Source organism: Pseudochaenichthys georgianus, unplaced genomic scaffold (genome assembly GCF_902827115.2).
Source record: "Pseudochaenichthys georgianus unplaced genomic scaffold, fPseGeo1.2 scaffold_652_arrow_ctg1, whole genome shotgun sequence".
Taxonomy (NCBI): Eukaryota; Metazoa; Chordata; class Actinopteri; order Perciformes; family Channichthyidae; genus Pseudochaenichthys; species Pseudochaenichthys georgianus.
Genome location: NW_027263207.1, coordinates 1 through 114,468, shown reverse-complemented (window position 1 = coordinate 114,468; position 114,468 = coordinate 1). Strand labels below are relative to the sequence as shown.

The 114,468-nt window shown below is 40.8% G+C and overlaps 4 protein-coding genes and 1 pseudogene across 4 annotated transcripts; 1 reads left to right on the top strand and 4 right to left on the bottom strand.

Annotated features, from left to right (window-relative positions):
- Nucleotides 1–3,233: 3,233 nt before the first annotated feature.
- LOC117443659 (14-3-3 protein epsilon-like) lies at nucleotides 3,234–13,738 on the bottom strand (the record flags this gene model as incomplete). The annotated part of the gene is made up of 3 exons (XM_034079566.2): nucleotides 13,543–13,738; nucleotides 3,566–3,765; nucleotides 3,234–3,340 (listed from the first exon to the last, which is right to left on the bottom strand). Coding segments are annotated over exons 1-3 (371 nt in total), but the record flags the coding sequence as incomplete, so codon positions are not given.
- A 1,508-nt stretch (nucleotides 13,739–15,246) lies between these two features.
- Nucleotides 15,247–28,160, bottom strand: LOC117443656 (adapter molecule crk-like). Its single transcript, XM_034079564.1, has 4 exons — nucleotides 27,573–28,160; nucleotides 24,207–24,508; nucleotides 23,076–23,351; nucleotides 15,247–20,196 (listed from the first exon to the last, which is right to left on the bottom strand). The coding sequence occupies exons 1-4, from the start codon at nucleotides 27,790–27,792 to the stop codon at nucleotides 20,062–20,064; spliced, it is 933 nt and encodes a 310-aa protein (XP_033935455.1). The 5' UTR covers nucleotides 27,793–28,160; the 3' UTR covers nucleotides 15,247–20,061.
- Nucleotides 28,161–30,148: 1,988 nt separating this feature from the next.
- LOC117443655 (smoothelin-like protein 2) lies at nucleotides 30,149–57,225 on the bottom strand. Its single transcript, XM_071202634.1, has 13 exons — nucleotides 56,098–57,225; nucleotides 46,042–46,096; nucleotides 45,835–45,966; nucleotides 44,741–44,854; nucleotides 42,759–42,893; nucleotides 38,329–38,456; nucleotides 38,171–38,195; nucleotides 37,641–37,703; nucleotides 36,488–36,545; nucleotides 36,252–36,377; nucleotides 33,513–33,627; nucleotides 32,445–32,596; nucleotides 30,149–31,765 (listed from the first exon to the last, which is right to left on the bottom strand). The coding sequence occupies exons 1-13, from the start codon at nucleotides 56,542–56,544 to the stop codon at nucleotides 31,639–31,641; spliced, it is 1,677 nt and encodes a 558-aa protein (XP_071058735.1). The 5' UTR covers nucleotides 56,545–57,225; the 3' UTR covers nucleotides 30,149–31,638.
- Nucleotides 57,226–60,485: 3,260 nt separating this feature from the next.
- On the bottom strand, nucleotides 60,486–111,297 carry tlcd3a (TLC domain containing 3A). The gene is made up of 5 exons (XM_034079565.2): nucleotides 110,922–111,297; nucleotides 97,218–97,304; nucleotides 89,832–90,051; nucleotides 75,573–75,668; nucleotides 60,486–68,549 (listed from the first exon to the last, which is right to left on the bottom strand). The coding sequence occupies exons 1-5, from the start codon at nucleotides 111,041–111,043 to the stop codon at nucleotides 68,241–68,243; spliced, it is 834 nt and encodes a 277-aa protein (XP_033935456.1). The 5' UTR covers nucleotides 111,044–111,297; the 3' UTR covers nucleotides 60,486–68,240.
- LOC139433571 (octapeptide-repeat protein T2-like) lies at nucleotides 68,555–69,326 on the top strand (annotated as a pseudogene).
- Nucleotides 111,298–114,468: the final 3,171 nt, after the last annotated feature.

Genomic DNA, 114,468 nt, shown 5'->3' with positions numbered 1-114,468 from the left:
GAAGTAGAAAGTACAGGTATTTGAGTTCAACATGTAAGAAGTAGAAAGTACAGGTATTTGAGTTCAACATGTAAGAAGTAGAAAGTACAGGTATTTGAGTTCAACATGTGAGAAGTAGAAAGTACAGGTATTTGAGTTCAACATGTGAGAAGTAGAAAGTACAGGTATTTGAGTTCAACATGTGAGAAGTAGAAAGTACAGGTATTTGAGTTCAACATGTGAGAAGTAGAAAGTACAGGTATTTGAGTTCAACGTGTGAGAAGTAGAAAGTACAGGTATTTGTGTTCAACGTGTAAGAAGTAGAAAGTACAGGTATTTGTGTTCAACATGTAAGATGTAGAAAGTACAGGTATTTGAGTTCAACGTGTAAGAAGTAGAAAGTACAGGTATTTGTGTTCAACGTGTAAGAAGTAGAAAGTACAGGTATTTGAGTTCAACATGTGAGAAGTAGAAAGTACAGGTATTTGAGTTCAACATGTGAGAAGTAGAAAGTACAGGTATTTGAGTTCAACATGTAAGAAGTAGAAAGTACAGGTATTTGAGTTCAACATGTGAGAAGTAGAAAGTACAGGTATTTGAGTTCAACATGTAAGAAGTAGAAAGTACAGGTATTTGAGTTCAACATGTGAGAAGTAGAAAGTACAGGTATTTGAGTTCAACATGTAAGAAGTAGAAAGTACAGGTATTTGAGTTCAACATGTGAGAAGTAGAAAGTACAGGTATTTGAGTTCAACATGTAAGAAGTAGAAAGTACAGGTATTTGAGTTCAACATGTGAGAAGTAGAAAGTACAGGTATTTGAGTTCAACATGTAAGAAGTAGAAAGTACAGGTATTTGAGTTCAACGTGTAAGAAGTAGAAAGTACAGGTATTTGTGTTCAACGTGTAAGATGTAGAAAGTACAGGTATTTGAGTTCAACATGTAAGAAGTAGAAAGTACAGGTATTTGTGTTCAACGTGTAAGAAGTAGAAAGTACAGGTATTTGTGTTCAACGTGTAAGATGTAGAAAGTACAGGTATTTGAGTTCAACATGTAAGAAGTAGAAAGTACAGGTATTTGAGTTCAACATGTGAGAAGTAGAAAGTACAGGTATTTGTGTTCAACATGTGAGAAGTAGAAAGTACAGGTATTTGAGTTCAACAGGTAAGAAGTAGAAAGTACAGGTATTTGTGTTCAACATGTGAGAAGTAGAAAGTACAGGTATTTGAGTTCAACATGTAAGAAGTAGAAAGTACAGGTATTTGAGTTCAACATGTGAGAAGTAGAAAGTACAGGTATTTGAGTTCAACATGTGAGAAGTAGAAAGTACAGGTATTTGAGTTCAACATGTGAGAAGTAGAAAGTACAGGTATTTGAGTTCAACATGTGAGAAGTAGAAAGTACAGGTATTTGTGTTCAACATGTGAGAAGTAGAAAGTACAGGTATTTGAGTTCAACATGTAAGAAGTAGAAAGTACAGGTATTTGAGTTCAACATGTGAGAAGTAGAAAGTACAGGTATTTGTGTTCAACATGTGAGAAGTAGAAAGTACAGGTATTTGAGTTCAACAGGTAAGAAGTAGAAAGTACAGGTATTTGTGTTCAACATGTGAGAAGTAGAAAGTACAGGTATTTGAGTTCAACATGTGAGAAGTAGAAAGTACAGGTATTTGAGTTCAACATGTGAGAAGTAGAAAGTACAGGTATTTGAGTTCAACATGTGAGAAGTAGAAAGTACAGGTATTTGAGTTCAACATGTGAGAAGTAGAAAGTACAGGTATTTGTGTTCAACATGTGAGAAGCAGTGTTGGGACTAACGCGTTACAAGTAACGCGTTACTGTAACGCCGTTATTGTTGGAAGTAACTAGTACTCTAACGCATTACTTTTTAAATTCAGTAACTCAGTTACCGTTACTACATGGTGCGTTACTCCGTTAGTTTTTTTTATATAGTCAACAGCCAGGTGAACAGAGATGAGAACTGTACTTAAGTACTTGAGTAAATGTACTTAGATACTTCCTGTGTCACATGCGGAGACGGGCTGTGGGCGTGTTTGTGTTGTTTACTAACAAGACTATCATGGCGGCGGCGGTGCTCAAGTCTAGTTTCTCCACCTGGAGATATTCTCACTATTTCACTTTTGTCGAGCACAAAGAAAAGAACGTTTTAGTTAAATGTAAGTTGTGTCCTGGCGGGTCAAAGAGCCTATCTACTGCCCAAACCAGTCATTCACATCTCTCATCTGCAAAAACAACATGCTGGGACGAAGCTAGTAGCTAAGACCACAGAGACTCAGCCGACGCCACTCCACTCCACCTGCACCTGAGCAACAGCGGCTGGATTTTAACCAAGGGACTGCTAGCCAGGGGAAAGTCGATAAAGCCATTGCACGGTATGTTGTAGAACACATGCAGGCTATTGCTACAGTGGAGTCACCCGCTTTCAGGGAGCTAGTTAGCATGATAGCATGTCCGGGCGGCACACGGCATATGAAACTACCTGGAGAAAGAATATACAAAAATGTAAAGCCAGCTAATATCGATGCTATCCAGATTGCATATAATGCATGTCAAGTTGATCAACAGATTGTATTATTCTCCAATGCAATAACAGTACTGAAATGAAGGCTATAAGGGCATTAATATAATGGGAGCCCTTTTTTAAAGTAACTAAAACGTTACTTTTCACAGTAACGCATTACTTTTTGGTGTAAGTAATCAGTAAAGTAACTGAGTTACTTTTGAAATGAAGTAACTAGTAATGGTAACTAGTTACTGGTTTTCAGTAACTAGCACAACACTGGTAAGAAGTAGAAAGTACAGGTATTTGAGTTCAACATGAGAGAAGTAGAAAGTACAGGTATTTGTGTTCAACATGTAAGAAGTCGTAAAAAATAAGTAGTGGAGTAAAGTACTGATACCAGAAACATGTACTTCAGTATAATGAAGTTTATGTACCCCTTCCCACCTGTCAACAAACCTGCAGTACTGAAATAAAAGTCCACTAGTATACAGTTTTAGATAAGAGCATGAAGTGTTGCACCCCTACAATTAACACACACTAAATCGGGCTCACAGGCATTTGCAGGTTTTACGGCAGCACATAAAAAGCTCAGTGAAACAAGAGATAATTCATTCTAACGATGGTGTGAGATTTTTAGAAGCGGCGCTCATAATTCAGCAGCAGTTAGTTAATACAAGGCGTGGAAGTAGCTGGAAACACACTCTTCTGTATATATTAAATTAAATACGTACATTTTGTAGTAGAAAACCTTAGATTCTCCCGAAACTGCGGCTTGGATGAGATGTTTGTCCAGTACGTCCAGGATGTCGTTGCAGATTGACTTCAGCTCCTTCTCCACCTGCACAACAACATAGGTTACCTTTCTGCATGGAGGAGGAGTTTAAACTGTAGGGAAATGTTAGCTATCGTTTGTTTATTGATCTTGTGTTTTATATACATGTTGACTAACCCCATGTACTGTTGTTGTGACAGTTGATCAATGGGGACTGTCCACGACACCATAAACTAAAAAAACTCCAGGTGCTAGAACCCAGTTTTGTGTTAATATCGAAGAGTTTCTGACCGTTTTCCTGTATTCCTTGATCATCTTTAGTTTGTCCTCTCCTCCTTTGTTCTCCTCCTTCTGCTCCAGGCTGCTGATTATCCTCCACGAAGCTCTTCTGGCTCCGATCACATTCTTATAGGCGACCGAAAGCAGATTCCTCTCCTCCACCGTCAGCTCCACGTCCATGCTGGCCACGTTCTTCATCGACTCCACCATTTCTACAAACACAGGGGGAACAGATTCAGATTCAATAAGAAGAACTTAAAGGTCACCTATCGTGCTTTTTGTAGGCAATCGCACAGGTCTCAGATATATAAAAATTAATGCTGTCAAAATTATCGCGTTTACGGCGGTAATTAATTTTTTGAATTAATTGCGTTAAAATATTTAACGCATGTGCAGAATGGCCCGCCCCATACGTGCCACCAGCGGCAGCGCCAGGGTATGGCTGGGGTAGGCTACACCCATACCAAGAAATGGCTTAGCCCCACCATGAGACATGATGTTAAAGTAAGCAAAATAAAGTCTGCCAACTCGCGGAGTAAATTGCACAGACAGCAGTTAGTCAGACTGATTTCAGTAGCCACGGTTCTGTAAACTTTTGTCACGTAGTGATCGACTTCTCAATTGAACATCTTTGATAACGGCGTGGTGTTGTTGCAGGAAGTCCCGACGGAGAATACTTTTGCTGTAGTACAGGGGTGCACATAACTGGCAGGTTATGTGCGTGATCTGAAATGCGTACCGTCACTTGTGTCACAAAGCGCATTTGCGTACCGACGTACTTGTGAAGCTTTTCCAGAAGGCGGTTAGATCACCGGACGACAGAGTCGGTCTCCGTGTGCACAGACAGGGCTGCTGTTAACGTCGGTCTGTACAACGGAACTGTGCCAAAACTACGCCAACCGGCTGCGGAGGGAGACTCCCCCCTTCACTGGAGAACTGCGCTGAAACAGCTGATCACAACGTTCACACTCTGTGGTCACAAAGTACTCCACTAGCCGCCCCCCCTCTGTGACTTTCCTGAAGTACTCCCCCGTTGAAAGAGATCAACGTGTCATGAATTAAGACCCCACGGTTTGATGACTGATAGGTGTGTGGGTTGTCTTTCATTTTGACACACAGAACAATGTTATAATAAACATAGATACTGTATGTTAAATGGATATATCCGCCTTCTTTCATTTATCTTTCCATTCCCAACAATATACATAAAGAAATGGCATATTTTGGACATAGTTCGAATGGTGATTAATCTGATTAATTAATTTTTAAATGGTGATTAATCTGATTAATTAATTTTTAAATTGTGATTAATCTGATTTAAAAATGTAATTGTTTGACAGCCCTAATAAAAATATATAAAAAACATGTCTGAAGTGTTTTGCTCCAAACACCAAACAGATCATCATAGCCACGCCTCATATCCCTCTGTTCCACTTCCTGTTTCTAAAGTTCTGATTTGGGGATAAAGCTTTAAAGAGGAGGGGTCTGAGCTCATGCGGGACCCGGCAGCTACCGTCTAAACTAAATGCTGCCGTGATGAAACGCCATATCATGGATTATCAAGGATCTGAAACAGTCTGGAGCTCAAAGGCTTTCTCTCTTGCCGGTTACACCACGAGGTGAGTTCCTTTCTACTTCCTGCTTCTTCACACACATGCTCTCCAGTACAGGTTAGCTCTGAGTGTTAGCATGCTAATGTAAACACCGACCATATTACGTCCAAAACAGTCGGGCTTTGTTTCTGATAGCAACTTTTCTGATTGGGCCGTGGGTCCACATTTCAGATGTTACGTCATATCGGACGCAAATCTGGATCAGCGCCGTTGTTCCCCGTTTTTAGAGATTTGGGTACGGAGGAAAAGAGAGAGGGTTTATTTCCTGACGCTGCGTGAGTTCCCCGACACACCGGGGACACATGTTGATGAAGACATCAGAAAGTGCATTTTGCATGATAGGTCCCCTTTAAATGTATATAGCGCCTTTCAGAGAACCCAAGGTTGCTTTACAGAAAAACAGGAGTAGAGTTAATTCGTACATTAGCTACAGTGTAGATATTGGGGGGGCGCCTAAGTTGATTACATATTATCAAATGGATTAATTAAATGTATACGACGGAGAAATAAAAATATCAAAGATAAGTTGGTTTGGTTTCTATATCTATTTGATTATTATTAAAAAAGGTTTTTAGGATACGGAAATTCGGTTAACAGTTTTTTTGGGGGTTGAATATTCAAATATAAAATGTGCTTTCATCCCTAGTAGATATGTCAATTAAAAACTGAAGTCACAGTCTCCTCCAAAAGAGCGACATGAATATATAAATAGGACATAAAACAAATAAACTAGATAAAACAGTGCAAGAAGAGTCTATATATAGACTTTCTTAGCGAGTTACTCAAATGAGTACCAGGAGACAATGTCTGCTACTCAGGGCGGCCCGTGCAAAGTTCTGTGTTCAGCCCCACAGGTTTGGGGGACGGGTGGTGCTGTGGTATTGAACGTCGACGGGAGGGGTGGAGGTGGGCGCTAATGGAGCATGCGTGTGGAACTCGTGGCACAGATCCGTTGTTAACAGCAGCCCCGTCTGTGCGCACGGTGACCGGCTCTGTCTTCACAAGTCCGGTACGCAAATGCGTTATTTAATTAACTAGTTATTCATTCCACATGGTGCAGCCCTATTGCAGTTCGTATTCATCCAAAGTTTTCCTCCGGCAACAACTGTTAAATGTTTTGACCTCGATCATTTATCATCGAGTGGGGGGGGGGGGGTCTCAGAATTTGCACTCGTAAACCCTCTAATCCCGCTGACAGGTGACGCCATTCTCCACCGCTGACATAATCTAGCTTCTGACCCCCGACACTAAACATAGAGCAGATGCTTGGCAGGGCTCATAGCTGGGATGCATTGTTCCTATTTTTAAGAAGGTACAGTAAAGTGCCTGACCCCTGAAGCATTGTGGGGCATTTTGTACGGATGGGTCACAGTTTAAAGTATACGGCATTATTGTTTTAAATCTTTATAGACTAATCAGATTTACAGTATTGTGTGAATGTTGATGCTATCTCAAACCCAAACCATGTGAGTGTCTCAGAGCACCACAGCATGCTAGTTAGCAAACAAATCGAAGTGGGCAGAGCTTACATCGATTAGACTTATGTTATGATTAGACATCTTCATAGGTGGCGCTAGTGAGCACGTTAAATGAAATCTGACCCATTCACTGCACTCACACGAAATGACCGCCAGTCCTGACGTCCGTGCTAAATGTTTATGATATATATATTTATATATATAAACATATACACCATCATTAGGTTCACGGATGCAACGCACCCAATTTGTTGCGCATATATATATGCGCAACAAATTGGGTGCGTTGCATCCGTGAACCTAATGATAACCATAAAGGTAGGCCGGCACTGTAGTCAGTAAAAGCAAAGGAATCCATACACAAAGAATTAAACTCTATTTCCAGAAGTGCAAAGTAACCAAGTACAAGGTCTGAGTACTTCTACTTTTACTCCACAAGATCTGAGTACTTCTACTTTTACTCCACAAGATCTGAGTACTTCTACTTCTACTCAAGTACTAGATCTGAGTACTTCTACTTTTACTCAAGTACTAGATCTGAGTACTTCTACTTTTACTCAAGTACTAGATCTGAGTACTTCTATTCAACAAGATCCGAGTACTTCTACCACTTCTGTCTATTTAATATTTTAGGGGTGTAACGGTTCACGTACCGAAATTATTCGGTACGGGCCCTTCGGTTCACATGTGTACCGAAGTGTGTTATTGCGTTCAAATGTAGTCAGTGATTTGAGGAACTGTCGAAATGGCGAACGCAGATAAAGTTGAGCTGGAAAATCCTCCAGCATCATTGAAGTCTCCGGTTTGGGAACATTTTGGTTTCGCAGTTACGTACAAGGATGACGGACAAAGACAGGTGGACCGAACCAAAGCTGTTTGTCGGCATTGTTCAACTAACATTGGTTACGCGGCTGGCAATACATCAAACCTGCACACTCATTTGAAAAGGCATCACCCGAACGTGAATATCACCGGTACCAAAAGACTGAAGTGCAAACCCAACTCCCGCTAGCATTTAAGCCTCCACCACTCGCAGAGAGTTCAGACCGAGCCAAAGCTATTACAAACGACAAGTATCCTTATGTTGCCATGGTAGCAAAGCGCTACCTGGCTGTATCTGCTACCTCTGTCCCTTGCGAGAGGGTGTTCTCCACAGCAGGAGACGTTGTTAGTGCCAGCAGATCTGCCCTTTCAGCAGCCATGTGGACAAGTTCATCTTTCTTTAAACAACATGAAAATACAATGACAAGCAAGTCCTGATGTCAAGCTGGCTGCTTAGGTACAGTACAGTACTAACACAGATTATTTCAGTTCATCAAAATGCTGCACCTTAATGTTTATTTTATTATATTTTGTATTTATTTGAGTGAATACATTATTCACAGTTTAATAATAATTAAAAACTGTGATATTTTTTTCTGCTGTACTGAAAACGTACCGAACCGAGACCTAAAAACCGAGGTACGTACCGAACCGAACTGTTTGAGAACCGTTACACCCCTAGTATCTACCAATAGCTGTCATTTAATTAAATGTTGTTTTCTATCAGAGCTGAACGGACGGCTCCTCCCTTGTTATTAATGGCCCTTTGTGAGAAACGGGTACATTTTCCTTATTGAAAAACAGCACTTCCTGCTTCTGTTCATGAAGGGGTTAAAGCTCTGAGAGGTTTCTGTCATCAGGGTTTTATTAAAGCAGAGCCCACGCTTTAACTCTCGTAATGCAGACATGAATCACCTGTGGACACTTATTGGATACAGGGAGCCGGGCCGGGACAATGCGACGCGTCCGCTGCTGAGACGTCTCAAGGTGATTGAGAAAACGGCAATTATGCCCTAAAGGAGCTGCTAATTACAGAACGACCCGTTTCCCTGGGGATGAACAGAAACACCAGGGGGGATATTGAACCAAATTACAAGGAGCTGTTTGAGGAGATGTAGAAGGAGAATTAACATTAGCGTGCAGACACAGAAATAAAAGATATTAAAGATAGGTGTTGGTTCATGTTCTGTGTAGGGCTGAAATAATCTACGGTAATTGATATTGCGATTTGTTTTTAAGCGACCCAGCGGAAGTTCATTGTAAAATGCGGCCATATCTCCGGCTAGGAAGGTCGCATCAACGTGCTCCCGTCTCTAGCACCCGAGCTACGAGTGAAAGAACTAAACCGACATGAAACTTCCGTTGGGTTGCTTTCAAGTCAAGCTTCAGTTTAAGATTCGCACCGTCATAGAAACACGTGATGGAGCGTTGCTAACAGCGTTTCCGCCAGGGGGCGTCTTGCCGTCATTTGACGCCCTTAATCAGCTCGGGACGCCCTGAACGCGAGCCGAGGGCGTCCAACAATATTAATAATTCGAGAAGATCGAGTTTTTATTGCTTGAAATGACGAAAAGGAAAAAGGGCGTCCCTCTGTTGGGCGTCCCCTCAGTCTGGTGGGATTCTTTTCGGACTATTGAAGATCGTTTCCCCGACATCGAAGGTGCCTGCTACAGGACAACACGGAACCTGCACGATTTGGACGCGATGAGCGGGGGGTGCTAGTGGAGCACGAGCTGCGAGTGCCGGGGCCTCGTAGCGGCGAACTGAGGCTCCGTGGTAAACTGTGGTAACATGAAGAAACGTTTAGGAGCCGAAACAGCCGGCGCTTTAAGAGAGCCGAGCCAAAGGATCCGGCTCACTAACGTAAAAAGACAGTGTCTGTAAGGGACGGCTCGAGTCAAAATTCAAACCCCCCTCGGGGTGGACGCCCTCTCAGCCAGGGTCTGGCGGAAACACTAACCTGACTCAGACGGTTCACCAAAGCATCTAAAGCTCCATTGGAAGCCATCTGGAAACTTGGCACTTTCAAAAATACTTGGCAGGTGATTGGATCAATCTGTCACCTTCTATCATGGGCCACTTCTGATTGGTTAACAATGGCTGGTACATGTGGAGCACAGCACTTCTGATTAGTTAACAATGGCTGGTACATGTGGAGCACAGCACTTCTGATTGGTGTGGATGACTGACACACAAGAACAAAAAATACAAATAAAAAGATCGCAGGCTTTGCGATTTGATAATTGTATCATTTAAAATCGCGATTTCGATTTAAAATCGATTAATCGTTCAGCCCTACTGTGTATGCCAATATGTATTCCTTCCTCCATAAAAATGCAATCACACACACCCTCATGGATATTTCCTTTTATATTAAATAAGCAGCATTATGCGTGGAAAGCTAAAGACATGCAATAATGATTTTAAATAAACCAATCTCTCAGTTTCATGCTGCATCGAGTCTCTCCTGCTGCTCATGAATCTGAGAGCAGTTCAGCTTCCAGACGGGGAGTCATCTGTTGAAGCCAATAGCAGCGCAGAGAAACCTGATGCTTCAGCTTTAGAGCCAGGAGGAGCTCTGCTTTGATCACTTTACCCTCCACAGCCTGCACTCAAACACACTCGCTGACCTCCATGGCTTTTTAAAAATCACTTCTCAGCATTGCATCTCCACTGATGGCACAAATCACTCGAGCACTTCCTGAAACACGCCGCGCTTCAATATCTTATTTTTGGGGGTGAAAAAAATATTGAAACTGATCTGTTATTGGACATTTCACTCCTAGCCACTTGTGTTTATATCAATATCTAAAATTGAACCATTTGATATTATGTTTTAACGTTTGTATTCATATTCTCTTTTTTAAATTAATCTTTTATTTTTAACTTCTTATGTTTGTACAAATATTTAAATGTTATCGTTACATTTTTACATGTATTTCTGTCATATTAAAATGGAGTACACAACCCATTTTGTCTTCTAAATAAAGTATTCTAATTATTATAAAGCAATTAAACTAACGAAGCCACTGTTTTAGTGATTACAATTACGTTTTTAATAATGTTTTTATTAAATTCTCAAACGATCACAAAACCTAATTTCCCCCGGGTTGAATTAACTATCCTGCTTCTCTCACACATATTTAAGTAAAGTCAAAAGCTAAGATTAGTAATCAAGTTATTTTAATTCTGACTGGTCCTCACTTGAAGACGTGGAAGCTGCAGTCATTGCTGATCGAACAGTATCTATTAGCCTTTATCAGACCGACTGTCACAAGTCAAGCTCGGCCGAGATTAGACATTTTTGCTAAACTTGCATCAAGGTTTTTTGGTGCAAATTGAAAATGTACATGCCTACAGATAATTGAGTTATTTCCCCAGCTATTTTAGTGGTTCAAATGTGCACTGGAAGCATTAAAAGATCAATAAATGGTGCTAAAATAAACTAGTGAGTATGTTTTAAGTATTTTTAGATATCTGCTGGGTGTGCCTGCTACTGATCAGCATCTCTCTTCACTTCAGATGAGACGACTCCTATAAGAAACCTCAGACAGTCGATGGTTTCCTGCCATCATAACAAGTGCAGTATGTTTTCAAGATGAACGATATGGTAGGCTAGGTGTGCACACTTTGATGTGGCTTAAACTGATGCAACACAATGTGTGGAGGGGGTCATGTCCATAAAGGATGTGCTGCAGTGCATTCACGCCCTAAAAATGCAACTTAGCTATTTTGACAAAAGATCCTACAGCATGCATACATTCCCCACATCAGCTATTACCATGCATTGATTCTTTAAATGGTGCAGGCTCTATATGAGGCAGGGTAAATATCTGGACCTTTCGGGGAGCTGCAGACAATGAGAGTGCAAGACATTGGTTGAAGGAAATGCGTGTGCACTTTGCTGCATTCGCATCGACAGTCACTGCCGTTAGTTTAGCGGTGGTGAGGTGAAGTCATGTGATCGTGCTGTAGTTCCTTTATAGCCCAACGTTAGCTTTTTACTTCATATCGATCACAAAGTGGTGTTAATATGTGTAGATTAAACTGCTGAACAAAACTTGTAAGTATCATAAATGTTAGTTTCCCACAGAGATTATTTTCTGCAATAATCTAAAATCCATTGAGAAGGTCCCATTGCTTTTTGCTAACTTCGTGGTCGGCCTACAAAAATACGCCATCACTGCACCACATACCCCGGGAACAAAGACAAACTAGACGATAACATATCAAAATCTTATAGTAGCTGGCTTTGTGGAATGGACAAAGATGGAAATTGTCTGAGAAAAACAACATAATCTTGGAAGTCCTGAGTAACACCCTCTGGTGTGAACTTTAGTCACTCAATATGGTTTTCCATTCGTTTGTCCATTTCTATACTTTGCAGGGTTTTTCTAGAAACATATAGTAAGAGGGCGCCAACGTCACTTACGGACAAAATTACAGCCCCGCCCACTTTCCAGCTAAAATAATGCATCAGAGAGAAGCAGAAAATAATAGTGTCTTCATGTCTTAAAGCTGCGGAGTCATATATTGGGTTACCTCAAACCACAAATAAATCTACGGTTTCTTTACTTCCTCTACAGAAAAAAGGAGAGTAAAAGAAACTCAGAAATCTCAGTTTCAGTGTCAGCCTGCTGCCTCCATCCATCCCATATTTATTCTACGTAAAAACCAAGCTGTCTCTGCCGTCTAACGCTCCATCTGACACAGTAATTATACTGTTTTTGGCCTAACAGAAATATTGTTTTCTGGCATCACTTTGACATTTAACGGAGAAAATCTGCATCTTTGGACCAAACCCTGCTTTTTCTGTAACAACGTAAATTCTCTCACTGTTGGACGATTACATGAATTCTGGTTCTGACTTCCAGCTGCAACACAGATTCAAACCTTAAAACAAGATGTTGAAAAGGGATGTCACTAATTGGGAATGCACCAAAAACAATATGGAGATCTCCCTCAAGCTAGAGTCCCTATAGCTTGTTTGTCAGGTTAATTGAATACAAAAGGCCCCACCAAGCAATTTAAGTGCTTGGTGGGGCGGCTGGTTAGCATTAGCTCGATTTCAGAATTCATTTTTCGAATTCTGTTGCACGTTGCACAAAATATCAGCGGTGGAAGAAGTACTCATATACTGTAACTTAAGTAAAAGTAAAATACTACTGACAAAAAAGTACTAAAAGTAACATTCGTGCATTCAAAATCTTACTCAATCAGAAAAAAAAGTAATATTGGCACCAAAATATACTTATAGTACCAAAAGTAGACATTATGCAGAATGGCACATTTAAATACCATATATACTTAAATGATTACATTATAATAAATCATGCAATAATCTCTCCAATGTTGCAATTGGTAAAAGAGGGGTTTATTTAAATTACTTTATAAAATACTGGATGGCTTAAATTACTATATACTCTTATAGGTTATTAGTTCATTTAAAATTGTGTATTTATAATCTAAATGGGCAAAGTAGCTAGTGACTACACCTGTAAAATTAATGCAGTAGAGTAAGGTATAAAGGAGGATACCTTTACTCTACATGTATATATATTTCTGCATGTATATAATGTGTGATGTACAAAAACAATCATATAAAGTACAAACAAATAATGAAAAAATAAAGAAGCATTGAAAAAAAGACATGAAAGAAAAAACACTATAAAACTTGTATTATTATAATAATAATAATAATAAAACAATGAAATGAAATAAAGAAACACTTGAAAAAATAATTACATTTATTAATGCAGTTGAATGGTGTGACGCGTGTCGGTAAAGAAAGGCTAGCTAGCCAGTTAGCACCTGAGCTAGTTAGCAACCGAGCTAACATTAGCCAACTGTCTCTGGAAATGAACGACTGGCTTTAGCTCACCAGCTACTACCAGCTAACCCCGGGCCATGCGACAAAAGCACGCCGACCAACACGGCACTTCTCTTTGTGAGACGACACCAATCAATTATAACCTTTTTATGATTAATTCTGCTAGAGAAACCTCCGCCATTTTGTGCCTGTGAAGTGTTTTAGCTTCGTCTCCAACTGATTATTCTTTATTATTCTCGGACTCACCGTCATATCTCTCCGCTTGCTCGGCCAGTTTCGCCTGGTACACATGGTTCTCTCTGTCCGCCATGGTGGTGCTGGGGGACGGGGGGAAGTCCTGCAGGAAAGGGTTATTCTGGGCAGAAAGAGAGACACTGGAGGCGGTTCAGCAGCTCCTGAACTGAAGACCCACCGGTGGATCTGCCGTAAAGATGGCGACGCTCCTTCATCCGGGTACCCACGCAACGGTCTTTCTTTTTTTATCTGTTTATCATATTAATAATGTATGTATCATATGTTGAACAAACACGTCCACATTAGTGGCAGATATATAAAGTAATACAAAATAACATACAATAAATAAATAAAAACACAGTTCATATATCATATTTTCACGCCTTCACGCCACGTCTTTAAAAAAAAATTGTATTCGAGAACATGATATGAACACCATATTTTTTGCAGTGGTGTAAATTATGATTATCATTATTATAACTATTTATTTTATTTTTGCAGCGGTGTAAAATAACTAATTCGAATTTTGACGGAGATTTCCGGTTGGGCGTCTTGCCTTCAAAATAAAAGCACGATAAGAAATCACACCCAAAAAAGTGTGACTCACTTTTGTATAGGTGTTGTAAAGTAAAGTACATTTACTCAAGTAATGTACTTCAGTTCAATGTTGAGGTACTTTACTTGAGTATTTCCATTCAGAAGTGTACTGTAACTAACCCTGTAGCAACCTGGAAATGCCCCGGCCGTTGAAGCAGATTTGTATGAATGTCTTTAGTGGCCAAACGGTGGTACTACAACTCCCATGACGTCATTTTGGCCCCAAAAGACGTTTCCCCGTTGACTTTCATTGGGGAAAGAGACGTCTGTAAATCAGTGGATAGTTTGTTTTGGGATGAATAAACTACCCAGCACGAACACATTAATAGCCCTTGTTTAATTATTTAGGGTGTAATAGGTGTAAAATGCGCTAAAAACTGAATCCAGAGGTATTTTCTCTCTCCATTCATCTGACTCAGCGCCATATAGACGGATCTGACTGACAGAGAGCGGGAGGGGGGTCTGTGGTGGGACCGCGTACGGGTACGTTCTGAATCCACAGTAGTTTCATTTTGTGCTTCATGCACCACAGAGCAGCTCTCATAGGAATGAGCGGAGCTGTTCTCTTTGTACATCCACAATACACACCTTCCTGCCAGGTCCAGAAATAAACCTCTCTCCAAAATGACCCCCAACAATCTCCATTGAAATCAGGGGTACATTTAATTAATAAAAACAAATATAAGCAAATGAAATTAATGTAAAATCTCAATTTCTATATTTTTTCACAACTTTTCCTCCCATTTTAGAAAAGGACACAGCAACAATGCCTTATTAGATGCCCAAATTGTACAGAACATCCCATAAATTGCACTCTACTAGTGCGGTTAATGGCAAATGTCTATGTAACTTTAAATACAAATGCATTTCATAGATTTAACCATTAATTTAACCATCACTACAAACTGAGGAAGTAATTTAATCACATTAAATACAGGATTATTATAGTGTATTTAACCTTTCAAAATAAAGTGATTTTAAGGGTTTCTTATTTCAAATGGCTTGAAAGATATTGCATATGATATATAGTTACAGTAAATTGGAAAAATGTACTTAAATGTACAGAATACACATGTTCATACAATAATTTAACACACCAGTGATGAAAAGCCCACAATGACAATTTGGTATATTTTTATTGACTAGGTATATTTACACATTACATGCTACAGAAAATAAAAAAAAGTACATTTTAACTTCAAACAATATATTTTCATAACACTTTTGACACATTGTACAATCTCTCTTATTTTGAAAATCCTATTCTGCTTGTTCCGGTCCTCTTCAAAGTGAGGGTGACATGGCACAAAAATATATATTCAATGCAAAAACAAAAACATTATTTGGCTTGACGAGACTCTTGAGCTGTAGAGGAGATAAGGTGCACATCGAAGGATCATCAGTGGTATTTAAAAATACATTTAAAGTATTCATTGGTCTTTAATTAACCGCAGCGGCGCAGCCAAGTTACAATAATGCCATGACTCTAAAAAGGAGAATATTTTATCAAAAAAGGCAACGATTACTGATGCAATACCAGATGAACACTTTGCATAAAAGGCATTACAAGAAAAACAGAAAGAAAAGTTGTTTTAAATTCCAAATGACGCAGACACTTTTACATAGCAGTTTCATTTATTTCCTTAAACACTTTGCAATACAAGAGGAGAGGAGTGGGGGGAGAGGAATGGGGGGAGAGGAATGGGAGGAGAGGGGTGAGGAATGGGGGAGAGGAGTGTTGGTGGGAAAAACCACAAATGAAATATATATCACGGCATTTCCATTTGATGTAAAATTATGCAGAAAATGTACAGTTTTTGTTTGATTTCTGGATGGTTAAACAATTCTAAACATAACGTCATGTTTTGGGACACCAGATGTCTTCCATTTCATCCTAAATCTGCAGCAGCACACTTCATAATTATTAGACTGTGGTCATGTAGTGTCAACTGGTCACCTTTAAACCATAATGCATTCACACATATCAGACTTTTATCGGCACATTAACAGCTGAAAAACCATGATTTCATTATTTTTACTGCCTTAGCAAATAAACATGGAATATTGGGAATTAGAAACGATTGCATGTGTTTACTAACACACACAGGGCTGTAAATAACCCACAGAGGAGACCCTAATACTTAATTAACACAACAACACGGTAATAAAAATATGGCATTAATGAAGCGTACAAAAAATAATTTCCTTAAATTTGGAGGGAAACTTTCACAATTTATAAACACACTGTAAACATATTAGATTTCATTATATCCGAGGTCAGATTGCAGACATTTCGTTATGTGTGTTATTCAGATTTCACAATTCTGTTTTCTATGGAATTAAAAATAACAGCAAAATTGAACTAAAACATATCAGTTGCATATAAAAAAAAATACAGCTGGGGCAATTTACAGGGGACATAAAGCACACCAGAGGAATTCAAATGAATAGATGTGCCGTTGATTGCATGATGCATAGATAATATATATATATACTGTCATATACAGTCATTCACACTGGCTCAAATTGGCTTTTAACCCAAAATAGAGCTTGGCAGGGTGTCACAAAAACATGTGATGATGTAAACTATGAAGTGTTTACTTTACATATGAGTGGATATGCATAAGCATTGTTTACACATCTGACCCCCAGGACTTTGTGAATGGTTGATTTAGAAACGAGGATAAAAGGGATTTAATGCTTTGGAAACCATTTGTTAATTTAAACGGAAACAATACTGACATATCCAAAGGACAGGGAATTCTAGAGAAGAGGATAAGGAACATATGAGGAAGACATTTTGAGATCTGACCAACAATTATAATTATAAAAAAAAAATCTGACATTAAAAACTACATTTTAAGAAAGAAGTCAGAATTCTGAGGAAAAAAAGTCGGGATTCTACGAAGAAAGTCGGGATTCTGGGTAAAAAGTCGGGATTCTAAGAAGAAAGTCGGGATTCTGGGTAAAAAGTTGGAATTCTACGAAGAAAGTCGGGATTCTGGGTAAAAAGTCGGAATTCTACGAAGAAAGTCGGGATTCTGGATAAAAAGTCGTAATTCTACGAAGAAAGTTGGGATTCTGGGTAAAAAGTCGGAATTCTACGAAGAAAGTCGGGATTCTGGATAAAAAGTCGTAATTCTAAGAAGAAAGTTGGGATTCTGGGTAAAAAGTCGGAATTCTAAGAAGAAAGTCGGGATTCTGGGTAAAAAGCTGGAATTCTACGAAGAAAGTCGGGATTCTGGATAAAAAGTCGTAATTCTAAGAAGAAAGTCGGGATTCTGGGTAAAAAGTTGGAATTCTACGAAGAAAGTCGGGATTCTGGATAAAAAGTCGGAATTCTAAGAAGAAAGTCGGGATTCTGGGTAAAAAGTCGGAATTCTAAGAAGAAAGTCGGGATTCTGGATAAAAAGTCGGAATTCTAAGAAGAAAGTCGGGATTCTGGATAAAAAGTCGGAATTCTAAGAAGAAAGTCGGGATTCTGGGTAGAAAGTCGGGATTCTAAGAAGAAAGTCAGAATTATGTAAAAAAACAAGTCGGAATTCTAAGAAGAAAGTCGGGATTCTGGGTAAAACATTTATTTTTTTTTCTTAAATTTTCTTCTCGAAATTACGAGAAGAAAAAAAAGTCTAAATTAGCAACAACAACAAAAAAAAATCTGAGCAACAGTCGGAATTTTCTGTAAATCTCAGAACTCTGACTTGTTTCTCAGATCAGATTTTTTTAAAATTACTTTTAAATCAGATCTTAAAAAAAAAAAAATCACATGTGGCGCTAGTCCTCTTCTGTAAAATCCCTACTCAAACCTCACCTTTTTCAACACGAGTCATGAGGTAGAGAGGATGCGACTCTGAAGACCCTCCCAAAAAACCATATGTTCTGCTGAAGTTACTCACTCATCACGTTCCTACTGTAGTTTTTTGCACCGTAGGAAAGGTGAGACCACCGGATGATCCTCTTTCTTACTAAAGTGTTGCCGTCATTGTGTTTTTACAGCCACCAGATGCTATACATTGAAATAAAACACATACTTCAATAAAAAGTAGTGATTAATAATGTCTTAATGTGTGGCAATTAGATGAAATACCTCCTTATTGGGACTTAAAACATCGAGAAGCAGGTCAACATTAACAACAGGAAGATTAAGAGTTGGTATTTGCTCATAAACATGTCACAAACATGACATTAAGCATAAAGGAGAACCACATTCCAACAGTTATAGACCATGTCTTGCCTTTGAGTGTTTCAAAAGTCAGTTATCGTGGATTAAGATGACCTGCAGAAAATGTCGATCACGGCACAAGAAGTGACATAAAGTGGCCGTTTCACCAGGAATACATAAAGAAATGCAGAAGCGTTTTCAAAGTGGAGTGACAATGTCATAAAAAACCCTGCTGGAAGACAAAAATAAAATCCCTCCACCTTCCTCCTCCTCCTCGTCTAAAAACAGCCTCAAAGCGTATTCTTGTTCGTTAAAAGTCGTCCACGTTGGCGCTGAATAGTGTTTCACAAGAATATAATAACAGGTGAACAGTCTCTGGTAACAAAATCAAATATAAAGGAAAAGGGAAAGTACAGTATTTAGCATGTAAGGTGTGTGTGTATATATATATAGTCAATTCGATCGTAATATTTTCCACTTTTAGTACAAAAAAAGAGGACTTTGTTCGTAGTGTGGGATGTAAATAAGTCGGTGGAGTTTCCATCGGGAAAAGTCTTTCACTCCGAGGTTTCACAGGAACTTGAGTCATGATTCTGTGAGGAGATTTGTCTCTTGATGGTTTCCCTTCTGTGTGAATCAGTGGGTGGAGATACAGGAAAACACAGGAAGGGAAGAAGAAGTGTGTGTTCAATACTGGGCTGGAGGGTGTGGAAACTCTACAGTTCGACTGATATCGGTGACTGACGCTAAATACTGCACATGTTGTTATCTTTTACAACTATTTTCCATGCTTATATTCACTCTTTTATTCCAATCATAACAGTTGTTTCACCGTTAGCAGCTTCTGTTAGCATCTTACCTCCTGTTCACACAACTTTAAGGGTGGTTTAGGGATGTCGTATTTTTGTAGCCGACCCTGAAGGCAGCATCTCCCTGGTTCCCTTTAGGAAACATCAATGGGATTTCTCCATGTGATTTTGGATTATTGCAGAAAATAATCTAGTTTTTTGGCATATATTCTCTGTATGGAGCTTCAATACAGGGTTGGTCGTATAAAGCTGTTTTTAAACAATATTATATATATTTTTTGATTTTAACGCACTGGCCGATAGGTTCAGGATTTAAAAAGGAAAAATTGTTAATCCAAATATCTTTAATTATGAGTGTTTGAATTGCAACTGAACCTTGTGTCATATAAATGATGTCCAATGGATAGTTGGGATTAAAAATAGGCATCTTGTGCGGTAAAATTTCTGCGTTTAATTCCCGTTTTAATGTTAAAATACATGGACTTTGGAAGAAATCCATATTTCTAAGGATTCTCTAGAAAGGGTTTAACAGCATTTACGCCAGCTATTAAGAATGGGAAAAAAATAGTGTCCACAAACAAAGAAAGATCTGGATTAATTGGAAGTGGTTTTCTTTTCTCTTGACTCAGAAGCTAACTGCTAACGTTAAGCTAAGCTAGGCTAATTTCGCAACTGACAATAACCGTGTTTTTCTTTCAAAAATTCAACATTAGAAATAAATACTAAACCAATAAATGCTTCATTAAATGTATTTCATTTCATATTTCATAGGAAGTATTCAAGGAGGCAAGTAACGGAGGGCAGTGTGCAATGCTAAGCTAACATATGCTAACCGATATCAGTCTCACCTTAGTGTAAACTCTTCAAAACGACGACGTCACGTCGTGTGTTAGATGTTTCCCAAGCGTGACATAAGAACCAGAGGATGGTGTGTGTGTGTGTGTTAATGTGTGTGTGTGTTTCTCAGCTCTCGTCCTCGGGGTTGTTTAGTTCCAGCAGTCGGACGTGTGTGAAAGGGAAATGGCCTCGCTTGCCTTTACACTCTCCCTCCCACTGCCCGTTCACGTTGATCTTGGTCACTTTCACCATGTCTCCCACCTGTGGAGAGACAACATAAAAGAGATAAGTCCAGGGGTACGATGAGGGTTGTACAATAATCCCAAGATTCAAAGGTTTTATTGTCATACGCTCAAAGCTACAGCGTAGAAATGGCAATGAAATTCTTCTGACCTGAGCTCCTCCAACAATGCAACACATACAATACAATAAAAAGTAGTGCAAGAAGTCTACATACATCTAAATAGAATATGTACAAGACCTGAATGGCTTTGTATGTGATTCTTCCTCTCAGTTCATGCAAGAGGAACCTATCGCCCACAGTAATAATAATAATAATACATTTATTTTGGGGGGCGCCTTTCAAAACACCCAAGGACACCTTACAGGGTTACAGATTTACAATTACAATTTTACCTTACAAATTAAAACATTCGATTTAGTGAAGTATCAGCCGGGGTAAGACGAGACAAACAACAGGAAATAGACTACAAAAGGACACAGGGTACAGTTTATAGAGAAAATGCCAGTTTGTCTGGAACACCCTGGAATAGTAAGAACTATATTGACGTTAAATGGATTGACCCCACTGCCACACACACACACACACTTTTGATTGACAGGCAGGAACATTGCGGACTGGTTGATCGTGCAGTGTCAATGAAAGAAAGGTCATCAGACATCATGCAGCTGATGAACACACAGATCAAAAGGATCTAAACCACACACATATTTGTCGATAAGTCTGTAGAATGCTATTTGTAGAACCGGATATCTCTGCAGCTCAACAATACATTATTCGAAATAATATTAACACATATTTTGGATTACATTTAGTTAATTGTGCATCCATACAGACTACCTAAATAGCATGACAGCTAACAAGAAACGGCATCAAGGGTTCCATCTTTACCGGCAGCAGTAATAAATGTAGTTTTTGAGTTGTGTGTTTTTGGCACGTTGAGCCCATAACCCACCATATAGTTGACATTGTTCAATGGGTGTGTGTGATGTGGACACACTGTCTTTATATCACTGTTAGACCAACAACATTAACCACCACTATTGTTGCAGTTCACCAACTAAATAAACAAGCACTGTTTATGTTTCTGTTCCATGAGAAAGCGTTGGACTTGGCGCTCCACCGCTAATGAATGTACAATGATACACTCACATGTCCACTGGGCCGTAAACAGTGCTCATAAAGAGGATCTCTATAGTGCCATCTCCACTGAGAGTGTGTTCATGTGTACAGCTTTCTAAAGACACTGTGTGTGTGTGTGTGTGGTGTGTGTGTGTGTGTGTGTGTGTGTGTGGTGTGTGTGTGTGTGTGTGTGTGTGTGTGTGTGTGTGTGTGTGTGTGTGTGTGTGTGTGTGTGTGTGTGTGTGTGCTCTCACATGCATGAGTAAGCCATTAACAACCGGGACAATCTACACTGAGAACCACAAACAAAAAACAGAGGAGAGAGTGGTGCAGGGAAGCTATATTTTAGCATCTTCATGGTTCCCACCACCAACAGCCAATGGGAGTTCACCACCACTAAGCTAAAAGAGGCTAATGTTGGGCAATAAAGGAACTACAGCACGGTCACATGACTTCACGTCACCACCGCTAAGCTAAAGGAGGCTAATGTTGGGCTATAGAGGAACTACAGCACGGTCACATGACTTCACGTCACCACCGCTAAGCTAAAGGAGGCTAATGTTGGGCTATAAAGGAACTACAGCATGGTCACATGACTTCACGTCTCCACCGCTAAGCTAAAGGAGGCTAATGTTAGGCTATAAAGGAACTACAGCACGGTCACATGACTTCACGTCACCACCGCTAAGCTAAAGGTGGCTAATGTTGGGCTATAAAGGAACTACAGCATGGTCACATGACTTCACGTCTCCACCGCTAAGCTAAAGGAGGCTAATGTTGGGCTATAAAGGAACTACAGCACGGTCACATGACTTCACGTCACCACCGCTAAGCTAAAGGAGGCTAATGTTGGGCTATAAAGGAACTACAGCACGGTCACATGACTTCACATCACCACCGCTAAGCTAAAGGAGGCTAATGTTGGGCTATAGAGGAACTACAGCACGGTCACATGACTTCACGTCACCACCGCTAAGCTAAAGGAGGCTAATGTTGGGCTATAAAGGAACTACAGCACGGTCACATGACTTCACGTCACCACTGCTAAGCTAAAGGAGGCTAATGTTGGGCTATAAAGGAACTACAGCACGGTCACATGACTTCCCCTCACCTCCGCTAAGCTAAAGGCGGCTAATGTTGGGCTATAAAGGAACTACAGCACGGTCACATGACTTCACGTCACCACCGCTAAGCTAAAGGTGGCTAATGTTGGGCTACAAAGGAACTACAGCACGGTCACATGACTTCACGTCACCACCGCTAAGCTAAAGGCGGCTAATGTTGGGCTATAAAGGAACTACAGCACGGTCACATGGCTTCACGTCACCACCGCTAAGCTAAAGGTGGCTAATGTTGGGCTATAAAGGAACTACAGCACGGTCACATGACTTCAAGTCACCACCGCTAAGCTAAAGGCGGCTAATGTTGGGCTATAAGGAACTACAGCACGGTCACATGACTTCACGTCACCACCGCTAAGCTAAAGGCGGCTAATGTTGGGCTATAAAGGAACTACAGCACGGTCACATGACTTCACGTCACCACCGCTAAGCTAAAGGCGGCTAATGTTTAGTCGTCTCATTTCGACACTTGTAAGCAACCGTCGATGCTGACTGATTACGGAGTTTAGGACTCATTCCTGCACTACACCATACAGTACCTACCAAATATGTCATCCAAGCTGGGCAGTAAGACAGACATAAACAGAAAAAAGTTTTTTTTTAAAGTGTCTATGAGACACTAAAAAATATAACATTAAAAAAGAAAAGAACACTACCTCCAAAGAGAGCGCCGTCTTGTCGTAGGCGTTGGGAACTCTCTTCTGGATCGCTCTGGCGAAAACGGGTCCATTCTGTAGATTGGGCAGCTGAGCGTTCACCACGGGCTGAGCGTATGGCCCCGGTTCCCCCAGAGGGTTTCCTGAAGGGGCCCCCGATGGATCCGTGGGGCCTGAAACCCCTCCAGCAGCACCAGTAACTGGACTGGTACCAGTGGGTGAGGCGGGTCGGTACTTTTCAACGTACGGGACTGGAATCATCCCGGCACGACCTTCCTACGAAACAATACGATAAGAAGTACTTTATTGATCCCAATTTGGGAAATGTTTGAGTTGCAGCAGCATAAAAAGACAGAAAGGCAAATCAATACAAATTAAAAGACTAGAAATAAACAAGAAGAAAATATACAAAATGGAGAGGATAATCTGTCAATCACAAACTGGAGCTATTGGATGGAGAAAGTGGATCGTAAAACCTCATAGGCCTCATGTCCCGATCGCTCCATAATGTTCGCATTTTTCGGACAGACAAACTTAAGATGTACAATCGCTATGTCTTGAAAAAACAGTAATTGTTTGCGGCCAAATGTCAAAAAATATATATTGAAAAAAAGGAAAGTAATAATAATAGATTACATTTGTATAGCGCCTTTCAAGGGACCCAAGGCCGCTTTACATGTAGAGCAGGTTTGTCGAAACTACGGACCATTTTGAATCGGCCCTCAGCTAATTAAAAAAGTAGAATGAAATATGGCCCCCAAAAGAAAGTTGTGATTGTCTTATATTGTACTTCTTAAATATAAATGTAAGAATGCATTACACAGTAGTATTCATGTGTTAATGAAACCACTTTTCAAATAAATTCAGTTGGAAACATTCTCTAACAAATCTTAGTTGATAAGCAAAAAGCCCAATAACTTATTTCCATAACAAGCTTGAAAGAAACCCTTCCTATTTCTCCTTATTATAATAAATCTGAGGCGTCTGTTTTAAGAGATGAGCTGCCACATTTGATTGATGTCGCTAACTTATGAGGCGATATACGTCCAGTGAGCGGCCCAGCCCTCGTATATTTTTCTGTATGCGGCCCTCGGTGAAAAGGTTTGGATGTAGAGAAAGTAGAAAATATACCTGGTTCGCTGCGTTCCACCATTGCTCTTCGGGTTTTTCCAGAACTCTCAAGATGTCGCCTTTTTTGAAAGGAAGATCCTCGTCATCGTTTCCGGGGAAATCGAAAAGCGCCCGGACGAACTCGGCCTCGTCGGACTGAACGGGAGGGCCGGCCGACGCGCTGACGAACCCCGTGTGTTTGGATTTGTTTATGGGCTCTATGAGCGTGGTGGTGTCCAGATAGTGGATTTTGTAAAACTCCAGCAGGGCGGGAAGCGCCTCGAACTCCTGGTCGCCGATCCGAAACCGAGGAGGAGCCAAACCTGGTGGAAGAGAGGGGGATTAGTTTTAAGTTTAAAAGGCTACAGTGTAGATATGACATACTCGACCTCAGAGGGTTAATGGAAAACCAGCAGCAAGAGTGTACATATTTAAAAGGCTTGTTAGATTCAAGGCTTTGTCATTTGCACATTAGCTAAGTTTTGAGATGTCCAGTTGAGATTGTTGTAGCATTAAATCAGGAGGTAGTGCAGATGTGTAAACCGAAGTCTACCTTAAAAAAACAACCACATTTCCTGTTTTTGCTTTTCACACAATCTGAAGAAATCAGAATTTCTTTATTAATCCCGCAGCGAGGAAATTTTGAATTTGGTAAAATGCTAACTCATAGATTAGGACTTAATCCTGCACCTAGTTAGAACAGTAAATGCTAAATAATGCTGGACAGTAGGGCTGCCCCGAATACCATTTTTCGGGCTCCGGATATTCTGTAGTAATCAGCAGCGAATATTCGACCCGCGCGGGAGGGGGCGTAGTAATCAGCAGCGAACCGCTTCAACACGTGTATTTCGGTGTATTCACGGCATTCATTTTGTTATTCTACAGTATTGTTGTTTTATAGTTATTTTTTAATGTAACCCAATTTGTGTTCTTTGAAATCGAAAAGGATATCGCATTGTGTGTGTTACTTTCGTTGCAGTTGTATACGTCTTAAGTGTCATTTGGCTTGGCTTCCTCTTTATGGACATGCTTTTATTTTGAAGAAGTGTTGGTGCTGTTGACAGGAAGTTGTTGTTGCTATGGAAAAGCAATGAAAAGTAATATCTACATATAAAGACGGAGAAAGTAAACGATAAAGTTTAGTGTTAGCACCCCCCGATGAGGCTCAAGCTCTTACGTTGATATTGGAGATTTTAATGAATTCAATTTGAGAGAAAAAACTAACAAAACGAACAACGAAATTGAAACCCGAATAGTACTCCAACGAACGAATATTCGGATACAGCCCTACTGGACAGCAAGAAGGACACAACAAAAACGCTGACTTGTAGACAAGGGAACCAGCAGGGCTAAAATGCGGACTCGTTCCCAGGTTTAGAACTCATTCCTGCGCTATAACACTAAATGCTAAAAATGGCTTCCAAGATGGACATTAAGAAAGGCAAAAACATGTTGAAAAAAACGAGGGAACCGGCAGTGTCTTTCCTCTTGAAATAATCAGGATAATAAAAGCCTAACTTAGTAGAAAGGGTAGTGAACTTGGCCACATAACAAAGTCTCCACAGGACGACAGCAATAGATATACCACAGGATGACCCAATCCAATCAATGGAGTGACATTAGGCCACAACACTTTCAAGCAAATTTCAAACACTAGATCGTTTTAGCCAACATGTTCAAGCAGTAAATTCGCATTTGATTCGAGTGCCGGTTAGTTTGTCTGTTTGTTTTTCAGCAGGATTACAGAAAAAATCCTGGCCATGATTTCCTTGTTGGAAGTTTCAATTAAGAAACCATTACATGTTGTATCAGACGAGAGGGATCCCAGAGTGGACACACGGCATTGGTGGAGGTTTGTACTCCCTTCTAGTTTCACACGTTGCAACTATATTCTCTTCTAGTTTAAACAGCTAACACAACTGGGTAATGTTGCTCCCTGTCATGGCTCACAATGGATGATTTACTCATACAAAGGTAAACATAACCCATAGGAGTTTGAGCCCCAGAGGTAAAAGCAGCAGACCTCAGGATCAAAAACATTCCTGAAACACCAATCTCCCCAGTCACCTTCCAGCCGTGACAGCTCAGCCTGCCCAGTCCCATTCAATCCCTAAAGCATGTACCTTCCTACTTCTTTGTGTTCACTATGTTATGTTTTATTGTTGGAGGAGCCTGTGACCTAACATTTTCATTGACATATCTACACTGTAGCTATGTACAAAAGCCTTGAATCTACTGCCTGCATGAGGACAAAACACCGCCTCAAAACTACATCAGGAGAAAGTATAGTTGATAAAGTGGAATTTGAATTGGTTCTTGATAGCTAGCAAGTTAATTAGAAAACGTACCTTTAAATGTGTTCTACACCTGGGGGATAAATGTATTTGACAGGCTGTGTCCATGTGTAAAATGTGTGTTTTAATGGTCTAATAACAGTGTAACATGGGTGTAATATGCGTTTAATAATGGTGTAACAATGGAGTAATATGGCTGTGATAACTGTTACAGCGGAGTAATATGGGTGTTGTGAAGAAAAAAAATAGCAATTCATAATGTAAGTCAATGTGACGTCACGGACTGACACGGAAGTTGTAGTACCACAGTTTGGCCACTATACTACAATTTACATCAACGTCCGGCGCACTCCCATGGAAAAACTACACCAGACTCCATTTAAAAAGTAACCCATGTAACTTAACGGCGCTATAACGGAAAAGTTACCATACATATTTAGTTCATAGTGGTACTCGTGGCTTTATTTTAAACGGTTACTTTAATCGGCTTCATAAAAATACCAACATTTACTTTCAGTAAAGAGTAATAGCACTATATACTCTTCGTTTCTAACAGTAGCTTGCCAGTTACCGGTTAGAAAACACCACGGTGGGCGGGAACAACCACATGTTAAAGTTGTCATGTTTGGCCAAAATAGTGAGTATTATTACATGATATATAAGCCGATGTTGAGAATACATTCCTACAACATACAGATTAAAAAAATAAATCGGAGAAAGAGTACGATTTATTTCAGATTTCCTCAAAACACGTTAAATCAGGTCATTCATAAATGGGGTTTGGCGGTTGGAAGATAACGCAGCTAAATCAAAGCTGTTAAAAATGGAAAAACACTATTAGGAGTCTTTACTGAAAGAGTTTGCTTTATAATTACAACCCGATGTTAAGAATACAATCCAAAAACACATATATATCTGAATTCCCCCTTAAAAAGAGTACGATTGTCTTCAGATTTCCCAAGAACACGTTAAATTAGGCATTTCATAAAGGCAGTTTGGCGGTTGTAAGATAAATCAAAGCATTCCACTGTTAAAAACGGAAATCAGGTGTGTTTTAGTGAAATCCCTTGCTATAAATAAACTGAACAGTTACCTGATCCAGACTGCCGGTTGTTGCTGATACTGTTGATGATATAATGGGACACTTTTGAGTTTTCAGACACGGACAGCACGTAATCCCCCGGACTGGTGATGGATTCCCGGACTAAAAACACGCCATGCCGGCCTCCCTGGAGCAGAGAAACGGCTTCCTGCCTGCTCAATCTGCCCCAAAACCAGCTCCCACGGTCTTCAGCGTCAAAGTTACCCGCCATGACTGTGAAAATCCCCACCGAGGCTTTTAAGGCCTTTTATTCCTTATTCCTTCTTTTTGCAACCAGTGCTTTTTATTCACAGAATGGATGACATGCAGTAAAATTCGTCCGCGAGCAGGATTCGAACCCGGGTCCTGCTCAGCCTATAAATCCGAAACTCATGCAAAAACTTTCGTGGATTAACCAGCTTCCTCCTGGAAAAACAAGAATATACACAACACCAAAACTTCCAGGAGTAATGTATGATGTCGCTGTTAGTTGGTGGGACTTCTGCTGTATCCACAAACACGTTAAAAAGAGTCAGAAATAAAGTCAAAACTAAAGTGCAACTACAAACTCCGGGACTGAAATGGCGGATCTGGGGAAAAGTTGACCTCATCTACCGGAAGGGATGCATGGTCAATGGGAAGCGGTGCGTTCACGCTCCCTCAAAAAACTCCGTAAATACGACTTAACGATTCTTCCACTACTTTTACATTACAACCCCTTTACAATGGCGAGTGCTGACACTCATTATTTATTCAGTATGCCTTTCAACCATAGCTTTCAACACGTATTCGTACTACTTGCAACATAAACACATTAAATAAAATCATAAGGAATGACTCAAAACAGTGCGCTATATCAAAATTACAATTTAATTTGCTTCGGGTTAATATTAAACTTTGAAGCTGTGAATGCATCTTGGAAAACTCCGTAGATACGAATGAACGATTCTGATTTAATAAATTCCTACTCTTTAACAAATTAAGCATTTTTTTTACTTAGAGTTACAACAATATTGCACCACTATTAAAAATAAGAGGGCAACTAAAACCAAATGTCAATTTGATAAATATTCTACTACTTTATTTAAAAAATAAATCAATTTAAATCTACAGTTTTTTTAGTTTTTCCTTTTCTTTCAAATACCACATTGTTTTGAGTCATTCCTTAGGATTTAAATGTTATCAGCAGGACAAATATGGCGTGAACATCCTACTAAATAAACAATAACTGTAAGGACTGTTCAATACTCTAAACCAGCGGTTCCCAACCCGTAGGCCGCGGCCCACTAGTGGTCCGCGAAGGCATTGCAAGTGGGCCGCCACTTTTTTTTGGGTACAGGCTAAATACACAAACATGGACATAACAATAACAATAGGAGATGACATTCCCATGTCAGACAACAACGAAACAAAATCAGGAGAAAGAAAGATACAGTCAGGAGGATCACTACAACATTTCACAAACAAAAATAGGTTGACAACCAAAAACCACCAAAAACACAACATGGCATATCTTCGTTATCTTCGTTAGAGCTCATTATTTCCCATTTCATGGTGTGATGAGCCTCAGATTTTTTGTGGCAATAATTTTTTTTAATTATTTTGAATCTACTCTTCAAACACCTTAAATTAAGATTACTCCTTGATTGAGTGTAAAAATATGTATTTTAGCCAGAAGAAGAGTTGTATTTATTAACTGTGTGCGGTCTTCTAAAAGCCCAAATAAAATATTAAAAGGTGTAAATGATTTGTGTGGAAACATTTTCACTATTAAGATTATTTATTTTTTTGAACCTCTTTTCCTTTTTCTTTCTTGATCCTCCTTAGCAACGGCCATTACAGTCCTTAGCAACGGTCATTACAGTCCTTGACCGTAATGACCTGTTCTACTAGATTTACAACGTGTCACAGGTTCTGAATCGACCAATCAGAACTTTATTTAGCCTCCGTATTGTTTATGGTTGAATGTAGGCCGCAAACATTTTTTTGATTCTTAAGTGGGCCGCTGCTCTCAGCCATTTATACTGGTGCCAGTTATTGTTTATTATGTGCTTTTCGAGCCGTATTTATCCTGCTTATAACATTTAAATCCTAAGGAATGACTCAAAACGATGTGGTATTTTGAAGTTACCACTTTAATTTACCACCTGGTTAATAATATTCTCTGAAGCCTAAACATTCACAGACATTGCATTTTGTGAGTACAAGCTAAAATGGCATCGTCAAACACCCGTCCCAAAGATGCGGAAAAAAATGTATTCGTAAAAATGACTTGTAAGGAAGGTTAAAACATTATGGCAGGATGGAGGTAACATATTTGTTAAAGATATGCATAGTCTGCATTTTGGGTTTTGCTTTTCCTCTAGCGTGTTATATAGGTTTTAGTGCATGTAAATGGTCTGCAAAGGCTAAAATCCCTCCAGAGAGAGTTTCTCTTAACAGTAAAACCTGTAAACATGTCAGAGTAACATATAAATATGACCTGAACATGAGCAGCTATTGGCCCATTACATGTGTTCAACCACTAGATGGCAACAAACAGTCTAATATGAACTATTATTTAACAAATCTTTCTCAGTTCAAACATACAACTTTCAAAAGGTTTTATTTTCCAACACGACCACAATGCTATGTACAAAATCCATCAAGATTTGTATGAATGGTTCCCTGCATACTTATAATGAAAAAGCAGCACCAACGTCTCTTTCTTGATATTTAAAAGCAGATCGTTAGAATCACATTATTGCATAAACACATCAACGTTTCCCAGCATTACTCACCACAATACACAACACCAGTTCTGTTTCTGTTATTCCTCACTATCGTCTCTCGCTTCTGTCCTTTGCAGACGTACACTTTCCATATGTCTCTTTGACATTTTAAAGTACATTTAAAAATAAAGATACCTTTAACCTCTGGGTGTCATGCCATACACTTACACCTTAGTATCCCTATACTCATAAGTATTTTCTTAACACTGATTGATCAACAGACAGCAGCTATTACAATCTTTAATCTTACCTTTCTTTGGTTACAGCATTTGAGAACTACAAAAAAATACAGCAATATTAGCGTGACGATACACGTGATAAGAAACTGAATCAGGGTAAATACTAAAGTTCACTAAATTCTCATGTGGTTCAAACAGCAGTGGTTTCCTGTTGAGCTTATTCAAAGTATACATGACACACGTGGTTATTAAAGGTCCCCTATTATACTGCTTTTCAGTGGTTACCTTGTTGCTGATTGGCTAATGGCTACACGAGACAAGACATCGTTATGACATCATCAAGTGGCCAGAATCTGATCAGCTCGTTTTCAGACAGGTTTTTATAGAAATGGATCAAAAAGAGAGAAAATCTTTGTTCCTGAAACTTTCAGAGTCTCTTTCCACAGAGGGGACACATGTTGATGTAGAAGAGACATGGAGAAGAGGGGACACATGTTGATGTAGAAGAGACATGGAGAAGAGGGGACACATGTTGATGTAGAAGAGACATGAAGAAGAGGGGACACATGTTGATGTAGAAGACACATGGAGAAGAGGGGACACATGTTGATGTAGAAGAGACATGGAGAAGAGGGGACACATGTTGATGTAGAAGAGACATGGAGAAGAGGGGACACATGTTGATGTAGAAGAGACATGAAGAAGAGGGGACACATGTTGATGTAGAAGAGACATGGAGAAGAGGGGACACATGTTGATGTAGAAGAGACATGAAGAAGAGGGGACACATGTTGATGTAGAAGAGACATGGAGAAGAGGGGACACATGTTGATGTAGAGGAGACATGAGGAAGAGGGGACACATGTTGATGTAGAAGAGACATGGAGAAGAGGGGACACATGTTGATGTAGAAGAGACATGAAGAAGAGGGGACACATGTTGATGTAGAAGAGACATGGAGAAGAGGGGACACATGTTGATGTAGAAGAGACATGAAGAAGAGGGGACACATGTTGATGTAGAAGAGACATGGAGAAGAGGGGACACATGTTGATGTAGAAGAGACATGGAGAAAGTGGATTTTGCATAATAGGTGACCTTTAATGTATAATCTCCTCTGATACAGAGTTACTCGAACGTCTTCAGGTGGTTGTACAGAGACTGGACGTAGGTGAACACACACATCGCGTCCGGCCTGTCGCCCATCACCAGCATGTCCTCGACCTCGATCAGACGCAGACAGTCCGCCTGCTTCCTGAAACGCACAATAAATAAAGTGTAAATACTCCAAAAGGTTTCACTGGTTCCCGCTGAAAGACAACAGGATTGCAACCAATTGCTCTCAGTAAGTTACAATTGATATGTAAATATATGTGACCTAAAATATGAGTTAGGGATGTACTCTATCTATTCAAGTTACCTATATGTAAAATAAAAAATCTTAATTTTGAAATGTTCTGTTCATTTCCTAAAAAATCTACACATTTTAAGGAAATAATTATTTCAAAGATACCTTAGATTTGGAAAAAAGTACTTTTTTCATATTGTTAGATAAATAAATTACTTATTTTTAAAAATGATGTAATTGAAAACAAATCAATTAAATGGGAAAAAAATATATAATTAAAAAATAACGTACATTTTTATTTTCAAATGTTCAACAATGATTCATATTTTGAAAAAAAAACATTAAAAAGAAAAAGTATTATTTGTATTGCTTTTTTTTAATCGTCTGTACATATATACTGTCGACCATGAAATAAAGCAAATACATTTTAGCCTTGCGTTATTTTTTAACACCTTTCTGATTTGAATATCGAAAATACTCGCTGAGAAGAAACCAAACAGTGGTTCCTTTAAAAGAAGAATTGTACTACCTTTACCTTGAGCTACTAATACTTCTACTCATAGAACAGATACTCCAGAGTACTCACTCTGCGGTGGTGAACGCCTGCTCCAGGTTCTGTTTGCGGTTCTTTGGTTCCAGCGTGTTGTAATCAAAGTCCAGCGGGAAGAAGGAGTGAACGAGAGCGCAGAACGCCATCCCATCGCTCCAGCTGGACGAGAAGTTCTGCATATCGATGTTCTGAGAGAAAAAACAACATAAAAACAGCATCATATTTAATCTGATATACGGTTTATTCAGTTTCCTTTATAGACAGTTGAATACACAATTCTGATTGGTCTATTCTGACATTCCAGAGGTTTGCAATTTTCGCAAGCAGAGTGTTGCTAAAGAGAGCAGACCATTGCTAAGGGGAGCAGACCGTTGCTAAGGAAAGCAGGTCGTTGCAAAGGGGAGCAGACCGTTGCTAAGGGGAGTAGACCGTTGCTAAGGAAAGCAGGCCGTTGCAAAGGGGAGCAGACCGTTGCTAAGGGGAGCAGACTGTAGCTAAGGAAAGCAGGCCGTTGCAAAGGGGAGCAGACTGTTGCTAAGGGGAGCAGACTGTTGCTAAGGATAGCAGGCCATTGCTAAAGAGAGCAGACCATTGCTAAGGGGAGCAGACCGTTGCTAAGGGGAGCAGACTGTTGCTAAGGGGAGCAGACTGTTGCTAAGGAGAGCAGAGCGTTGCTAAAGAGAGCGGACCATTGCTAAACACTAAAGGGAACAGCAGAAGAAGACAGACAGGAAGTAAACACTAAAGGGAATAGCAGAAGAAGACAGACAGGAAGTAAACACTAAAGGGAACAGCAGAAGAAGACAGACAGGAAGTAAACACTAAATGGAACAGCCGAAGAAGACAGACAGGAAGTAAACACTAAAGGGAACAGCAGAAGAAGACAGACAGGAAGTAAACACTATAGGGAACAGCAGAAGAAGAGAGACAGGAAGTAAACACTAAAGGGAACAGCAGAAGAAGAACGGTAGTACGCAGTGGAACGGACCATTTTTTCTTAAGGAAGGCAACTCGACCATTTTTAAATCAATATTGTGAGTCAAGACCTTGGTTTGTTTAGTACAAAGCTGTTATTGAGAACATACTATTTGAATATGTGGTTACCTGATATCCGATGGTTTTGGAGCGGCACCACTCAAGCAGCATCTGTTTTATCCCGCTGGCGCTCGAAGGTCCGAAACTCTGAGAGCGCTTCAGCTTCGGCTTCGAATCCTTCGGCCTGTTCAACAGAAAGGAAAACATGTCAGTGATATTGGATACAATGGAAATCATATTTTAAAGGTCCCCTATCATACTGTTTTTCATCAATATATTATAGCTCTCAGATATACACAGAGCCTGTCTCTGATTGGCTGAAACACCCAACAGATCAGTGCAGCATTACCCATAATCCCCTCTGTTTCAGCCCTGCTTCCAAAGTGCTGATTCTCTGTCTGTTACTTTAGATGAAAATAAGGAGCCCCTCCCCACGCCCCTCTGAGAGACATTTGGTTACAAAGAACTCAATGGAGCTCTAGAGGAGATTCAGGTGATAAGGGGGGAGGGGGGGGTACCTTGTTGCTGATTGGCTAATGGCTACACAAGACAACACATCGTGATGACATCATAAAGTGGCCAGAATCTGATCAGCTCATTTTCAGACAGGTTTTTATAGAAATGGATCAAAAAGAGAGAAAATCTTTGTTCCTGAAACTTTCAGAGTCTCTTTCCACAGAGGGGACACATGTTGAGAAGAGACATGAAGAAGAGGGGACACATGTTGATGTAGAAGAGACATGAAGAAGAGGGGACACATGTTGATGTAGAAGAGACATGAAGAAGAGGGGACACATGTTGATGTAGAAGAGACATGAAGAAGAGGGGACACATGTTGATGTAGAAGAGACATGAAGAAGAGGGGACACATGTTGATGTGGAAGAGACATGAAGAAGAGGGGACACATGTTGATGTAGAAGAGACATGAAGAAGAGGGGACACATGTTGATGTAGAAGAGACATGAAGAAGAGGGGACACATGTTGATGTAGAAGAGACATGGAGAAGAGGGGACACATGTTGATGTAGAAGAGACACGGAGAAGAGGGGACACATGTTGATGTGGAAGAGACATGAAGAAGAGGGGACACATGTTGATGTAGAAGAGACATGAAGAAGAGGGGACACATGTTGATGTAGAAGAGACATGGAGAAGAGGGGACACATGCTGATGTAGAAGAGACATGAAGAAGAGGGGACACATGTTTATGTAGAAGAGACATGAAGAAGAGGGGACACATGTTTATGTAGAAGAGACATGAAGAAGAGGGGACACATGTTTATGTAGAAGAGACATGGAGAAGAGGGGACACATGTTTATGTAGAAGAGACATGAAGAAGAGGGGACACATGTTGATGTAGGAGAGACATGAAGAAGAGGGGACACATGTTGATGTAGAAGAGACATGAAGAAGAGGGGACACATGTTGATGTAGAAGAGACATGAAGAAGAGGGGACACATGTTTATGTAGAAGAGACATGGAGAAGAGGGGACACATGTTTATGTAGAAGAGACATGAAGAAGAGGGGACACATGTTGATGTAGGAGAGACATGAAGAAGAGGGGACACATGTTGATGTAGAAGAGACATGAAGAAGAGGGGACACATGCTGATGTAGGAGAGACATGAAGAAGAGGGGACACATGTTGATGTAGAAGAGACATGAAGAAGAGGGGACACATGTTGATGTAGAGGAGACATGAAGAAGAGGGGACACATGTTGATGTAGAGGAGACATGAAGAAGAGGGGACACATGCTGATGTAGGAGAGACATGAAGAAGAGGGGACACATGTTGATGTAGAAGAGACATGAAGAAGAGGGGACACATGTTGATGTAGGAGAGACATGAAGAAGAGGGGACACATGTTGATGTAGAAGAGACATGAAGAAGAGGGGACACGTGCTGATGTAGGAGAGACATGAAGAAGAGGGGACACATGTTGATGTGGAAGAGACATGAAGAAGAGGGGACACATGTTGATGTAGGAGAGACATGAAGAAGAGGGGACACGTGTTGATGTAGAAGAGACATGAAGAAGAGGGGACACATGCTGATGTAGAAGAGACATGAACAAGAGGGGACACATGTTGATGTAGAAGAGACATGAACAAGAGGGGACACATGCTGATGTAGGAGAGACATGAAGAAGAGGGGACACATGTTGATGTAGAAGAGGGGACACATGTTGATGTAGAAGAGACATGGAGAAGAGGGGACACATGTTGATGTAGAAGAGACATGGGGAAGAGGGGACACATGTTGATGTAGAAGAGACATGGAGAAGAGGGGACACATGTTGATGTAGAAGAGACATGGAGAAGAGGGGACACATGTTGATGTAGAAGAGACATGGAGAAGAGGGGACACATGTTGATGTAGAAGAGACATGGAGAAGAGGGGACACATGTTGATGTAGAAGAGACATGGAGAAGAGGGGACACATGTTGATGTAGAGAGACATGAAGAAGAGGGGACACATGTTGATGTAGAAGAGACATGAAGAAGAGGGGACACATGTTGATGTAGAAGAGACATGAAGAAGAGGGGACACATGTTGACGTAGAGAGACATGAAGAAGAGGGGACACATGTTGATGTAGAGAGACATGAAGAAGAGGGGACACATGTTGATGTAGAAGAGACATGAAGAAGAGGGGACACATGTTGATGTAGAAGAGACATGAAGAAGAGGGGACACATGTTGATGTAGAAGAGACATGGGGAAGAGGGGACACATGTTGATGTAGAAGAGACATGAAGAAGAGGGGACACATGTTGACGTAGAGAGACATGCTGAACTCACTTAATGGGCTCGGAGTTCATTCTCTCAAACAGCGCGCGCTTGGCCTGAGCGCTGTTAGAGCGAGGCAGCGTTTGAGATTTCATTACATCCTGTTTAAACTCCACGCCTGGCGCCTTATTCACCTTCCTGAGGACAAACGGGGGACAACATACACAGTCACACGTGAACTGAGGCTGCGGACAGGCTTCAAAGAGGCCTATAGTTAACATCAGTCACGAGCACGTGTTTATTCTCACTTGTCCAAACTCGGTGAGAAACCAGGTTTGATGATCGATTTGGAGGGAAGTAACTTTTCTACAGAAACAGAAAACAGAGTGAACAGAGAGATTATTATTATATGTATTATTATATATCTTAACAAGGACCATGCATACAAATACATGAATGTCTCAAAAACAGAAGAGATGCCAGATGATAGCAAAAAAGCTAATTTCCATTTGATGGCAGAAGATACATTCAAAGAGTAAAAGTAACCAAAATAATTAAAATATCCTGCATTCAAAGCTACAACAACGACAACAACAACAACAAAAGGACATACTTTTAAACGCTGTTGTTGCTTTAATAAATGTAAAGTGTATCTTTACGGCCCGTCCACACAGCGGCGTGCGTTGACGCTTCCCCATTCACTTTGAATGGGGTGACGTCACTTTTAGCCGAACTGCATTGTGGGAAGTGGCTCGCTGCAAAAGTTGAGCAATGTTCAACTTTTGACGCCTCGGCAGAAGCGTCAGCCAATCGAATCGTATGCCAGTACAAGCTCTAGCCAATCAAACCGCTGCTTGGGTGTCAGGGGCGGGAGATTCATGTGATTGGTTGTTGGTCGAGTTTCAGACACGCCCGCCGGCAAGCATCAGCGCACGCCGCCGTGTGGACGGGCGGTTACGGTGCGTCCACACGGCGGCGTGCGCTGACGCTTGCCGGTGGGCGTGTCTGGCGTCCAACAACAATCACATGAATCTCCCGCCCCGGACACCCAAGCAGCGGTTTGATTGGCTAGAGCTTGTACTGGCATACGATTTAATTGTTGCTTTTATTTGCTTTCAGTGGTCTATTGTTTTTATTATATGCCTGTTATTTATTTTTTAATTATTACGTTTATTCTGGTTTGTTTTGTGTTTGTATCTTGTATTTTAAATGTATTTATATTATGTTGTGTGAGCTTATCTCTCTGTACAGCACTTTGGTCTGAAGGTTTTTAAAGTGCTATATAAATAAAGTTGGATTGGATTGGATTGGAATTGGCTGGCGCTTCCGTTGACGCTTGAACAGTTTTCTCAACTTTCGAAGCGAGCAACGGCGGCAAAGCGTGACGTCAGCCCATTCAAAGAGGAGGGGAAGCGTCTCCGTTGAAGCACGCTGCCGTGTGGACGGGCCGTTAGTCTCTACCTGCAGGCTGAGGGAAGCTCACACTCCTCTTCAGACTGGGACTGGGCGTCTTGAGAACTGGTACTAAATTAATGAGAAGAACATGATTTATTATTCATTAGAAAGACACGAAAAAATGTAAAAAGTGCAAAAGTGGCAAATGTCTGAAAACAGATAATTAAAAATATAGATATTTTAAACCCTTTTTAAAAATGTTATTGACTTTATCAAAACATGTATAAATAAAACAAGAAAAAGAAACAAGCTTAACTTAAAACCTTAAATGAAAAGCAGTTATTTTACCTGAAAAAAATAATAAGAATAATATGTCAAAAATTGTAATAAGTGTTATCAAATAATACTTTGAAATACAATTTGAAATAGCCTTAAATGAAAATGTATTTTTTAATGTGAAACAATAATAAAAAAATATTTATAAATACAAATATATTTGTATTAAAAATGAAAACATTTTTTTTTTTATAATAATACGTGAGCCTCAAACATCGACCGGGACTTTAATCCAGAGACGGATCACCAGCTGAACTCACATCTCTTAAAGGGATATTCCCCCGGCTTAGAAGCTGGGAGACTTGAAGAGGATACAGCAGGTGATGAAGAGGATGCAGCAGGTGATGAAGAGGATGCAAGCAGGTGATGAAGAGGATACAGCAGGTGATGAAGAGGATACAGCAGGTGAAGAGGATACAGCAGGTGATGAAGAAGATGCAGCAGGTGATGAAGAAGCAGGTGATGAAGATGATACAGCAGGAGAAGACTCTGTGTTGGGTTTGCTCATGACCGAAAGAGGAAGGTGCGGTTTGGGTTCCGCAACGTCTGAAGAGATAAAACACAAAAACTACATTTCTCAAAAGACTCACGATACATGAAGTAACCTCTCAGGTGTTTTGATGCATCTTTCCGAAGATATATGCGCAGACAGAGAGGGTAAAAGTACACACATCCTTTCCTCAAGTAGAAGTACAGATACTCGTGTTTCAAAATACTCTGGTGAAAGTAGAAGTACTGACTAAACTTCTTCACTCAAGTCAAAGTAAAGAGGCTTTGAAGTGTCCTTCAGTAAAAAGTACCCATAGCTAGCAGCTGCTTTAAAGAGTACCTGACCTCCCTTTATATCAATAGAACAATAATGTCATTGTTAGCTAATGAATGTTTCCATGGTGACCAACGGCAACATGACAACGTTTCCATTGGTCCCTCTTCTTTAGAGAAGACCAGGAAGTGATGGATACACGGATCGTGTTTCAACCAATAGGCACGCAGTGACTCTAAAGAATAATGACCACGCACCAACACACATTCAGACTAAAGGAACCAGCTGTTTGGAACATGAGAGAAGTAGAAAGTACAGGTATTTGAGTTCAACATGTAAGAAGTAGAAAGTACAGGTATTTGAGTTCAACATGTGAGAAGTAGAAAGTACAGGTATTTGAGTTCAACATGTAGAAGTAGAAAGTACAGGTATTTGAGTTCAACATGTGAGAAGTAGAAAGTACAGGTATTGAGTTCAACATGTAAGAAGTAGAAAGTACAGGTATTTGAGTTCAACATGTAAGAAGTAGAAAGTACAGGTATTTGAGTTCAACATGTAAGAAGTAGAAAGTACAGGTATTTGGGTTCAACATGTGAGAAGTAGAAAGTACAGGTATTTGAGTTCAACATGTAAGAAGTAGAAAGTACAGGTATTTGAGTTCAACATGTAAGAAGTAGAAAGTACAGGTATTTGTGTTCAACATGTAAGATGTAGAAAGTACAGGTATTTGTGTTTCAACATGTGAGAAGTAGAAAGTACAGGTATTTGAGTTCAACATGTAAGAAGTAGAAAGTACAGGTATTTGAGTTCAACATGTAAGAAGTAGAAAAGTACAGGTATTTGAGTTCAACATGTGAGAAGTAGAAAGTACAGGTATTTGTGTTCAACATGTAAGAAGTAGAAAGTACAGGTATTTTGTTCAACATGTAAGAAGTAGAAAGTACAGGTATTTGTGTTCAACATGTGAGAAGTAGAAAGTACAGGTATTTGGGTTCAACATGTAAGAAGTAGAAAGTTACAGGTATTTGTGTTCAACATGTAAGAAGTAGAAAGTACAGGTATTGAGTTCAACATGTAAGAAGTAGAAAGTTCAGGTATTTGTGTTCAACATGTAAGAAGTAGAAAGTTCAGGTATTTGTGTTCAACATGTAAGAAGTAGAAAGTACAGGTATTGTGTTCAATATGTAAGAAGTAGAAAGTACAGGTATTTGGGTTCAACATGTAAGAAGTAGAAAGTACAGGTATTTGTGTTCAACATGTAAGAAGTAGAAAGTACAGGTATTGAGTTCAAACATGTAAGAAGTAGAAAGTACAGGTATTGGTGTTCAACATGTAAGAATGTAGAAAGTTACAGGTATTTGTGTTCAACATGTGAGAAGTAGAAGTACAGGTATTTGGGTTCAACATGTAAGAAGTAGAAAGTAAGGTATTTGAGTTCAACATGTGAAGAAGTAGAAAGTACAGGTATTTGGTTCAACATGTAAGAAGTAGAAAGTTACAGGTATTTGATGTTCAACATGTAAGAGTAGAAAGTACAGGTATTTGGGTTCAACATGTAAGAAGTAGAAAGTACAGGTATTTGGGTTCAACATGTAAGAAGTAGAAAGTACAGGTATTTGGTTTCAACATGTGAGAAGTAGAAAGTACAGGTATTTGATGTTCAACATGTAAGAAGTAGAAAGTACAGGTATTGGAGTTCAACATGTAAGAAGTAGAAAGTACAGGTATTTGGGTTCAACATGTAAGAAGTAGAAGTACAGGGTATTTGTGTTCAACATGTAGAAGTAGAAAGTACAGGTATTTGAGTTCAACATGTAAGAAGTAGAAGTACAGGTATTTGATGTTCAACATGTAAGAAGTAGAAAGTACAGGTATTTGTGTTCAACATGTAAGAAGTAGAAAGTACAGGTATTTGAGTTCAACATGTAAGAAGTAGAAAGTACAGGTATTTGATGTTCAACATGTAAGAAGTAGAAAGTACAGGTATTTGAGTTCACATGTGAAGAAGTAGAAAGTACAGGTATTTGTGTTCAACATGTAGAGAAGTAGAAAGTACAGGTATTTGAGTTCAACATGTGAGAAGTAGAAAGTACGGTATTTGAGTTCAACATGATGAGAAGTAGAAAGTACAGGTTCTTTGATGTTCACATGTGAAGAAGTAGAAAGTCCAGGTATTTGAGTTCCACATGTGAGAAGTAGAAAGTACAGGTATTTGAGTTCAACATGTGAGAAGTAGAAAGTACAGGTATTTGAGTTCAACATGTAGAAGTAGAAAGTACAGTATTTGGTTCAACATGTAGAAGTAGAAAGTACAGGTATTTGAGTTCAACCATGTGAGAAGTAGAAAGTACAGGTATTTGGTTCAACATGTAAGAAGTAGAAAGTACAGGTATTTGAGTTCAACATGTGAGAAGTAGAAAGTACAGGTATTTGTGTTCAACATGTAAGACGTAGAAAGTACAGGTATTTGAGTTCAACATGTAAGAAGTAGAAAGTACAGGTATTTGGGTTCAACATGTAAGAAGTAGAAAGTACAGGTATTTGGGTTCAACATGTGAAGAAGTAGAAAGTACAGGTATTTGGGTTCAACATGTAGAAGTAGAAAGTACAGGTATTGGTGTTCAACATGTAAGAAGTAGAAGTACAGGTATTTGGGTTCAACATGTAAAGGACAGTAGAAAGTACAGGTATTTGAGTTCAACATGTAAGAAGTAGAAAGTACAGGTATTTGAGTTCAACATGTAAGAAGTAGAAAGTACAGGTATTTGTGTTCAACATGTAAGAAGTAGAAGTACAGGTATTTGGGTTCAACAGTAAGAAGTAGAAAGTACAGGTATTTGAGTTCAACATGTAAGAGTAGAAAGTACAGGTATTTGAGTTCAACCTGTAAGAAGTAGAAAGTACAGGTATTTGTGTTCAACATGTAGAAGTAGAAAGTACAGGTATTGTGTTCAACATGTAGAGTAGAAAGTACAGGTATTTGAGTTCAACATGTAAGAAGTAGAAGTACAAGGTATTTGTGTTCAACATGTGAGAAGTAGAAAGTACAGGTATTTGTGTTCAACATGTAAGAAGTAGAAAGTACAGGTATTTGGGTTCAAAATGTAAGAAGTAGAAATTACAGGTATTGGGTTCAAAATGTAAGAAGAAGTAGAAAGTACAGGTATTTGAGTTCAACATATGAGAAGTAGAAAGTACAGGTATTTGTGTTCAACATATGAGAAGTAGAAAGTACAGGTATTTGAGTTCAACATGTGAGAAGTAGAAAGTACAGGTATTTGTGTTCAACATGTGAGAAGTAGAAAGTACAGGTATTTGTGTTCAACATGTAAGAAGTAGAAAGTACAGGTATTTGGGTTCAAAATGTAAGAAGTAGAAAGTACAGGTATTTGTGTTCAAAGTGTAAGAAGTAGAAAGTACAGGTATTTGTGTTCAACATGTAAGAAGTAGAAAGTACAGGTATTTGAGTTCAACATGTAAGAAGTAGAAAGTACAGGTATTTGTGTTCAAAGTGTATAGAAGTAGAAAGTACAGGTATTTGTGTTCAACATGTACGAAGTAGAAAGTACAGGTTATTCTGAGTTCAACATGCTAAGAAGTAGAAAGTACAGGGTATTAGTGTGTTTCAAAGTGTAAAAGTAGAAAGTACAGGTATTTGTGTTCAACATGTCGAGAAGTAGAAGTAGAAAGTACAGGTAGGTTTGATTTCAACCTGTACAGAAGTAGGAACGTACAGGTATTTGAGTTCAACATGTAAGTAAGAAGTAGAAAGTACAGGTCTTTGGACTGTTTCACATGTGAGAAGTAGAAAGTACAGGTATTTGAGTCAACATGTGAGAAGAAGTAGAAAGTACAGGGTATTTGGGTTCAAACATGTAGAAGTCAAAGTAAAAAGTCGTCAGAAAAATAAGTACTTTCTGATACCAGAAAAATGTACTTAGTAAGTGTAGTAACAAAGTATTTGTACTCCACTACTTCCCACCTCTGATGCGCAGTATGATATATTAAAGCATTGCCCTCACCTCGGTTGTATGGATATCCGCCTCTGTTCATGCTGGGGGGATTCTGGGATTGCAGCAGGACTCAGATCAGATTGAGTGAAGTCTCAGAGCTGATTCTGGTCGAGGCCGTGACAGCATGATGAACCAAACCCTGAGAAACTGATCCAGACTGATCCTGATGAGACTTCGCAGACCTCAGCTCCTTCGCTACAGACGCAGCTGCAAACAAGAGGATGATACAGAATAAACACTGCGTAGGATAAGGAAGAAATTAACAGAAAAAGAAAAACAGAAAATGACAACGTTTCTCAAGAAAGTTGGTTTGTTTCTACAGCCTTGGACTCCTTTGTTTACTTCCGGAGACATGGTGACATCAGTATATAACACTCGTGCTTCTATTGGTTAGCGCTCCAACACATTGTACGTGATAGGCTAAGAGGCAGGACATCTCTAAGCGGTTGACCAATCACTACAGGGCCGGCCAGCTAACCAATCAGAGCAGACTGAGCTCTGGTTTCAGACAGAGGGTGAAAAGAGGTGCTGAAGCACTACATACTGTAGAGACACTACATACTGATATACACCTGAACATCAGCAGAGAGGACTCTTTAAGTAGAGACACTACATACTGATATACACCTGAACATCTGCAGGAGAGGACTCTTTAAGTAGAGACACTACATACGGATATACACCTGAACATCAGCAGGAGATGACTCTTTAAAGTAGAGACACTAACATACTGATATACACCTGAACATCATCAGGAGAGGACTCTTTAAAGTAGAGACACACATACTGAATAACACCTGAACATCAGCAGGAGAGGACTCTTAAAGTAGAGACACTACATACTGATATACACGCTTAACATCAGCAGGAGAGGGACTCTTTAAAGTAGAGACACTACAAACTGATATACACCTGAACATCAGCAGGAGAGGACTCTTTAAAGTAGAGACACTACATACTGATATACACCTGAACATCAGCAGGAGAGGACTCTTTAAAGTAGAGACACTACAAAACTGATATACACCTGAACATCAGCAGGAGAGGACTCTTTAAAGTAGAGACACTACAAACTGATATACACCTGAACATCAGCAGGAGAGGACTCTTTAAAGTAGAGACACTACAAACTGATATACACCTGAACATCAGCAGGAGAGGACTCTTTAAAGTATAGACACTACATACTGATATACACCTGAACATCAGCAGGAGAGGACTCTTTAAAGTAGAGACACTACATACTGATATACACCTGAACATCAGCAGGAGATGACTCTTTAAAGTAGAGACACTACATACTGATATACACCTGAACATCAGCAGGAGAGGACTCTTTAAAGTAGAGACACTACATACTGATATACACCTGAACATCAGCAGGAGAGGACTCTTTAAAGTAGAGACACTATATACTGATATACACCTGAACATCAGCAGGAGAGGACTCTTTAAAGTAGAGACACTACAAACTGATATACACCTGAACATCAGCAGGAGAGGACTCTTTAAAGTAGAGACACTACATACTGATATACACCTGAACATCAGCAGGAGAGGACTCTTTAAAGTAGAGACACTACAAACTGATATACACCTGAACATCAGCAGGAGAGGACTCTTTAAAGTAGAGACACTACAAACTGATATACACCTGAACATCAGCAGGAGAGGACTCTTTAAAGTAGAGACACTACATCCTGATATACACCTGAACATCAGCAGGAGAGGACTCTTTAAAGTAGAGACACTACATACTGATATACACCTGAACATCAGCAGGAGAGGACTCTTTAAAGTAGAGACACTACATACTGATATACACCTGAACATCAGCAGGAGAGAACTCTTTAAAGTAGAGACACTACATACTGATATACACCTGAACATCAGCAGGAGAGGACTCTTTAAAGTAGAGACACTACATACTGATATACACCTGAACATCAGCAGGAGAGGACTCTTTAAAGTAGAGACACTACATACTGATATACACCTGAACATCAGCAGGAGAGGACTCTTTAAAGTAGAGACACTACCTTAGAGACACTCACCTGATGGAGCTTCTGCAATATGGGACTGGGCGGCTTTCAGACCCTCTTTGGTCAACATGGCGGTGACTGGAAGATGGGGCAGGAGTTCATCAACAACTGGAGTTTCTTTTGGTTCTTTGGGTAAAAAAAAAAAATCCTTTGTTAAAATAAATTCAACAGCTTACAGAAGGCTCCCAGTGTCAGAATAATCAAAAAATTAGCTTCCTGATCCTTCACGCGAACTCTGAAACAGCTATAAATTCCTCGAGCAATAATAAACAACATGTTAACGACTTACAATCTGACAAACACGTTGGTAAAACAATGATTTGTAAACGCAAATGGCCTCTTACTGTAGTTTCAGAAGGATATAGTATATGAATGTACATGAATAGACTGTTTATACAAATATAGGGGTCAAGTACAGAAAATGATGTACGTTATCTAAGATCTGTGCCTTGCCTTGCCTTGCCTTGCCTTGCCTTGCCTTGCCTTGCCTTGCCTTGCCTTGCCTTGCCTTGCCTTGCCTTGCCTTGCCTTGCCTTGCCTTGCCTTGCCTTGCCTTGCCTTGCCTTGCCTTGCCTTGCCTTGCCTTGCCTTGCCTTGCCTTGCCTTGCCTTGCCTTGCCTTGCCTATAGTGTCGTGGACAGTCCCCATCGATGAACTGTCACAAAAACAGTAAATGGTGCAGACATGGCTAATTTCGAGCTGTTGTCCCCGGCCAGATGGTAATAAATAGACACCCTTAAAATTACAATATATCAACAGCATTAGTTATAAGAAAATATATAAATTAAATAAAAAGGAGGAAAGACAAGTAGATACAGGTGTAAAGATAAGAGAGGATAAAAGAGAACAATAAACAACACACGTTACTACATACAGTACATGTCATAAGGGTTTGAAAATGTCTTATGTTCTTGCAATTAAAACACGTAGATCTTAGAAGCTCTTGTCTCCGGTCTCTTTCTTGAGTCATGCAGAGTATATCCAGTCGAGTTATACATTTAGTCGGCCTCAGAAGACACAACAATGTCTGCCATGTGGAGATTCAAACTCATAGCACTTGATCCAATATAGTCACAGAAAACAAAGGATACACTGAATGGACTGACCAGGCATGTTGGGGGTTTCCACGTTGGACTGCAGAGAGTTGTTTATTCCAGAAGACTCTGTGGTGTGTTTAGTGAGAGACCGGTGGGACTGGGAAGCAACTTCAACGACCGCTGAGGCCACTGATGAGCTTTCTGAGAACCAAACAGAATCAAAAGTGAGGTCAACTCGTCAGATTACCCACGAGAAATGTAAAATGTTCCACCTACCTGCGTTCCCATTTTCCTGGAAAGCAACATGTTTCTCTCCCTTTGATTCCGTGCCCTGTTCAAAACAAAGTGTATTATTAATCTTTCCAGGAATCAAACCAGGACATCCACACACTGGTAGGGTTAGTCAAAGCCTCAAAGGAACTCAGAGTTAACGGAGGAACGATGTGATAAGCCACCATCCTGTGAAGAAGTAGATCCATAATTAACTTGCCTGCTTTTTGTCGGCAGGATTTCCAACAAAACCACTGGCGCAATTTTCATAACATTTGGTGGAGGGATGTAGCGAGGGTAAAGGCAGAACCCATTCCATTTTTGGGAATTCTGACGGAACTTATTTGAGGGAATTCTGCCTTTTTGGGGAAAAAATCTGACTTTTTTCCGAATTCCGACATAATTCCGAATTCTGACTTTTTTTTCAAATCCTTACTTTATTTTTGAATTCAGACTTTATCCCAAATTCTAACTTTTTGGGGAATTCTGACTTTTTGGGGAATTCTGACTTTATCCCGAATTCTGACTTTATCCCAAATTCAGACTTTATCCCAAATTCTAACTTTTTGGGGAATTCTGACTTTATCCCGAATTCCGACATAATTCCGAATTCTGACTTTTTTTTCAAATCCTTACTTTATTTTTGAATTCAGACTTTATCCCAAATTCTAACTTTTTGGGGAATTCTGACTTTTTGGGGAATTCTGACTTTATCCCGAATTCTGACTTTATCCCAAATTCAGACTTTATCCCAAATTCTAACTTTTTGGGGAATTCTGACTTTATCCCGAATTCTGACTTTATCCCGAATTCAGACTTTATCCCGAATTCAGACTTTATCCCGAATTCTGACTTTATCCCGAATTCTAACTTTATCCCGAATTCTGACTTTATCCCGAATTCTGACCTTTATCCCGAATTCTGACTTTATCCCGAATTCTGACTTTATCCCGAATTCTAACTTTATCCCGAATTCTGACTTTATCCCGAATTCTGACTTTATCCCGAATTCTGACTTTATCTGTATTCTGACTTTTTGGGAATTCTTTATTCCTAGAACTCAAAAATAATAACACTTTTGATCCGATGTCAATTAAAATGGTGGCTCTAAGGGAAGTGGAAGTTATAAAATGCTGTTAACGGAGGAACGATGTGATAAGCTAACATCACCCACCTGTGAAGAAAAAGATCCCTAAATAGCAAATATGTCTGGTTTCTGTCAGCTTGATTTCAGACGAAACCACCGGCCCAATCTTCATACAATTTGGTGGAAGGATGTAGCGAGGGTAAAGGCAGAACATATTACATTTTGGACTTGATCATCTTGGTCAATCATTAGATATATCCTTTTTCCCCTTTTTGTTAATTTCTCAATATAAGTCATTTGCGGAGTTCTGCGTTCTCAAAGCTCCACTTCTCGTGTTGTGAATTATAGTCAATAAGAGTGATTCATCCATGGAAAGCTGCTTCCTTGGTAATTGGTAATAGTTAAAGGTTGGATTGTATGTCATTTTAGGGTCCCAATGAGGCTCTGACTGATGACTAATTCAACTTCAATCGCCTCTGCTAGATTTGATTTTCGAAAGACTGTAAGACTGTGTTTGCTTTTCCATTACCCAGGAAGTTAAATTAGTTATGCAAGGCAGGCTGTTAACTGTCTGTTTGCATCTATTTATACATCTGTCTTAGCAACATCACTCATCGAATTGCTCACAACAAACAAAGATGCTTTCTTTTGTCTGTCAGGCTGGTGTGGAGCTAACATTTATTTCAGGCCTCTATCCCCTGTGTGTGTGTGTGTGTGTGTGTGTGTGTGTGTGTGTGTGTGTGTGTGTGTGTGTGTGTGTGTGTGTGTGTGTGTGTGTGTGTGTGTGTGTGTGTGTGTGTGTGTGTGTGTGTGTGTGTGTGTGTGTGTGTGTGTGTGATGTTCAGCTGTTAACGGCTGAAAGCTGCTCCTTTAATGACAGCTGTGGCCAACAAACCCGTGTTCCCACTGAGAAGCTATTTTAAATTCTGCAATCAGTCCCTTTGCAGGAGTTCTCCTTACCTCCCAATATAGACCCAAATGGATGCTTTGGAAATCGGGGAGTTAGCCTTTTCAAACAGCACCTCGTTATATCCGCCTGAAGCTTGGCCTGTATTTGCCCCTTACACCCCCCCCCCTCCCCCCATGCCTTCTGCTTTCCAGAGAGGAGGAGGAGAGAGTATAGCTGGCCATACACTGACTTAGGGTATCCAGACTTTTCAGGACTTTTTTATTACTTTTTTTTGTATTCTGACGTTTTTTTTAATTCAGATTTTATTAGAAATTCAGACTTTTTTTGGGGAATTCTAACTTTTTTTCTTCGAATACTAACTATTTCTTTGGTATTGTGACTTTTTCCGAATCTGACTTGCTGGAATAAAAATAAAAAATCGGCTTTCTAACTTTTTGTTCGAATCATGACTTTTTGGGGTGAATTCTGAATGTTCCCCGAATTCTGACTTTTTCGGGGTTTTTTGGACTTTATTCGGAAGTCAGACTTTTTATTTTTTATTTTGACTTTTTCCAAAAAAAGACGTTTTCGGTATTCTGACTTAATTCTTAGAACTCAAAAAGGATGATCACTTTTGGAAGTTCTCGATGCAAATTTCACATGCTGCCCTCAGGGAAGTGGAAGTTATCAAATGCTTCTCAGAGTCATTTAGGGGTTTTAGGACTCATTCCTGCACCACCATAAGGCAACGAGCATCAGTGGTACTACGTCACATCTTAGGGCACTTTGCATTGGTTTTTTCTTCGTGGCAACACAGGACAACACCAGATGGGGTTAACGTTGACAAGTTGTGATAAAAGGCTATGGCACTAAGAATAACACGCAGTGGGCTAGCAGCAAAGCAATAAAGACATTTCTGCCGGCCGTCAACTGGTCGTCAGGCGGGGATTATCACCACGTTGATCTCTGGGCTCCATTATAGCTCCTGTAGGATCTCACAGTCTCACTCCGTCTGACCCGGTAATCCTCTCAACCCTGCCTGGGTTTACCTACACCTTATTTAGGCTCTTTCTTAGAAACATGCAAAGGGCTGGATACTGACAACAACGCTTTGTCTTTACCACTATGGACAAATTCACCTGACTGTTTAGGACACTATTAAGGAATACCTATTTCACCGTTACACTTGCACATGTTTGATTTTTGCAATGTGAAATTCCCATTGAATTAATATATTTGGCCTTCAAGTCCAAGTTCATACGGCAAACAGCCCAATCAGACAATTTAAAGACTGAATATTGATACACCCGAAACTGAATTTCAATCTAGAAAACACCTCTAATAAAACCAGAAGTGAAAAGTGAAAAATACATATTTTTTATTCTGAAATAAAAGTCAATTCACAATTCAGTCTGAGGAAAATAAAATCGGAATTTATTTTTTATTCTGACTTTTTTTCATGGATTTCGGATTTTTTTTTAAATCTCTTTTGGTCAGATCTAAATTGGGATGACAGTGCAAAAGTCTTCGGACAGTCTGTGATCGAATCATGAAGTTGCAGTGAGTAGTTTAAGAACAACAGAAGAAAGGACAGAAAAGTAAGTAATGCAAAGTACTTTTTGATGTCCTGCAAAGGTCAAGATTCAAACGACCCCCCTTATTAACACTTGGACCCCCCAAAGAGTTCACACCAACATGTCAGTGGGGTTGAACCTTTAATACATCCTTATTACCCGCAATAGTCCCTCACTAGGCACCATAACAACATATGCTCCCATTAGTGCCTGGAAGGCTCTTTCTATTTCGAGTTTGGACACCCCTAAAGTGGACCATACCATCTCAAAACCAATGGAGACGCTGTGGGTTAAGTAGCTAGTTATCTAGATAGATTAATACTCCTTACATTCTTACATTCAGAGTGTTCTGAATCGGATTGGATGTCTGCAGACATTACGCTGAAGAAGCTAATAAATGTAAGATTGTAAGACGTTAGTTAATTGAAGCAAGCATCTTTCCTGTCCTGGGCGAAGAAGTGGACCCATCTGATTGTCATTTAAGCAATCATACACGAGAGGCCGCTCTTGAACGTCATTATTGGTACGACAGTACTGCGGCAGGCCGTACGCCTGTACTGGAGCAGCAGTTTGCAGTTTGCTTTTCGGCCCAACGGTATACCGTTTTTCTCAGACGCGGAGGGATACTGACTTGTTGTGAAAAGGCACGTTCTATTTGATCGTTGTTTGATCGTGGAATCAAACACGCCTATTGACCAATCAGAGAGCTTGCTCACACCTATGTGTTATAGAATGTAGGATTCAGACTCTTTGACAAAGTCACTCAAATTGATTGGGAAACCTCCCCCCACCAACCAATGGACCGCAATTAAGGTTAACCATTACTCACTGCACTGTAGACCCTAACCCTAACTGGTCTAATATACCATATCCTTCCACTGACTTGACTCTTCTTGCACTATTTCTATTTTATTTGTATTTACTTGCACATCTCAAAGCATTCTACTGCACTTTTGTATCTGTTCTATCTGTTCTATGTCCTGTAGGGTGCGCTGCTGGAGGAGCCTGAGACTTCAGTTTTCATTAACATATCTACACTGTAGCAAATGACAATAAAGCCTTGAATCTTGAAACCCTAACACACCAGCCTTTTTTCATAACACTGACCTACAATGAACCCAAAGTATTAGATGATGGATCAGAGGTCTATCTTGGTGTTAAATCGTGGTACGTCAGAGTGTGTGTGTGTGTGTGTGTGGGGGGGGGGGGGGTACTTTAGGTGATTTAAGCGCAGAGGAATTTGGGCAGGGTTTGTATTTCGTCGGGACAGCTGGCTGTCACTCTTGGGGGGGTGGGGTATTATTGACCGGGACGTCGACGTATTTCAACTTTCCATCAGGAGATTTGAGACTCCGATTGGCTGGGAAGCAAGACTCCTGAAAGATTAGAGGACGGGATTTAGTTCATACCTGTGTTCAGAGAGCCGGGTGGGAGGGTTACTTTAAAAATGTAATCTGTTACAACTGACCTCGTCACTTTACTCATAAAACTGTCGACATGTTCTTCACCATACTCACAATCATTCATAATATCAATAACGGTCTGTAGTATATTCATATTGATGCTGTGGATCGTGTCTGTTTCATTGTATACCTGCATCCATGGTGTATTCAAGTTCTACCCTCCTTATAGTGTTCATAACACTTCACTTTGTTTATATCCGTCACGTGTATATATATATACTTTATATTGTACTTAAAAAACTCTTTCTGCTTGTTTGTATTTCTGGTTAAGTGCAAACTGCATTTCGTCGCTCCCCGTTACCGGTCAGAGAGCAGAGACGTGTCGTGGACTGTGAAGCATGAAGTGTGCTTTACTGTTCCTCTGTGCCAAGTGGTGACCATGCACTTCCAGAAATGCTTCTTCGTCGTCTCATCTTGGAGCAGAGGGTAGATTGTGACGGATTGAATGCAATGAAAGTGGAGATCTTGATGTGTACTTGTGATCATTTGAAGCAAAGCGTTGCATCAAGTCGTTGGTGCTTTGCATGGATTACCCTCCAACTGTTATTAGTGCACCTGGCAGAGAGCTGGCTTTGTTCTGTTTTTCAGCACTTACTGCAAAACGGCTGCTTGGATTTCAGCGGTGGGAAGTAACAAGTACATTTACTCCATTTTAGAGATACTTGTACTTTGCTTGAGTATTTTTATTTTATGCCACTGTGTACTTCTACTCCACTACATGTAATCCCTTTAGTTACTTCACAGATGTGGATGAATGATGTGAAATCTAATCAGGTGTTGAATCAGACTTTAGTTCCACCTGGAGTAAATCCACCAGCTACCCTGCAGTCTACAAAGTACTTCAGACTAGCTGCACCTTCACCAGCTACCCTGCAGTCTACAAAGTACTTCAGACTAGCTGCACCTTCACCAGCTACCCTGCAGTCTACAAAGTACTTCAGACTAGCTGCACCTTCACCAGCTACCCTGCAGTCTACAAAGTACTTCAGACTAGCTGCACCTTCACCAGCTACCCTGCAGTCTACAAAGTACTTCAGACTAGCTGCACCTTCACCAGCTACCCTGCAGTCTACAAAGTACTTCAGACTAGCTGCACCTTCACCAGCTACCCTGCAGTCTACAAAGTACTTCAGACTAGCTGCACCTTCACCAGCTACCCTGCAGTCTACAAAGTACTTCAGACTAGCTGCACCTTCACCAGCTACCCTGCAGTCTACAAAGTACTTCAGACTAGCTGCACCTTCACCAGCTACCCTGCAGTCTACAAAGTACTTCAGACTAGCTGCACCTTCACCAGCTACCCTGCAGTCTACAAAGTACTTCAGACTAGCTGCACCTTCACCAGCTACCCTGCAGTCTACAAAGTACTTCAGACTAGCTGCACCTTCACCAGCTACCCTGCAGTCTACAAAGTACTTCAGACTAGCTGCACCTTCACCAGCTACCCTGCAGTCTACAAAGTACTTCAGACTAGCTGCACCTTCACCAGCTACCCTGCAGTCTACAAAGTACTTCAGACTAGCTGCTCCTCCACCAGCTTTGAGAACACTTTCATGATCAATCATTATAAAACACATCATATATATTATTCTGAAATGGACCAATCTGCACAACGACTACTTTCACTGTCTTTCACTATATTTTGATGAGAATACTTTCTACTTTCACTTGAGGAACATTTTGAATGCAGGACTTTCACTGTAACAGAGTATTCCTACACTCTGGTGCTTCTACTTTTACTCAAGTACAAGATCTGAGTACTTCTACTTTTACTCAAGTATAAGATCTGAGTACTTCTACTTTTACTCAAGTACAATATCTGAGTACTTCTACTTTTACTCAAGTACAAGATCTGAGTACTTCTACTTTTACTCAAGTACAAGATCTGAGTACTTCTACTTTTACTCAAGTACAAGATCTGAGTACTTCTACTTTTACTCAAGCACAAGATTTGAGTACTTCTACTTTTACTAAAGTACACAACCTGAGTACTTCTACTTTTACTCAAGTACAAGATCTGAGTACTTCTACTTTTACTCAAGCACAAGATGTGAGTACTTCTACTTTTACTAAAGTACACAACCTGAGTACTTCTACTTTTACTCAAGTACAAGATCTGAGTACTTCTACTTTTACTCAAGCACAAGATTTGAGTACTTCTACTTTTACTAAAGTACACAACCTGAGTATTTCTACTTTTACTCAAGTACAAGATCTGAGTACTTCTACTTTTACTCAAGTACACAACCTGAGTACTTCTACCACCTCTGCTGGATTTGAAACTTGGTGGACGGGTGAAGCACAAATCAAAGAACCGTGTCACGTGTTTCTTTCCAGATATGTTCAGGACGCTATGAAGTGTGCAGTTATTGGCTCCAAAGAGCTGCAGCCAGTCCCAAATCACAAACCCCAAAATACATGTGCCCTTTGGAGGACCTGCGGTTTTAAAAGCTGTCAGAGCGCTGAGTGGGGGGGGGGGTGTGTGAGGGTGTGTGTGTGTGTGTGGTGTGTGTGTGTGTGTGTGTGTGTGTGTGTGTGTGTGTGTGTGTGTGTGTGTGTGTGTGTGTGTGTGTGTGTGTGTGTGTGTGTGTGTGTGTGTGTGTGTGTGTGTGTGTGGTTTTTACCTTGGTCAAATATAAGGGTATACCTCCTCCTGCAACGCTCTATATCCAAGATTCAAGATTCTAGATATTGTGATTGTTGGGCTGCGCGATGGGACACAATGAATTCAACAGGCGATGAAGAGGCTTTGGAGGAAACCACTGGAGTCAGAGGTCAGATGGAGATCCCAGTTTAACCCTGACTCCCCACATGGAGCTATTTGAGGACCAGTTCCCGAGCGCGGCTGACCTTCTGATGGTTTATTTCGACCCACATGGATTTGTTGTTTTACTAGAACAGTGTTTCTCAAACTTTTTCAAACCAAGGACCTAACCAATAAAAAAACACTCGCGGACCACCTAACTCCACAAATATCCAAAAACACATCGTTCTTTACAAATCGCCTGGAAATGGTACAAACAAGTGGCAACATGTGTGACGAAGGTGTTGCCCTGGGCTATTTCATGCAATCAAAAGTGAAACTTAAGCTCGTTCCATTGCGGAGATATTCCCGCGAGAGTGCGAAAAACTTAAATTCATTTATTTATTTCAAATGTGAAATTTTACCAATATACTCACGGACCACTAGGGGGCGCTCACGGACCACCAGTGGGCCGCGGACCACACTTTGAGAAACACTGTACTAGTGGATACAACATGTGTTCATTTATGTGCCGTGGTTTGGACGAAGACAGAGTTTGGCTGCACGTCGTTGACCTCGGGAAAGGTGTTTGGATCCAGATGAAGAAGATACAGCAACACGAGGAGGCGGATTCAAATGTTCACAGCACATCTGGCAACTTGTCTTTTTGGCAATATTGCACGAAATATGAAATGTTCGTAATCGTGAGAACTTTCAACGGTTGTAAAAAATCTGCTTAGTCGTTATTTTAAACCACTGCCGTGTTTTGCAGCCTTCGATCGCACGGATCTATCAGTCAGACCGTGGAGAGTTGAATGCCAGTGTCTCGCCTGCACCTGGAGCAAAGAGGAGATACTGACTGGGCCTATTTCAACGCCACGTTGTCGTCTATTGATGTCGGTGATTTAGATGCGACTATGTTGGAGCCTCCTCAAGGAAAGTGGTGCATCCTTTGAATCCACTGCACTTTTATTATGACTTCTTCAAGGAGCTGACGGTTCGGTGTCTTGGTTTAAGTTTCAGCAGGATGTGCAACCGCTCGTTATAAGTAATAATAATAATAAGCGCTTTTCTTGAAACTCAAAGACACTTTACAGAGTGAAAACAACAACAACAACACAGTTAAAATATATAATATATATAAATATATAAAAGGGTAAGGGTTAGCCTAACTCTAACCCTGAACACGGCCCGGGACCCCCAATGACACTTTACCTCAGCCACATCATAGACTCTGTGCATCACATGAATGTAAACAATATCTTGTTAATCTTAAAGGTCCCCTATTAGCCTGTCTCTGATTGGCTGAAACACCAAACAGATCATTGCAGCATTACCCATAATCCCCTCTGTTTCAGCCCTGTTTCCAAAGTGCTGATTCTCTGTCTGTCACTTCAGATGAAGATAAGGAGCCCCTCCCCACGCCCCTCTGAGAGACATCTGGTTACAAAGAACTCAATGGAGCTCTAGAGGAGATTCAGGTGATAAGGGGGGGGGGTTACCTTGTTGCTGATTGGCTAATGGCTACACAAGACAACACATTATGACATCATAAAGTGGACAAAATCTGATCAGCTCATTTTCAGACAGGTTTTTATAGAAATGGATCAAAAAGAGAGAAAATCTTTGTTCCTGAAACTTTGAGAGTCTCTTTCCACAGAGGGGACACATGTTGATGTAGAAGAGACATGAAGAAGAGGGGACACATGTTGATGTAGAAGAGGGGACACATGTTGATGTAGAAGAGACATGAAGAAGAGGGGACACATGTTGATGTAGAAGAGACATGAAGAAGAGGGGACACATATTGATGTAGAAGAGACATGAAGAAGAGGGGACACATGTTGATGTAGAAGAGACATGAAGAAGAGGGGACACATGTTGATGTAGAAGAGACATGAAGAAGAGGGGACACATGGTGATGTAGAAGAGACATGAAGAAGAGGGGACACATGTTGATGTAGAAGAGACATGAAGAAGAGGGGACACATGTTGATGTAGAAGAGACATGAAGAAGAGGGGACACATGTTGATGTAGAAGAGACATGAAGAAGAGGGGACACATGGTGATGTAGAAGAGACATGAAGAAGAGGGGACACATGTTGATGTAGAAGAGACATGAAGAAGAGGGGACACATGTTGATGTAGAAGAGACATGAAGAAGAGGGGACACATGTTGATGTAGAAGAGACATGAAGAAGAGGAGACACATGTGGATGTCGAAGAGACATGGAGAAGAGGGGACACATGTTGATGTCGAAGAGACGTAGGTGACCTTGACAGTGAGAACCGAAGGAGTACTCACGTTGGTGTCCGCGTGTCTCTTTGCTCTCCACGGAGGTGGAGCCGGGCCGTTGGCTGAAGCAGAGCTCGACTCTCCGCTGGACCCCGAAACCTCCGAACGCATCGACTGGCTGCACTCGGATCTTCCCGCTCTTTCTTCTCTTTGTCCATTCTTTAAACTCTCCTCCTCGTCCTTCCTCTGCATCTGTATCCCGGCGAGGCTCTCCACCAGCCGGCCGAGCCCCTCCATCTTGGCTCTGAGTTGCTGGTTCTCTTCCTGAAGCCGGTTCACCGCCTCCACCAAAGGTCCGTCGGGAATAATCAGCTCTCCGATCCTCTTCTCGATGCGTTGCTTGAAGGCACTGACGTCAACGTGGACCTCTCGGATGGCGGCTTGTAACGTTGCTCTGAACTCGACCAGAGCCTCGCTTTCCACCACTTCCTGTCGACCTTCCGTGGAGTCATCCATGGCTTCAATGTTGTTGTTTGTTTCTAACCTGTGAAGCCCACCGAGACAAACGTGTTTTGTGATATCGGGCTTGATTTGATTCTTTAGAGACCCTCACCTACCCCCGAGCTTCAAGTCCAAAGAGCGGCCGAAATGCAGCTCGGAAACCAAAACCGTCTTTAGTTCCTTCTCCGTTCGACGCCCTTAAAAAGAGTTCTTGAGAACTTCCTCTCGTCGTTCCTTCCGTTAGATAAATCTGTGGTTTTCCGGTTGTCAGTAATTTTAAAGATGTAAACGGACTTTTAACGGACGTTTTGCAGCAGGAAGATCCCTTGGCGGAAACTTTTCCCATCTACCTCCATGGAGGACTTCTCCCAAAGTGTGTATTCTCTCACGCTCTGCTCTCATCTGCTGGAAGTCAGAGCAGGCGTTATTTATAAGCTGTGGACAACTCATGCACAGTGCCACTCGAAACAGATTACGTACTGCAGGGAAGGATCGGGTTCTCAGAGCAGGCGAGAGCTGATGGACGATCAAAGTAACCTTTCAGAGAGATCCAGATGGAGTGGTGCATCTACTACTACTAGTGTGTGTGTGTGTGTGTGTGTGTGTGTGTGTGTGTGTGTGTGTGTGTGTGTGTGTGTGTGTGTGTGTGTGTGTGTGTGTGTGTGTGTGTTTCCCGAATGCTTCCCCCGCTGAGTGTTGTTGTCTGTAAGCTATCTGTGTCTCCTGAGCTGAAGAGCAACAGGTTCGCTTCTGTATTTTGGGACAAAAAGGGGGTGGGGGAATATCAAAATGTAGAGGAGGGGGCCGTGTTATTGTTCTGTGTTTGTCTGGGTTACTGGAAGTCCATTTCAAAAGGTTTCATGCGTGGTTCTTATTCTGAAACGGACACAATATAATATTTGATCTATTCTTAGACGTACTCCAGTCTTCAGAGATACATTTTGAGCACCGAACACAACCAGAGTGTGGGGGGACTGAAACGATTGCCACCTTTAAATATAAAGACGTCTAGCTCGTGGGAGGTCTTTAGGAAAAGGTCTTCCACAACGCACATTCTCAAATTAAGAAAAATGTAAAAAGGATGTTGCCTTTTTACATTTTATTGATATTAAAGATGTTTTATTTTTCATTCTATCATGAAATCTAATCATATTCTTGAAAAATTATTTTTTAAATTGTCATTCTGAGACAAATGTGTTGATTTAATGTAATTTCAAAATATTTAAATAGTAAACTATTAGTGTTTAAATAGTACATTTAGACCTGTGCCAGTCTACAGTATATTCTATCCACATATCAGCCCTGAGCCACAGCGCCTCCCAGTGGCCATGACTTCACATTACATCTTTAAAAACACCTCTCATGCACCAGACACTAAGTAATACAAAGAGGAAACACAAAGTGAGAAGAAAGTGTAGATATTCTTTATTTAAAGCAGACGGATGATGACATCAGGCGGTTTCTATATCTGTTAATTAAATTAAAACTCCTTCATGACAGCAATGTGGATTTCTTATTTCTACCTTCAGGTTATGACACTCACATATATTGTCTTACCAGTTAAACACCGAGCTGTAACTCCATCCAGAAGGAACACCTGCAGATTCAGGAGATTATTCTACCTGGTGGTTTGATGTTCCCACTCATACTGCGGCTTCTCCGTCATTCTTCTGTTGTATCAGTATGTAGTGCCTCTACTTTAAAGAGTCCTCTCCTGCTGATGTTCAGGTGTATATCAGTATGTAGTCTCTCTACTTTAAAGAGTCCTCTCCTGCTGATGTTCAGGTGTATATCAGTACTGTAGTGTCTCTACATTAAAGAGTCCTCTCCTGCTGTGTTCAGGTGTATAATCAGTATGTAGTGCCTCTACTTTAAAGAGTCCTCTCCTGCTGATGTTCAGGGTGTATATCAGTATGTAGTGTCTCTACTTTAAAGAGTCCTCTCCTGCTGATGTTCAGGTGTATATCAGTATGTAGTGCCTCTACTTTAAAGAGTCCTCTCCTGCTGATGTTCAGGTGTATATCAGTATGTAGTGTCTCTACTTTAAAGAGTCCTCTCCTGCTGGTGTTCAGGTGAATATCAATGTAAGTGTCTCTACTTTAAGAGTCCTCTCCTGCTGATGTTCAGGTGTATATCGTAGGTAAGTGTCTCTACTTTAAAGAGTCCTCTCCTGCTGATGTTCAGGTGTATATCAGTATGTAGTGTCTCTACTTTAAAGAGTCCTATCCTGCAGATGTTCAGGTGTATATCAGTATGTAGTGTCTCTACTTTAAAGAGTCCTCTCCTGCTGATGTTCAGGTGTATATCAGTATGTAGTGTCTCTACTTTAAAGAGTCCTCTCCTGCTGATGTTCAGGTGTATATCAGTATGTAGTGTCTCTACTTTAAAGAGTCCTCTCCTGCTGATGTCCAGGTGTATATCAGTATGTAGTGTCTCTACTTTAAAGAGTCCTCTCCTGCTGATGTTCAGGTGTATATCAGTATGTAGTGTCTCTACTTTAAAGAGTCCTCTCCTGCTGATGTTCAGGTGTATATCAGTATGTAGTGTCTCTACTTTAAAGAGTCCTCTCCTGCTGATGTTCAGGTGTATATCAGTATGTAGTGTCTCTACTTTAAAGAGTCCTCTCTTGCTGATGTTCAGGTGTATATCAGTATGTAGTGTCTCTACTTTAAAGAGTCCTCTCCTGCTGATGTTCAGGTGTATATCAGTATGTAGTGTCTCTACTTAAAGAGTCCTCTCCTGCTGATGTTCAGGTGTATATCAGTATGTAGTGTCACCTTTAAAGAGTCCTCTCCTGCTGATGTTCAGGTGTATATCAGTATGTAGTGTCTCTACTTTAAAGAGTCCTCTCCTGCTGATGTTCAGGTATATATCAGTATGTAGTGTCTCTACTTTAAAGAGTCCTCTCCTGCTGATGTTCAGGTGTATATCAGTATGTAGTGCCTCTACTTTAAAGAGTCCTCTCCTGCTGATGTTCAGGTGTATATCAGTATGTAGTGTCTCTACTTTAAAGAGTCCTCTCCTGCTGATGTTCAGGTGTATATCAGTATGTAGTGTCTCTACTTTAAAGAGTGCTCTCCTGCTGATGTTCAGGTGTATATCAGTATGTAGTGTCTCTACTTTAAAGAGTCCTCTCCTGCTGATGTTCAGGTGTATATCAATATGTCGTGTCTCTACTTTAAAGAGTCCTCTCCTGCTGATGTTCAGGTGTATATCAGTATGTAGTGTCTCTACTTTAAAGAGTCCTCTCCTGCTGATGTTCAGGTGTATATCAATATGTAGTGTCTCTACTTTAAAGAGTGCTCTCCTGCTGATGTTCAGGTGTATATCAGTATGTAGTGTCTCTACTTTAAAGAGTCCTCTCCTGCTGATGTTCAGGTGTATATCAATATGTCGTGTCTCTACTTTAAAGAGTCCTCTCCTGCTGATGTTCAGGTGTATATCAGCATGTAGTGTCTCTACTTTAAAGAGTCCTCTTGCTGATGTTCAGGTGTATATCAGTATGTAGTGTCTCTACTTTAAAGAGTCCTCTCCTGCTGATGTTCAGGTGTATATCAGTATGTGGTGTCTCTACTTTAAAGAGTCCTCTCCTGCTGATGTTCAGGTGTATATCAGTATGTAGTGTCTCTACTTTAAAGAGTCCTCTCCTGATGATGTTCAGGTGTAGATCAGTAGATGTCCCGCCTCTTAGCACATACAATGTGTTGCAACGCTAGCCAATAGGAGTGTGAGTGTTACATAATGATGTCACTATGAACTTTGGGATTTTAGCCTTTGCAGACCATTTAAATGCACAACAGCCTATAGAATACACTACAGGAAAGGGACCACCCCAAAAAGCAATACCGTAGTTTAATTGACTTTGAAATACAGTTAAAGTAACGAGCAAGGATTTTTTTTAATGGATGTTAATGGTTTCTAAACACAGATGGCAAGACAAAGAAACCAAAACACAGTTTTTCAAATCAAAATTTATTGAATTTTTTAAAGGGGTGCTCTGAATTCACAAGTTGCAGCTACAGTACATAACTCCTCTCACATCAATAGTTTTTTAAGCTATTTTCGTAAAACAGTCCCACTATCTCTTTTCAGATATGTCCTCCAAAAAGTCAAAGCTAACAAAAAAAAAAAAAAAAAAGACCGATTCATCAAATGTGATATATTTATATGAATGAAAAATCAGAACGCTATCAAAAATAACGCGGGGCAGGACGTGTTAGAGGTCGTGACGAAGCTTGGAGCAAAAAGTGATATATGGTCAATCTCCAAAACGTCCACAAATTAAAAAAGGTCCAAAAACAGAAACACGGCAAACAAAAATCACAAAACACGGGAGGAGTTTCAACCTCAAACGATGCATTAGAAAAACAAGCTGGATTTGAATGATGATTTGAAAACAAAGATTAAATGCTACAACATATGAACTGCTAAATAAATACCAACATAAAGGCCTTCATTCAGAATCAGAGGTTATCTTTTATTCTCGCAGTAAATGCATAGCAGTTTGAATAATAATGATCTTGAGGATTGCAGTGAACATGAAGGATATGATGATGATACAAATACAACCTGTAAACACCGCCTGCCGACTTTTTCACACTTGTGGGTATCAGAAATAGATGTTTTTCACAAGGCACTGGAGACCTGATTTGGTTCACGGTCCACAGATCAAAATCAGTCCCAGCTACACACACACGGCTTAACTTAAAATGCAAGCTTTTGTCAGAAATATGAATGATGAAACGTTCACTATAGCCTAATGCCGCATTCACATCATATCAGTAGACATTATCTTCAGTGTATTTTTAAGTCTTATATTGGTTTCCTGCTAGCATGTACTTTTATTTTATTATGCTCAAAATGTTGTTAGCAGGATAGCTAACGGTATCCCAAATGTTTAGCATCAACGCTAGTGTGAGATGACTCGACAAAAATCTTTTTTTAACCAATTGGGTGGCGACCAACCCTCCAAACAAAGACGTATTTTCATTTGTAGTAATGCCAGGATCTAACTACACAATATTTAATCCACAATAAATAATGTTTGGATACGTCAGTCGAATATTCATAGATGATGTCCAAGAAACATGGCGGCGCTTCGGCAATCGCGACATATTTCACATCAACTTCAGTCACATTTTGTCACCATGGAGACGAAGCCAAACTAGGTGAGAGATGGTTAATATTAAGAATCAATTGGTAAAAAGAGTAATTGGTTTGGTATTGTGTAGTTTGATCACAGTGTAAGACAATGGGAGAAGTCACTCTCCATCCATTACATTAGACGGTACATTAAACCTGTGCTAGCTTCAAAACCTTCATTCCGCCTCATGCAAGTCAATGGGAATGCCTAAGAAAACAACAACACCCCCAGCCCCCGAAATCTGCACCGTCAACCCTGAGTACATGAGTGTGAATACAAAGCAGCAAAATCATAAAGTGTCATGGTGGGGAGGGGGGAAAGAGGGGGACCCCACATGCAATTCATATTCTCATCTCCAGAATCCAGAGGAACTTGACACGGTTGAGCTTATCGTGTATATCGTTGTATTAGCTTGCATGTAGAAGGACTATCTTCAACGGGGGGAACATGGAATCCAAAAATGTGGCGCTAGCTAAATGCTAACCTTTGATTTGCGAAGATCTCACCAAATGTTAGGGATAAAATTGTTAAAATTAGTCGAGTAGCGTCTACTTCAGCAGTTTTTAAACAAATATAGGGCCTGTACAGATATGTTGTTCACCCTCAGATGATATGAAGCCCTCATAAAGTTTAAGACTAAATAAACTACAAAATAAAAAAATGTTTGTATTGTTTGAGTGAAAGTTCATTCCCTCAGCCACCCACTTAGTTTATTGTGCTATAGCGTTAGCAGAGTACTCAAAAACATTGTTAGCAAGATGGCTTAAGTTTTGCCAAATGTTTAGCATCAAGGCTAGTTTGAGATGACTCGACAAAAATCAAGTATTAGCTTGTAGTGCCTCAATAGAGTAGCGTTAGCAGGGACTCTATATTGATGCTAAAGCGTTAGCAGGGTACTCTTACTCAAGATAACGTTAGCAAAATGATATTTTTGCAATTTTGTTAGCATCAAGGCTACTAATCGTGTGAGATGACTCGACAAAAATCAAGTGTTAGCTTAGTGTAAAATAAAGTGTTAGCATGGATTCTACAACCTTGATGCTAACGTGTCCACATGCTAGTTAGCAAGAAGTTGGCTATTGCTCAGCTATCATTTTATTCAATCAGAACTCGAGCAGAAGGAGCTAAATATGGCTCAACAATGTAAGATAAAGTGTTAGCATTTAAGCAGCAACCACTTAGCGTATTACGCTAAAGCGTTAGCAGAATACTCCTAATCAAAAATATTGCTAGCAAATGTTTAGCATCAAGGCTAGTTTGAGATGACTCGACAAAAGTCAAGTGTTAGCTTAGTGTAAGATAAAGTCTTAGAGCTCAACAATGTACGTTTAAGTGATAATAACGTTATGATACAATTATGCTTTTTTGTTAGCATGTAGTGAAGCTTCAACTTAAAGTAGTGTGAGCAAGAAGCTAAATAGCGCTACAGGCCTATGCTACACATCGTTAGCATGGTGTAGCGAGGCTTTTGTAGTTATTTCGGTGTCCATGTTCCCATGCTGTCCTTACATACAAGGAATACGAATCACATCTTGTTTTGTTAGCTTACCGTGTGATGCTAAAAGTAGTATTATCATAGTTTCACAGTTTAAGACATGGAGTTAAACATCCATGTCTTAAATGTACTTGGTGCGTGTTAGCGGAGAATCAACTATACATCCATCACGAAAGGAGATGTTGGTTAGCTTTGAAGACAAATCATCTACAGTCTAACTGAATCACGGAGGGCAGCAGGTGGGTTTCTCTTCATGTCACTACTGTGAATATCTGACAGTCTTTGGTTTACCAACCCTAAGAGAAGCTTAAACACAAGAACAAATCTACTTGGTAAAAACAAAATGATTTCATTCAGAAAGGAAAACAGCAACCATTGTGGATGTGATCGTCAATAGAATCTCACAGTTTAATCATCTTCACAATAAACCTCTACACACACATAACAGCTTTATCAAACTTCATTAAACCCTGAGCAAAGAGGATTAAGACTTTCGATAACAAGTGAGAAAACAATAAGATATGTGTACTCTGCATGCCTTTCCTAAATCTTTATATATATATTTATCAGTGATCCAGACAGATAGAAATAATGAGGCTTTTATAGTCGTCAGGGACAATCAATGTAATCTTTAAGGTAATGCCGTCAGCGGATACGAGTGTTAGCGTGAAGAAACCGGGAGCTTTAATCAAATTCAGGAATGTTTCTTATATTTATTCCATTATTTCAAAAGATATGCCTGCTTTTAAACCTCACGTTCATCTCCGACATTGGTTCAATTGAAGATAACCCAAACAGCATTAATACAATGTAGCACTTTTCCTCTGTCAAACGGGGTGTTTCCTGCACGTCGGATAGCTTTGTGTCAGCGAGATAAAAAGATGGCTTTTTCTACCCGAGGTAAACGAGAACTTTATGTAATAAAAAGCATTAAAACAAACAACATGTCAGGAGGTTGAGGTCATGTGACTGAATGCTGCAGGAGGTTGAGGTCATGTGACTGAATGCAGCAGGAGGTCATGTGACTGAATGCAGCAGGAGGTCATGTGACTGAATGCAGCAGGAGGTCATGTGACTGAATGCTGCAGGAGGTTGAGGTCATGTGACTGAATGCAGCAGGAGGTCATGTGACTGAATGCTGCAGGAGGTTGAGGTCATGTGACTGAATGCAGCAGGAGGTCATGTGACTGAATGCAGCAGGAGGTTGAGGTCATGTGACTGAATGCAGCAGGAGGTCATGTGACTGAATGCAGCAGGAGGTCATGTGACTGAATGCTGCAGGAGGTTGAGGTCATGTGACTTAATGCAGAGCCTCACTAATCCCTCAATGATGGAGTGTAAACTGCTGAGGGGACAGAAAGGTTATCCTGACGACAGATGGCAGCAGAGAGGAAGAGGAGGTTAGAAGAGGAGGAGGAAGAAGAAGAAGAGGAGGAGGCAGAAGAGTAGGAGTAGGAGGAGGAGGAAGAAGAGTAGGAGTAGGAGGAGGAGGAGTAGGAGGAGGAGGATGGAAGAAGAGTAGGAGTAGGAGGAGGAGGGAAGATGGAAGATGGGACAGTTTTTAAGAAAAGAAAAAAGGAATGATCTGCAGCTTTTACATCTTGGTTGAATTGAGTGGGAAAGGAGAGATTTGGGACAAGCTTACACTTTAGAAAATGAAACCATTGACTTAATGAAAGCTAACAGATGTAGCATCCATGCTAGAGGAGTGTCCTACGTGTGTGTGTGTGTGTGTGTGTGTGTGTGTGTGTGTGTGTGTGTGTGTGTGTGTGTGTGTGTGTGTGTGTGTGTGTGTGTGTGTGACGAGACGTTAGCTTTGGGTCAATCCACTATATTAAGAGTTAGTTTTGTTCCTGCTAGCAATCGAAAGATAAAAGTGTCGGCATACCCAGCCACCGCTTAGATTATCGCTCAAGATATTGTTAGCACGATGGCTACAGTTTGGCCGCATGTTTAGCATCAAGGCTAGCGTGAGATGACTCGACAAAAACCACGTGCATGCTTCACGGTTATTGACGAATTGTGAGAAAGCTAGAATAGTGTGTTAAACTCCCTCATGTACTTTAATGCAGCCTCAAAGCCATGACAAGATATCACAATATTGAGGATATGTAGTCTGATGTTGAGATGTTTCCCTAGACAAGATATTGATGAATAAAGCATTCTCAAAATGTAAATGAAATGTGTGTTTGGGTGCTGAAACGTTCCTCACCCTCCCGCTGCTCGTCAGCCAACAGGAACACTCATCACTGCTTTCTAACAAATGCATCTACAGCACTACAGTACCCATAATGCAACAGTGTTCAGATTTGATAAGCAGTGTTGAAATGTATACATATTTAACATATCCACACTTAACCTTATCTGTATTTATGTTAACTACAACAACCCTTGGACATTTAGGAAACTAGATTTTTGAACAATTCCAAAAGTTGTATTAATTTAGAAAGTAATGTTCAGGTTGGCTTATTATAAAGAACACCCAACACGCCATGCTTTGTAAACCAATGGGGCGCGTCTTTGTAATTAAAGCAAAACGGTGTCATTCATAGAAGCAGAAAACAATTGAAACGTTGAATTAAACACACGCTGCTTCCGTTAGCTTAGTTAAACACGCGTCGTCTTTAACGACAGTCGACCTTCACAACGATGAGCAAGAGTCAGTCGCTTTAATGCAAAGTGGGAACATCGTGACACAAAACTATCCGAGGCACATTTTGGATTTGAAACCAAACAACGAGGCGCAAGTTTGCTGCCTTTAAAGAAATGTTTTTATAGAACAACAGAACTTGTAGTAGTTATTATAAAAGTGATTTTCATATTAGTTGGAAGCTGTAAACGTGTCTTTGCGTATGCTACAACAATCCTTACGTAAATGATCAATATGCATTTATTCTGTCAGCAGTAAATGAGTTTATGAGAACACAACGTCAGCACAAGAGACAACGATATGTAGTGTGGAGAACGGAGAAGCTACGGTCCCCAAATAAACAAAAACAAAGTGAGGCTGATGCGACGTGTCTGAATACATGCCTCTTCTTGCATAGATTGAATTTGCAGGACATTTAAAACAAACAAATCAAATAAATGTACGGTTTGTCTTATGAAATCGTTGATATGAGGAAATGATATTCTCAAGATCAGAAGAAGTAGACGATGATGCAATCAAACAGAACTCCTCTCAGGTGAAGTCACTATATGTTTAACTGTGAGCGTGACGAGGGAGAGCAACGTCAGCACAACGCAACAACTGACGCCACAGGAAGAATATCTCCTGGTATCCTTCTGTTGGAGCCGAAGCTCACCTTATTGCTCTGACCCCCCCCCCCCCCCTCCCCTGCCTGACCCCGAGTGACCCTCGAACACTGCGGTGTCTCGACTTCAACGTTCACTGCCAGCAATGCAGCCGCAGATTCTCCAGTGTCATCAAACGGAGATCCACGAGGCACCTCTCGGCAGCGGGAACTCCCCCTCTGCACCGAGGAGACACGCAGAGGATAGGTTTTAATGTTCTCTCGGAGGTCTGTTTCTCGTGGTAAACATGTGAACGTAACGGAGCTGCTGTGATGCCAACAAATTGATAGTTGCATCGTAGAAAAGACCAAGAAGAAATCGAAACGCTTGCATCCGAAAACATAACATTTTGCAGGTTTCAGTCGTTCTTAATCGACTAAGATGTCTCACAGATATGACATCAATTCATCAATTAGTAAAGTAAAACCCTTTGAGTTTTATCGATTAAGGGTTTCTTTAGTAGAGAAGACCTTCATATTTCCTCATACAGGGCTGTCCTTGTATCCCATCATGGCTTCACGATATCATTTAGACACCGTTAGACTCATACAGTACTTCATACATTTAGCAGAAACACAAAATGAAAAGCGAGCGTGTACTTCTCAAAAGAAAAAAAGAAACGTCGTAGTATTATCATATCATGTAAAGACCAAGAGGACATTTAAAAGCTTGTATTGGGGTTTCAGTTTCAGTTTCGTACTGTTTCCCACTTCTTAAATCGACCACGATGTCTCACAATGGGTTTGTGTTTCCATGCCGGGCTGCGTCTTACCCCATCACGGCTTCACAACAGTACTTAGACACTGAGAGTGTATTTCTTTTCTTTTTCAAGTGAATTTCACAGCCATTCAAACCTAAAAGCGAGCATGGACTTTAGCTGCCATGCATACAAGTCAAAACACTGAAAATGAAGACGTTTTTCTACAACTGAGGTAATCTCTTATCGATATCAGTGCCACAAACTCCCACTCCCACTCCAACGTAGGAGTGTTCCCAAAAGCTTTCTTAAAATTAAAGTATTCCCAATTACATGAGAGCAGTTTTTAAATAAGGGAGGGGAGGGGGTTCACCATGCATACAGAGCGAGAGCTAATTAGCCGGGGTTGTACAAGTGTGGGAGTGAGAATGGGATTTGCAGATTTACAAACGGATGGAGAACATGCGGGATGGGAAGCTACACGCATGGTGAAGAGTCACATTAACAGGTTAACAAAGTGAAATGTATTCCTCACGATAAATCCAACCGCCCACCCTCGATTCCTAATCCTTCCTGGGGTGATTATTGAATATCGGATGGGGGGGAGAGGAAACAGAAACCTTTAAAATAAATACAACCTGTCTCTCACACTCTGTAACAGGCCGGTCAGAAGAGACACAGTAGCAGTGAGAGGTCAGGAAACGTCTCTCCAGTGGAAGCTCCTCCCACTTTGTTTTACTCTCCAGTGTTGTAAAATGTAGACGGACGCAGTAAGATCCAAAGAAGAAAAATCATCAGTAGTAGAGCTGGATCGACGGAGAGAGAGAGAGATCCACTTCAGGCAGACGATATTTTTGTAACACAGGATATTATTTTTTCTTTTAAAGTGTGCGGAAAGATGCCCAGGAGCTGTGGGACAAAGAGCAGGCAGTCCTGGTGTACTACAGTACGATGGGGGAGGGGAAATGTCGAAATGTGTTAAAAGTCAAAACCAGTGCCTTTTTGCAGAAGTAGTCGAAGTAGCGTTAGTAGCTGAAGTGTGCGGCTTTGAGCGAGCAAAGGAAAAAACGTGAACACGGATATCAATCAGCCTTGGGATTGTCCGCGAGGGGTTGAACGTCCGGTTGAACTTCCGGCATGCGGCTGCGTCGATAAAGACGAAATCCTTTCCTGCATAGCAACACGAACCAGTAGACCTGCGGCGCCAGAATGCACGCGTTCCCCAGGTTGGTGAGCAGCGGCAGGTGGAAGGGAACGCTGTAGAGAGGGAGGTCGTAGTGGCGCCCGTACACCCAGTACATGTAGGGGAAGAGGGCGATGCGGCACATGAAGAAGGTCAGGAGAACCATGCCGCCATTTGCCTTGTGCAGCCAGCAGTCCTGGAGGCCCAGCTGGAGGAGACGAGAGAGGAGGAGACCAGAGAGAGAGGAGAAGGAGAGGAGGAGACAGAGAGGAAGAGATGGAGAGGAGGAGACAGGTAGAGAGGAGACAAGAGAGAGAGAGGAGACAAGAGGAGGAGACACAGAGGAGGAGACAAGAGAGGAAGAGACAAGAGAGAGAGGAGACGAGAGAGGAGGAGACCAGACAGGGGGAGAGGAGGAGACAGAGGAGGAGACAAGAGAGGTGGAGACAAAAGAGGAGACAAGAGAGGGAGGAGACAAGAGAGGAGGAGACAAGAGGAGGAGACACAGAGGAGGAGACAAGAGAGGTGGAGACAAAAGAGGAGACAAGAGAGAGAGGAGGAGACAAGACAGGAGGAGATGGAGAGGAGGAGACAGGTAGAGAGGAGACAAGAGAGGGAGGAGACAAGAGGAGGAGACAAGAGAGGAAGAGACAAGAGAGAGAGGAGACGAGAGAGGAGGAGACAAGAGAGAGAGGAGACGAGAGAGGAGGAGACCAGACAGGGGGAGAGGAGGAGACAGAGGAGGAGACAGAGGAGGAGACAGAGGAGGAGACAGAGGAGGAGACAGAGGAAGAGACAGAGGAGGAGACAAGAGGAGGAGACAAATCGGGGGAGACAGAGGAGGAGACAAGAGGAGGAGACACAGAGGAGGAGAAGAGAGAGGAGGAGACACAGAGGAGGAGACAAGAGAGAGGAGACACAGAGGAGAGAGGGGAATTTAAAAAGAAAGTTAGACGGGATCCTTCTTCTTCTTCTACTGATCTAAAACAGGCGAGCTCCAGCTCAGTACAGAGCGGAGCAGTGAGGATGTATTCAAGAGAGACACTAGGTATATATTCTCTCACTGTTGATGTGTACTTATTGTTCTGTTTACTTTGTGACGTTTATACATAAATATTTGCTGTTTATGTCATTTTGTATTAGATTAGAAGATTATATTAGATTATAATCTTTGATGACCACACAGCCAGGCTGGTGGGACTCGTGTTCAGTGCCGAGTGTTACAGCTTGCTCCATACAACACACAGCACCACACAGCACAGCGCAAAGACATCGTGACATAATACATAGGGTGATTGTTCATTGGGGATTCGTATTGTATTCGTGATGAGAGCAACACCTACGTCACTTCCGGGCGAAAATTACGGCCCCGCCCACTTTTGGGGGGAAACAACGCTGTCATCTGAACGGCGGTCGATACACATTCTGAAGTTTTTGCCAATGCGATCAGAAATGTAAGAAAACCGTGGATTTGTGGATCTTCAGAGCGCCCGTTTACGACGGCCAGACAGGCAAACAATTACATTCGATCATTGGAAATCGATGATCGGTTTCGATGTCGCCAGCTGTTACTCTCATGAGCGAGGCAGAACATAATAGTTTTATCACGCCAACAGCTGCTGTGTCGTTTATTGCACCTCAAACATTAAGAGAAATTCAGAGTATGTGTTTCTGAACTTCCTCTAAGAAGAAAGGACGGTAACAGAAGAGCTCTGTGGCTTCGGGCTCGATCGCCGTTCAAATGACAGCGTTGGTTTCCCCAAAAGTGGGCGGGGCCGTAAAGTGACGTAGATGTTACTCTCATCTATGGACATCGATCGCCTGCTGCTTTATTTAACCACACATCGAGCCCGATCGTCCATTTCCAATGACTTCATGTAATTGTTTGCCTGACTGGTGATCGGGCTCTTTGAAGATCCACGGTTTTCTTACATTTCTAATCGGATTGGCAAAAACTTCAGAATTTGAATTAACCGCCAATCAAATGACAGCTTTGTTTCCCCCAAAAGTGGGCGGAGCCATCATTTGTTACTCTCATCTATGCTTGTCTACGGGCTGCTGGGACAAAGGAATTTCCGACAGGGATGAACAAACGTATATCTTATCTTGTGTATTTGCGTAGGCCACAAGTTAGCATGGCTAGTGTTCCCTTGAGAGGAGAGGAAGTGGTCCAATGCTGACTCATCCCTGGGTTTGCACCACTATATGATTTCTAGCATGCTCACCTTCATTAGCTAAAGCTGAGACAAAATACAGTCTGATGGTGTTGTAAAATATGTTGGATTAGTTCATAAAACTCTCCCTTTTTTAAATAAAAACCTAAAAGATATTTTCTCTCAGGGACTTTTTTATTTATGTGCCTTTTTGTAGTCGTTTCTTTACTATTCCGTCATGCCAAACAGACCAAACCAAAGGTGCTGTTCTCCTGTTATATGATGCAGGAGCCATGGCTGCTCCACACTGAGATCGATAGGAGTCAGCAGTAAAACTGTTAGTGCTGATTCAGGCCAAAGGAGGGAGACGAGCAGCTACGCTTCGCTTTGCTCTTTCTCTGCGCACACCAGATGTCAGCAGAGACCTGGAAGCCATCGAGTCTATTCTTAGAGGAAGGCTTTACTGAAACACACTGACGGCAAGTAATGTGGCTGCAGCTAATGAAGGCATTACTGCTGTTAATGGGTAATCAGATTACATTTCTAAAAAAGGTGGATATCTAGAAGGATTTCACTTAAAACCTAAAAAGAGTATGTAGTGTTTGTTGTAAAGGATCAGCTTTTCTCTCTTCTCTGTCAGCTGTTCTGTAGGATAATACTTTAAGGGTTAATCGATACGCCGACTGCCTGCATCCCATTTATGAGATCTTAATTTGTATTTCTTGTGGCCCTAATCATGTTAAAATCCAGACTATTTTTTCTTTTTAAGTTTCTCAACTTTCATAATTTAAACGCTATTTTTTTTGTAATTTTAATGTATTTTCCAGAGGTGGGACCAAGTCATTGTTTTGCAAGTCCGAGTCAAGTCTCAAGTCTTTGCGCTCAAGTCCGAGTCAAGTCTCAAGTCTTTGCGCTCAAGTCCGAGTCAAGTCTCAAGTCCTTGCACTCAAGTCCAAGTCAAGTCTCAAGTCTTTGCGCTTAAGTCCAAGTCAAGTCTCAAGTCTTTGCGCTCAAGTCCGAGTCAAGTCTCAAGTCTTTGCGCTCAAATCCGAGTCAAGTCTCAAGTCTTTGCGCTCAAGTCCGAGTCAAGTATCAAGTCTTTGCGCTCAAGTCCAAGTCGAGTCTCAAGTCTTTGCGCTCAAGTCCAAGTCGAGTCTCAAGTCTTTGCGCTCAAGTCCAAGTCAAGTATCAAGTCTTTGCGCTCAAGTCCAAGTCAAGTCTCAAGTCTTTGCGCTCAAATCCAAGTCAAGTCTCAGCGCTCAAGTCCGAGTCAAGTCTCAAGTCTTTGCGCTCAAGTCCGAGTCAAGTCTTTGCGCTCAAGTCTGAGTCAAGACTCAAGTCTTTGCGCTCAAGTCCGAGTCAAGTCTCAAGTCTTTGCGCTCAAGTCCGACTCAAGTCTCAAGTCTTTGCGCTCAAGTCCGAGTCAAGTCTCAAGTCTTTGCGCTCAAGTCCGAGTCAAGTCTCAAGTCTTTGCGCTCAAGTCCGAGTCAAGTCTCAAGTCTTTGCGCTCAAGTCCGAGTCAAGTCTCAAGTCTTTGCGCTCAAGTCCGAGTCAAGTCTCAAGTCTTTGCGCTCAAGTCCGACTCAAGTCTCAAGTCTTTGCGCTCAAGTCCGAGTCAAGTCTCAAGTCTTTGCGCTCAAGTGCGAGTCAAGTCTCAAGTCTTTGCGCTCAAGTGCGAGTCAAGTCTCAAGTCTTTGCGCTCAAGTCCGAGTCAAGTCTCAAGTCTTTGCGCTCAAGTCCAAGTCAAGTCTCAGCGCTCAAGTCCGAGTCAAGTCTCAAGTCTTTGCGCTCAAGTCCGAGTCAAGTCTCAAGTCTCTGCGCTCAAGTCCGAGTCAAGTCTCAAGTCTTTGCGCTCAAGTCCGAGTCAAGTCTCAAGTCTTTGCGCTCAAGTCCGAGTCAAGTCTCAAGTCTTTGCGCTCAAGTCCGACTCAAGTCTTTGCGCTCAAGTCCGAGTCAAGTCTCAAGCCAGGATGGGCAAGTCAAGGTCAAACTGCTCTTTATTTGTCACATTAATAATTTAATAATCCATTTTCTCTCTGCTGGTAAAGTAACGTGTGTGTTTTTCTACTTTAAGAGGGATCAGTAAGGTGAGGCTCCCGTGACGTTTGATTCAGAAGGACTTTAATGTATAAGATCCCTGATGTTGAGGTGACAGAATGTTTATCACTGTGTACAACATGCTATGAGGGACCCACAATCCATCTTTATGCCAGGGATAATGTGCAGCCAGGCGGTCTCTATGGGGAAGAGAACACCGGCATCTAGATCCCTCTGCAGGTGGTACTTTAACTATATTTTGATGCTAATACGTTTCTACCTTTACTTGTAACATTTTGAATGCAGGACTTTGTATTGTAACCGAGTATTCCTACACTCTGGTGCTGTGTACTCAAGTACAAGATCTGAACTTCTCCCACCTCTGACAGTAAATCCTGAGTGGTTACCAAAAAAGGTTATTTTCATTTTACAAATCCTGCACTCAGCTTTGCTTTCTCCAGTATCACTGAAAAGCAGCCAGATGGTGCTTATTTTTTCGGTTTTCGCTAATTTCTTGACTTTTTCCGACCCACTTCCATTTAAATCCGTCTCCCCGTCGCTCTGTGCAGCTGGCCTGTACCACTACACCTGCTGTGCCCCCCACCCTTCTTTCACATAATGGTATGATCCTAGTGTGTCCTCGCATATGATTGGCCGCATGGTGGCCCAGCTAAATAAAGTCCCGCCCCTGCCTGCAAGGATTCTCAGCAAGAGTAGGAGCGGCTGAAGATTCTGCTCTCCCCGACGGGAGTCTTCTCTTCTAGCGGCAGCTCGCGATCGGCGTGTTGGAGACCTCTGAATTAAATGATCAAGTCACCTCAAGTCAGAAGGCTCGAGTCCAAGTCAAGTCCCGAGTCATTGGTGTTCAAGTCCAAGTCGAGTCGCAAGTGTTTTGTGATTTTGTCAAGTTGAGTCTCAAGTCATCAAATTGGTGACTCGAGTCCAAGTCATGTGACTCGAGTCCAAGTCATGTGACTCGAGTCACCACTTCTGGTATTTTCAAAATTCTGAGTTTTGGAAAAAATGACGCTGCTGTCGGCTGTGCGTGGTGATGAAAAGCTGGCTCGAGGGGCCCTCGGTGAATGTTTGCCTAGGGCCCCCACCGACTCTAGGATCGCCACTGGTTGGTAATCAGATTACTTTATATAAAAAAAAAAAAAATTTAAAAAGGGGATTTCGAGCAGAATCCAGATTATTATTTTTTTTAAACGTCCCCCTTTTCCACATTTCTATTTATTATCACAATTCGGACTATTTAAACAAAAATCTAAACCATTTTTTTTTTTTTTTTTAAATACTTTTTTCTTTTGACTATTTTTTCAAAGAATCTTACGGTTTTTTCAAATTCCTGACTTTTTAGATAAATCCTCTCTTTTTTGTCCAATATTTTATCAAATTGACTACTTTTTTAAACTTTGAAAATAAATCTGACTTTATACAAATTCTGAGTGGATCAGCTGTTCTCTCTGTAAGCAGTTCTGTTCTCTAATACTTTCAGAGTGAATCTATACTTCTACTGCCTGAGTCTGCTTCATGTTGTCTTACATAATGCACTTCAGTAAAAACATCTTATTGATATTTCTTTCTCTTGCGTTTGATATTGAGCGAATGCCAACATGTTGATACTCAGGCACTGATCACATGACCGATGTGCGTTTCTGTTGTTGAGCAGTGCATCTTAACTATTGATGAAATGGAGGTCACTGCACATCGCCTGAGCAGTATTATCAGTATTCGGATTTCCATTGATCGCAACAACAGTCCACTTCACACGTTGTCTGCATGCATGCAAGTTGTCTATTCTTGCACAGTCAACAACTTGTGGCCGTGTTAACACCCACAATGCTTAGCAACTCTTTTAAACAACTAGTCTTATAAGACTAACGCAGCTTTTGATTTCCGGCCCCCCCGGGGTAAAGAGCAATGGGTTGGAGTTGCCCTTTGTTCCATGTGCAATAAAGCCGCTTGATTTGCACCGAAGCTCCACATTCCTGCACAGCTCAGCAGCTCTGCACTCCATACAATGGATTTATTTTCATTATTTGCTGTAACTGTTGTGATTAATGCCGAATGTCCTCTTGTGCTTCTGCCATTTTCTGACAATGAGCTCCTTTGTGATCCTTGGTCTGAAATATTGACTCGTTACTTCTCTAGATATTAAGTTAGTGTGCAGATGACGTCAACCTGTTAAGCCCCGGGCCTGTTTTCCAGGTCTCAGGCCCGTCTAAAGGGGGAACATGAATAATCTTTTTTCTCAAAGCAATGATAAACCTGTGAGTTGGATGTAGGAGAGTCCGAATCAATATAGATGTTTTTTATTTTAAAGTAAATTCCGATTGAACATAGTAAAAAAAGAAAAAATTATTGTGTCCGTCTGTGCTAAAAGTGCGTGAGCATTTTTCCGCTCAGGGCTCATTTAGACGCTTCTTGTGAGACTTGTGTTTTGTTTCGGTAAAAATTGTTCATATTGTCAGTGACCTTAGATTCTTCCCGTTAAGTGAGTATGACACATTCATAGTTTATTAAATGTTAAGAAGCCCTGAGGCACAGTTTTGTGAAAAAAAAAGCCTGTTAAGAGAACAAAAACACACTAACATTATGTCAATCAACAGGTAAAGCCGATTCATAATAATATCAATAATAATTCATACAAATTATAATTATTGCAGATTATAGATTATAAATAAATCATTTAGGGACAAGGGGGTGAGATTAAATACATTGTACTTCTTCTCACTCCTTTTCGAACACTAGATGTGGCACTGTTTATGTTGCTAATGCTGTTGTTGTTGTAAATGTCTATGCACTGCAACATTTGTTTTGTTTTTGTAATTATTTATTTTACTTGTTGGAAATAAAAATGTATCAATAACATTCCTGTGTTTATATAAATATTTGTATTATATTTTTAATAGACATTTTACTTTCCGTTTATAAAATATGTAAAAATATATCTATATTCGTGATGAATAAAGTGTTCCGATGACAGGTGTGTGACTTCCCAGCATGCATCTGGTGTCAGCACGTGTGTTTTCTCTCACCTGGATCAGTATCTTTCCCATGGAGACGAAGGGTGTGCTGAGCTCCGTTAGAAACAAGCAGCCAATGAAGAAGTCTCCCTGTTCCCTTCTGAAGAACTGAGGAACACACACACACACACACACACACACACACACACACACACACACACACACACACACACACACACACACACACACACACACACACACACACACACACACACACACACACACACACACACACACACACACACACACACACACACACACACACACACACACACACACACACACACACACACACACACACACACACACACACACACACACACACACACACACACACACACACACACACACACACACACACACACACACACACACACACACACACACACACACACACACACACACCACACACACACACACACACACACACACACACACACACACACACACACACACACACACACACACACACACACACACACACACACACACACACACACACACACACACACACACACAAACCCACACCCACAGTGAGCAAACAAACATGAGCATGGAAAAAAATAACAAACTGACACAGCTGACGTTCAAGGACACTTTGTGGAACAGTCTCGGAGGCATTATGCCCAGAGAGGATTCAAAGACATGAGGTTTTAAACACGTCTATCGAGGTTTAATTCTCACACATTTGGAATAAAGGTGGCACACACAATCTTATGCAACAGTCGTCATTTCATCCAGAAAGACACCACAGTAGTCGGGTAGAAATAAAGGTTTGCTATTATTAAACAGAACAGCAATCAGTTATAATCCCCCTTTACCTGCTGTGCTATAATCCGGTTTATATACAGATTACAGCTGCTTAATAGAAGAAGAAACAGACTTAACAATGTCAGGTTTAACTGCAATATGTATGGCTGGAAAAGATACGGGGTAGTTACAGGAGATTTCTGTTGCATTTTGAAGTTAAACAGGACGGATATCTTTTGCTCTTGGTTGGTGTTTCTTTAAGCACACCAGGGTTTCCGTTAGCCGGTAATTACCGGTTTTTAGCTGGTAAAATTTATTAAAAACCGATAAATTCAAAACCTGACGGTCAAAATGTCTGGTAATAATTAGGGAGGCTCCGATCGATCGGCCGCCGGTCATTATCGGCCGATATTCACTCTTAATAGTTTGATCGGTGCTCTCTATAAAGGCCGATCAGGAGAGCTGGGTCTGATCCATATGGACATAAACGCGAGTGAAGTGTAACCGGAGCGAGAGAGAGATCAGATCAGCTGCTGAGTCTGACCGAGACACGCAGCTCTGCATGATCACCTGAAGCCCCGCCTCTGTTTAGCGAGCTGCAGGAGCTGCATGAGAAACTGACGGGCTGTCAGGAGAGAGGGAGGGAGGGAGGGAGAGAGAGAGAGGGAGAGAGAGAGGGAGGGAGAGAGGAAAAGAGAGGATCCGTTTCTCCCGTGTTATTATTCAAAGTTGAATAATGTACGTTATCTACTACAAGTAGTTTGTTTGAATGTAATAATTATGTTGTTTGTTGTTTGTGGAATCGATCTGTTACGATTATAAACTGAAGCAATATAAAAATGAGCCCGTGAACTGAGTTTTAAACTGGAGCATATCCGCTCAGAGTCCGGTAATTACCTGCCAACGGAAACTCTGCTACACAACTCTTATTATTATTATTGAAATATGACCGGTAAGTTTCAAATTAGTCCGGTAAAATAAATTCTGCCCGGACATTTGACCGGCGAGAAAAAATCCTAGCGGAAACCCTGAAGCACATCTATTCATCTTTAGTAAACACGGGTTTAGTTGAAGACGTGCTGCTTGGGTGAGAGCGTCAGTTTGAAGCCCTGCACGGCGCGGCCGTGCGATACGTCCCAACTTTACGAGTTAAGGGAAATCGCCCGGCAACAACCAACAACAGACTGGAGCGCAATGACGACTCGACTCATGTCTACAAAACAACAGGCGTGGCTGAGTCGACTTCAGACCGACAGGAAGGCCCTTGGATTTAGTCTAGAAGGTCAGATCGTGGAACATCACAATCTAGTCTAGACACTCCTAAAGTAAATAAGGAAAACTCCATAGTGTTATTTCATCAAATGAAAGTTTAGGAATATCTTACTAACGGAGGATATAACTTTATGTCAACCACTGATTCTAATATTGATCAGATAAGGCATGAGCTACAGAACCTGACATCAAATTATAAAATCCATCTCAGGTAGGGTTACCAATAGGGCTGCAATGCAACAAACGACTCATTCGATAGTCGATTAATGAAACGATTAATCGACTATTCGGACTGTTACGCCTTGCACAATGTCTCAAGCGCTCTGATTTCAACTTTTAGATGTAGCTTGAGGTTGTTTGAGGCATGTGGAAACTAGCAATGAAGACAATAAAGACGAATACTTGATTAAAAAATACATATATTATTAAATTAACTTAAACACATTTTGAACAAAACTAACTTTTTATTTAAATTAAATACATAATATTTCACATCAAAAGAAACAACAATGTTTTAACAAAAGGTATTAAATAATCTGAAGACAGAACAGTGAACAGAATAGATGAATAACTCAGTTTCCTCTAATCATAACCCATGTTTGTATCATTGAGTTAACTCTGTGTGTTGCTGCTAGCATACATAAGACCTGACGTGGAAACATACTCGTGGACGGGCTACAGAGCTGCTAGAAAGACAGTGGAACCCGGTGCATTCCTCCGTCTGGATCTGGAGCACTTTTGATAAATGTTTAGACAAACTGCTCGTGTTACCGCCCTGACATGCTGAACTCTTATTGCACTTTTGGTAACGAGGATTGTCCACATCAAGACGGGTAAAGTTTAACCGCGTTCTCTCCACCATCCCCGCCGTGTGTTGCTGCATGTAGCAGCTGCGCGTGTAAACCGCCCCGCCCCCACAGACGGGGGAGAAAGATCTCGTCTGGATTGGAAAGATCGAAAATACACCATAGACGCATTTGTTTGTCTTTTTGCATGTTAGAAACGAGTCGGCGACACTAAGACTGCGATATAATGCTTATGTAGCAATAATACATGACATTTCTTTTCTAAATGTCTCCAGTACCGATAAAAAGACCGATAACGTTGGAGCTTAACGGCGCGTAAAACACACGTGATGACGTCACCAACGAATAGACGACTGAATTAGTTGGCAACTGATTTGGTCATCGATTTTAACCGGTGAAGTCGATTAGTTGTTGCAGCCCTAGTTACCAACAATATGTATTTCTAGAATAAAACAGTGGCAGCTTCAGTGTTAATCCTATAATTGTAATCTGAGAACGAGTTAAAACTTACCCTCCGCAAATTTGCCTGAAGCCACTGAGGACTCGAGGTGTAATTGTGGTTTTTAACGTTTAAAGGCCCGGACACACCGAGCCGATTTCGGCCGTCGATAGATGTCTGGCCGTCGATGAGCGTCCTGTCGCCCTACTCAGATTGTTGTGTCCCGCAGCGTTGTGTCTTTTCGGCCGTGCCGACACCGTCCGCCGCCGATTCAACATGTTGGAGGCTGAAGGCAGTCGGCCAAAGAAATTACTCTGATTGGCTGTTCGGCTTAGCGAATCAGTGCATGAGAATCGAAACGGAAGTGGAGAAGGCACACACAGACGGCTATTATTTTTCATTTTCCAGTACCGCACTAAACATGTTTTCAGATTATAAGTCGCTATGTGAAACAGTCTGATGGACGAGAGTGAAAATGGAACGCACGCTATTTGTTGTTTGTATATATCACGCAGTCTGTCTTCCGGTTGCCTCGTTTGAATTAAGAATACACACTACCGCCACCTGCTGGTAAGGAGAGTTATTGCCACTCACACATGCGCAGTGCGTACGTGCTACTTGGCCATCGGCTGAAGTCTTTGCGGTGTGTTCCAGTGCGACTTTTTGGCCAAGACGCAGGAGACGTGAGGCGACACAACAGTCGGGTCCGTCGGGACGTGTTCTTTGGTGTCAGTTTGGTGTGTCAGGGCCTTAATGCTTACCATCTGTGTGAGGATTTATTTAAAAGTCCACCGTTAGCCATGAGCTAATAAACCTGACATCAAAATAGAAATCAATCTCATGTAGGGTTACCAACCATATGTATTTCTAGATAAAAAAGAAACAGAAGTTAATGGTTTTTGGTTCATTCTTATGAATGATAATATAGGGTTGGAGTAAATTATGATCTGTATATGTGCTTAGTGGAGGAAATAAGTATTTGATCCCTTGCAGATTTGGTAAGTTTGCCCACTTACAAAGAAATTAACAGTCTATCATTTTAATGGTAGGTTTATTTGAACAGTGAGAGTAAGAATATCAAAAAGAAAATCGAGAAATGGACAAATTGATTTGCATTCAACTGTGGGAAATAAGTATTTTGGAGTAAATTGTGATCTGTATATGTACTTGTAAATCTCTTTCCTTTCATTCTCTGGTTGTGTTGGTACATTGGCACCACCAAAAAAGGGAGGCATCTTATTCTACCACAACTTCACCATGGGTAAAGAGAGCTCGCGTGAGTGTCCTGAACATAAGTAATGAATGAAGCTTTCAAATATTGACCAGTGGCTGCGCGCTGTGTGGTTAGAGATCCTGGAACAGGTGAGTCAGTGAGGACGGATAGAGAGACTGCAGACAAAAGCCGTCTGGTGGAGGATGAATAAAGCATGAGGCCTCGCCATCTGCCCGGGAAATAAAGACTGAGACCACAGAGGGGAACTTTACACCACCTAACAAACTACCTCACCTGCCATGGACGAGTGATACCGACATGTGGTATAAGGCATAATTAAAGATGCCATATTCGGGGGTTTTAATCCCTTTCCTGTCGTGTGTTCTATACATTTTAGTGCATGTAAATGGTCTGCAAAAGGCAAAATTCCCTAAGTTCTGGGACATACACTGCAACCACTACTATTTAGAAATATGTATGGCTATTTCACTTGCATCATTTGGTTACTATAACCGTTTATGAACACTCGGTTAGAAATACAGTACATTTATATTTGTAAATGTAACGTTTTTAGACTGTAAGTGTAAATATGCACATTCACATTTAATTGTATCTCGTTGCCCTGTCATCGCTACGACTTCTGCTTTTACCACTCTCATTTATCCATTTGTGCCTATTTTTTACTGCAGTGAAAGTTGCCAGAGGTTAAGGGGCGGGACTAGTGCTGCGTACCTGGACTCACATTCAGGTTCAGGTCCGGACTTATAAGTCCGGACCTGAACCCATGGCTTGTGTCAAGTTGTGTGAGTAACTAAAGTGAACTTATTGTGAGCTAATTATCAATTGAAAATAAACTCATAATCAACTCAAATTCAAACTCGTCAGGTTTATTGTGCTCCCTTCCAACTTGTGTCTACATTTCTCTACAAAGTACAAACGCTTTTTGCCACTTAGTCTACAAATGACTTATGACAGCAACTGCAGTGAAGTTTGAACTACTACAAAGTTCAAACATGTATTTCATTTACCAAACTAAAGTAACCAAACAGTCCCTGAGCTGACTGAGCCTAAATCCCTAAAACTTTGCTACCATATATACCAATACGGCGACCAGCAACCCACGCTGTCCACTATGTCTAAGCCAATCACATCGCTAGCTTCCCTTGACGTCACACAGATCTCGCGAGCAGTTGCGATATTTTGCGAGACTTCGTGAGTTCAGTAATGGCCGCCATATCAGAAGCCGACGCGATGTTTGTCGTCTTTTCTCAGCGCAAATTTCTCGATCTATGGAAGGTTTTAGATGATTTAGAACAAAAACGAGAATATACGTAAGTGCTAGTTTTTTTGCGAGTCCAAGTACCGGTTCCCGACGTTCCGGTTTTAACCGAACTTGAACCGAAACTTTTTACAAGTCCAGTACCGGTTCGGCGTACCGGTACACAGCACTAGACGGGACATCTCCAAGCTGTTGACCAATCACAACAGAGCTGACCAGCTAACCAATCAGAGCAGACTGGGCTCTGGTTTCAGACAGAGGGTGAAAAGAGGTGCTGCAGAAAATGACTAGTATAGCGCCCTTTTAAACTGTGATCTCCCTGGATATTTTACCTGTCAAACACTTTCATACACTCCTGAAAAGCTGTTAACTTGGGAGTACTTTATCGATGCCAAGCAGAGAACAATCAGAGGTTTCTTCAGTGGCAGCTTCACTCTTAATCCTATAATTGTAACCTGAGAACGAGTTAAAACTAACCGGGTTGTTAGCCCCCCCCCCCCCCCCCTCCCCTCCGCTAATTTGCCTGGAGCCACTGAGCACAATAGGTGTAATTGTGGTTGGTAGCGGCTAATGCTTACCATCTGTGTGAGGATTTATTTAAAAGTTCCCCGTTAGCCATAAGCTCGAAAAAGATCGCATCAAAATATAAAAGCAATCTTCTGTAACACGGCACACCTGTATAAATGCCTGATTGTCATAATGACTGTACAATCATTAAAAACCTGTGTAAATATCAGGATGTAGAGACTGCAAATGTTGCACATTGCTAGGTGAGCTTCACGCCCATCTTATACAAAATCTACCCCAGTTTCTTCTGTGTTGTGATGAGGCTTTTTCCAATTCAGTGTGGCCGTGTTCAAACTGCTTCAAAGTGTGTTACAGGTGTTCAAATGGCAATAATATGGTGCTTGAAAACATGTTTGTGTAATGCACTGAAAACGCATTGAGGAGGGATCGAGAAGAAGACAGACAGGAAGTAAACACTAAAGGGAACAGCAGAAGAAGACGGACAGGAAGTAAACACGAAAAGGAACAGTAGAAGAAGACAGACAGGAAGTAAACACTAAAGGGAACAGCAGAAGAAGACAGACAGGAAGTAAACACTAAAGGGAACAGCAGAAGAAGACAGACAGGAAGTAAACACTAAAGGGAACAGCAGAAGAAGACAGGAAGTAAACACTAAAGGGAACAGTAGAAGAAGACGGACAGGAAGTAAACACGAAAAGGAACAGTAGAAGAAGACAGACAGGAAGTAAACACTAAAGGGAACAGCAGAAGAAGACAGACAGGAAGTAAACACTAAAGGGAACAGCAGAAGAAGACAGGAAGTAAACACTAAATGGAACAGCAGAAGCAGACAGGAAGTAAACACTAAAGGGAACAGCAGAAGCAGACAGGAAGTAAACACTAAAGGAAACAGTAGAAGAAGACGGACAGGAAGTAAACACGAAAAAGGAACAGTAGAAGAAGACAGACAGGAAGTAAACACTAAAGGGAACAGCAGAAGAAGACAGACAGGAAGTAAACACTAAAGGGAACAGCAGAAGAAGACAGACAGGAAGTAAAACTAAAGGGAACAGCAGAAGAAGACAGATGGACAGGAAGTAAACACTAAAGGGAACAACAGAAGAAGACAGGAAGTAGACACGAAATGGAATAGCAGAAGAGAGACAGGAAGTAAACACTAAAGGGAACAGCAGAAGAAGACAGACGGACAGGAAGTAAACACTAAAGGGAACAGCAGAAGAAGACAGGAAGTAAACACTAAATCAATAGATCAATAAGGCCATTTTAAATCATTATAGTGAGTGAAGTAATTGGTTTATTTAGTACGTAGCTGTGTAATAAACAGGATTATGTGTTTCTTTAATGAAATAAGAACACCGACAGGGCGATCAGGATCTCATGTGCGAACAAGAGGAGAGTCGGAGGGCGGGCGGTGAGTTTAGAGACGAGGGAAGATGACTGCAGCTGAATAATGAAGGGTAATGCGATCTCATATTGCCACTGCAAACAAAAGGGCCGGGTTTCAACTGCACCTGGCCTCCTGAGATAATACACGGAGAGGAGAGTGGCTCATGTAAACTCCACGCTACATAAATACTAAGTGTTGGAGACATAATGTATGTTTTGATTTGATCTGCAAGTTTAATGTAACATACAGTTCTGCCATTGAACAAAGGATGGAGCATTCACTTGTGTGTATATAGTGAATTTCCCCACGTATTAGGGATGCCAGCGATTATTCGAATATTCGCTACAGTCTCCATAATCGAATATTATTTTTAAAAATCGATTTTATTTATATGTTTTTTTTATTATTATTTATGTTTTTTTTTTTTTTTCTGGCTTAGTTTCAACCAAAATATATATAAATATATATATGCTAATAATAGTAATAGTATTAATAATTGTAAATGGCCATTGGTCACACCACCAGTTTGTTTTACTGTAAACTTGGAGGAAGCCTAGCGCAGAGCAGACTGCTGCTAATAATTGATTATTATTCGCCAGGGCTGCCGAATAATCGATTTTGATCATGGTCAGTTTCGGGCAACCCTACCACGTATAGGTCCATTTTATCTTATATGTAATCACTGAGTGGTCAGATTCAGGTGTGTGGGACAGAAGCAAAGACTCAGCTAAAAACTTTTATATGTTTCTAGCTATTGTGCTTTTTAATAATGTTTTTAATTATTGTTTTACTCCCATTGTGTTATGTTATATTGTATGTGTTCCCTGTACAGCAGTTTTAAATGTGCTATATAAGTAGGTAAAGATTGATTGAGATTGAGCTTTTGACCGTGTCGGGAGAAGCTGTGTAGATATGATCTGTGTGTTAAACCTGTTTGTATTCAGCGTGACTGGCGTGCATATCGAACACAACATTAATGTATCGATAGATTGAAAGATATACGACGCATGTGGACATTGTTTTATCGCCTGGAACACGCAAGTTCTCCCGTCCGCATCGCTCAGTGGCTTAAGTATAGATTAGGTTTAAAAGTCACTACACCAAGTATGCAGAATAATCGTAACGTTATTGAAACTACAATTTGGACTAGAGGACTACATACTGATATACGTCTGAACATCAGCAGGAGAGGACTCTTTAAAGTAGAGACACTACATACTGATATACACCTGAACATCAGCAGGAGAGGACTCTTTAAAGTAGAGACACTACATACTGATACACACCTGAACATCAGCAGGAGAGGACTCTTTAAAGTAGAGACACTACATACTGATATACACCTGAACATCAGCAGGAGAGGACTCTTTAAAGTAGAGACACTACATACTGATACACACCTGAACATCAGCAGCAGTGTGCGAAAAAGTACACGTCCCACCGTCCGGGACGTGTTATTTACAATATCGGACAAGTAGATCTTTCAATTGACTTGTCCGGCGGACAAGTGACGTTTTTCGCCCTGATTTATTGACAAATTATTGATACATTCAGTTTACAAAAGGCAGAACTCATTCGCAAATTGTCCGTGTCCGCCATTGTTCGTTTAGAAATGTTAGTTTCGGTTCTGCTTGTCGATTCATAAGGAAATGTATCTCGCCGCTTTCTGTACAGTTAGACGGGGGTGGGGCGGAGCGGGAGGGAAGTGTAGCACAGTGGCCGCGTTGGGAAGCAAAACTCGGTTCCGAGTAGGAACAAATAACAATTGTCCGGTACCGGGATTAATAAGAGTTGTGAGGACAGGAGGCGAGGCCGAACCCCGAGCCCCGCGGACTGCAGCTCTCTCTATGCTCCGTATCAGCTGATCGCTGCACGGTGCAGCTCAGCGTCTCTCTCTCTCTCTTTCTACACACAGCGGATCCGCTGCCCGTTTAACAGCCTCATCTTTGTCAAACGTTCTTATGTTCTTTCTCTAACACGTAATGAAGGTTATTAAGCGTTTTAGCTCCTGTGTTGTTAATATTGACGCCATTTCCTTTATGAAGTGAAGCAGCCTCCCTGTCTGTGTCCTCGCGCTGTCCTCACATCCCCGGACCCCCAGACTCGGAGGAGCGCAGGAATGTCAGTATTGTTTATGAAGCAGGGTATAGAAAGTACATTATTGAAATGCTATTTATACTATTTATTTACTTTTACAAACAGTGAGTAGCTGGGCAGCTGCAGCTGTGTGTTGCAGGACATGTGCAAGCGTCTTTGAGTTGTAGAAAAGCGCTAGGCCTATAGGCCATAAATATAATAATAATAATAATAATAATAATAACTTTATTTGTATAGCACCTTTCATGCAGGGGATTGCAGTTCAAAGTGCTTTACATCAGTAAAAAATAAGACATAAAATCAGTGTAAAACAAGCAGCAAGAGCAAAGCATAAAGTGGGATAAAATAATTAAAAATAAAAACATGGGGAATAAAACATAGAGAAATAGTGCAATGTCAATCGCAGAGAATAGTGCAGTATAATAGTGTAAAATCAGTAAAATGCTTTGGTAAAGAGATAGGTTTTAAGCTGCCTTTTAAAAATGCCTAATGTATTGGCTTCCCTAATATTGTTGGGTAACGTGTTCCACAGTTTTGGGGCATAGTTTACAAAGGCTGCATCTCTCTTTTTGAGATAATAATAATGTATTATTATTAATATTATTATTAGGCCTATGTGTTGGAGACGTGTGGTTGGACTCTGTCTCACAGGCAGTGTAACATCAGAGGACACTGGGCCAACTGTACATTCTCAAACTGCACCACTTAGAACTAACTAAACAATGCAGATTATTTTTATATAATTGTGTTCAATAACCGTAAAAAATTAAACAGTATGAAGTGATTTGTGAATAGGAATACAGATTTGACTTAATGTTTTCATAAATATATTTTTCTCCCAGTTTGTCATGGGACTTATTTTTACCCTCTCAAAGAACCGGAATCGAGAACCAAAAATAACCGGAATTGAAAAGCAGAACCGGAATCGTTAAAATCCAAACGATACCCAACCCTATGTGTGATGCAGTAAAATCTTACCGCTCACTTACGTTAGCGGTGTTGTAAAAACCGTGGGAAAATGTAAAATACGATGACGAAGAAGAAGATTCCAGTGGCCCCAATTTTTGTCCATTCTGGACAAGTGAAAAATGTATTCGGACAAGTACATTTCCAAACTCACTTGTCCATGGACAAGTACTCTCTAAAAACTTTTTCTCACACTGAGCAGGAGAGGACTCTTTAAAGTAGAGACACTACATACTGATATACACCTGAACATCAGCAGGAGAGGACTCTTTAAAGTAGAGACACTACATACTGATATACACCTGAACATCAGCAGGAGAGGACTCTTTAAAGTAGAGACACTACATACTGATATAACACCTGAACATCAGCAGGAGAGGACTCTTTAAAGTAGAGACACTACATACTGATATACACCTGAACATCAGCAGGAGAGGACTCTTTAAAGTAAAGACACTACATACTGATATACGTCTGAACATCAGCAGGAGAGGACTCTTTAAAGTAGAGACACTACATACTGATATACACCTGAACATCAGCAGGAGAGGACTCTTTAAAGTAGAGACACTACATACTGATATACACCTGAACATCAGCAGGAGAGGACTCTTTAAAGTAGAGACGCTACATACTGATATACACCTGAACATCAGCAGGAGAGGACTCTTTAAAGTAGAGACGCTACATACTGATATACACCTGAACATCAGCAGGAGAGGACTCTTTAAAGTAGAGACACTTCATACTGATATACACCTGAACATCAGCAGGAGAGGACTCTTTAAAGTAGAGACGCTACATACTGATATACACCTGAACATCAGCTGGAGAGGACTCTTTTTGTCATAACTTTATTGAAACTACAATTTGGACTAGTGCAATATTCAAAAGTGCAATTGAGTACGACCAGTATTCGTGGAGCATTTTCTGACCCAACACTGGAATCATCAGATTTCCATTAGACCTCTATTTACTCAGACAATGGGGTTCTTTAATGAACTTCATTGCACGCTTTACTGCTCAAACTGTGCTCACAGTGAACTCGGGTTTAACGGTTCAGCAGGTTTCCAATCTGGCAATCATACCTGCACTAAAGCTCCTCGTGGACCACAGTACCTCTGCCATCACTTAGCAACTGACTTTACATTCATCTATTCAAATTGTTTTTCCGTGACTTCTTGTGCATCGAGATGGCCTTTCTTGTTCCTCGACACATTCAACCAACACCGGTATCCCATCATTAAGCCTTTAACTCTCTCCTCACAGATTTTATTGCATTAGTGTGTGATAAGTCTGGTGTCTTAGAGGAGTGCATGCATCGGGTCAAAGTGTGAAGAATTTAAGAATAGTTTTTTTAAATGCGCTATACAAATGTATGGTTGACTTGGTCGTGTTTACTAAGGTTTATACAAAGAGTCGATGCAACATTTAAAGAACACCGATGTGGGATCTCCTGTATTAGCTTGCCCACCACCAACATTATAATCACAGTTTATTGTTTATTAAAAAAAAGTTAATTGTCGGAGATTGGAGGCTCTGAGGTTTAATGCTAACGTTAGCCACTTTGTTAGCTTCACATTTAAAGGGTGTTATATTTGAAACAGCTCATCGGTATTTGGGTACAGACCCATCAGGAAAACCACACACACACACACACACACACACACACACACACACACACACACACACACACACACACACACACACACACACACACACACACACACACACACACACACACACACACACACACACACACACACACACACACACACACACACACACACACACACACACACACACACACACACACACACACACACACACACACACACACACACACACACACACACACACACACACACACACACACACACACACACACACACACACACACACACACACACACACACACACACACACACACACACACACACACACACACACACACACACACACACACACACACACACACACACACACACACACACACACACACACACACACACACACACACACACACACAGGCTGAGTGATTCCTAAGAATTATTATAAATTTCATGAAAATCATTAAGAATTGATGCCTCGTTTAATCAATCTCCTCCTTAAATGTGTATTAAATATTAACTGATGATTTAAAAAAGACATTTAAAGAGTTCTTCTATCTTTAAAATCCAGAATGTGACACGGCACTTGGGGATGCACTCAATGGGTTAATTTCTGACAGATATGTTTCTTATATTATTCATTAAAACAATTAATTAAAAAAGACATGCCTTTAAAAAGTATTTCTCTCTATGCTTGTAATTTTTTTATTTCTTGAAGCATTTAAAAACTAAAACCTTCCATCTGACAGATATTATTCTTATATTAATTTAATCATTAAAACCTATTCCCTCATTTTTGAAATGTGGTATATTGGACTGTATTATTGTAATATGTAGGATAACCTTATACATAACCCATCTTTTATTTTTGTTCTTAGTGTTACTATTGATTTCTATACGTTTAGTTTTTCATATTCTCGTGATGAATTTCTTGGATTTGAGACCTTCTACATGTCGGGACCCCCCTCTAAAGAAACTGCTCATCTCAATAGAGCATGGATGTATAATAAGAACTGGGTGCAGCGTGGGAGGCGGGTCGTTCTTTCCTGTGAGAGCTGCTCATTGGCTCATGAGGACAAAATGGCCCAACTTTTGGGAGAGCGAAACGTCACAGATTACCCAGCATGCCTGGCTGTCAGAGCAGAAGAACCCGTATGTGCGCTCAGAGCAAGCGCGCCTTAAGCTCCGCCCCCCGAGCTCCCACTCTCGGCTCAGTAAAATGAATGGAGACAGAAAATAAATTTAGATTCGGCTTTTAGTGCATTTTACAACTTTAAGGACCGAATGATTCTAATAAGGGGTATAAAATAGTTCATACTGGGTAGTTTATTTAGTATAAAAAAAAGTATCCGCTGATTTACAGACGTCTTTTTCCCAATGTTAGTCAATGGGGAAAAGTCTTTCTGGGCCCAGTGACGTCACGGACTGATACGGAAGTGTAGTACCGCCGTTTGGACACAACGAATATTTTCATCAGAGTCCGGCGCACTTCCTGGGGGCTTGATATAGGCCCAATCCCAAACCGCCCCCTACACCCTACCCCTCCGTTTGCCCGGAGGGCCTGCCATATTAAGTGCTGCTGGACTCGCCTGTAGTTCCTTTATAGCATCACGTTAGCATTTTGCTTCTAGCGATTAGATTTATGATTCGAAAATGATAAAAGTAGGGTAGACATGTGGAGATTATCCGGCTGAACAAAACGTGCATTCATCAAACAGGTTCGTTTTCCACAGACATTATTTCGAGCTATTTTCAAAATCCTCTGGAGAAATCCCATTGCTTTTTAGTCGAGGGAACTAGTAGCTTACTTCCGGGTAAATATGTCATCCCTGCTCCTCTCTATAGGAGTGTATGGATGTAAAGGGGAATGTGAGAAAATAACTAATAAAGAATAGGTTTAGAAAATAAAAACCTATTCCCTCACCAGCGTGACGGGCAGCAGGATGGTTAGCAGGGCGATGTGATGCAACACCAGCAGGAACTCTCTGCGCACGAAGGTGCTTATCGTCCTCAGCGAATGGCGCTTGTAGTCCTCGTGCCCTTTGACGCGGAAGCGGTGGTAGTGACTGAGGTACATGGCGAAGATGTCGTACGTCATGTAGGGCACACCGAACCAGATGACAAAGTAGGTGGCCAGCCAGTGCCTGAGGAAAAACAAAAAGACCAATACAGGTTAATTAGGACAGAATACGGACAAGAGCAAATTGCAGGAAATGCAATATTAGGTCATTTAGTTGCCATCAAGTGTCTAAATGCGACTACTCAACGTCATCACGCACAACATTAGCCGCCTTTAGCTTAGCGGTGGTGATGTGAAGTCATGTGACCGTGCTGTAGTTCCTTTATAGCCCAACATTAGCCATCTTTAGCTTAGCGGTGGTGACGTGAAGTCATGTGACCGTGCTGTAGTTCCTTTATAGCCCAACATTAGCCACCTTTAGCTTAGCGGTGGTGACGTGAAGTCATGTGACCGTGCTGTAGTTCCTTTGTAGCCCAACATTAGCTACCTTTAGCTTAGCGGTGGTGATGTGAAGTCATGTGACCGTGCTGTAGTTCCTTTGTAGCCCAACATTAGCCGCCTTTAGCTTAGCGGTGGTGTCGTGAAGTCATGTGACCGTGCTGTAGTTCCTTTATAGCCCAACATTAGCCACCTTTAGCTTAGCGGTGGTGATGTGAAGTCATGTGACCGTGCTGTAGTTCCTTTGTAGCCCAACATTAGCGACCTTTAGCTTAGCGGTGGTGGCGTGAAGTCATGTGACCGTGCTGTAGTTCCTTTATAGCCCAACATTAGCCACCTTTAGCTTAGCGGTGGTGGCGTGAAGTCATGTGACCGTGCTGTAGTTCCTTTATAGCCCAACATTAGCTACCTTTAGCTTAGCGGTGGTGACGTGAAGTCATGTGACCGTGCTGTAGTTCCTTTATAGCCCAACATTAGCCACCTTTAGCTTAGCGGTGGTGACGTGAAGTCATGTGACCGTGCTGTAGTTCCTTTATAGCCCAACATTAGCCTCCTTTAGCTTAGCGGTGGTGACGTGAAGTCATGTGACCGTGCTGTAGTTCCTTTATAGCCCAACATTAGCTTTTTCTCATTTGCCGATTGCATTTACCCTTTAAAAATCTCAAAGGGGTATTATTATAAGCTTATTTTCTGCAATATACCATTGCTTTTTGTCAAGGGAACCCCTGCAATGCTTCCGGGTCGCACTAATACTAATCATCACTGCACTAGTCTATAAGCGCTGACTGGACTAGATATAGAAACAATTTTGACACTGAAAAAACACGCACACACACGCACACACGCTTATGTAAGTACAGTATAAAACACAGCTCGGATAGCTGCAGCACTTTAATGAGCAGCGATTACCATGATGGTTAATTATGTGGACAGCATGGCATAAAGCTGCAGGGCAGAGCTGAGCTACTGACCTCTGACCCCTCATTGGATCTTCAGCTCTTAAAGGTCGGTGCATGCAGATTAAGAGCAGGAAGGCACAACAAACAGCTCCGGGTAGAAACCACGCTATGTCCATTTAAAGACTGTATTAAGGGCAAAGGGACTGCCTTTGTAAACACACAGAGAAACATATATACACCTCCCTAATGTTACATTTCATTATGATATTCTGTTACACCACTTAGTTGAATACTCGATTCTGATTGGTCAATTTGGGCATTCCAGAGGTTGTTAATTTGCAATAACAGACTGTTGCGTAAGAGGATCAAGGGAATAGAAAAAGGGACTAGGAAAAAAACAAGCAGTTTTAAGATAAACTTGTCCAGAATATCTAAACCACTTTGGATGTAAAAGCAAAAAGTTGGACCGAAATAAAACAAGCTAATGTGTCAGAAAATAAACTCATCAACGAAATACTAGTATAAGTATTTTCATATACGTTGGTTGTTGTATTAAAAGATACAGTATGCTTGAGGTAGTTTAAAAACAATGACAAGGCTCCTCTTACAACAGGAAAAGTGTCTTGGGTAAAAATGAAATTAAGAGATCCTTTTAAAATGTTAATATTTAAAATGAATATCAGCCAAAACTCAAATGTATCAACATTATTAAAAGGCCTTCATTGGTGCGCCCAATATGTTGAAAGCAACCTCTTACCGCCTAGAGTTAGTCATCTCTCCCCCAGGAAGTCGGCCTGTAAATTGTGATGTGGTTTATTTAGCTCGTGTTTCTAGTCCCATCTAAATGTGTTTCTGGAGATGTTTCAGCATCCAATCGCCACAGAATTGATAGCGTTTAGTAGAATATGTTATTATAAATCTAATGGCCGCTAGAGAGGGGCCCAAATTGTAATAAATCCAGATTCTTCATTAAGAGAATAATAATTATTCTGTACATCTGTAAATGATATACCATCATATGTATTAAGATTAAGATTAAGATTAAGATAGACTTTTATTAATCCCTTCGTGGGGAAATTGTTTCTCTGCATTTGACCCATCCTAGTGTTAGGAGCAGTGTGCTGCCATTATGTACGGCGCCCGGGGAGCAGTGTGGGGAGCGGTGCCTTGCTCAGGGACACCTCGGTAGCACTTGGTCTTGCCGGGACTTGAACTGGTGACCTTCCAGTTGCCAGGCCAAGTCCCCATCGACTTCGCCACCACCGCCCCAATATATATATCCAGTACATTATAAAGGGGTGCACATAACTGGTACGCATGCGCGGCAAACATCTGAAATGCGTACCGTCACTTGTGTCACTAAGCGCCCACCTACACCCCTCCTGTCGACATTCAATACCCACCCACCCCCCAGGGAGTCTCAGGGACACAACGACATGCTGACTGCAGTGGGGTTTGAACCTGTGACCCCCGATCCCAACACCAACGCTCAACCCACTGCACCACACGCCTCCCCAAGAACATTTTAATTAGGGATGCCAGCGATTATTCGATTATTCGAATATTCGCTACAGTCTCCATAATCGAATATTATTTTTAAAAATCGATTTTATTTATATATTTTTTTTTATGTCTTTTTTTTTGGCTTAGTTTCAACCAAAATATATATATATGCTAGGGGGGGGGGGGGGGGGGGGGGGTCGGTCGAATAATCGATTATTATTCGCCAGGGCTGCCGAATAATCGATTTTGATCATGGTCAGTTTCTGGCAACCCTAATTTTAATCATCCAGAATATTTGATATACTATTTTTAATTTTTAATTGTTAACTCTTTTCCACTTTTTAAGTATTTTTATTTTAATGTTGAGCACGCTGGTTCTGTAACAAAATAATTTCCCAATTTGGGATTAATAAAGTATCCATCTATCCATACTCCGTCTTTAAGGCCACAGGGATTTAGTCAGGAGCCGTTCAGTGATGAGAATATTAAAAGATCCTTCCGTTAGCATGAGGTAGAATATGCACTCGACATATGGGCATTGCCCTGCTCTCTCAGCTGTTCAAAGTACAGTTCTTCCTCGGTATTGGAGCTTTCCCCATGGCAGAAGACGGTTAAACACCTGCACTTTTGAAAGAACATCCATAACAATCATCCCATTTGCAACTTACAAATTATTTATCTAATATAACATATTCCAATTACTTGTATATAGACTCTCCTTGCACTATTGCTATTGTATCGGTTTTATTGTGTTGGAGGAGTCTGTGACCTGAGATTTCCATTGATATATCTGCACTGTAGCTATGAACACATGACAATAAAAGCCTTGAATCTTGAGTCACTCAACATATGGGCATTAGCCTGCTCTCTCAGCTGTTTCAAATACATTTTTCCTCACTATTGGAGGTTCCCCCACTGAAAAAGAAGCATGGACGGCTAAATAAAGAGACAGATTGTGATGGAGCATTAAGAGTGTGCATGGGTCTGATTTTGGAGCATGTGTCTCCTAAGCTCCAGGCCGTGTGCATGTCACAGGACGGCAGAACTGAGCAGCGTTGTGAAGGGATTAATCTCTGTGGGTGAAGGGGAGGGGCGGCGGAGATTAGCAGCCCTGAAACTGGGCCTGCCCGCTGACTCAGGAGGATTAACACGCTAGCATTAGCCTAGCGTAACACTACACTGCACCAGGGAAGCTAATGCTATGCTAACAATAACCTATTGCAAGGTGGCTGATGTGGAGCTTGATTGTAAAGAAAAGGCTCTACTTGAATAGAAGAAATGGAATATATATTTTTGTGTAGATAAAGAGTCTTTTGTTTTGTACTGTACATGACATAACAATTGCTTAAGCATTGAGGCCCCACTGTGCCGATTACACGATGGACATTGACCATGTGTTATGGGGTAAAGCCCTTTGACTTATCTGTGATATTAAGAGGTACAATCATAGGTAGTCTTGAGATAGTGTAGCTGTAATCCTTAAAGCAACTCTTTGAACGATACAGCATAGCGGTACAGTATGTTTTTCTTCTGTCAAAAATGACAACGCAACAATTCCACAAACTGCACGGGGAAGCTAATGCTATACATTAACCTCTTGCCAGGCGGCTGATGTGGAGCTTGATTGTAAAGCTTCTACTTAAATAGAAGAAAATTGAAGATATATATTTTTTTTGTGTAGATAAAGAGTCTTTTGTTTTGTACTGTACATGACATAACAATTGCTTAAGCATTGAGGCCCCACTGTGCCGATTACACGATGGACATTGACCGTGTGTTATGGGGTAAAGCCCTTTGACTTATCTGTGATATTAAGAGGTACAATCATAGGTAGTCTTGAGATAGTGTAGCTGTAATCCTTAAAGCAACTCTTTGAACGATACAGCATAGCGGTACAGTATGTTTTTCTTCTGTCAAAAATGACAACGCAACAATTCCACAAACTGCACGGGGAAGCTAATGCTATACATTAACCTCTTGCCAGGCGGCTGATGTGGAGCTTGATTGTAACGCTTCTACTTAAATAGAAGAAAATTGAAGATATATATTTTTTTTGTGTAGATAAAGAGTCTTTTGTTTTGTACTGTACATGACATAACAATTGCTTAAGCATTGAGGCCCCACTGTGCCGATTACACGATGGACATTGACCGTGTGTTATGGGGTAAAGCCCTTTGACTTATCTGTGATATTAAGAGGTACAATCATAGGTAGTCTTGAGATAGTGTAGCTGTAATCCTTAAAGCAACTCTTTGAACGATACAGCATAGCGGTACAGTATGTTTTTCTTCTGTCAAAAATGACAACGCAACAATTCCACAAACTGCACGGGGAAGCTAATGCTATACATTAACCTCTTGCCAGGCGGCTGATGTGGAGCTTGATTGTAAAGAAAAGGCTCTACTTGAATTGAAGAAATGGAAGATATATATTTGTGTGTAGATAAAAAAGGAAAGTCTTATTTTACAGTTTTTCTTTGCAAAAATTACCATAGCGTAACACTTTGCAACACTGCACCAGGGAAGCTAATGCTAGGCTAACAATAACCTGCTGCCAGGTGGCTGATGTGGAGCTTGATTGAAAAGCCTCTACTTAAATAGAAGAAAATTGAAGATATATATATATATTTTTGTGTAGATAAAGGGAAAGAAAGAAAAGACTGTATTTAAAAAAGGAAATGGATACATATTTTTGTTGAGATAAAGAAATAGCGCTGCAGTACAAGTGTCTTTTCTTTGCTAGTATTAGCTTAGCATAACACTTGCCTAAACTGCATGGGGAAGCTAAAGCTATGCTAACTGGCGGAGGCGTGTGGCGCAGTGCGTTGTGCGTTGGTGTTCGGATCCGGGGGTCACAGGTTCAAACCCCACTGCAGTCAGCATGTCGTTGTGTCCCTGAGACCCCAAATTGCTCCTGTGGGGAATGCCCACAGTATTGAGAATGTAAGTCTCGTAGGATAAAAGCGTCTAAAAAGTGACACTATAACCTCCCATCAGGAGGTTGATGAGGCGCTTGGTTGAAATAAAAAAAAACTCAGAAAAAATATATATTTTTAGCAGTAAATGGAAAGAGTTTATGACATGAAATAGCTTGAGCACTGAGCCCCTGCTGTGGTAGATTGTGAATGGACATTGAGCATGTCTCATGGGGTAAAGCCCTTTGACCTGCGTATGATATAAAGAGGTCCAGTCATATCTGAAGATAGTCCCGCTGTAATCAGTGTTGTTGCAACTCTCGTACAGATATAGCACTGCAGTACAAGTGCTTTTTCGTCAAGGGTATTAGGGGCAGTCTAAACCCTGGATGATCTTAGTGTAGGTACACTGGTAACCCTTGTCTCCAGCATACAGTGCAGCCATTATACTGTACAGACGAGGCTGCTGGAAACAATGGAGTTTGTTGTATTCCCACACTTTGTCCTGGCTGTTTTCCCGCTTAGTTTAGATACACAATGTTCTGTTATTGCTCAGCCTTTCAAAAACAAATAAATACTAAAATACTTTGAGCCTTTTCTTTTGCTACTCGTACATTTCTTGATAATTTACCAATCCACATTGTTTCTGTTCTGTTACATGTTGAAGGTACAACTAAACATATTGTTGCACGCGACATCAAGGGCTATGATTGGCTGTTCATAGATAGATAGATAGATAGATACTTCATTGATCCCAATGATATCAAACAAAACTATATACAATATGAGCCAGGGAGGGAGTATGCACCTTGTCCATGCAACAGAACTATAAGTATTTGTTTCTTTCCTTGCGACATTCATTCAATATTCTTAAAGCCATTTCTTATATGGCTTTGAAACTCGATTCCGATTGGTCAATTTGGATATTTTGATGCTGTGGGTACATCCGCAGAAGAAAGGCCCTTCCCCTACATATTTATAATCTTTTTATCTTATCTTATTAAAGTCAGCCTTGTGTCTCTTGGCCTTGATGAGTGCAGGTACAAAGTAATGATTGAGTGTGGGGAAACAATGAGATGCAGAGAAAGGTGTGAAAGGGATTTGTTGGGAAAACACTGAAGGTTCTCTTCCAACATGAGAGCAGCATGCTACAAAGGTATCAACTGTAGCTGTGAACATGACAGGATGCTTGATGACCTGGAAGAGCATCAGGACTGTTTGAGGCATGTGATAGCTATGTGATTAACATGATGATTCAGCCTCTATGGAGAGAGACATCAAGCATGCTCATTTCTGACGTGGAGCTAATCTGAAGTAAACATTGAATACTGCTTTCTATTCCTCCATCTTGTGACTGTGTGACTCCCTCTCTTGGATATCAGCATGTGAAGGACACTGCTCAGGAACTACTTGATGCTCTGTATGTGATGCTACTTCCATTCTGGAGAGGATCCCAGATACACGGATCCTGAGGCTGAAGCTCAAGCCGGGGACGAGTGATATCTTTCTAACAGGATGAATGAAAGTTAGTCCGACCTGTCACTAATGACGCTGCCCCGGCATGACGACACCACGATGACTCCCGCCGTGGTCGCCATAACGGCATGGATGGAGGACACGAGCCTGAGAGAGACACAAACAAAGAGAACGTGTTATATAAACGTCAGCAAATACATTCATTAAACACACTAGAAATCTGATTAAAAAAATGTATGGTTGTGTTCTTGACTAGCCATGGCAATGTAGGCATGCTAACAAACTAAGCTAAGACGGTTTATATCAGTGGTTCTCAAATGGGGGTACGCGGACCCCTAGGGGTAAATTGGAGTACTGCAGGGGGTACGTGAGATTTATTTTATGTTAATGAAAAAAATGTTTTTGAGTAGTGCGGGTTTTATATTAACAGTTACACATATTTCAAAACGTGAAGTGTAATAGCTGCAGTTAGCCTCCCTGTCAGAGAGACAAAGACCCTCAGTGAAGCTCAAGCCCATGTTTCACTACATTGAGTACAACCTATTAAAAAGATCAGTTCAATGCAGCTAATGTCGTCTCAGTGTTATCGCATGATGTTGAAATTGGTTTGCCATGAATTTAGTGATGGATTGTAAACATTTGAAATGTAGCATTTAAGTGTTTCTCAGTTACTGTTGTCGTTTTAATAAATCAGACTCTGATGGTGCAGCGCTGTACTGTACCTCTTTATAGGCTTTTCTTCCCTAACAAATAGTTTTTGCGCTGATCAGGGGGTACGTGGCTGATTTTTTTTTTTTTTTTTAAAGGGGTACATGATTGAAAAAAGTTTGAGAATCACTGGTTTATATCATGCCAGATTAACATCAACATTTGTATACATTTCAAAAGGTAAAGAATATATATAGTTTGAACAGATAATTGTATTTATGGGAGCATTTCACATTATGCATAACAGCATTATAGCACCACCATTAAAAACATGAGGAGCAAGATGGCAACCAAGACCAACTCTGTATTTAACCAATTTGATTTAAAATATCACCTTTTTTACTTTGTTTACCTGCGTACCCCTGATGTCAACAGTTTTGTGTGGAAGTATATTTTATACATTTCAAAAGGTAACAGATAAATATTATATTTTTTGTACAGTTAATTTGATTTATGGAAACATTTAACATTCAAAATTAGACGAGTGACACTTCTCCCAAGAACAGTCATATGGCGCCTCTTAACATTACGCCTAAGAACGCAACAAATATATTATTCGAAACACCATCTTTTGCTTTTCTTACTTTGTGCATACGTGTACCCAACGTCAACAATGTGTATATAATATTAATATGTCTTTCTATTTGTTTAAGACATTGTCTTATTAGCATCAGCTCAAAGCACCTCTGTGCCCAGGTACACCCTCACCAAACAAACGTCTTGCAAATTGAGTTCCCTTTTTGATTGATCCGACTAAAACTTGAATAAATCTAGCGTCTGGTACACTGACCTACAAGTTCAGTACCATCATGAGATTAGCAGTGCTTGGCCTCATCTTTCCCCGTCTATAAACAGACTTGTCATAGGATAACTTGGTGCGACTCTATTTGAAGTGTCACTGTGTACGTTGGCATCCATAACAGTGTTCTTACAACTCATAAACTCGTACACCAACACCTCCCTGACGGTAATGAAAAACGCGAGGAATGTTCTGCTTTCAGCCAAAGAGACGCTGGCAGATTTTCTTTTTCTAATTGAGTTAATTTCTGTTCATTTCAAACAGGAAGTGGGATTAGATCACCAATTTGTTCAAAGTATGAATGGCCGCTTTTTTTGCACAGACAAGCTCTCTCTTCCTGGCCGTCCTCCAACTTGGCAGCAGTGACAGTAAGCTGCCTTTGAATCAGAAAACATGTAATTTATTCCCCAACACTCACTGCAGCCATAATGGACAGTCAGCTCTTTCACAACGCCACAGTTTCAAGTTTTTCCAGCTTTTATTTCTGGTTCACATTCTCCACCTACTGATCTCCACCTACAGCAATGAATGGAGCCTTATGGCACTTTCCCACTGCAGGACCTAGCGCGGTTTAGCTTAGTTTGGCCTTGGTAGGCCAGGCTCACTTTATGCTGCGTTTCCATTACAGTTTAGTAACTGGGGTAGTACTATAGTAACGCAGTGTAGGCGGGGCGATCGGCTGTTCGGCGGGCAGAGCAACGCTGTGTAAAACTGCCGTGACGTCATCTTCAATGCGAACCACAAACCAAAACATCAGCCGTTAGCTGTTAGCACTCAGAGCTCCTCATATCTGTTCAGAAACTAGACCGAACAAGTACAAACCACAGACTGCCTGTGTCATGGCGAATACAGTCGCTGGTTTATTTATGTCAGTAGGCCGTTGTTGTGAGTGTGGACGGTCGGAGCATATACAACGTTAGCTTAGCCAAGCTCCATTCAGAAAACCTGCCGCCTGTCTGCAGACCGGTATCAGTGCGTTGTTACTTCAGCATCATTTTGAAACGTGTGTTACAATTAAATCTCGGTCAAATATGTTCATCTTGTTGTCCCCCCTTGCCAGCGATTCTCTCTGACCATTCAGCAGTCGAGAGTGTTTGCGTCACTAGTTGAGCATATCCAGCCCGGTTGTTGGCCCGGTAAGAACCCCGATTTTGGAGGGCCAGAAAAAATGTGAAAAAGTAGCTCTGAGCCGAAACTAGCCCTAGAGGAAAAGCAAAAAAAAGACTTGCTACGTGCTGCAGTGGAAAAGTGGAAAACAGGCATAACAACGGTTACCTAGAAAAAAAGAAATGGCATCCAGTGCAGCAATTACTCAGGTAATGGTTATGGATGAGAGGTGTGGGACAGAAAGAAAGCTAATTTGAATTTAAACACACTTTTGTGGTCCGTAGGCCTTTGTTTTGGATTAATACCGTTTTAGGAGAGGACACATATTGGATCTGAGGACTTCTAATTCACTTTAAAACCAGAAATGATCATATCTTCCCTAAACAGATTATATCGGAATCATGGGGTTTGAAGGTTTAAAAGTCAGAAAATATAATCATTGATAAAGATTGTGCCCCGTTTTGCAAAGTGTTCAGTCAGCTGTTCTAGCCTGTTGATAAGATATGTCACGAAGCACAGGGTGGACTGTCTGGATATCTGGATTAGACATTAACTGTCTTCAGTGGATGATTCCTAAGAAACCCCTTGACCTTTTTACTTCATTAATCATCGGGTTATAATGCCCCTTGACCATTGCATGGTGTCCCGAAAACAACACGTCATTAAGGTGTCCAAAAGGTCCAGTTTATTCTCCCCCTTGATATTGAGGCACTTTATAATCTTCCCTTTGATACAAATTAGTGAATACATCGTATTTCAAAATGTAAGAAATAGACTGCCATGAAATACACTCCGCAAAAAGTGTGCTTCTTAAGAGATTTTGACTTCAAGCACAATCAAATGAAAATATCTGAATAAAGTATTTTAGAGGTTCCTATAGTCCCGGCCTTCAAATCACTTTCTACAGTCATAATAAAAAACATCCTTTCTTGGTACAGATCCTCTCAAATCATGATTATTTTAATATGTTTGCCAGTGATATTATGAATTATGTTTACAAATGGCAATCTTCTCAAATATCACAACTCGTATGGCGAATGCAATATCAGTCAAACTAATTGGAATTAGACATTTTTCCCCAAACCGTGCATCTCTAGTAAGATGGCAATAATTGGGTGAGGTTCATAGTAGGGATGCCAGCGATTATTCGATTATTCGTTACAGTCTCCATAATCGAATATTATTTTTAAAAATCGATTTTATTTATATATATTTTTTAAATTATTTATGTATTTTTTTTTTCTGGCTTAGTTTCAACCAAAATATATATAAATATATATATGCTAATAATAGTAATAGTATTAATAATTGTAAATGGCCATTGGTCACACCACCAGTTTGTTTTACTGTAAACTTGGAGGAAGCCTGACTGCTGCTGCAGCACGCTACACACCGACCCCCCCCCCCCCTCTCCCTCTCTCGTGCGACTAAAGATGAACAAAGCGGCAGGTAAAAAGAGTTCCTCCTCGTGGAACTACTTCGAACTTACAAGTCCAAAGGAAGTTAAATGCAAGCTCTGCGAAAAGACGTTGGTCTATCACAGCTCAACCTCAACAATGCGTTGGCATTTGAGTGCGAAGCACGCCAACGAGGTTACAGAGAAAGACACAGCACAGCCGGCCATTACCAACTTCACTTCGTTGTGATGACATGCTTGTTTGTTGTTTGTACTGTTAAACATGTTACAGTAAAGACAACAACGGAATTCCTTTTGTCTGAGTTTTTTTTTTTCTCCCGCGGGGGGATTATTATTATTATTATTATTCGTTAGGGCTGCCGAATAATCGATTTTGATCATGGTCACTTTCTGGTAACCCTAGTTCATAGATTGAACCATAGGAAACCTAATCGAAAAAGAGCCGATAAGGAGATCAGATTCCTCACACCCGATCCAAAATACAGTCTACGCACTAGCGTGAAAACACCACCACTGGCAGTAGCATGATGATCCAGTAAATAAAAGCATCTTAAGTAGGGCTGGGCGCTATATGTAATATTGATATATCGTGATAGACAAGCCAACATTTTGAATTAGACTATGGATAAAGTAATATGGTAAGGGTTTCCTTTTTCCAGGTTTTAAAGGCTGACTTAAGAGTTAAAGGTCGGGTAGGTAAGAATGGAGAAACCAGCTGAAACTACGCAGCTGAAAAAAATCTGCCCCTTCTATCAGACTTCCTCACAGAGCCCCTCCTCCAACACACACGAACGCACACATGACCAATGAGGGCACGAGGGCAGTTTGTGCCCAGATGGAAGGCTGACAGGCAGGTAGGCCATCCAGTTACTTTAGCCGGCTCAGATGATTGGTCGAGCTTTTTACAGCGCCACGGCTTCCACTGATGAAATATTGTTTATGTATTTATTGTCAAAGCATTTAATATATTCATTGCTATCGGGATGCTAAAGGTGGGGTAGGGTTGTTTGAGAAACCGGCTCGAGATACACTTGTTATATTCCATGGAATGCTCTTAACATCCCGATAGCAATGAATATCTGAAGTGCTTTGACAATAAATACATAAAGAAATGTCATCTGTGGAAGCCGTGGCGCTGTAAAAAGCACGACCAATCATCTGAGCCGGCTAAAGTAACTGGATGGCCTACCTGCCTGTCAGCCTTCCATCTGGGCACAAACTGATCTCGTGCCCTCATTGGTCATGTGCGCGTTCGTGTGTGTTGGGGGAGGGGCTCTGTGAGGAAGTGGCAGATTTTTTCCGGCTGTGTATTTTCAAATTCTAGCGCACTCAAGCTGGTTTCTCAAATTACCGACCCCACCTTTAAGAGCATTCCATGGAATATAACAAAAAGTGTTTCTGAAGTGAATTACCTACCCCAGAAACTGATGTCATTTCCTGAATTTACCAGACTTGTATTATTTGCCATTAAATCCACAGTACTGATTGAATGACAGTCCATCTTCACAACATCGAAGCATTTGGTCAGAAATATTGTGATTCGATTTTTCCATATTGCTGATCTGAAGTCTAAAAGGACTCGGTTTTTATTTTGTATTTCACAGAATAAACGCCGACTACAACCTTTCCCAGAGTTCCCGTGTCAGGTCTCAGTAAGTAGGAACCGAGACTTCCCCAAAGTGTGAGAAAAGCTTAAGACCTTCAGTCCAGCTGCGAATAAAGACCGGTTTTACAAGGTCAATAAAGACTGCTTTCTTTCTCTTTTTCTAACGAGGTAATCGCTTGTTGCAAAACGGCAAGATGGAGAAACAAAGAGATTATTTGTTGTGACGTTGTTCCCTCTCACCAATCTGCATGGGAACGCGGCCATGACACCGGCATCGTCAAGGTCATGTGACGTGGGACTACAGAAAACAAAAGCCTGAGCAGGAAAAGACTTACTGGCTCATTAAAATCAACACAAGAAATGCACCGCTTACATTTCTTCACATAGCCCTCATCAGTTGAATTAAGCTACTTTTGTACACGTGTGAAATTGCAATACCTAAAGCTCATCTAAAATCTTAACTTCACATCAAGGTCCAAGAAAACGACAATTTCTCACATATTAATATGGCCCTCATAGCAAGTACTTCACTGAAGATTCCCATACATGTCCAAGAGAAAAATACAATGTTTTCACTTCTTCTTATGGCCCACATAGTAAACACATCGCCTTAATCACCACCTTGCAAGCATCTTATGGCACGTGTAAAATAAGTGCATTCACTCTTTTTTACAGTGACTGGCGCTGCATGGAGTCCACCATACAGGTGTCTGCTGGACCCACTCAGGTTCACTCTAATAGAGTCATTTACATGTTGATCAGTCGGTCTTGTTCTGTATTTAGATTTCATTCATGTCAGACAAAGCTGCTTCACAAAGTAGAGCCACATAAAGCAGACAGGTTCAGTGCTGCTTGGTGATGTTCTTATAGTTTTCTGGGTCTACAAGGCTCCAGAAATGTTGAGAGTTTTTCTGAGACTTAAGATGAACATGATTTTGGAGATTTATAACCTCCATCTCCACAGGATTGACACTGAACAGTTCAGCCATATTTTCTCCTTCTTCGTCTTGACATTAAATTATAAACCATAATTAATCAGTTGTATAGGTCTAGCCTCCCTATATCTGTGTGTGACATTGTTCCATCCTCAAAAACAAAAAACTAATACTTCTGCAGTCTAGCTGCAGCTTCTGGCAACGGCCTTCTGTTAAGAAAGGACACTGAATGTCTTGAATGTGGCATCACACACATGACTTGAGTCTGAACACAGCACACTTACATTCTCTGTCTTACTGTTACATTAATCCCATGAATGCATGAGACTAAGTTAGCTTCATTATATCTCAGTGATTAAGTGAATAATAAAGTTTCTATCGGGTCACTGTCAGCCCGTCACTCTTATTAGTAGTTATTTTTCAGGAGGGGGCGGGGCTTGGAGGAACAGAGAGGAGACGGTGATCGCGGAAGCTTTCCTCCTGCCTTCACAAACGTATTTATCAGCTGAAAATAGCAAGAGGAGATTCACACTCTGCAATCCAAGACTTGATTGAATCCACCAAAAACTTGACATGACGATAACGAGTGTTTTTCAAAAACACAAATCCCTCCCGGTGTGTCTCTGAGCCGCAGCGACGCGGCCTGATTCAGAGCGGGTCATTCTGCTGTTGGTTCTGGTGCTGCTGGAGAAAGCAGACTGCTCCGTGTGTGGTGTCGCTGTGCCGCTGTCACGTCTGCTCCTTGATCTCTGCGTCACCGACCAATTTGATATTCGTGTGACAGAAACAATTCTGAAATAAAAACACTTTATTGTCCGGCCGCGGTCGAAAAATCAAGAAGCAACGTCACTACGCTATAATCGATAATCGAGCGGCGAGCTACTAAAACTGGCCGCGAGCTACCGGTAGCTCGCGATCGACGTGTTGGAGAGCCCTGCACTAGACCTTGGACTTTGAGAAGCTGGAATGAATATTTATCCCACTAGACCAGGGGTCGGCAACCCATGCGGCCCTTTAAGCCCTCTGCTCTGGCTCCCTTGAGCTTAGACAAAAATAAGAAGGAAATAAAATAAAAGTATTTGTAGGACTATTTATATTTTGTTGGATGGTTGAAAATGTTTCGTATTTTGAGGTGATACTGTGACACATAAATAAAAAACTAAACGGTTTTAATTAGGTCAACTAAAAGATGCGTCACATCCTGCTCCGGTCCCGCGCGAGCGCCTTTTCTTGGAGGCGAATAACCTGACCCCCGGTTCGATGAGCGAACTATGGAAACATCAAAGTTAAGTACCGGAGGAACACAGGATTTAATTCTGTGTGGACAGAGTTATCTGCTTTCACAGCAAACGATGCTGGTTTACCGGGATGTCTGATATGTAGAGAGAAGTTGTGGTGCAGCCTTTACGTATCGAGGAACAACACGGGAGAGGAAGCCAGCTGACGATCTTCAGTCATAATTCAATGGGGTATGTAATTTATTGCTGGAACTGCTACCCCCGCGACCCGACCACGGATAAGCGGGAGAAGATGGATGGATGGATGGATGTAATTTATTTCAGAAACACTTGTTATATTCCATGGAATGCTCTTAACGTCCCGATAGCAATGAATATATTAAATCTAAATATTTATATTATATTATATTTATCTCTTTTTAGGGTGCAGCTAGATGTTTTATTTATTTCAAAGTGGGCCCATTTTAATAATATTTTTTTTTCTCTTCAAATGTGCAGAGGACTCCCCAAGGGCTGTGTTTAATTTATTGTAAAGTAGGCCTGTGTATTATTTTTGATTCTCCTTATAAGAGTTCTTTGTTTCTTTAACAGTTTTATATCATGTAATAAATAGCCTAATAAATGCAAAAACACCTGTAGTTTTTGTCTGATATAACAATAAAAAACTATGAAATATGTTTTGCGGCTCCAGACACAAAAATGTTTTGGAAAAAGGAGCAAAATGGCTCTTTTCGTCAAAAAGGTTGCAGACCCCTGCACTAGACCGAAACAATGAAGAAAGTATTCTGCACGTTGTTAGTCGTAGCCATGACACAGTCGTCACTGCAGGCTTTCATTTTTGGTTAGAAAAACTACCAAATTAAAACCTATATAAAAAAAAAAATCACAGGCCTGAGCAGAAAACTGGCCTCTCTAACCCCCAGAAACACACTCGCACACATTTTACCCCCACGCCTCGCTGCCTTCTATGGCCGCATACTTTATCACAAGACCCAGATTTGTACACAGCCCATTCATTGTGTGGCAATAACCCCCCCCCCCTCTCCCTGTGCTGATGAGAGGTGGACGGGGTGAGGAGCGTGTGGAGGGGAGAAAGGGGAAGAATGCGTTTCGGCCTTGTTGTCCTTTATTTCCTGCTGTGTCAGGCCGGCGGAGAACCTCAGCTTCCCTCTCACTACGACTACAATCTCCCGAAAGTCTCTTTCCGGTTAATGCACGGCCCAATAGCTCTCATTTTCTACATTACTCGCCTCCTTCAGTAAAGGGGCGACGTAACCAGAGCGAAACGAAAAAGTGACAGCAGAGGCAGAAACAGGGTAAAGTGCATGTCTTAGAAAAAGTATAGGAGAACTAATAATGTTTAAATCACTCGTGGAAAGCACAGCACTTCACCCTTGCCTCGTGCCTCGAGTTAAAAAGGGGCATCACAACCTTTTTACACCTATATCAACTAAGGTGAACATGCAAATGGACACGCTTCCCTTTCGTCCTCCTAAAGACTCGGGGTTAATGCACGGACCAAATGCTCTCATGTTCTGTCACACGTCTCTTTCCGTTTTTTCACACTCGCCTCCTTCAGTAAATGGGCGACGTAATGTGGAGTTGCTTTGCCGCTGCAGCAGAGCGAAAAGAAAAAGTGACAGCCGAGGCAGAAACGGGGTAAAGTGCATGTCATGGCAAGAAGGAACCCTCTCCATCACCACGGACGCAGTACAGCGATAACTGCATCGCTCCCTTTCCTTCTTGTAAATAAACACTTAATCAATAAGAAGCAGCGCACGGTGTCGGTACTTCATTGTTTAAAGACCAGCTGGTTTTCAGATTGCATCACCATCAAATGTAACGCCGATGCCATTATTGCTACGAATAGATTTACATATTATTATAAAGAAGAGAATTTTAGAGATTAATAATACATTTTATTTTTAGGCGCCTTTCATGACACCCAAGGACACCGTACGTTTAAAAAAATAAAAAATTAAAATAACTAAATAAAATAAAAGCTACACTACAGTGAGTAAGCAGATTTGAACAGGTGGGTTTTTAATTGGGATTCACCCAAAGGTGCAAAGCAGTAACGTGTGCGTGGAAGGCGGCGATAACATTTAATTGACTTTAAGTTATATTTTTCATTCTGAGGCAAATCCAAATAAATTACTAAAAATATCAACAACAATAAAAACCTTTCACGTGTGAATTTGAAAAAAAAAAAAACTACATTTGAAAAGTAATGTCATTATTAAACTAATGATAAGTAGATATTGTGATGACCATAAATGTGTCTCCTTTCTAAATGTATTTTGTATTTAAACCAGCGTTTCCGCCAGGGGGGCGCCTTGCCGCCATTTGTCATTCCAAGCGATAAAAACCCTCGATCTATAATTATTTTGTGGACGCCCTCATTCAGCTCGGGACGCCCTGAACTCGAGCCGAGTGAGGGCGTCCAAAAAAATGTATAATTCGAAAGAAGATCGAGAGTTTTTATCGCTTGAAATGACGAAAAGGAAAAAGGGCAAGGGCGTCCCTCTGTTGGAGGGGCAGAGGATTCTGGTGGGATTCTTTTCGCCGCCAGCAAAGGGCGTTCCTGTGACGGACAGTGTACCGCCGGCGAGCCTCGACGGGGGGGTGCTGGTGGAGCGTGAACCGTGAGCTCCGGAGCCTCGCAGCGGCGAAACTGCAGCTCCGTGGTAAACTGTGTAACATGAAGAGCCGGTTCTTCTTAGTGAGCCGAGCCAAATGAATTCCCATCACTAATACGTAAAGAGATAGCATCTATAAGGGACGGCTCAATTCAAAACTCAAGTCACATGACGTCACACCCCCCGCTCTCGGGGTGGACGGCCTCTCAGCCCTGGCCTGGCGGAAAAGCTGATTTAAACTAATTAAACAAAAATGAAATTTAAACTCTGGATATTCACAATTACCATTTAAAAAAAGGACCACGATTAATTGAACTCTATAGATGAAGCGACCTTTTGAACATTAAAGCATCCAAATATGTCACAGACAGTAGAGGCACACATAATTAACCTGAACATTAGTTGTTGTCCTCTTTAGGAGCCGCTGTACGAAACCCAAAAGCCGAATGCTTACTGTGACCGTAAGATTCTTAAACGGAGTCGGGTTATGTTGAGCAGAATAATCCCTCGTGAAGTCAAGTGTTGTCGAAAGTAGGTTCAAGTTAAACCTGGTGCAGTATACGAAGCATAGTTATATTTAGCCCACCTTTATTGCTTGTTCCTCGGACATCAAAGTCAACACAACAAATAAACAATAGGTCAATAGACGGGAAAGGAAACACTGGTAACATGTCCTGCTTTTCTCCAGTTTTAATTTAGTATCTTAACTGACAAAAGCCTTAGACTTTGAGAAACTGCGATAGATATTTCCCTCTGTTTTGACGTATAGACCAAACGATAGATACATGGTAGTTGTAGCCCTGACGGTCATCACTGCAGGCTTTCATTTGTGGTGCAAAGACGCTAGTGTTTGAGCACAATCCAGTAATGTGGTCAGTCACAGCGTTTCCGCATTTGAAAAAATAAATAATTTGAGAGAAGGTCGAGTTTTTATCGCTTGAAATGACGAAAAGGAAAAAGGGCAAGGACGTCCCTTTGGATTCTGGTGCTGGTGATTTTCGCCGCTAGCAAAGCGTGATCCTGCGACGGAAAGTGTACCGCCGGCGAGCCTTGATGGGGGGTGCTATTGGAGCGTGAACTGCGAGCGCCGGAGTCTCCGTGGTAAACTGTGGTAACATGAAGAGCCGTCTAGGAGCCGGTTCTTCTTAGAGAGCCGAGCCAAATGAATTCCCATCAGTAATACGTTAAGAGATAGTATCTATAAGGGATGGCTCAATTCAAAATGCAAGTCACGTGACGCCGATTTAGACTTATCCGGGGCTTCTGATTTATTAATGTAGGTGCACAAAGGCACAGACATAGTTTGAGCTGTTAAGCCAATATAACGTTACCCGGGAAGGAGGGATTAGCATAGCTTTAATTATTTGTTTATGAGGCGCTTCGTGTTGCCTTTAGTGTATGAAATGATCTATACAAGTTGGATTGAGTGATTGATTGATGAGGAATGGGAAGTGCAGCACCCATCGCTTTAGGAGTTTGTAGTAGTTTCTATTTCAGGGACAAAGTACTACATCTTGGCCTCTTCCTATTTGACCCGTCTCTCTAAAGTCCTCTAGAAACAAATATATAAATGCTTTTACTTCTGAGATAAATGTTGATGCAAGTGGATATCTAACAGTCATGTAAATGTTCAAACCCTACCAGGGGTGTCAAACTCAAGGCCCGGGGGCCAAATCCGGCCCACGACTTCATTTTATGTGGCCCCGCAAGAGCTTGCAAAGAATATAACACGTATTATATACGGTTACATGCCGATTTACAGAAGCAGGTTGCCCATAAACTACATGTCCCACAATGCATTTCGTTTTGTGACATGCTCACTGAAGAGACTTGCAATTATTTGCCCTGGACTTCTGCTTTCAGATGTAGTTAATTATGAAGTTATTATCCTATCCGATAATAATCCAATTCAGAGGCAATAATGTATTATATTATATATGTATATTTATATAGTTACAACCGGCCCTTTGAGTGCAACCGAATGTGGCCCGCGATGAAATTGAGTTTGACACCCCATACACTATCGTCCATTCATATGCTCCAAGTTACTGACGTTTGCTGCCAGTATACTTCACCACAATATGAAATAGATAGTACATATCAAGCAAAGACACTGGTGCGATCCAGGCTGTGGACCTGCTTGATACAGAAGACTTCAGAGACTGGTTAAGTTGTGAACAAGCAGTGTGTGACATCCCCCGAGGCGTGTGGGAACATTTTCCGTTAGATGAGCATTAGTAAATTAGTAGTGGCGTTATTCAGGAGCCGGTTCAGTGTTTTCCATCGCAGAGCCAACTCAGCAGTCGACCCTGACCGGAGCTCAGAGGAGGATTAGCCGGAGTGACAGCGTGCAAATGAGCATTGAACTGAGCTGTGCACATGCGAGAGTCGCACTGACCCCCTCACACTAACCGTGTTCATTATCACTACTTTGCAATACCCGTGAGATGAGCAAAGTACTGAAAAGGCTGCCGATTAAACACATTTGATTGGTCACATGATATGCAACAATAAATGGATGGAGCTTGTGTTTTCCACAGGAATATCCCTTCAGATATGGACAAGGCCCCTAGTGGATGCAGGGTTTTAATGATGTCCCAGGTTACTTATCATAAAAACATACGTGCATGTTAGTATATGTTTTTTGTAATAATGTTATTTCTAAGACAGATCAATTTATTACACCTATACAGAAATACAACTTCTAATAGCATGTATATCAAGGCTAAAGGTGCGATTATACCCTTTGTGTTAAAGCATGTATGTATATGATCCTACAGGGGAACATAGTTTTGTTGTAATGATGTTATATCTGTGTATTCTTATTATATATGTTTTATTATTAATTTAATCTTATTTTTTCTTTATTCTTATTTTTCATCTTTTATTAAAAATAAATGTATTCTTGTTTTATACATGTTTTCTTATTTAAAAAAGGGACTTTTGTATTCTTGTTTAATTCATTCATGTGTCATGTTGTACAGTTTTTAGCTGATAGCATGCATCTGTTCCTACAGGGATGTGTAGTTTTGTTGTGATATTTGCAAATCATCCTTGTAAAGATGCCTATTTTGCACTAAAGCCCAAACAAACATTTACGTCGCACACATTTCATGTAGCTTGTAACTGAATATAGATACCGGTAAAAGCAGTAACGTGACGTCACACACATATAAAATAACACATTAGCTAGCTAGGTAACCGTTACTAGCTAAGCTACCAAACAAGGTCAAATGCTACATGTTAGCTTGGAGTTAGGTGGTATTTTCTTAGGTTTTCAGGTCAAATAAAAGCATTAATTTAGCTAGGTTTTACCTCTCGCTGATCAGCACCACGTCGGCATCGCTCCAGTGTTTGAACACACACGGCAGGAGCCTCCGTAAGGCGAAGAAGAGACCGGGGAAAACTACGGCGCCACAAGCTAAAACTTGCAACATCCTGCCGTTATATTTCCTCTAATCTGCCCGGAGCCTGGATCTCTCCCTGCGCGAGTCTCGCCCGTTTACACGCGGCGATGAGGCATTTTAATTCGGCCCGTAGGTCGGTCGGTGGTGTGGTGTGTGGGGGTTTTTTTCTCACCGGGAACAGTCCACCATCCACACACACTCTCACACACACACACTGCTGAGGAGGCTCAGCAGCAGCACCACTGTCGAGCTAACGGGCGAGGAAACACTCCGTACTTTGTAGGCTGTCAGAATAAAAGCCCTGACCCGGTGACACTTCCGGTGAGAGGGGTCGGTTTTATTTTTAAAGGGTGGCTCCATTACTGACGGGTGCAAACAACGTAAAGGTCTTTGAAGGTGGGATTTTTGTATTCCTATTTAATTTGGTTTAATAATTAAATTGTTTTTTCACTCTTTTTTTATTTCTTATTTCTATTTTTGTATTTCTATATTATTTTGTATTTATTGTTTTATTCTTGTGTTATTCATCCATTCTTATTTTATTTTGTGTATTCTTATTTTATTCCTTATTTAATTCTAATTAATTTTTTTAAAGTTTCTTTTCATTATTTTTTTATTTCCTATTTAGTTCTATTTATTTATTTTTTTTATTTATTGTTTTATTCTTGTGTTATTGATTAATTCTTATTTAATTTTTTATTAATATTTTAATTATAATTAATTGTTGTATTCTTGTTTTATTTTGTTGTCCTTTTTTTATTATTCTTGTTTATTATTATTTTTTAATTATTGTCTTTATTCTTGATTTATACATTTTATTTTATTATTTTGGGTGGGGTTAAATCTCAACTGGCTGTCAAAATAAAAGCCCTGACCCGAAGCCGGAATAAATGAGGCAGTTCCGGTGATAGGGAAACATTACACAACGCTTTTATTTTGAAATGGCAGCTCCAACTTTATTTTTATTTATTTATTCTTGTTTCATTCATTTTTATATTCTTGTTTTATTCATTCATTCATTTTTAAATGTATTCGTATTTAATTCATATTTAATCCTTCCCTTTTCATTTATCCCTTTTTATTATTTTAATTGAAATAGATTATTTGATTCTTATTTAAAAAAAATATATTCTTGTGTTATTCATTTATCCTTATGAATAATAACACATACTTTAGTGAGGGGTTAAAACCACCTATAAATACAGGTTTGTGTTATTCTAAGTGATAGTGATTGTAATCATCTTCGCCTAAATATAAACATTATTTTCTATTATCAACTCTATTTGATAGTGTTCATTGTATTGTAACTAACTAACTATTAAATCCTGCCACCTGAGGGCAGTGCAGCGTGCACAACACTAGTTATGACATGACCCAGGTTGTACGGCTTTATGTGTAGGACAGTGGCTGCCGTTGTCCTGTAAAGGATTGGGAATGTAACCTGATTACATCTGAGCTGTCAGAAAAGGCTCCATTTTAGTTTAATACACACAGTTAAGCTCACACACACTGTTTAATGAACATATGGGTTCACCTGCTGAATTAAAAACAGAACAAATGAACCAAAGAAAGTGAAAAACCATAAAGCTAATTCGGGCAGTCGATTAGTGATCCTCGATTCACAGTAATCTGATTAGACGGATAGAATGGGATGAACCCCTCTCTAATGGTCTCCATGCAGAGCACACAGCACACAGCGGCATGTGTTCTCTGCTTTGAACCCATCCTAGTACCAGGAGTAGTACTAGGAGCAGTGGGCAGCTATTGTACAGCGTCCGGGGAGCAATGGGAGTGAGGGGGGAAGGGGGATGTCCGGTGCCTTGCTCAAGGGCACCACGGCAGGGCAGGAGGTGAACTGGGACCTCTCCAAGTAGCATGTCCACACTCCATATTTAGGTCGATCCGGGGACTTGAACCGGCGACCGTACGGCTCCCAGTGCAAGCCCCTACTGCCACTGCCGGATTACATCTTTTTTTTTATAACTGAAAGGGAATACAGTTACCTGCTTTTTTGTATTCTTATTATTTAATCCCCAAGCCTCATAGCGTACCGTGGGTTTCGGAGCTTCTTTGATAACAACTTCATCAGAATCAATATTGGTTAAGTTTCACTTCCTCCAAAAACGAATCCAATGCCATCACAGAGCCGGCCACACATCTGATAGTTTATTGTTTCAGGGTGTGTTGACGCCACATCAAAGCTTATCAGTCCTTCTGTCAAACTGTGGTCGATTACAGTTCAAAAGAAGGCATACAGCTATTTTAAACATGTACATATTGTGTCTCTTAGAAGCAAAGTATTTAAGAAGTAAAATCCAGAATATTTTAAGAGTTAAGCAACATGGAGTCACCCAACTTTACACCCAGGCGAGCCAAAGTTCAGATTGGCTTAACGTCATGGTATTTTTGATTGTTGCCAAGTATGTTTACACATATATGGGATTTCCCTTGGTGTATATGGTGTATAGAAGGTAAAGAAGATCACATTTAAGTATTTGATTTGATTTGAAATGTAAGAAAAACTATTATAAAAACTTATTTCTTTAAACATAAGATATAGAAAAGTATTTATATGCAATGTGGATGTACCAAAAAACTACATACAATATGACAAAATAAAAGTAATATTATGAAAAGCTGTGCAGATACTAAGAAAGGTATAGCTTGTGTACACATGTGCAAAATACAAATAGATGTGCCGTTATACTAAAACAAAATGGTATCATACTGGAGAAATAAGAAACTGTATATGCAATCATTTACAGCATTCATAATAAATCTATTTCTTAACTGTGAATGGTTTTCATTTATCTAACATTTGACATGAACTAGTCTGGCCAAACATGATGGCAACCTAAAATCCCTCTCTTTCCGTATCTCAGATAGAAGATATGATTGGAGACGAAACAGCCAATCAGAATGGACCTCCTTGAGTTCTCCGATTGGTTGATTTTGTGGCGCATTTTTTATTTTTTATATTGAGTCAGGCACAATGAGTTTACATTTATACAGTCAATATTTTATTATTTTCCCTTTCTCCCCCTCCCGGTCCTAGCTAGTAAACTAACTAAATAAATACATGTGTAGGTAAAAGTAAAGTAATGCAGAAGATAATATTGAAAGAAAATTAATAGATAAGGAAATAAAGAATTGTAACAGTAATACATGTACCCATATGTATACCCACATATACACATACAAATACATGTGTGTACATACCCACACACATGTACACATGCACATACATACATGTAAACAAAGACAGAAAAATAAAATAAAGTAAACGTAAACATACATTCGTAGTTCCCCCTTTCTTCTTGATTTTGTGGCACATTTGTAACGCTGTGCCAACTTGAGCACACACAGGGTGGAGAGGTTGAGCGAGGGAGAGAGAGGGAGAGAGAGGGAGAGAGAGGGAGAGAGAGGTTGAGCGAGGGAGAGAGAGGGAGAGAAGG

Bases quoted from the DNA above. Each gene is read 5' to 3' on its own strand.
- LOC117443655 (XM_071202634.1), bottom strand. From the start codon at position 56,544: ATGGATGACTCCACGGAAGGTCGACAGGAAGTGGTGGAAAGCGAGGCT. The intron at 46,097-56,097 runs GTGAGTACTCCT...TGTTTTGAACAG, and splicing joins AGAGACACGCGGACACCAAC to GGCACGGAATCAAAGGGAGA. The intron at 38,457-42,758 runs GAGTCCTGCTGC...TTATCTCTTCAG, and splicing joins GACTTCACTCAATCTGATCT to ACGTTGCGGAACCCAAACCG.
- tlcd3a (XM_034079565.2), bottom strand. From the start codon at position 111,043: ATGTTGCAAGTTTTAGCTTGTGGCGCCGTAGTTTTCCCCGGTCTCTTC. The intron at 97,305-110,921 runs GTAAAACCTAGC...TGTCTCTCTCAG, and splicing joins GTGGTGCTGATCAGCGAGAG to GCTCGTGTCCTCCATCCATG. The intron at 68,550-75,572 runs GTGAGAGAAAAC...CGTCTCCTCCAG, and splicing joins TGGGAAAGATACTGATCCAG to CTGGGCCTCCAGGACTGCTG.
- LOC117443656 (XM_034079564.1), bottom strand. From the start codon at position 27,792: ATGGCGGGTAACTTTGACGCTGAAGACCGTGGGAGCTGGTTTTGGGGC. The intron at 24,509-27,572 runs GTAACTGTTCAG...CTCTTCCACCAG, and splicing joins CAACCGGCAGTCTGGATCAG to GTTTGGCTCCTCCTCGGTTT. The intron at 20,197-23,075 runs GTAGTGTTCTTT...GTCTCTCCACAG, and splicing joins AGACGGCGCTCTCTTTGGAG to GTGGGAGACATGGTGAAAGT.